General features: G+C 48.7%; 1 protein-coding gene across 1 annotated transcript; it reads left to right on the forward strand.

The window, feature by feature from the left end:
• The first annotated feature begins 41,127 nt into the window (after window positions 1-41,127).
• LOC144798194 (serine/threonine-protein kinase SBK1-like) lies at window positions 41,128-112,882 on the forward strand. Its single transcript, XM_078668942.1, has 5 exons — window positions 41,128-41,296; window positions 41,422-41,624; window positions 44,152-44,798; window positions 112,351-112,402; window positions 112,871-112,882. Exons 1-5 carry the CDS (start codon window positions 41,128-41,130, stop codon window positions 112,880-112,882), a joined length of 1,083 nt encoding a protein of 360 aa, XP_078525068.1.
• The last annotated feature ends 10,552 nt before the right edge of the window (window positions 112,883-123,434 follow it).

The raw sequence follows: 123,434 nt of genomic DNA on the forward strand, positions 1-123,434 counted from the left end.
TACCAGCCTCTCCTGTTGCAAACACAAGAAAATCACAAATTTGCATGGGATAGACGTCCACCACCCACACGTCTCGTAAAATATTCTATAGACACTCACAGAAGGGGGGCTGGGTATCCCTACCCTCATAAGATGCCGTGAGGGTGCCTAGTGTTGACACATGGTAGAGTGGGACAGTGATTTGTCAGAAAAACACTTGTGCATTATAGACCAATCAATCGCTGCTCTTCATACATGGAGGGTCTCCTGGCTGTATTGGAGCCATCGAGCCTGGGGCCTGTACTCCTCTCCGGTCACTAGAGCCACCCTAACGGTGTGAGACACTGAACTGTACTTTACAGTAGCGAAACACGTGTCAGGGGTTGTTTTTATTCATTCCAGGTTGGCTTGGATAGAATTTTACCAATCCAAATCTGTAATACTGTGCCTGGAGTGGTAAACGGCTTTTGCCATAGTACAGCTTGGCATGGATAGCACTGTGCTAATCTTATGCTTAAAGATTTTGCTGTAGAAATGGCAAAACATGTTCTCCCTCTATAGCTCGGCATGGCTGGCAGTGTGCTTATCCTATGCATAAAGACTTTTCTAGAAAAACAGAAATTTGAGGTGAGCAGATCTAGAGTGTCGCTGGTGTTGAGGGTGCTCTATACAGGAGCTGCTCTCCACCTAAACTTCAGAACTACCCAGAGTTCTCAGTTTCATATCTATATATTTGTACACACACACACATATATAAATATACACATATATGTTACTGTTAGAATTGGGGGTCTCTGGTTGGCACAGGTATGCACTTGTGACAGGGCAAGGGAACTACTCCTTAAGAATAACCCCTGCTCACCCTTTAGGTTGCGTGGCGCGAGCAGACAAGGCTAATCCTCACGGCGTTACGTCAGTTAAGCATTTATGACCACATACAGTAATATCAAAGACCCACCACAAATAGACACAAGGCGGTATTTAGGAAAATACGTGCACTTTATATAAAAATAAATTGCTATGCAGATTTATCACAAAAATATATAAACGATGTAAAAGTGAGGCCACAGTATCCTGAAGAAACAAGCGTTTCTTGGAGTTTCTTAAAAATGTTCAGTTCGGGGTCCTGTGCACTGCGCACGAGGTGGGCGACCCCTTTTTAGTCAGTTCGTACCTCTTGCTAGTGTCAAATCAACGTTGCGGACCCTGCGGTCCGAGTCGCACCTTACCTGAAAAGGGCGTAAGTGCGGGGTGTGCAGGCGCGACCCCAAGGAAGGCGGGCCCAGGACGAGGTCTGCGGGGCTCTCGGGCAGTCCGGCTCGAAGGGGACCTCAAGGGACGAGGCGACTGAGCGGAACTGCGAAGAAGGGGGTGGATGATCTGGGGCGCAGGCTTTCAAGGAGCAAGGCGTCTGGACGAGGCGCACGTCTTTAGTACGCGCTGATGGGGGGACCGTACCGCGGGTGCGGGCGGTCCGATGGGCACTTCAGGTACGCACCATACCGGACGGGTTGGAGCCACAGGGGAGTTCAGAGCAAATTGCAAGTACGAGGCGGCACCTGGTGGCGGGTACAGATGGTACTGGCGGCTTTCTCCTGGTGCGGTGCTTCGCCTCGGAGGTACGGACCATGCCTTCCGTTCCGGTTGCCATAGACAATGCCGGTGATTTCCTCAGCAGGCCAGAGCAGGCGGGAGGCAGCTGGTACGCTACAAGCGTGCGGGCGTTTCTCGCCTCCCAAAGGGGCTCCGGACTTTTCCAACAGCTGGGGCAACCCAAAGGCGTGCGGCTCAGAGGAAGGAGGGGGGCAGGGTGCGGGCGGCCCAGCGAAGCGAACGCGGCTCAGGGGAGAGCGGCGCAGCTTGAGGCAGGGGCGTCCAGGCACGGGCTGCAAAGGGGGGCGAGCGAGGCACACTTCAGGCGGGGCTCCAGCGGCACAAGGAGATCAGACAAGTCCCAGCAACTTGGCAGGGAAGGCAGATAGAGTCCACTGGTCTTGGGACTCTGTTCAGGGGGGCAAGCTCAATTCCAAGCCCTTGGAGATCGTTTTAGGCACAAAAGCTACAAAGTCCTTTCTGGTCTTTTCCTCTCCTTTCTTCAGTAAGGCACCAACTGCAGGCCTGTCCCCCAGGTCAGGGACAGTCTTTCCTCCTTCAGCTTCTCCTGGTCCTTCTAGTCGGGCAGAGCTTCTTCGTGGTCAAAACAGGATTTAATGTTTAGGAGCAGAGCTCCTACTTTTATACACAGTTTCTTTTGTCTTTGCAGGCCAAGGGGCCTGAGCCTGGTTCAGCCCAGTTTTGGAGCACTTTGTTTACAGGAAGCTGCCTTCTTCTTTCAGGGTGCAGGGCAGGGACATCAGACGCTCCACAGGAGATGGAGCCAGCATTGTGGTGGCAGAGCACAGCCCTATTCAGAGTCAAGGGGCACTCCTCCCACCTATCCTGGGGGTAATCCCTCTATTCACCACCTGGCAGCCCAGACTGTCCCCTGGAATTCCCCAGCCCTGTCACTCACAGAAACCAGACAGCAGATACACATCCTAGCAGAGGCGGGCTGAAATGGTCAGGCAAGCAAATGCTTACTTTCTAAAAGTAGCATTTGCAAACTGTGGTTCTGAAAATCTGGACCCTATTGTTATCCCAATATCGAGGTCCAATACCCGTGTCACAAAATATCAATGTAACATGACGAATTTAGTGTCCAAGAACCGATAATGATTAGGACATCAGTCCTATGTATTTGCGTGACAATCGAGGGTAGCCAACACCCCTAAATCGTAGTTTCCATCCCAATCCCTTAGACTCCATTTTGTGAACGGCATCCATCTTATGTCTTGCCCTCATGTTAAGTCAATTAAAGGTCGAGCTTGATCCAAAAGGACACGTCCACCTTCCCTGACTTCCCCCTGACCTGTCCAAACTGACTCCATTGCCTTAAGCCAAACCTGTTTGGGCGGCTCCCCGCCCAGTGGCCGAATACGATACTATCGACACATAAACATTCCACAAACCATTCACCCCACACAGAACATGCTTTCTACAAACATGCACCTGTCCATACTCCTTCTTTATGGCCAGTTTTATGACTGGGTGGTACCTGCCTTTATTGGTGTTTCATCGATATCTGATGGGAGTCCCGGATCTTGCTGGGTAATCTGTCACGAACTGGACATCTAAAATATGGGTTTGCTTACGTGACGCCGCACTTTGTATTATTACAGAAATATGTTTACAGCCATATCATAAACTCAAGAATTCTTGCTTGAAGCCATTATTTCTGTATAAAAGGAGAAGACTGGTTCTGTAAAAACGATCACGTACAGTCTCCTGAGAATACATGACCCGTGTTTGTCATGCTTCTAGGACACGTGTTACTTGGTAGCTACCAATAAAACTTGATCTCTGACTGCGACTGGAAGACTCGTTGTTTCTGTGGTCCGGAGCAAGGGAGAACTCAGAGGTCATCGGGTGTTATCCCCTGGCACCACCGGGTTCCTAAAAACCCGGCACCTCAATTGGCGCCCAACATGGGGCGATATCAAGAGGCGACGGTCCAAGCCAGATGTTCGTGAGGAGCTTCGTGTGAAAATTCCGGAGGACGGCCAGCCACTTCAGCGACCCCTGTATGTCGACGTGGTTCCGAAGGTCTTTGCTGCGAGGTTCCCCGCGTCCCGACGGCTACGAAGGACTGCTGCCCTGACTATCGCCTTGTTTTGGACCCAGTGATACTTGGTAGAGCGAAACGATAGACGAGTCTTCTAGCGACGTCACCGATCTTCAAATACTTCAGTTAAGTATAAGTGGAGCGTCTCCCAGTCCTTAGTTTGTCCTTAGTTTTTGGTATCCTGGAGATACAACTTGATTTGGCACTTGTAAGCCCCAAAGCCGTAGGACTCGTGTTTTCACGAGAAATATCATAATAGATAAACCTTTGAAGTTTGAAGCTAGACTAGTGAGCGAAGATGCCTAGTTTTAGCAGACTTGGAAACTTGTTTTGTCTTGGTTATAATAATGACTCCCGATTAGAGGATTCGTGTCCGGTTCCTCCAATTGGAACTCCAACGTATGAGCTCTATGTAAAGCACGGCGTAGGTCCTATCACATATAATGAAGTGTGGATAAAATACACCCGTAAAGATGGTGTTTTAAAATGGCCCCAATATGGTAGTTTCGACTCAGAAATTTTAGATAACCTAGAGGTCAAACTGTTCAAAAAGAAAGCCCGACCGGCGATGTTTGACTCTTTCCGCTTATGGCATAAAGAGGCCAAACAAAAGGCAATTAAACTAGAAAAGAAGAATAAGAGGGAAAGGGGTATTTCAGTAATACAAACCGCGATAAAATTTAAAGACAACGAAGAGTATCGAATAAGTGAGCAGTTGCACAGGCAACGTAAAATGGCAATAGATAAATGCTATCCTGTTTTACCATCTCTTCAGCAAGAGACAGTAAAAGAGCGTGAGAAAGATCCATTAATGGCGCATTTACTGAGTTCGCCACCACCCTATGCGCAAAATGCCACAGCACCTCCGCAACCTTCAGTTGCACCTCTGGTAGCTGTTATACCAGCTCCTCTACAGCACTCACCAGCTACTCTTCAGCTGGCTTCTATTTCTCTAGTGCAGCCTCCTCAAGGCTCACCAGTCCCATCTACTTCTCCTACTGTTCCTTCTACAACTTCGCCTAGCGCACCTTCTATTTCTTCCGATTCTAGTTCTGCGAACGCTTCTGTTTCTGTTTTGCGTGACTCTGTTCTGACACCAGTTATTCCTCCACTTTCACCTTCCGTCTGGCATAAAATGGCCAGCACTGTTACTAACATTCCTTCACCACTTTTTCGGTCGCCTAAAACGACCCCTAATACGGGACTAAGACAGTTACGAAGCCAAATGCCTGATTATCGAGAGAGGGAATGCCTGAATAAGTTAGCACGGAATTGGGCTCTGGATACAGCCAGATATGATGTAGAGTCCGTCATGAACATTTTCCGTCAATGGGATGAACCGACGCAAAGATATGTTTTTGAACAGATGTGTGTTTTTCTGTGTGAGGATTTGGAAGATGATGGTCAAGAGAGCAACTCTCGAGAATTGTGTAGTATACGATTTAAATTCGGGGAAGGCATGATTGTAGGTCCCGATGTCGACAAAGCAGTTGAGGTATTATTATCATATCGAAGCACAGATGGTAACTCTGGGTCATCGTCTGAATGTGGTACGTCTAGTAGGAAAAGAGCGAGACAGTACCCCATGAGAGAGGTTCCTCCTGTTTGGAGGGAAGGTGATGCGAATGCTAATCCACCAATTCTGCCCCATTTCCAGCGTGTATGGGTACATGTCCCATGGAAAAGATCGGAAGTATTAGCACTCAAACAGTCACTACCTGACCCTCGTAAGAACCCAACTGGGTATTATAAGGAGTTATCGCAAACTGCAAGCTCATGTATAATGAACTTAGCAGATGTAGACATGTTATTTGGGAACGTTGTTCCACATCCTTTATGGAGCAAGATACGTCATACGGATCACGATCAGGAACTAGGTGACTCATGGGCGAACATTGCGACTACAGATGCTAGACAAGTCGGTGGTTTTAAACCTGAGCCGTTAATAGCTGAACTTCCCGGTAGAATTATAGCGTACATGAAGACAATAATGCCTGAAGTACGCGTAAATTGGGACAAGCTATCAGCATGTAAACAAAAGAAAGATGAGAATGTGTCTGACTTTTTCACAAGATTTGAGGAAACATTCACCGACCACAGTGGTCAAGACATGGCTACCGAGGGTGGCCAAAGATTGTTTGTGGACAAGTTCGTACATAATTTGCTCCCTGAACTATGTAATAAACTAAAAGACTCTGAGAGTGCTTGGGCTGTCTCTACGTCAGCACAGATTTTATCTACAGCCCAGTACTATGAGAATAGGCGTAAAGACGAGCTAGACAAGGCAGATAAAAAGACGAAAGATTTGAAAACTAAGGTTCTCCTCCAGCAGGCCTATCCGCCTCGCACGGCTAGTCAGCCCGACTATCAACCGCGACAGCAGTATTCGAGGAATGCGCAAGGTAACGAGTTTTCCCACCAGCGTCCTACATATGGCCCGAATCAATGTGCGTATTGCAAAGAACAGGGTCATTTTAGGGATAATTGTCCGGCTCTTGCGCAACGTTTAAACGGTGGTCAAGGTGTAAGGGGGAGAGGTGTTCAACAGGCCTCTAGAGGTAGAGGCCGTGGAAATGTCACTCTAAATAAAACTTCTTTTCCGCCTCAGAAGTCCATGAATAGCTTTGACCAACAGAATAATTCATCGTCTAAATCAGCTCAGTACTATGTTGACGACTATTACGCTGAACACGAAAACGAGGGTAACGATTGCTAGGACAGCCATGGACAAAGAGAGGGAGTTGTCTCAGTTCCGGTAGATCAGAATGGACCTTATGTCGAGGTAATAGCCTCAGGAGTGTCAGAGCCATTTCTGCTGGATACTGGTGCTACAAAAAGTTCTATCATGCACTCGAAACTTCCTGGCGCACCTTTGTCTGGCGAAATGAATGTCTCAGTAGGTTTCTCTGGCGCCCCTGTTAGAAACCCGATCTCTAGTCCTATGTCTCTTTCTGTTGGCCCATGCGAATTAGAAGCACCCCTCATTTTGACAACAGGTTGTGGTGAAAATTTGCTAGGTTTGGACTTACTAAAAAGGTTATATGCGACCTTGTACTGTTCTCCCTCGGGAGTACAACTTACTTTAGGCAAGAAGGTCATTTCTCCGATGTATTTATCAAAGGAAAATATTCCAACTGAATTATTGTCACTTCCTGATATACTCTGGGCTAATGGTTCTAATGATGTAGGTCGTTTGGAGATAACACCATATGTCATAACGTTGAAAGCCAACGTTAGGTTGCCACGTATTCCCCAATACAAAATATCTAGCGAATGTGAAAAAGCGTTGTTGAACATTGTTCATGATTTAATTGATAAAGACGTCATCGAAGAAACGACAGGAAATGTCTGTAACAGTCCGGTTTTGCCCGTCTTAAAACGTACTGATCCTTCACAAAATCCTGTGTATAGGTTCGTGATCGACCTCAGAGAAGTAAACAAGATAGTTATCCCACAATTTCCAGTCGTCCCCGACATTACTGCTTTATTGACAATGGTTCCAGCTTCAGCAAATTGGTTCTCGGTGATTGACCTGAAGAACGCTTTCTTCAGTATCCCGATTGCCGAGGAGAGTAGAGATATTTTCGGATTTAATTTAGGAGGACGAAGCTTCCGCTTCAAGTGCGCTCCTCAAGGCTACTGCGAAAGCCCATCCATATTCAGTCACGCCCTGAAAACACAACTAGACATGATTGTTCTGCAAAGTGGTTCAACTCTGATTCAGTACGTAGACGATCTGCTGATCGCTGCGGACACTGAAGAAATTTGCAAGAAAGCTACGTTATCATTATTGCATCACTTATGTGACATGAAGAACCAAAGTCTCCCTTTCCAAACTACAATTTTGCCGACAAGAAGTAACCTACTTAGGTCACATCTTGTCGAAGGAGGGAAGGAGACTGACACCAGAGAGAATACAGGCAATTGCAGGACTAAGTGCCCCAAGGACACAGAGAGAAGTTCGAGCTTTTTTGGGCATTACATCGTACTGTAGACAATGGATACCGAATTTCTCACTGCTAGCTAAACCCTTGCTGGCACTACTCCGTAAAGATACGCCCAATCCTATGCCCTGGTCTGAAGATTGTCAGACGAGCTTCCACAAGTTGCGTGATGCATTGTGTTCAGCCCCTGTGTTGGGAAACCCCAACTACAGTAAGCCTTTCACATTATATGTCCATGAAAAGGAAGGCTGTGCATTATCAGTCTTAACACAACATTTTGGGAACAGACAGCGCCCATGCGCGTATTTTTCGGCAACTTTGGATCCTGTGGCTAAGGCACTACCAAGTTGTCTGAGAGCTACCGCCTCAGCAGCTGTCTGCATTCGACAATCCGCTGGATTAGTCATGAATAATACTCTGATCGTTATGGTTCCGCACGCAGTAGACATTTTACTAAACAGGACGAAGACACAACACCTTACTAGCGCTCGACTATCCAGTTACGAACTGACGTTGCTAGCAAGCCACATCCACATAAAGAGGTGTGATACACTGAATCCCGCAACGTTATTACCCATTCCGACGGGAACAGACAAGAGTGATAAACATGACTGCTGCTTTAGGACAGAAGAAGAGACAAAAGGGAGAGTAGACTTACAGGACACTCCCCTTCCTGAATGCAATGATACTTTATGGGTTGACGGTTCATGTTTCAAGTTACCGAATGGTGATACGACTGCCGCATATGCTGTAACAACATTACACACCATTATAGAGACCGCACGTATTTCCCACAACTCTGCACAAGCTGCGGAAATTATTGCACTTACCAGAGCATGCGTGTTAGCAAAAGGAAAGCGAGTGAATGTGTACACGGACAGCCAATACGCCTTTGGCGTGGCTCACAGTTTTGGGAGATTATGGCGTGAACGTGGTTTCCTTACCTCACATGGTGTAAAGATACAACATGGTCAGCTAGTTAATGAGCTCCTTGAGTCACTAACCATGCCACTACAAGTTGCCATTATGAAATGCAGTGCACACAAGAAAATTCAAGACGATATTGGCCGCGGGAATGCATTTGCAGACGAGGTTGCGAAAGAGACCGCAAGGGACACGATGAGTCGAATGTATGTTGCGGGTCCCGCTAGATGTACTGCTGATATGGGAATGTGTGAGGACACCATTGAAAGCATAAAATGCATACAAGCTGAGGCAACTGAGAACGAGTTGAATGAATGGAGAGAAAGTAAGGGTAGATTGGATGCGAATGGTTGTTGGGTCGAATTATCGGAACACCAGCGATGGCTACTACCTAATGCGTACGTACTTGCAGTAGTAACAATGGCTCACGGCATGGCACACATCAGTTCGAAAGGAATATGTAAGCTATTGGCCCCAGTATGGCAGAATAGCAATATCCCAAAATATGCAGAAAATGTGGTCAGAAACTGTATGATATGCCTAAAACACAATCCCGGTAAAGGAACTCCAACTCCAGCTGGTCACTTTGCGCCTCCTACGTATCCGTTCGAGGTTTTGCAGCTCGATTTCATTCACATGGAAAGGTGCAACAATCTAAAGTATGTGCTCGTTGTTGTTTGCGCTTTTTCAAGGTGGGTGGAAGCGTACCCCCTTAAAGACAATACTGCTATGACAACTGCCAAAGCCCTTATCAAAGAGTTCTTCCCGAGATTCGGTATGCCTAGAATTGTCTGGAGTGATAATGGAAGTGAATTCATAGGACGAGTGATGAAGAGAGTGTGTGAGTGTCTAGGCATACACCAGAAATTCCACGCTGCAAATCACCCCCAATCAGCTGGATTAGTAGAGTGCTACAATGGCACTTTGAAACTCAAGCTAGCCAAGATCCAAGCCAGTACAGGTCTTAAATGGCCTGACGCCTTGCCCCTAGCACTCTTGTCAACTAGGATGACCTTCCATTCCAGATTAGGTCTTAGCCCCCACGAGATCGTGTTTGGCCGCCCAGCCAACGTCTGGGGCGTGCCAAGACCGAAGAAACTCCGCGAAATAGAACACCCCGTACTGCTTGATTATTTGTGCGAATTGACAGCTAAATTGCGTGTTTTACACCAACAGGTTCACAGTTCCTCTCCGCCAGCCTCTGACGATCCAGGTCATACCATCGAACCCGGCTCGTGGGTCCTGGTGCGGAATTTCCAGCGCACCAGCAACGGACAGCCGAGGTGGACCGGACCATACCTGGTACTTCTTTCCACGAGATCAGCGGTTCGGGTGGACGGCAAAAAGAACTGGGTGCATGGGACCCATTGCAAACGGGTCCCTCTGCCCCTTCCATACGACCGGTGGGTCGATAAAGGACTTGCCGACTCTAAGACTGAATCCGTACCTCGTTTCATCCCTTTCAGCGATGCACGTTTAAAAGAGACTGGTACCGAAAAGGAGAGTGATCGTATTTTGCAAGGACGTGTGTCACCATCTATGCAATTGGACACTACCGAACCTGAGACATTGTTTAAAGACCACACCGTACCTGAGAAGCGACGATATGACCTGAGATCCAGCCCCAGAGACTAATAAAACCTTGATCTAATGTGATTTCCCTTTTCCCCCAAGAACTATTTTTTATCTTCCAGCTCTCTCGTCCCAGGGAACTAGCTCATTTTTTGATTTTCGAACCGCCATCCGGTTCCGCTGCTAGGGTCGCGGTTTAAGTGTAGGGAGTGCAACCAAGGAAGTTTTAGGTCCACGGTTCTGGTTGGTCCGAGGGAGTCACCCCGGACCGAACGGAGCGCGCTCCCTGGCAGAATCAACCTACCACCGCGGGCAGCAAGTAGAGGATGGAGTTTCCAAGGGTAGAGAGACCTGTCAAGCTTACGAACTTTGAAAAACAATTGTGTACTATACTGTCCAAGAAAAGATTTTTAATAATATGTGTTCTAATGCTGTGTAGCACTGTGATGCTTTTGATTGGTTATGCTCTATTCGTATTTCGAGTCTCCCTACTCTCAAATGACACTCTGCCAACGTCTTCTCCCACTCTCTCCCCACATTCTTTTCACCCTCTACCTGAACACGAGTCTGCCAGAAGGCTCGAATTTGTAAATAACTCTTTCATCCAACTCCTACACCAACACCAGTCTATAATGAACACATCAAACTGTTGGATATGCGGACTCATGCCGCACACGACGGATAAGGGTATCCCATACTTCATCCTGCCATTTAGTTATTATGGTTCTTTGTGGGCTTTTCAGACCATGTTCCTATTCGCCCTAGAACCATACCCGACCCGTTCTACTGAAAGCGATTCCAGTAACAAGGCACTAATAGCAGGGATAAGAAATATGAGTAGAGAGTTCGACACATATCTGACTATCCCCAAAGATGAACTGACTCCATACACTCGTTGGAACGTAACCAAACATGGCGTTTACCTGATCAAGAGCCAGGCAGCAAAGAAATCCCGCCCAGTTTGGATAGTGCCCCACCGAGGTCACCTATGTTTACAAGGTATTGGTAGGGATCCCACTGCACAGTTAGGAAAGAGCATTTGCACTGAAACATATGTGCTCGCCTCCCGAACTTCCCCTATACTCTTAGCAGCCAAAGGCACGTACTTCGTCTGCCACGACCAAGCCTATACATGGTTACCCCCTGACTTCCCAGGCACGTGCTTCATCTCATTTCTGCTGCCTCCTACCTACACGGCCCGAGCAGATTACCATCGGACAAGGACAGCTAGAGGTGTCGTGAGTAAAGACGACACCGCGGGTCAAGAATTTGCTGACTTCGCAAAAGGTTTTCTGCCATTTTGGGGACCTATGGTGAACAGCAGGAATATTCGCCAGTTAGCAAGGATAGTTGAATCCGCCGTGACTACAACGGCCGGAGCACTTGGCAATTTGACAACCGAGCTTCAGTCGGATCGACTTATGACCCTTCAGAACCGAATTGCCCTTGATATCATACTCGCCGATCGTGGTGGTGTGTGTAGAGTCATCCAATCCAGTTGTTGCATATTCATCCCTGATAATGCACCGACAGTATACCAGGCCATCTCTAAACTACATGAAATTTCTGGTTCCCCTTACGTTGAGAAAGGGGATTGGTCCTTGCTCGGGTGGTTCTGGGGACTGATCGCTGCCTGGGGATGGAAAACGCTAATCTTCATTGGGATGATCTTAACACTTCTGTTTATGTTCTGCCTATGTGTCCAGTGCGCTCCTGCACTCTGTGGCCTCTGCGCTACTTCATGTGTACGGAAGCCTGCGTCAAGGGACGAACTAAGCAACAGGATGATGTTACAGCAGCATCTCCACGAATTCCTTCATACAGAGTTGGACTCGGATTAACATCAGTTATTGCCTTACATAAGGGCAAAAGGAGGGTCTGCGGTTCTGAAAATCTGGACCCTATTGTTATCCCAATATCGAGGTCCAATACCCGTGTCACAAAATATCAACGTAACATGACGAATTTAGTGTCCAAGAACCGATAATGATTAGGACATCAGTCCTATGTATTTGCGTGACAATCGAGGGTAGCCAACACCCCTAAATCGTAGTTTCCATCCCAATCCCTTAGACTCCATTTTGTGAACGGCATCCATCTTATGTCTTGCCCTCATGTTAAGTCAATTAAAGGTCGAGCTTGATCCAAAAGGACACGTCCACCTTCCCTGACTTCCCCCTGACCTGTCCAAACTGACTCCATTGCCTTAAGCCAAACCTGTTTGGGCGGCTCCCCGCCCAGTGGCCGAATACGATACTATCGACACATAAACATTCCACAAACCATTCACCCCACACAGAACATGCTTTCTACAAGCATGCACCTGTCCATACTCCTTCTTTATGGCCAGTTTTATGACTGGGTGGTACCTGCCTTTATTGGTGTTTCATCGATATCTGATGGGAGTCCCGGATCTTGCTGGGTAATCTGTCACGAACTGGACATCTAAAATATGGGTTTGCTTACGTGACGCCGCACTTTGTATTATTACAGAAATATGTTTACAGCCATATCATAAACTCAAGAATTCTTGCTTGAAGCCATTATTTCTGTATAAAAGGAGAAGACTGGTTCTGTAAAAACGAACACGTACAGTCTCCTGAGAATACATGACCCGTGTTTGTCATGCTTCTAGGACACGTGTTACTTGGTAGCTACCAATAAAACTTGATCTCTGACTGCGACTGGAAGACTCGTTGTTTCTGTGGTCCGGAGCAAGGGAGAACTCAGAGGTCATCGGGTGTTATCCCCTGGCACCACCGGGTTCCTAAAAACCCGGCACCTCACAAACACAGGATATTAAAATAAACTTTACTAAAAGAAGTATGTTATTATTCTGAGTTCAGGCATACTAAACTTGACTTTCTACCATGTTCCCTGAGCCTGCTGGGATTATAGGGTGTAATTATTCCAGCAGCCCCATTCTGGCCTATGAGAACAGGTACCCTTACAATAGTGAAAAACAAAAATGGCTGTAATTCACTATTAGGACAGGCCACACACATCAGGGCTTGTCCTACCTTACACTTACAATGCACCCTGCCCTTAGGCCTACCATAGGGGTGACTAATATGAAGTTAAGGGAAGGTTTAGGGGCTGGCAAGTAGGTGCACTTGCCCAGCCAGCATGACAGTACCAGACTGCACGCAGGTTCTGCAATGGCAGATCCTAGACACATTTTACTAGGCCGCTTCTGTGGGTGGCGCAACCAGCGCTGCAGGTCTGTGGTAAATAAATAAATAATACCTCTATTTTTGACTAGATATAACAATAACAGATAGCTCAATAAATAAGAGTCAAGATTCGAGGTAGCTGGAGTTTTGCAGGTTTAATACAGCATAAAGGACAGGAACAGGACAACCTGCACGGGAATAGGATGGCAGCGCTGCACAACACTTAATAACAGGGCACAAGCATATATATACTTAAACGAAATACATGATGTTCAATACAATAGGCGTAGCAGTAGGCAGGGCCTGTAGCAGTCGCGAAAGATAAGGCAGAAAGTAGGTGTAACAAGAGGCGTGAACAGGGCGTATACATAGACATGTGATGTAAACGTAACAGAATATGTCATAAATGGGGCGGAAACCATGGAGGGGGCTACCTAAGGAGCCGGGACCTCTAACCTAGTGGTGCGCGCAAACTGACAATGACGTGTTACTAGGGAGAAGCTGGGGGCTATGACTTCTGCGCTAGAAGAAGAGACTGAAGTCTGGAGAGTCAGAGTGACATGTACCTAAACACTATCTAGTATCTGATGTTTAGAGAACATGTTGATAGAATCCAAAAGTTATCAGGGTAAAGGCTAACAGACTCTAAGACTGGTGCATGCATTATTCTACATGTAGTGCGTGTTGAGGAATATTAAATGACCATTAATACAGTATTTCTCTTACATGGAGACGTAAAGGCTAGACCATGACGGAAACTATTGATGCGATTCAGTAGCTTAGGAATGCAGAGAAGGAGAGCTGGACTGATAACTAGAATCATAACATACTCTTGGCAGACTGGCAGGCAGAGCCAGGCCGAGCCGGGCACTGTGAGGCAAGAAGTAAGTGAAGGGTCAGGGATACAGGTGGGGGCTGTATCGCTCCTCAGAGAGGGTTCAGGAGACAGGAGCTGAATCTGAGTCCGGGCCCTTTTGAGGCCTAGAAACGGGGACTTTCAATGAATTAACGTGCACACTGAGAAACGTGGCAACGTAACTTTACATAGGCCTAATACTCGTAGCTTTCACGAGAACTGGAAACTGGCATACTAGAGGTGGACACAACTGTAATTGCGTCTTTAATCGATCATAAGGAATACATATGCATATTAATCATGCACATATAACATAAGATGGGGAACACGTAGGGACACAGAACATGGCAAAATTTACTTTTCCACATTCCCTCCTTGTCACTACGTTTCCATCAGGAAACATCAATATTCATGATACCATCTATCATTTCATACAGTATCATTTGCTCGTCTCGAATTGTCTTGGAACGGGATTTAGGACGGGACTTGGGACTAGGAATACAAGAGGTAGCACAAATGCCGCAAATCGCAGGGCCACATTGTATACAGAGGCAGCAACTGAATATGATCGCTACTGCAATACCTAGAAAGGACAATACTTTCCATCCCCAGGCAGAAATAATACTCCAAAACCAACCGGACCATGTCCAGGTGCCTGGATTCTGGTGTAACTGATGGGCAATTTTATGTAGTCTGGTTATAGCTGAATAAACAGACGGCGCGTTATTAGGAATGAAAATGCAGCAACTAGATCCGATGACTCTACATGCTCCTCCTCTATCGGCCAGTATGACGTCAAGAACGAGACGATTTTGGAGCACGACAAATCTCATAGCAGATTGCTCTTCGGTTAAGTTACCTAGGGCAGAAGTAGTCTCATTCACTACTGCTTCAAGGGTTCTGGTTAGTCTACGTATTAACTTACTATTCTGGATAGGTCCTATAAAGAAAAAGAAACCTTTATTGAAATCTGTATACTGTTCTAGAGCAGTTTCAGTTTGATCGACAATCGGGGACTCGATCTCCCTTCTATGTCTAATGTGTACTAGATGTGTGTTTCTATGATAATCGGATGGGGCTAGAAAAACTGGTGGCAGTAGGAAGGCAATGTAACAGGTTCCCTCCCAATCGAGGGGCAGACGAACATATGCGGTCTGACCACAAACAAAATATGAATGACGTGAGGCTTTGAAAATAGATTTCCCACTGTCACTATACTCGACAATAGTAGAACAATCACTATGTCCTACATGTACGGAACCATTATTTCTGACACATAATTCGCCTTTGACTGGTAGTACTGAAATAGCAGGTAAGTCTGGAGTAGGATCAGACTGAACATTCAGGACCATGAAATTCGAAGAATAATTACCCAAATTATAAACTTCATTTTCTAGATCTAACCCTGTTCTGTGGGCGAGACCTTGCTTGTCTGGAAAACATGTACTGTTCAGAAGGGACATATCTGTTGAGGATAACGTTAACATGGACCAGGCTCCACATGAACCATTATGTGAAAACGGATAAGGAAACAGTGGCAGAACTCCCTTCGGTGTCTGGAAAGGGGGGAGTCGACCACACACCCAACAATTAGTGGCATTGCTGGTCTGGTGTGAATAATGTAACATACGGATAAATGTATTGTTGCGCATAGCAAGACGATAGGATAGTTCGTGAGGAGGCAGATCACTAAACGTGTGCTCTACTGTAGCATTAGAAAACTTATTTACATGAGAAATTGGGAAACATAAATGAAATGCATAACTCGTGCAGGTAATCATCAAGCTTAAAAATAATATAAAACTTAGAAAAACGATACATCGGATTGAGTTTTGACTAACTCTCTCACTATGGGGGTCTATCTCATACATGTCAGATACCTGTCTAACCGTTTCACCCAGGGGGACTTAGACAATTAAACTGGCTGACTTATTTTACTAGACCGTAGCTTCTGTTTATACTCCTGTTGCGGAGTTCTCTCTAACAGGGGAGGATTTGAGGCAAAGTCAATTGCGGGACAGTCCTTGATAATAGGCAAATGTTCAGACTTGAAAGTGTCTATAGAAGTGTCTTTGAGTCCGTGAAATTTCTTAACATGCGACAGATGCACCCAGCCTTTCCTGCCTTCCAACTTCACGGCCGTGCGGGTGGTTAGAAGGACTAACTTCGGCTCCTTCCAGCGAGGCTCCAGCGGACTTGAACGATCAAAATTCCGGATTAAGACCAGGGTGCCGGGAAGGACCTCGTGTGGCTTGACTTCAGTATTGTCGGGAAATGCAGCGGCAACCTGTGAACGACAAGAGTGTAGGGCAGACATCAAGGAAGCTAGGTAATCTGTCAGCATATTACTGGAAACATCTGTAATACTTCGGGGTCTGGGTGTACCCCACATGTTCGGGGGGCGGCCGAATACGACCTCATAAGGGGACAGGCCTGATCTGGAGTGTGCGACCATGCGCATATAAAACAAAGCAACGGGCAGGGCAACTAACCAGTCTACACCTTTTTCTTGACAGACTTTGGCAATACGGATTTTCAAGGTTTGATTATGTCTCTCTACGAGACCGGCTGCTTCTGGATGGCGTACACAATGGAACTTCCACTGGTACCCTAACAAAAGGGACACGTGCTTCATTAGTTCGGATGAGAATGGCTGGCCGTTATCAGAATACACGACCCTTGGGAGTCCATAGCGAGGGAAAAATTCACGAACCAACTGCTTGGCAGTGGTCGCGGCTGTGTAATCTGGGACTGGATATGCTTCTGTCCACCTGGACAAAGCGCATACAACTACAAGAACATACTTGAAACCTCGACATCGCTCCATCTGAATATAATCCATCTGGAGGACTTCAAAAGGGTGGTCAGGGGGCTGGAATCCACCTTGTTCCACCGGGACACTTTTACCTGGATTGAACTGGCAACATATCATACAGGTACGGACTTTCTGCTTGGCTGCAGCTCGTAAATGCTTGTTGAACCAAATGTTCTGGATACTGTCTAACATGGCTTTTTCTCCTAAGTGTGCTGGACTATGTGCGGTATTGATAATGACTTGAACCATTGAGTCGGGGAGAAACCATGTGGCTTTTCCCTTCATCAACCATCCCTGATCTGTCTGGACCCCTCCTTGTTCGGACCATTTCTTGATTTCTTCGGGAGTAGCATGTAACTGGATATCTATGACATCTTGTGTAGGGTCCTTAACTGTCATACAAGTAGTCTGTTCTAGAGTGGATGTCGGTGTCTTGTTAACTGGTATGTCTGGTGTCTGTGCTGTAAGCTTGGCTGTTCGATCTGCTAGATCATTACCTTGGGAAATAATGTCAGTAACTTTCGTATGTGCTTTGCACTTCATGATAGCGATAGATGTCGGTAAATGTATTGCATCTAACAGAGCTTGAATAAGGAAACCATGCTGAATCTTGGTTCCATGAGAAGTCATGAAACCTCTCTCCTGCCAGAGCACTCCAAAGTCGTGTACAACTCCAAATGCGTAGCGTGAATCTGTGTAAATATTAACTTTCAGGTTCTTGGCATGTATGCAGGCTTGTGTCAGAGCGACTAGCTCTGCTGCTTGAGCAGACAGGGTGTCAATACGGTGTGTTTCAATAACTTCAGTGTCAGTAGTCACTGCATATGCGGCTACTAGTTCTCCTGTACTTGTTCTCATACATGAACCATCCACATAAAGTGTCAGGTCGGGATTTGGTAATGCAATATCTGTCAGATCTTGTCTTGGCTTTGTCATAGTGTTAACAACTTCCACACACTCATGTGTGGCAGGATTTGAAGTAACTGACGGTAACAGTGTAGCAGGATTTAGAACGTTGCAGCGTCTGATTTCTATGTGTGGCTGGAACAGTGTCAGTTCATAACCTGTCAAACGTGCAATTGTCAAGTGCTGAGTCTGTGTTCGGTTTAAAAGAACTTCCACGGAGTGTGGAACTTGTACTGTCAAGGAGTGTCCTAATACTATGGAATCACTTTGTCTGATAGCTAGTGCTGTGGCTGCAACTGACTTGAGGCACGCAGGCAGAGCCTGGGCTACTGGATCTAGTGTGCTCGAAAAATAAGCACAAGGCTTGTACTGTCCGGCTTGATCTTGTGTGAGAACAGATAATGCTGTACCATCACGTTCTGTGACAAAAAGTGAAAAAGGCTTACTGTAGTTCGGTGTAGCTAGAACAGGAGCTTGGCATAAAGCTTTCTTCAACTCATTGAAACTAAGTGTATGTTCAGATGTCCAAGGGAGGACAGTCGATACGGCTGCCTCCTGTGTCGTTAACTGTATCAGTGGCTTGGCTAGGAATGCATACTGAGGAATCCATTGTCTGCAGTAAGAAGTAAGGCCGATAAAAGCACGCACCTCCTTCTGTGTCTTGGGCTGTGGAAGACTCGCTATTAACTGGATGCGATCGGGTGTCAACTGCCTACCCCACTTGGACAGCAAGTGGCCTAAGTAGATCACTTGCTGGACACAGAATTGAAGCTTCGAAGGGGACACCTTGTGCCCCATCTCGGCTAGGAAATACAGGACTGTAAGTGATGCTCGCTCGCAAGCACGTTCAGACCGGGCTGTGATCAGTAGATCATCGACATACTGGAGCAGGGCAGTGTCAGTTGGCATGTGAATATTGTCTAGTTGTCTCTTAAGTGCTTGACTGTAAATACTAGGACTTTCTGTGAAACCTTGAGGAGCTCGTGTGAATTTATAGCTCCTTCCATTTAAACAAAAACCGAAAAGGTACTGGCTGTCTGGATGAATTGGAACACTGAAAAATGCGTTCTTGAGGTCTATTACTGTGAAAAATATTGCCTCAGAATCAATAGCTGTCAACAGAGATGCGATATCTGGAACAACTGGATACTGGGGGATAATACATTTATTGAGTTCTCGAAGATCAATCACTAATCGATATACTGGGGGTGCATTTGGATCAGTACGTTTCATAACTGGAATAATAGGAGAATTACATACATTGGAGTCAGTTTCTACAACTACTCCTTGAGCCATGAGCTCGTCAATAATTTTGGATAAGGCTGCTACAGCCTCAGGTGGCAATCTGTACTGTCTGATTCGTGGCAAGACTATACCTTGCTTGAGAGTCACACGATGGGGTGTGATTTGCATAAAGCCAACATCAGTTGGACCTTGCGCCCATAGATGCTGCGGAACATTAGACAATCTCGGATCAAAATCACGTAAAACATAGTGACCCTTGAAGTCACGCAAAAACAAACGTATTCCTTCTGGGGAGCAGCAAATAACTGCACCTAATTCTTTCAATGTCTTAATACCTAACAAATTTTCTGGACATGACTTCGTAAGCAATAGATCAGTAGTTCGGGACAATGGACCTACTTCTAGAGTAACTGGCTTTGATATCTCGTTTACAATAGGCTTTCCTGAAAATCCAAGGGAAACATTTCTAGAGCCTGAGAGCGGAGCCCCTGGAACCTCGTCATGACTTATAGTAGTCCTACTTGCCCCTGTATCAATCAGAAACTTTCTGTCTTTCCCTAATACTTGACTGTGTACATAGGGACCCTCTTGATCTACAGGTATCTCGATGAGAGGCAAGCCTAACTCCCTCTCTAGGCTGTTTCATGAATACTGTTGATACTCTGGATACTCTGTCTGTGCATACTGGTACATCTGCTGTGTAACATGCTGAGTTGCAGCGATAGGCTGCGGTGCTGGAACTGTCTGTTGTGCATTCTGTGGCTGAGAAGTCTGTGAAACTTGTTCTTGTCTAGGCGGACGTGGTCTTTCTTTAGTTTTACCAGTGGCTATATTGTGTTTCAGAACTGCACACTCGTTTATGAAATGACCTGGCTGTTTACAATAATTGCATGTCCCTTTAACGGGAGCTGCAGGATGACTGGCTTGATTCGGACCCCTCTTCTGACTGTCTTGGGGAACAGATTGTGCAACTAGTACTTTCATTTTCGTGTCTTTCATACGTCTTCTCTCGTGTTCTTGCTCTTCTCTGATTCTATTCTGGTGATACTGGAGCATCTGTAACATCTGGGACGGGGTAATAGCTTGCCATGTACTTTCGACTTTCAAAACTCTATTCTTAACTTGTGGACTTGAATTCTCGACTAATTTAGTAACAAAAAGATGAGGGTATGACTCACTACTCGTCTTCAAACCACTGTTGATTATAAAACATTTCTCAAATCTAGAATAAAAATCACTAGTGTCTTCGTCTTGTTTCTGTTTCCAGGCTGAGATTGCATCCCAGTCTTCCTTTTTAGTGGCTAATAATCTAGGCAAAACTTGTATTAACAGTTCAGGTAATTCTTTACATTTATCTCCAAGACCGGTACCTGGTACTCGTATCTTATCTTCAGCTTCTAGAGCTGTCCAATCAATCTTTTTCTCTCCCACCTCCCAATCTTTTTCCTTGAGTTTTTCGTATACCCCTGCGGGCAACAGGACTTTTAACATTTTAATAATATCTGGATACGTGTATTCTCCCATACGGAGCATGTCTTTTAATTCTCGGTGGAACCCTGCTGGATCTTTGTCGTGACAGGGAATTAATTTCTTCATCTCTAAGAGTTCCATCTTGGTAACTGGGGTGTAAACAAATACTCGTTGCATTTCACCATCCGGTGTCCTAACTGGGTGTACTTCTCGTAACGGATGCTGTCTGTCTATGTAAAACGGTTTACTTTCCGGGGGTGAGACATGAACAAAATGCGGGTTCAAAAACGTTCTATATTTGTGGCGTTGTTCTAGAATGACACTAATTAAATCGGTACCTAAACCTTTCCATCTATACTGGAGTAACTCGTTCAGGGCATCATGTAACGGACCTGGATCAGAATGTTGACCCTCATACAGAGTGATGAGGTGCTGGATCATATACATACCCACCAGTCGTTGCTCGGCTGGGGGCAGTTTCAGAAACATTTGTGCCACTATTTCGTCTGGAAAAGTGGTAGAATCAGTAATCCATCGGACTGCTGATCGGGCTAGTTCTTGTTAATGCATGGTACTTAATTCACTATAACCGATTCGTGATTTCAGAATGTGATCGGTAGCTTGAAATACTTGTTCTAGAGAGCCTTGTTCTGGTGCTGGAAGATGAAAGACTTCCTTGCGTTCTAGGCGTGACTGTCGGTCTGGAAATCTAGATTTACCTACATACGCTATTCTGGCGGTATTCTCGTCGTTTACCTCTTCACTAGAAGAGTCATTTTCTTTCTCGCTTCCTAGAGCTTCTTTGCGTTGTTCGTGTAACCTTATTATTTCTTTACGTATTTTCTTGTACATACTTTCTATACTATTGAGTGTTTTGTGCTTACCCTCGGCTATATTATCACTCCACCTTGTCAGAACTTTCATTTCGGTCGGATCTTTAGTCGGACAATCTTGTTCCCTAATTAAACAATTGATCAGAAACTTTAATAACATGAACTGGATCTCAGCTTTCCTGAGAGACATGACTTCACCAATACTTTCTGGATCTTGTCCTGTACGGATGAAACGATACATTCTGTCTAGATCTTCTTTCATATTCGGTAGGGTGACCAAATACTCGGACACCTGTCTTATACGTACGGAATATATAACCATACTATCCTCGCGATTCGAGATTCTTTGCGCCATAACTCGATGGCATCTTTCTGTGACTGTCTGGCTTTCTTTTTCCATAATACTTCTTCTACTCGCATGATGCACTCGGCATCCCATGTACCCGATACGGGCCATCTATACTTTTCTTCTAACTGTTTGGTGTACTCCACCCACAAATCTAGATACAATATGGCACTTATGCCATGCTTTTGATACATAAAATGACCTGGACTGTCCCTAGGCGGGACAGGAACTGCTTCTTCTAACAGACCTTTTCTAGTTTTTAACTGACGTAATTTTGAGAACAGAGGCATGACTGAACTGTAGTCTAGACACAATACAATACACAATGAACACAATAATGACTTGAGACTGATCACTCATACCACGACATTGAAATACATGAATGACATTTTTAAAATAACAGTTCGGACAAAATACTACCTGGAATATTGAAAACAGAATACATGAATTTCTCGAGAACAGAACGACTAGAACAGAAACTAGATGCACTGCTAAAACAGTACGAAACTTACCGGTCTCATAAAGAGACACGTCAGGACCCGCATCCACCTAAGTGGACACTTCGTGTTGGATCTGTGTACCCAAACCCACGGACCAGAGACAATGCAATTGACCCTGTCTAGATACTACCCCAGCAACGGTACTCACCGGGCAGCAAGAACGGAAGGCCTCGGACTGGACTGGACTGCTACGACGACGGACGGACGAACTTCGGACTTCTGTTACGGGTGGACCTCCGGATACCTCGGACCTTGGACTCTCGGCTTGGGCTCTGGTCGGGACTCGCCGCGATCCTCCACCGCCTCGTCTGGATGCTGGACCGCAACCTCCGTCTCCTCCGTGGGCCTGAGGGATACTTGAAGCAGAAATATCTGCCGCTGCGCAGGATGGTTCCGTCACGGCTGCAGAGGATCGGGGGGCCTGCGTGGCTTCTCCGGCGCGTGGGGAAAGGGCAAGTCCCTGTTCGGGCGCCATTATGTGGTAAATAAATAAATAATACCTCTATTTTTGAATAGATATAACAATAACAGATAGCTCAATAAATAAGAGTCAAGATTCGAGGTAGCTAAAGTTTTGCAGGTTTAATACAGCATAAAGGACAGGAACAGGACAACCTGCACGGGAATAGGATGGCAGCGCTGCACAACACTTAATAACAGGGCACAAGCATATATATACTTAAACGAAATACATGATGTTCAATACAATAGGCGTAGCAGTAGGCAGGGCCTGTAGCAGTCGCGAAAGATAAGGCAGAAAGTAGGTGTAACAAGAGGCGTGAACAGGGCGTATACATAGACATGTGATGTAAACGTAACAGAATATGTCATAAATGGGGCGGAAACATGGAGGGGGCTACCTAAGGAGCCGGGACCTCTAACCTAGTGGTGTGCGCAAACTGACAATGACGTGTTACTAGGGAGAAGTTGGGGGCTATGACTTCTGCGCTAGAAGAAGAGACTGAAGTCTGGAGAGTCAGAGTGACATGTACCTAAACACTATCTAGTATCTGATGTTTAGAGAACATGTTGATAGAATCCAAAAGTTATCAGGGTAAAGGCTAACAGACTCTAAGACTGGTGCATGCATTATTCTACATGTAGTGCGTGTTGAGGAATATTAAATGACCATTAATACAGTATTTCTCTTACATGGAGACGTAAAGGCTAGACCATGACGGAAACTATTGATGCGATTCAGTAGCTTAGGAATGCAGAGAAGGAGAGCTGGACTGATAACTAGAATCATAACATACTCTTGGCAGACTGGCAGGCAGAGCCAGGCCGAGCCGGGCACTGTGAGGCAAGAAGTAAGTGAAGGGTCAGGGATACAGGTGGGGGCTGTATCGCTCCTCAGAGAGGGTTCAGGAGACAGGAGCTGAATCTGAGTCCGGGCCCTTTTGAGGCCTAGAAACGGGGACTTTCAATGAATTAACGTGCACACTGAGAAACGTGGCAACGTAACTTTACATAGGCCTAATACTCGTAGCTTTCACGAGAACTGGAAACTGGCATACTAGAGGTGGACACAACTGTAATTGCGTCTTTAATCGATCATAAGGAATACATATGCATATTAATCATGCACATATAACATAAGATGGGGAACACGTAGGGACACAGAACATGGCAAAATTTACTTTTCCACAGGTCCACTAGCAACATTTGTACCTACAAGCCCTGGCACTCCTGGTGCACTTTATTGGGGACTGACAGTTAACCAAATAAGCCAATCATGGAAACCAATCGCATATAGCAATTTACAGTAGGGAGAGCATATGCACTTTAGTACTGGTCAGCAGTGTAAAGTGCCCAAAGTCATTAAACCAACAAAAACAGGTCAGAGAGAATATTGGAGGAAGGCAAAAAAGTTCAGGGATGACCCTGCAGAGAGGGCCAAGTCCAACAGTTACAAATTGTAAACTTATACAATAAATACATTTTGAAACCATAAATAAAGTAAGAAACAGGCAGTTAGTCCAACTGAGGTGGAAACTGCTTGTGAAAAGTCATCTGCGGGGAAGCCTTGCGCCCTGAGGGGGCTGCTGCAGATGCCTTCAAATGTTTTCCAGCAATGTGGGCACCAATCGTGGTGCAGGTTTTTTTTGCTGTGGCAAAAGGGTTTATTCCATCCACCTTGACTGACTCCATAATAGTCCCTATTTTAAAACAAGCATTGGCATAGCCAATAGGTCTCGCCTTTGGGACCTTATAAGTGTTTAGACAGAGCTATTGCCTTTGTTAATTTCTTTAAGCTGTGTTGTAGAGCATTGTGAATGTTGTGCAGCAGTGCTATAACCTTTTTTGTCACCCTATATCTAACCAATAAAACATTATCTACAACTGAACAACCCTAATAAAAACAGAATTAACACAAAGAATGTGTTCTAGTTTTTTTTTCCATGGCAAATGGTAAAATAATTAAGTAATACTATCACAGAATGTGCTGCATTATGCCGCATAATTTGCGTTTCCTTGCCACATAATTTACTCAATCCTGCTGCATAATTTGGCCCTCGCCTCTTGCATAATTCCAGTGGCCCTGCTTATGGGGTTCTCAGTGTGATATGCGTCTCAGTCATTTGACAAAGTGTTTGAACAATGAAAACAGAACAGTCAGCGAGTCTTGTTAACGGACCATAGAAAGAGTAAAAGCCCTCACTCCTGCAAGCAACTCTCTTTAAAAAAATTCATTAAAATGCCACAGTTTTTTTTGGGTAATGATGCAAACAGCTCATTGCAGTATTCAATTGGCTATGTCAATAAATATTTTTAATTTTGCAGAAAAAAAAGATGTTTCATGCCGTTCCAAATAAACCATGAAATATAAAAAAAAACACGAGTGACACATGTCTTATGGTCCAATGAAGGCATTACCATGTTCTGGTGATCTTTGCATTTGTTATGTCAAAAAAACCTGGCTCCGAGGCCATTAATGGATGATAATGAACCAGTGAATGACCAGGTGTGTCTTCTCACTGGAGAGAGGGAGTGAGAGAGAGGCGAAAAAGAGAGAGAGAGGGTGACGGGAGAGAGAGGAAACAGAAGGCGAGAGACAAGATGGAGGCACAGGCAGCTGGAGAGAGTGAGGAGGAAGAGTCAGTGAAAGGGAACAGAAAGGAAGATGAAGAGATGAAGAGAGAATTGATTAGAAAGACGGGAACGAGAAAAGCAAAATGAGAGTGTGCGCGAGAAAGAGCATGAGGCTATATTTACCATCAGCCCCAGACTGAAACGCCTCTTGGCGCGGATTCATATCCACAGTACTGTTTGCCTGAAATACCTGTTCAGATAACAGCGTCCTCAAATGTCATTCGTCGTGAGATAAAACACTTAAATTGAATTTATGTTATCTAATCCTGTTATGCCTATTTGTTTGACTTAACTAGAGAGCTCTCAGTCGATCTGCATATGCCCTGCCCTTCCAGGGGGGTCCCAAAATGTAAATATCCATTGACAAGGTCCCTTTAGGATGCCTCTTTAAAGTAATCTATTCCTGCGGTCATAAGCAGGGGCGTGGCGACCAGTAGTGCAGCAGGAGCAGTGGCACTGAGGTGTATTGGGCTTATAGCCCTACCCAGCCCTGATTGTTCCCTGCATTTTGCTGCCCAGACTGCAGTCAGAGACCCAGGGTTTCCTTGCTCTTACTACGGCACGTGAAATGGGTCTTTACGGCACTGGTAGCAAAAGTGTGTCTGCGTGCACCACACTTACAATGAGACCTCGGGCGGCGCATTTTTGGCCTTAGTTACGCAGCTCTGTGAAAGGGGAGGGCCCGGGTATTTGTTTGGTAACACAGTGGGGAAGTTTAGGGGGACGGCAAATGACAATGGGAGCATGCCACTAACAGCCACAAGGTGTTCAGAACACACGATTGAAAGGGATTAGCAATGGATGCCCCTGGAGGAATGCGTGGCATCGGATAGTGTATACGTAGCAGCAGGGCGCAGACTAACCTATTCACAGCTTTTCCTCAAGTGCTCAAATTCAAACGGTCGACCTTGTTCCTTCCGATAATGAATATCACAACAAGTGCAGATTGCAGCCACATCAGAGCGAGACAGTGTGGTCATAATTGCAAACAGATGGCGCCAGGAATAAAGCAGGCACAGTGCGGGTGCGTTACTCGCTCCCGACCTCCCTAGGCCAGGGGAGAGAGAAGGCGGGACATGCACCCGCCTTTGGACAATTGCGTGCTGTCTTTCTTTGAAAGACACACGCAAAGGCCAATAGCGTGTGAGCAACAAAAAAAAGCACACGCACGTGCGCGTGGTCCAAGTTGAAAGAGATTACTAGAAGCCTCGTAGAGCAGCGCATGCGCGCTGGCTGAGGTGAGACCTAAAAAGGAGATTGGGGAGACGCCAGGTGCTACCGCCCAATATCGCTTTTAGACTCATCTGCAATACCCTGGTTGGCACATGTTCATAGACTACTTAAGAACATTGATGAAAATGCTTCTTTTGAATGTCCAGTGCAGTGAAAAGGAGCTCAAACTGATTTTTACCAACAGGCTTCAGGGAGAGAGGAAAGAGATAGAAAAACAAACAGTATCTCGGTATCTGGAAGGGCCATTATTCCAAGGTTTGTCTACTTACCTTATAAAGACCACTGATGTGCAGAAGAGATTTCACCTTATGAGATTCCAAATGGGTATTTTACATCAACTTGTTGCATTCCCAAAAAGATGTGTGGCTCAAAAACGTGCCAAAGGGCCCATGTGATGGGAAAGCTGCCCAATCAACAATGGATTTTATCCTCTCCCGTAAGTATTACTGTGATATTAGAAAACATTTTAAACGACCACTATTTTTATCAAAGAGCTTCTTTTTTCATACGGAAGCCTACACATCTTTGAGTAACCTTGAGTCAGATAACATCTGCCATGCTGTTCTAATCTTTATTACTCGTGCTATCACCATCGGGAAATCACTTACTCTGTATGATAGCTTGGCCTATGAAATTGTTTAAGTACATTTGCAAAAGAACCCTGCTTGCACTCAGTGTTAAAACAGAGCCTGCAGCTTTTTCGCATTCCTATGTCTTTCATGCTATTCCACTTCCTTACATTTAAAAAAAAGTGATAAAATGAATTTGATCATGCTGCATATTGTAACGATTTGTATCCATCCCTTTCATACCTGTTTTTATATTATGTATGGAAATTATTTGAAGGGCAGGTGAAATTTTGAAATTTCATAATCTGTGTATCTTCAAGTTGTATTCTGTTTCTTTCTTTTTCTCCCGTATTTGTCTTTTATGCATTTTTTTTATAATTTAAATAAAGATTTATTTGATTTGAGAAACGTGTTACATGTCTTTATTCTATAAAAATGTAATTAATGATTTTCTTATATACAAACATACACATAATTTTATTTTTATTATATTTATAAACACCAACAATATTATTAAAATAACACAAACTATATCGACTACATGAAAATACACTTAATAGAAAGAATTTCAAAGTAAAATATTACAATTAAATAATATCACTCCAACATAACCCTTATTTTTTTTAAGTGTTAGACACTAAAAAGATGGGGCCTCATTTATGTAAAGTGATGCATCGCTGCTGAAAACAGCAATGTGTCACTTTTCACTGCACCCTCCTTGCGACATGATGGGTGCGTCATATTTACTGTATGAGGCATCATGTTGCAAAGAACGACAGATACGTCAGTTTTACTGTCGGCGCAAAAATGATGCATTGCTGGATTTGTGTCGGAAGCGTGACAGCAATACAAAAAAATGTTTTTTACATACACTATAAATTCTCCATGCTTTAACAATATCTTAACTATAAAATACAATAATATTACATTTAAAAGACACTATCCAATACTTCAGACCTATATACACATATTTAAAAATCAAAATATATACAAAAATTGCTTAAATTACTAATTAATATATATAAAAGACTACCATTCCTAAACGATATACCATACAAAATTCGATAAAATCATAATCCAAAATTAAAATAACATATTCAAACCATTTTAAACCATTTTTATTAACAATAAAATATATATTTTAAAATGAAATAATAAATGTAAAACTAAATAAATATAAAATTGTTACATTTGAAGAAATACTTCTGAAAAAAAAGTACATATTAAAAAATGTATATCAACATATATTCTAAAATTTCTACTTTTTAAATATATTTTTAAATATAGTAATTTTGTAAAATGTACCCTTTTTCGAAAAAGAAATTTGATTAAATGTTATACCAATGATATATATATATATATATATATATATATATATATATATATATATATTTGCTATTGCATTAGGTTATAGCTCAGAAAATGTATACTTTTTGAAAGTTCTATAAAATATTAATTTAAAATATTTCACTTCATTTAAATATTTTTATTTGCAAATTATTTTGATTTTTAAAATTATTTTAAATAAAAATTAAACAATGTTTTTACAGTGCCATCAATATATATTTATTATTAACATTACATTGCATTTTTAAAAAACATTTCATTTATACAAGAAATTATAGAATTTTAAAATATAATTTGCATATCATTACATTTCTTACCATGACTTTTACTCTATAAAAATTGACTTTTTTTAAAAAAAATCCCCACTCATATCCCCTAAAAGCCCAACATCCTGTTGCTAAAAAAATATAAACCAACTATTTATATACAATAATTCAGCTAACAATGCAAATATCAACACAAATAATGTACCCTAATAAAAACACAAATAAGAAACTACAAAACATATACAATTAAACACATCACAATACATTACATAGAAATGAACACGTGAAAATGATATTACATCTGATATATTCAGCATCAATATTTTTTACAACAATATTAACCCCTTCGATGCTGATGATGGCCCCCAGCCGTCATGCATCACGGGGCTCGTGTGCTGATGACGGCTGGGGGCCGTCATGAAGCCGCCCATTACGGAAACGCCGCACAGGTGCAGAATCACGGCCGCGCCCAAGGGGTTAAAAACAACACTAAAACATTATTTTACCTTTGATATTCCTGTCCGTGATATTTCTGTAATACCGATATTCTTGACACAATATTTTTGCATCACAGTATTTTTTTCTAATATTTTGTCTAAATGCCCTTGAATATTTAAAAGAAGTGCGGCACATTTGTGTGAACTGGCATACAAGGGAGACAGCTGAAAACACATGTACTCTCCTGGAGTGTGTTACGAAAAACAAAAATAATTGTTCAGAAATTGAGTAGTCGATGAATACAAGGAGCCAGGCAGAGAGGCGAATGCTCCCTGGGATGGACACAGACATGGTGGACAGACGAAAACAAATAAAGCCAGCAAAGAGAAAGCAGCAACTGTGCGTCACAAACCACAAGGCCAATGGTAAGCAACGGGCAGAAATTATTCCCAGGGAAGGTTTCAGAATGTCCCGAGATGTCCTTAGCAAACCAGACAGGTGGACTTCGACCTAAAAACCGGAACAGGCTGCAGACATAGAAGTAGGACTACCACATGTCAGTCATAACTTCCGGATACCCACATAATATACATCTACAAAGGCTTTTGGAAATAAGAAGTAATTCAGAGACTTCTCTTTTATACCTAACAACACTATACATAACACATATTGATATTGTAATTGTAATCCCCCCGATAAAAAAATACAAGGGAACTTTATGGTCACCTGCAGAGGTGACGCTGTCACTGCGAGGTGGCCCCTCTGCTCTGTTTTCTATACACGAGAATAAAACCTATTTATGTTGCGGCTTCCTGCACGTGCACGTGTCTCAGAAGCTCGACCACCGAAGACATGGGAGAGGTAGCAGCAGAGAGGCCAACAATGGACAGGGCAGATTTAGGGTATCTATACACAGCGTCATTTATTGCTAGTGGGAGGTTTATTCTCTATTCTGTGAGGTAATCTTATAATATACCACTCTGGAAAATAGGTTCACAAAGAAACAAAATCCCACCGGACAAGGAGGGTGTCAGTCTGGGCCCCAGCCCCTCCGACTCTAACGGATCCATGGTAATCTCAGTTCTCATACTTGCTGTGGGTACACACCGGCCATGTTTGCTATACATCTTAAACATAACTAGAACAAAACATTTTTAGCATAGAAACACAATTTTGGTATCCCGTGCAATCCTGTTGACCAACCCAGCCTGAGAGTAGCAAGAGTAGGGGAGTGACCAGTGCCCATGAGTGCCCAGGCCCAACACCGTGCATCCCCTATAGGGGTGCGCACTGCTCATACCATGTGGCGTCCGACAGAAGAAATACAATTCTCTGCTCTCGTTCATCTCTTTCACCAGCACACTGAACTAGCAGAATTTCTCCCTTTGTGGGTCACATTTATATACCAGTAAAAATCACACCAGCCCCAAGTGTTTCTCTTTCCACAATTGTAGCTGGGTGGATGAACCTCTTTTGCAGTTACGTCCCTTGCAGATTATCTCACATGCTTCCAAGGTTTGCTCACGCCCTGATGAAGGCCCTTTACGGCATCAGGCCGAAACGTGTAGAGCGTCCCCACCTCTTTACAAGTACAAACCGCGTTTTACTGATCTATCCAATGCAGTGCATTCCCTGACCTCATCCCTATACATTAATCTTCGATGCATAGGGGCAGAACTGTCATACACTGCTAGGTATCTTATAAAAAGGCGGCATCACTAGAGGAAAGATTTGACAAATGTGTTCATGCTATACTTGCTGCAGTGTTTCAGACAATATGTTAGCAGACCAATGAATAGAGTTTACCAGTGCTTGTTGGTACATTTGTCAGCACCTCAGACGGGAAACGACCTCTGTGTAAGGAAAGGACCTTCTTTGCATGAAGGGTGCGTGTTTACTCTTGAGACTGGCCCCCTATCTTCAGCTGCACAAGAGCACACCATGCTCAAACTTACACTTCCGAAGAATGAGTGATAAGATGCAGGTTTGAATCTCTGTTCATGTTTCTAGCCACTGACTGCCCTGGAAACAGAATACACAGCTGTATCAATAAACTGAACGGAGGGCGTGTCTGAAGCCCCCCAGCAGGAGCTCAGAAGCCGCTGGCCAATGGGGCAGCCGGAGACGTTGTGGCCCCATTTCTGCTCCTGCCTGGAGAGGCGGGTCAGAGAGGAGCATGGTGGGTTGGGACACTGCTGCATCCATGTTCGGGCTGCCATACTTCCCGCAAAGGCCCCTGGGAGGAAGGGCTGATGCGTGGGGCCATCTCGTGCCAGCCGACACAAGGCCCTGTTCTCACCCCGCCTGCGCCGCGCCAGAGCCTCAAGGGGTCAGAGGTCCCACTGGGCCCCCGGATGAACGCTCACCAGGGCTCTCACTACTTCAGTGCATTTTTTAAAAGATTTTAATTAGAATGAAGCCTCCCCTCTGACATGGCTTGTGTAGCTGACCACTAGGTGGCGCTTTCTTTCCCCTGTCTTTTGTCGCAGATCACACATGGCGACAGAAGCATCCAGAAGCCCTCCCTGACTCAAGCTTTGGCCTTAAGCTGCACACAGACTTTTGGCAGGACTGGCCGCCCTAAAAAATAAATAAATATATATATATCCCACCGTGTAAAGGGGAGCGGCCTGCGAACCCAGGTGTACCTAGAACAACACAGCGGGTAGGAATGTATAGGAAGGCAGTTAATGCTGTGATTGACACTAGCGGGAGCGAGAGCACCGCGTGGTGGGGGGGGGGGGGGCATGCAGGAAAAGGGAAGGAGTGCAAGAAGGGGCCACGGACAGGACAGGACACGAAGCACACAGGATAAGCACAGGCTGAAAACAGGCCAGGAGTCAGACTACAGGTTTCATAGAGTGTCACCCTACCCACGCATGTGCATAGAATCACACTGCCACTGGCATATGGGATCATTGTTCTGTGCGCTTTCTAAAGAGGCCAAGGATTGGATGGCAAAACACACAAGATGATGGACGGAATGTTGCACAATGGCAAAACATTCTCCCCAGTCAAAGATCTGGGTTTAATCCATCGTTATTTTGCCCACTCTGCCACCCCAGTTCAGACATGGCCATATGCAAATCAGTCTTGACCCTGTGCCTCATGGGAGCAGTCCAGCTCGAACTGCCAATTGGATGAGCACGTATTCTTGGCACCGTGTTGCCCCACTAACAGGCACTGAGAGAAACTCGCACTGCCTCCGCCACAGCTCAGCTGCACCCTGTGGTAAACACATGGAGCCCCCCCCCCCCCCCCTCGAATGATGCACCAGACACGAGTACAATAGAGCCTGAAAAAAACACAGCATCCTGGAAAAGCAAAGAGTCACAGGCAATGCAAGATTAAGGAAAGCCTGTGAAATATAGAAATATAACATGGTCCTGTGGACTCCCCCAGAGTGCCCAAGGGCGGGACTTACCCACGCCCCAGGCTCCGACAGAATAAAAGAGCGCACATTTTAATCTAACGTGTCTGCTACACCGTGGGCAAAAACAATGAACGATAAAAAAATAAATGCATAAAATAAAAAAAAAGTGAAAAGGCGCGTAAAACGCGCCTTTTCACTTTTTTAATATTTTATGCATTTATTTTTTTTATCGTTCACTGTTCATGTTTTGAGGTGCGCGGGGGCCCCTCCCCACGGGATGCAGATGCTGTGTGTGGGTGGTGGGGCACTGGGCCTTGAATTCAGACCCACGTGGAGTCCCAGGTCTGCCCTGACCCCCCCACCCCCCACCCCCTCAGCTGTTCTCACCTCTTCCAGGCCCATTCATGGGGTGATGGGGGGGGCACTCCGAGGACGGCCTCTCATTGGCTGGTCTCTCCAGGGCGCCAATTTAGGCCGCTTCGTCCAGAGGTGGGGGGCGCTATGGCCCAGGTAGAAGTAAGACCCCCTCTGCCATGAGGGACACACCAAGACCCCCCCAGACAAGCGTCACCCACGGACACCCCGGGACGGACCGAGGCTTGACCACAGGCCCGGAGCGGAGGCCTCACAGGACAGACTGCTGCCAGGGGTCATTTTGAGGCGGCCCCAGGGCGGACTGAAGCCGGGGCACCTACAGCGTCCACAGCTTGGTGACGGGTCAGCGTCCACCCGAGGCAGAAGGGGCCGCGCGCCTGGAGGTAAGGGGGTGTCTGGGCAGTGCGGGGGGGGGGGGGGGGGCTGGCCTGGGTACATTGTGTGAGTCTGCGCTGTGGAGGGAGTGTGGGCACAAACTTTGTAAGTCAATGTCACTTCCGTTTGGATGGAGGGCCCGAGGCGTTTCAAGGCATGGCATGTGGGCTCTGGCCCGGAGCCCCAGCCTTCCAGGGGCCCCCTAGAGCCAGCTCTGCTCTGCAGTCTTGCCCTGATGACCGTGAATCATTTTTAAACCGATTGTTGTACTTAGCATCTTTCTGTTATTTGTTTTTAATGTGTGAGTCTATTGCAGACACTTTGCAGACAAAATGTGCTTCTGGTTGATGCAACAACCATGTAAGAAGTGTCTTTTAGATCATTGCAGGACCCCACCTATGAGAAATGGGGGGCGAGGGGGGTCACAGGGATAATTTGCAGTGACATCATTGAGCTGCTGCTGTGTTGCAATCCTGAAAACACGTCACGAATCTGAAACTGGGTCATAAAATCAAATCTGTTCCGAACAGGGGCCCCAGATCCTTAAAACGTCCCTGGGGGAGTGAGTTCGACCTCTCCGGCCCTGAGGTTGCCCCCCGCCCCCCAGCCCAGGATAAAGCCTGCAGGCCGGGGCAGTGTTTACACGGGCTCTGGCGCCGCCCTGTGGCCTCCACCAAGAACGCACCGCTGCTCCCCGCAGGCCCGGTCACCCGTTCAATGTTGCACCAATGGCTTTTCTATCAATCGTGCGACAGGTGCAGCTGCACCATGATCCTTGTGGGTGGTTGTAGAACTTGTCAGGGACGCGTGTCTGCGCGTGCTCAGGCCCCTGGTATCCAGGCCACGCGCGGATTGGCCCCTGCACGCCTTACTTCCATCTCTCTCTTCATTCTGACCTTTCACCCCTGTCGGCCGTCTACCTGTTTTCACACATCCCACCAAGGAGTTAGCGGCGCATGCACCTGACGCGCCTTTCACCCCCGCTCTTTTGCTTCCGACACGCCTTTCACCCGACACACTCTCCACAGACCCTTCTTTTCAACCGACACAGTCTTTTCACAGACCCCTCCTTTCACCCAACAGACACTCTTTTCACAGACCCCTCCTTTCACCCAACACACTCTTTTCACAGACCGCTCCTTTCACCCGATACACTCTTTTCACAGACCGCTCCTTTCACCCGATACACTCTTTTCACAGACCCCTCCTTTTACCCGACACACTCTCCACACAGACCCCTCCTTTCACCCGACACACACTCTTTTCACAAACCGCTCCTTTCACCCGACACACACTTTTCACAGACCGCTCCTTTCACCCGACACACTCTTTTCACAGACCACTCCTTTCATCGGACACACACTCTTTACACAGACCGCTCCTTTCATCGGACACACACTCTTTACACAGACCACTCCTTTCATCGGACACACACTCTTTACACAGACCACTCCTTTCATCGGACACACACTCTTTTCACAGACCCCTCCTTTCACCGCACACACTCTTTTCACAGACCGCTCCTTTCACCTGACACACACTCTTTTCACAGACCGCTCCTTTCATCGGACACACACTCTTTACACAGACCACTCCTTTTATCGGACACACACTCTTTTCACAGACCCCTCCTTTCACTCGACACCCACTCTTTACACAGACCCCTCCTTTCATCGGACACCCACTCTTTACACAAACCCCTCCTTTCATCGGACACACACTCTTTACACAGACCCCTCCTTTCACCGCACACACTCTTTTCACAGACCCCTCCTTTCACCCGATACACTCTTTTCACAGACCGCTCCTTTCATCGGACACGCACTCTTTACACAGACCCCTCCTATCACCCGACACACACTCTTTTCACAGACCCCTCCTTTCACCCGACACCCACTCTTTTCACAGACCCCTCCTTTCATCAGACACACACTCTTTTCACAGACCCCTCCTTTCACCCGACACTCACTCTTTTCACAGACCCCTCCTTTCATCAGACACACACTCTTTTCACAGACCGCTCCTTTCATCGGACACACACTCTTTTCACAGACCCTCCTTTCACCTGACACACTCTTTTCACATACCCCTCCTTTCACCCGACACTCACTCTTTACACAGACCACTCCTTTCATCGGACACACACTCTTTTCACAGACCCCTCCTTCCACCACACACACTCTTTTCACAGACCCCTCCTTTCACCCCACACGCACTCTTTTCACATACCCCTCCTTTAACCCGACACACACTATTTTCACAGACCCCTCCTTTCACCCGACACATTTTTTCCCATACCCCTCCTTTCACCCGACACACACTCTTTTCACATACCTCTCCTTTCACCCGACACACACTCTCTCCCCAGACCCCTCCTTTCACCCGACACACACACTTTTCACAGACCCCTCCTTTCACCCGACACACACTCTTTTCACAGACCCCTCCTTTCATCAGACACACACTCTTTTCACAGACCCCTCCTTTCACCCGACACTCACTCTTTTCACAGACCCCTCCTTTCATCAGACACACACTCTTTTCACAGACCGCTCCTTTCATCGGACACACACTCTTTTCACAGACCCTCCTTTCACCTGACACACTCTTTTCACATACCCCTCCTTTCACCCGACACTCACTCTTTACACAGACCACTCCTTTCATCGGACACACACTCTTTTCACAGACCCCTCCTTCCACCACACACACTCTTTTCACAGACCCCTCCTTTCACCCCACACGCACTCTTTTCACATACCCCTCCTTTAACCCGACACACACTATTTTCACAGACCCCTCCTTTCACCCGACACATTTTTTCCCATACCCCTCCTTTCACCCGACACACACTCTTTTCACATACCTCTCCTTTCACCCGACACACACTCTCTCCCCAGACCCCTCCTTTCACCCGACACACACACTTTTCACAGACCCCTCCTTTCACCCGACACACACTCTTTTCACATACCTCTCCTTTCACCCGACACACACTGGTTTCCCATACCCCTCCTTTCACCCGACACACACTCTTTTCACATACCTCTCCTTTCACCCGACACACACTGTTTTCCCATACCCCTCCTTTCACCCGACACACACTCTTTTCACACAACCCTCCTGTCACCCGACACACACTCTTTTCAGTCTGGGGCCTGTAAGGAGGTGTCACTGTGTGTTCACTCAGTCTGGGGCCTGTAAGGGGGTGTCACTGTGCATTCACTCAGTCTGGGGCTTGTACGGAGGTGTCACTGTATGTTCACTCAGTCTGGGGCCTGTAAGGAGGTGTCACTGTGTGCTCACTCAGTCTGGGGCCTGTAAGGAGGTGTCACTGTGTGCTCACTCAGTCTGGGGCCTGTAAGGAGGTGTCACTGTGTGTTCACTGAGTCTGGGGCCTTTAAGGGGGTGTCACTGAGGCTTTCACTCAGTCTCAGGCCTGTAAGGGGGTGGCACTGAGGCGTTCACTCAGTCTGGGGCCTGTAAGAGGGTGACACTGTGCATTCACTCAGTCTGGTGCCTGTAAGGAGGTGACACTGTGCGTCCACTCAGTCGAGGGCCTGTAAGGAGGTGTCACTGAGGCGTTCACTCAGTCTGGGGCTTGTAAGGAGGTGTCACTGTGCGTCCACTCAGTCGAGGGCCTGTAAGGGGGTGTCACTGTGTGTTCTCTCAGTCTGGGGCCTGTAAGGAGGTGTCACTGAGGCGTTCACTCAGTCGAGGGCCTGTAAGGGGGTGTCACTGTGTGTTCTCTCAGTCTGAGGCCTGTAAGGGGGTGGCACTGAGGCGTTCACTCAGTCTGGGGCCTGTAAGAGGGTGACACTGTGCATTCACTCAGTCTGGTGCCTGTAAGGAGGTGACACTGTGCGTCCACTCAGTCGAGGGCCTGTAAGGAGGTGTCCCTGTGTGTTCACTCAGTCTGGGGCCTGTAAGGAGGTGTCACTGTGCGTCCACTCAGTCGAGGGCCTGTAAGGGGGTGTCACTGTGTGTTCTCTCAGTCTGGGGCCTGTAAGGAGGTGTCACTGAGGCGTCCACTCAGCCTGGGGCCTGTAAGGTGGTGTCACTGAGGCGTTCACTCAGTCTGGGGCCTGTAAGAGGGTGCCACTGTGCATTCACTCAGTCTGGGGCTTGTAAGGAGGTGTCACTGTGTGTTCACTCAGTCTGGGGCCTGTAAGAGGGTGACACTGAGGCGTTCACTCAGTCTGGGGCCTGTAAGAGGGTGACACTGTGCATTCACTCAGTCTGGGGCCTGCAAGGAGGTGTCACTGTGTGTTCACTCAGTCTAGGGCCTGCAATAGGGTGTCACTGAGGTTTTACCTCATTCTGGGGCCTGTAAGGAGGTGTCACAGGTGAGTTCCCTCATGCTGTGGCATGTCAGGAAGTGTCAGTGAGGCGTTCACTCAGTTGAGGGCCTGTAAGGAGGCGACACTGTGTGTTCACTTAGTCGAGGGCATGTAAGGGGGTGTCACAGGGGAGGCCCCTCATGCTGGGGCCTGTAAGGAGGAGTCACTGGGGTTTTACCTCAGTCTGCGGCCTGTAAGGAGGTGTCACTGTGTGTTCACTCAGTCCAGGGCCTGTAAGGAGGTGTCGCTGTGTGTTCACTCAGTCTGGGGCCTGTACGGGGGTGACACTAAGGCTTTCACTCAGTCTGGGGCCTGCAAGGTCGTGTCACTGTGCGTTCACTCAGTCTGGGGCCTGTAAGGGGGTGTCACTGGGGTGTTCTCTCATTCTGAGGCCTGTAAGGGGTGTCACAGGGGAGTTCCCTCATGCTGGGGCCTGTAAGGGGGTGTCACAGGGGAGGCCCCTCATGCTGGGGCCTGTAAGGAGGAGTCACTGGTGTGTTCCCTCAGTCTGGTGTTTCTCACGAGGTCTCTAATTTGGTGTTAGCTCAGTCTGGGGGCCTGTAAAGAAGTGTCACTGAGGTTTTTCCTCAGTCTGGGGTCTATAAGGAGGAGATACTGTGTGTTCCCTCAGCCTGGAGCCTGTAAGGGGGTATCACAGGGGAGTTCCCTCAGTCTGGGGCCTGTAAGGAGGTGACACTGTGTGTTAACTCAGCCTGGAGCCTGTAGGGGGTTTCACAGGGGAGCTCATGCTGGGGCCTGTAAGGGGGTGTCTCTGGGGTGTTCCCTCAGTCTGGGGCCTGTCAGGGGGTGTCTCTGGGGTGTTCCCTAAGTCTGGTGCTCCAGACATCTCCCTGCTTTGTTATTTGCTCACCTATCTAGTTTCGCGTCACTGCACCTTAGGGGCTGTAAGTAGCTCTGCAGGTCACCGTTGCCCCAACCATGCGCCTATGAGGCTGTCTGTGCCTCACCTGGATGCCTGTAAGACCCTCTCTGCTGCAGTGCTGCCTCTGAGTCAGACATCTCCAGTATTCCTGTCCGAGTCATGAGTTACAAGGACTTCTGTCTCAGAGGGAGCCCTTCTGCCTCTCACTAATGTAAGTAAGGCGGGATACAGTGCGGCAGACATAACCCACTCATCCCTGAGCACAAACGCTAGAGCCCTTTTCAGGGGGGTCATTTAGACTGCTGCCCAGGGCATGGTTGCTCCTCAATAAAGTCCTGGACCCTAATAAGTACCTTGACAATAGGTATGTATATTGATCTCATCTGGTCTGACCTTAACCAGTGTTGCTACTGCCAATGCTTGTTTGACTGCTTTGCTTTCCCTAGTCTGAGAATGTTCATCAGGGCTCCTCAGGCTCCTGGGCCTGAGGGGAGGGTAAGAAGGCGTTTTCCAATGTATGAATGTTTGACCCAATGAGGTTCTGGCCAGGAAGCTCTGGCGGTGTCTGACATGTTTCGGCTGGCGTCCATCACTCACTGAGGGCTTGCTGGCGTGTCTGACGTGTTTCGGCTGGCGTCCATCACTCACTGAGGGCTTGCTGGCGTGTCTGACATGTTTCGGCTGGTGTCCATCACTCACCGAGGGCTTGCTGGCATGGCTGATGTGTTTCGGCTGGCGTCCATCACTCACTGAGGGCTTGCTGGCGTGTCTGACGTGTTTCGGCTGGCATCAATCACTCACTGAGGGCTTGCTGGCGTGTCTGACATGTTTCGGCTGGCGTCCATCACTCACTGAGGGCTTGCTGGCGTGTCTGACGTGTTTCGGCTGGTGTCCATCACTCACTGAGGGCTTGCTGGCGTGGCTGATGTGTTTTGACTGGCGTCCATCACTCACTGAGGGCTTGCTGGCATGGCTGATGTGTTTTGACTGGCGTCCATCACTCACTGAGGGCTTGCTGGCATGTCTGACATGTTTCGGCTGGCGTCCATCACTCACTGAGGGCTTGCTGGCGTGTCTGACGTGTTTCAGCTGGTGTCCATCACTCACTGAGGGCTTGCTGGCGTGTCTGATGTGTTTCGGCTGGCGTCCATCACTCACTGAGGGCTTGCTGGCGTGTCTGACGTGTTTCGGCTGGTGTCCATCACTCACTGAGGGCTTGCTGGCGTGTCTGACATGTTTCGGCTCGCGTCCATCACTCACTGAGGACTTGCTGGCGTGTCTGACGTGTTTCGGCTGGCATCAATCACTCACTGAGGGCTTGCTGGCGTGTCTGACGTGTTTCGGCTGGCGTCCATCACTCACTGAGGGCTTGCTGGTGTGTCTGACATGTTTCGGCTGGCGTCCATCACTCACTGAGGGCTTGCTGGTTTGTCTGACGTGTTTCGCTGGCGTCCATCACTCACCGAGGGCTTGCTGGCGTGTCTGACATGTTTCGGCTGGTGTCCATCACTCACTGAGGGCTTGATGGTGTGTCTGACGTGTTTTGACTGGCGTCCATCACTCACTGAGGGCTTGCTGGCGTGTCTGACATGTTTCGGCTGGTGTCCATCACTCACTGAGGGCTTGCTGGCGTGTCTGACATGTTTCGGCTGGCGTCCATCACTCACCGAGGGCTTGCTGGCGTGTCTGACATGTTTCGGCTGGCGTCCATCACTCACCGAGGGCTTGCTGGCGTGGCTGACATGTTTCGGCTGGCGTACATCACTCACCGAGGGCTTGCTGGCGTGGCTGACATGTTTCGGCTGGTGTCCATCACTCACTGAGGGCTTGCTGGCGTGTCTGACGTGTTTCGGCTCACGTCCATCACTCACCGAGGGCTTGCTGGTGTGTCTGAGATGTTTCGGCTGGTGTCCATCACTCACTGAGGGCTTGCTGGCGTGGCTGACATGTTTCGGCTGGTGTCCATCACTCACTGAGGGCTTGCTGGCGTGTCTGACATGTTTCGGCTGGTGTCCATCACTCACTGAGGGCTTGATGGTGTGTCTGACGTGTTTTGGCTGGCGTCCATCACTCACTGAAGGCTTGCTGGCATGGCTGATGTGTTTCGGCTGGCGTCCATCACTCACTGAGGGCTTGCTGGCGTGTCTGACATGTTTCGGCTGGTGTCCATCACTCACCGAGGGCTTGCTGGTGTGGCTGACATGTTTCGGCTGGCGTCCATCACTCACCGAGGGCTTGCTGGCGTGTCTGACATGTTTCGGCTGGTGTCCATCACTCACTCAGTGCTTGATGGTGTGTCTGACGTGTTTCGGCTCCCGTCTATCACTCACCGAGGGCTTGCTGGCGTGTCTGACATGTTTCGGCTGGTGTCCATCACTCACCGAGGGCTTGCTGGCGTGTCTGACATGTTTCGGCTGGCGTCCATCACTCACCGAGGGCTTGCTGGCGTGGCTGACGTGTTTCGGCTGGTGTCCATCACTCACTGAGGGCTTGCTGGTGTGTCTGATGTGTTTCGGCTGTGTCCATCACTCACTGAGGGCTTGCTGGTGTGTCTGACATGTTTCGGCTCGCGTCCATCAATCACCGAGGTCTCGCTTCTCTCTACAGCTCGATGGACCTCACAGATCCCCCTGTGGCCACAAGGCGCTTCCTGACCGACCTGCTGTCGCTGACCTCAGAGCACCTGGTCACCATGGAGATCCCGGAGCACTTTGATGTCCTCAGTGAGCTGGGCTGTGGCACCTACGGGAAGGTGGTGCTGGCCAAGCACCGGTCGACAGGTAAGCAACGCTATTCACAAGGCTCGCCTCCCTACAGCTGTGGCACCAGGTGAAATAAAGTCTTTGGTTTTTCCAACTCTGGCAAAGATTCCATTGCATTTACCTGTGCTTCTTGGCTTTTGCAGGTGCTGCTGTTGCCCTGAAGCTGCTGCCCAAGGCTCGCGTCCAGCGACAAGCCTTCCTCCTGGAGTTCAGCATGTCTCTGCTCCTCAGTGCCCACCCTAACGTCATCAACACCCTCATTGCATCCTGGCAGACCACCACCCACTTTGTGTTTGCCCAGGAAGTGGCACCTGTTGGGAGTCTCCATTCTCTTCTAGTACCAGAGGTAGGTACCTTCAGACGGCCACCCTAGGGTGTCATTGGCACGCGGCGTTCCCTGGCTTCCTACGCGCCCTCTTTGCTTCTCGCTATTCCTGTTTCTGCTGCTTGCACCAGTGGACTTGGGTTAAAAGGAATCTTTTGGGAGCCTTGATTGAGAAATTGGAGATACACCTGCTTCTGGCTCCCTTGTGATGCTCTCTGAAGGGAGGGGGGGTCCAGAGAAGAGGTAAACACCAGAATGATGGAAAGGAAGGAAGGACTGGAGCAGGTTGTGATCAGGAAACTGAAAGTCTACTAAGGGAAGCTATAGAATAACAGAAGCACTACAGTAGAGGAACAGATGGGGACGGATGAACAAGCGGCCATACCGGGCAGTGATCTCTCAGTGAGGAGTAAAAGATCTTGTAAGAAAGCGTGGGCCAAATTAATCTCTGAGCAATGAAAAACAACATAGTAATATAGAGACGGAAGAAGGCAAAGGGGAGCGGTGGGGGAGGGGCAGAGGAACTGGGCTCAGGGAAAAACAGGACTGGAGCGAGGTCAGGTTCAGGACTGGCATACACAGAACTTAGGAAAAGGAGCACAGAAACAGGAACTGGGCTCAGGGAACAGCAGGACCAGAACCAAGGCCCGGTCAGGACCGGAATACACAGAAGCTAGGGCAAGGCGTTTACGTGTAACAGGAAAAGATCAGGACAGGTACAGACAAGACCAGGAGTATCACAAAAACAGAAGCACAATAACAAGAGAAAGGAAAGGGAGTGGAAGGCCAGTCTAGAAACACAGCAGCAGGAGCGCAAGAGAACACGAGGAGACTCGAGAACCAGTCGGCTGTGACCACCGCACTCTGGGCTCACAGGGCCACATAGCTGGAGGCTCTGGGGAAGAGAGCAGGGGCTAAACCACCTGTAAGGAATCGGGGAACCACCAATGAAGTTAAGAATAGACTGGGAGCTGGAAACGGGAAGAGCAGCAAATCCAGGAGGCACAAGATAGGAACAGGAAAGCAAGGAACAGAGCAGGGATCAGAGCCAAAAGAGAACAAACATTAGCACAGCCAACAGGTCTCACATGTGGGACCTTTTAGGTGTTTAGTTATCCAGCACAATATCCTTGGTGCAACAACATCAAGTGTTGCATGGCTAAACCCTTATAAGGTCCCAAAGGTGAGACCTATTGGCTATGCCAATGCTTGTTTTGAGTGAGTGGCTCGTGCAGGTATGCCACTGTGAGGTAGAGATGCTGCGAGTGCTTTTACAGGAGCCCCTGTGACATTGCACCTCTTCAAAATGTATCTTGGGTCTAGTGTAATACTTCTAGCCCCTATTACTGTCTTCTCACACCCAATGCATCCTTAAATGTCCCCTGTACAGCTGAGGTTGACACTCCTATTACCTCTGCCCTCCAGTGACACTTTACCTGTCACAGGTTGTGGTGGACGTGGTGGACGTGGTGGATGTGGTGGTGGTGGACGTGGTGGTGGTGGTAGACATGAAGGTGGTATTGGATGTGGTGGTGGTGGACGTGGTGGTGGTGGACGTGGTGGACATGGTGGTGGTGGACATGGTGGTGGATGTGGTGGTGGTGGACATGATGGTGGTGGCTGATGTGATAGTGGTGGACGACTATTGGGTAGGAGGGTGCTGGCAGAATGCAGAAGGAGAGGAGGATCTCAAAGGGGGCACATGGGAGAGCAGAAAGTGGCCGAATATTAGAAACAAACATGTGCTGAAGAAATAAAAAAGCACACGGCTGCCATTGTTCACTATTCGGCTTAGCAAGGTCAGCTGTTGTGCTGTTTCAATAAACCTTAAAAAGCAGCGATGGGAGAGAGCCAGTGATGGGTGGAAGTGCTTCACAACGTAAACAAGCGTCTTCACTGTCTTCACTTTTCAAGCACTCGTGCTTGCGGCGGCATCCACCTTGCGGGAGCGAGCAGCGGCCATATGTTTGTAATTCACATTGGCGCCCCGCTGCTCGCTCCCGCAAGGTGAATGCCGCCAGAAGCACGAGTGCGGTGCTTGAAAAGTGAAGACTGATGGCTAAAGGCCCTCCTAAGCAGCGCATGCTCGTTGCCTAGGCGAGACCTAAATAGGGCCAAAAAGCAGATTTAAAAGGGTCAGGATAACTGTAGGAACAAGGAATGAAGCTAGTGAACAGGTAACAATCACCAGGACGTGGTCTAGGAGGGGGTCTGGTGACAGAGGGAACTACAAGGACCATAATGCATCAGGAAAGTGGGGACGAAACATGGACTGGATGGCGAAGAGGCACAACTTTTGCTAAGTGAAGATGGGTATATTTTCCTATATTGATGTAAAGGATGGTTCGGAATGGGCTGCGAGTACATCAAGTGGAGGGATGGTAGAATCCGGACACGTCCCAGGGTAAATAGTGTTATGCAGCTATCATCTTGAGATGGACCGGCATGTGTACAACATGCAGTGTAACGTTTTGAGCTTTGCTTTATAAACTGGTAGTGTCCCTGTCTATTGTTAATTCCTTCTTTTGATCTTGCATCTTCTCTCCAGCAGGGGATCCCTGAGGTCCTGGTGAAGCGTTGCACGCTGCAGATCTCCAGCGCCCTGCATTACATGCACAGCCTGGGGCTGGTGCACCGAGACGTCAAACCGGACAACGTCATGCTGATGGACCGCGAGTGCCGCTGCGTCAAGCTGAGCGACTTTGGGCTGACCAGCCTGACGGGGTCTCCCATCCCATCCATGAACTGCATCATACCCTATATGGCCCCTGAACTGTGCTCCCTCAAAGATCCCAACACCATAATCCTACACCCCAGCGTCGATGTCTGGGCCTTTGGCGTTCTCATGGTGACCACGCTGACCGGCTTCTTCCCCTGGGAGCGCGCCCTGCTATCGGACAGACACTACACTGACCTGTACTGGTGGCAGATGAGAGGAGCAACTGCACCTGTCCCCAACTTCTGGCAGAGGTTCACACCCCAGGCTCAGGACTGTCTCAACCAAATGTTGGCCTTTGACCCCAAGAAAAGGTGCTCCATAAAGGAAGTTGAAGGTTACCTTGATGTCCCATGGAAAGCAGAGAACTTTGTGGCTGTGGTGAGTTCCGAGAGCGAGGCCGAGGAAGAGGAGGAGGAGGTGGTCAGTCTTTCAAGCGAGGAAGACGAAGGGCTTGAGTATCTGGGAGAGGTGGAGGAGTACGAAGAGGTGGTGCTGGAGGAAGAGGAGGAGGAGGGGCTTCAGACCACCATCGATGCCTTCCTGGTGTTCACCGACGTCATCCAGGACCTTCCTCCGGGGACTTCGCTGGTGATGGAGATTATGGGCGACGAGGTCAACCTATCGCTCGGCACCGAGCTGGAGGCCACGTGAGCACGCGTCTGGTTGAGGGTGAGTAGAGTACGGCCAGGAATGGGGCTGAGTAGAAAACCCACTGGAGACCTGAGGTTAAAGGGGTTCCCGTCAGGATGGGGTGCCACGTCTACATGAAGTGCAGTGGGTTGTAGTGGCCCGGCCATGGCAAACCGTCCTCACCATTACATGAGGTAGGGTTTGTCATCAGCACTATCATAAGAAGACAGTTGTCGTCACTGAATGGTCTAGGGTCTTCAGGCATCCTGCCATATTCAGAGCAAAGGAGCTACTATTGAAGACAGGGCCCTACTTGCACACAATGTTATGTTAGCATAAGCTTATTAGAAGTTTAAACGACCATTTTGCCACTTTTCAGCTTTTGCACACGACACTACATGCAACTGATGTTGTAAGTTAAACTGCTTGACTTTCCTCGCATGAGAACGGTCTGTTATTCACAGCCCTAGACTTTCATCGCAACCTTAGTCTGTACACTGCGTACAGAAGCCTTCATGGTCGCCATAACAATGTATGCTGTTATTCTGGACAACTGATCTGAACATCTGGAAAACTCATTAATTCATGGTACTTCGAGCTCACGTTTAAATTGATTGTTTCAATTAATTAAAACCAAAACAATTCTGCAGATGAAAACTATAATTCATTACAATTTATAAACATCATAAAAGGTGCATCCAAAAAAGAAATTTCAACAGGTCGTTCAGCTTGTAGTGGTAGGTGGTGAACTCCTCAAAGCTTCTCTGATCCTGCATACACTCCAAGAATGGGGGACCTGCCAATTTCAGGATACGCTGGGTTATTGGGGTGCCCAACTGCAACCTTTCAGATGCTCTACTCTCAACCAGCCGCATCTACTGCAGCTTAACCATCCATTAAAATACCAGTTTCATTGTCTGCTACGACTCACTTACATACAGGACTCGGTCCACAATCCCGTAATCCCTGCAACCGTCATGCCTGAAACATACTAATCCAACGTTGGTTAAATTGGACGCCCTTCATGGTCCTACCCATCGACAATCTGGTGCTTCTTAGAGGCATCTGGGGCACCTTGAAAGAGACTCGTGTACTATTCAGCTTCTCAAACACTCATTTCAGATCATCTCTGGGCCACCCCGTCCTTGAGTCCACGCACTCAACTTCTCCCGTCAATAAGTTACGGACCTTGAAAACATGTCGTAGGTTTGAGGTGCACTAGAGAACTTCCCCAACGGACTGTACGATGTCTCCCCTCAGCCACCGATCCACCGTCGGACACTAATATGACAGCTTCAGCCTTACTACCATCCACCATGACGTGGTGTTGTTCAAGATTACTCCTGGGGTTTGCCGCTCGCGCTCACCCAAGGACCACTATGAATGGCACCTGGTGTCAAACATCACCATCGCATCTCTGCTCCACACAGGTGGGATTATACATAAAAACACATGTTCAAGCTCTCTAAGTAGATGGCAATACCCCTAAAGTGCTCTCTTCCTCGCAGATTTTCCCTAAATAACAATCTTATGTGTTTTCCTCCTATTGTTCACCTCTCGGTCCTTCATATATATTAACGTAGTCTTCCTTCAACAGAAGACCCAGCATGATCTTAAAAGCAGCCCTTCAAGCATGCGCATTCTCACATCTGGATGGTGGCAACATCCTGCTTGTGCTTCCACTGTAGGGTGGGTCACTGAGAGATGGGTCCCTTTAAAAGAGGGGCCAAGGGAGCACCTTTATAGCAAAGTGAGACACCCATCTGATGTCAGCCCCCTGTCAAACTGGGGGTGCTGCAGATTCCCAAATGAACCTTCTTGAAAGTCTGAATACCCAGAAGCCCACGTGCTTTTAAATACCACGGACCCCCAATCGATCCCACCGGAACATTGTAAAGCATGGGCCTTCTGGAAGGCTGCACCCCTACCCTGTGAAGCATTGCTAAACGGAGTGATAAAAGAGTCACCCTAGCCCAACCGTCTCACATTTCAGTTGTTCACGTGTTCTTAAGTTCTTTCCGGAAGGTCCACCAGCCAGCTGTGCCATTTCTGCCCATCATTCCATAGGGCAGACGCAGTGCTCACCATGGCATATGCTTGAGGGCTCTCTTGTTGGGAGGAATGAACAATGTCTCACTGCTTTCTTGATCTAACCAAACCCTGCTTCTCTCTCCAGCAGAATCCTGGCTTCTGTTTGGGCTGGAGGTGCGAAGTCTCGGTCGAAGCTCCTGCCCGTCAAACATTCGCGACAGTAGAGAACCTTCAGTGACATCCGAGGCAAGGCACCTGACTATTGATAGGAATGGATGGCAGAGAGCAGCGCGTGATATCCGAGGCATGGCACCCGACTATTGATAGGAATGGATGGCAGAGAGCAGCACGTGATATCCAAGGCATGGCACCTGACTATTGAAAGAAATGGGTGGCAGTGAGCAATGCGTTTTATCCGAGGCAAGGCACCTGACCATTCATAGGAATGGACGGCAGAGAGCAGCATGTGATATCCGAGGCAAGGCACCTGACTATTGATAGGAATGGATGGCAGACAGCAGTGCGTGATATCCGAAGCATGGCACCTGACTCTTGAAAGAAATGGGTGGCAGAGAGCAGCGCGCATGATGGCGGGTCACAGCTGTGCAGTACACGTCCACAGAAGGCCTCCTCTTTAAGGTGCACTAAGGATTTGTTTCTTGGAATTGGTAACTCAGTGGAATGACATTACCTGCTCTGGCGCCTGGAAGTAACCTGAAAAACACCCGCTTCTAAAGGTGACAGTGGTGCTCGGACCTCAACAGGTTTTTATAGGACACATCATACACCCTGCCCTTAAGCTCCAAGTGACCATCCTACCAGCCGGATGAACTGAGCAGCATGGTGTCTTCGCTGAAGTTACAGAGCTGAGACAAGTTCAGCAGCTATACCCCACCCCGGCAAGGCATTGCAAGTCCATGGCCCTTAGAAGCAGCGCACAGCCGTGGGGCTACAATCTCCTGGGTCCATCAATTGGGGCTCCTGCTTCCACTGGAGAACCTCAGCAGGGTGATGGGTACTTCTTAATTAAAGGCTGTGGTGGATCCAAAATGAACTGATTGTCGCAACTTGTTGACATCTTCTGAAACGTTTGGTGCTACTTTGTCTCGTCAGTTTTTGCTGCCTGTAACTTTCATGGATTGTTCCTCTGTAGTCCCTAGAAAATCCTTGTAAATATTAGAAACAGGACAAAATAGCTGTAAAATTCGAAGAGAAGGTTTTCTGAGGATGCTGAATAAATATGACAATGATTGTACACTGGTAAGGATGTGATTCTTCCCACAGGCTGCCCACCCACTGACCTGTTGTACCTCAGCACGCCACGCACCGGTGCGACATCAGAGCTAGGGAAGTGTGAAGGGGTAGTCTGGCCTTTCATGAGGTGAATAAGGTGTCGGTGATTTTCAGAATTCTCAGCCGTGTTGGTCTTACAAACTGAGTAGAACCTTGAATTGGATCTTCTAAAGGGAAGGGGGCCATGGAGAGCGCCCGGGGAGGGGGGCCAATGAGAGCATCCAGGAGGGGGGCCAATGAGATCATCTGGGGAAGGGGGCCAATGAGAGCATCTGGGGAAGGGTGCCAATGGGATCATCTGGGGAAGGGGGCCAATGAGAGCATCTGGGGAAGGGTGCCAATGGGATCATCTGGGGAAGGGGGCCTTGCAGAGCATCCGGGGAAGGGGGCCTTGCAGAGCGTCGGGGGAAGGGGGCCATGCTATCCCTCTCGGATGCGACCCTCTCGTGTGGTCACTGGTCATCTCTGTGCCTCAGGGGGTCTTGGCCCCTTCCATTGGTGCCCCCTGCTCCTTCAGAGTGTCCACTTTGGTTGTTCTGCAGGTCGGGCTGAGAGGTCATTCATGCTGGACATGTCAGGCTTTGCACCGGGGGTTCCTCCATTGCCAGGGTGCGCAGTTCATCAAGGTACCCGCTCCAGTCTGCCAGCTGTGGGGGTTCAGAGGGCACCTGCTGCAGAGCCAGCTCACCATCCAACATGAGACTTCACTGGAGACACTGGGCAGGTTATTCTGCACTTTCACCTGAATCCTTCCAGCCTGATCTCTCTCTGGACATGAGCCCACCCCAGCTGGGGACTCCGCGGGGCTGGCCCTCAGGACCAAAGGCTCTGGAACAAATGCACACAAACACAAAGCAACTGTTACTGCACATGAGCAGGACATGCCAGGGACATCAAACACTTCACTTTGTAGTCACAGCCCAAAGAGAGGAGGGGAGATATGGAAAAGAGGGGAGGGGGTCATGCAGTAGCACAGGGTCAGCAGCTACTTCTGCCTGCCCTCGCCCCCCCCCGCCCCATGAGACTCCACCAGCTGGTCTAACAGCCCCCCCCATGAGACACCACTGGCTGGTCTAAGAGCCCCCCATCAGACACCATCAGCTGCTCGCCTTCAGACACTACTATATGTCTCTGAGGCCCTCAGTCTGTCTTCCTTTACCCCTAGAGACCTCCAGCCGGACCCAAGTGACCATCCGTCTTCATTCAGACGCCCTCAGTGTCCTCTCAGGAACACTCGGCCCACCCCCAGAGAACCCATCCTGGACGTCTGATGTCCAATTTGTTCCTCGGCTGTGCCTCGCTTGCCTTTGGGCTCCTTCAAGTTCAGACACCGTCAACTGGTCCTTCCAAGCCCCTGGCTTCGCTCCATCAGCAGCGTATGCCTGAGTCCGTCAAAGGGACTCACCCCCGTTTCTGGTCACCGTCAGGTGGTGCAAAAGTCGGCCCTCATCATTCCCTCAGAGACCCTCATCATTCCCTCAGAGACCCTCATCATGCCCCCAGAGACCCTCATCATGCCCTCAGACACCCGCATGCCCTCAGAGACCCTCATCACCCTCAGCATACCCTCAGAGACCCTCATCATGCCCTCAGAGACCCTCATCATGCCCTCAGACCCTCATCATGCCCTCAGAGACCCTCATCATGCCCTCAGAGACCCTCATCATGCCCTCAGAGACCCTCATCATGCCCTCAGAGGCCCTCATCATGCCCCCAGACCCTCATCATGCCCTCAGAGACCCTCATCATGCCCTCAGAGACCCTCATCATGAACTCAGAGACCCTCATCATGCCCCCAGAGACCCTCATCATGCCCCCAGAGACCCTCATCATGCCCTCAGAGACCCGCATCATGCCCCCAGAGACCCTCATCATGCCCTCAGAGACCCTCATCATGCCCCCAGAGACCCTCATCATGCCCCCAGAGACCCTCATCATGCCCTCAGAGACCCTCATCATGCCCCCAGAGACCCTCATCATGCCCTCAGAGACCCTCATCATGCCCTCAGACCCTCATCATGCCCTCAGAGACCCTCATCATGCCCCCAGAGACCCTCATCATGCCCTCAGAGACCCTCATCATGCCCCCAGAGACCCTCATCATGCCCTCAGAGACCCTCATCATGCCCTCAGACCCTCATCATGCCCTCAGACCCTCATCATGCCCTCAGAGACCCTCATCATGCCCTCAGACCCTCATCATGCCCTCAGACCCTCATCATGCCCTCAGAGACCCTCATCATGCCCTCAGAGACCCTCATCATGCCCTCAGAGACCCTCATCATGCCCTCAGAGACCCTCATCATGCCCTCAGAGACCCTCATCATGCCCTCAGAGACCCTCATCATGCTCTCAGAGTCCCTCATCATGCCTTCAGAGACCCTCATCATGCCCTCAGAGACCCTCATCATGCTCTCAAAGACCCTCATCATGCCCTCAGAGACCCTCATCATGCCCTCAGAGACCCTCATCATGCCCTCAGAGACCCTCATCATGCCCTCAGAGACCCTCATCATGCCCTCAGAGACCCTCATCATGCCCTCAGACCTTCATCATGCCCTCAGAGACCCTCATCATGCCCTCAGAGACCCTCATCATGCCCTCAGAGACCCTCATCATGCCCTCAGAGACCCTCATCATGCCCTCAGAGACCCTCATCATGCCCTCAGAGACCCTCATCATGCTCTCAGAGTCCCTCATCATGCCTTCAGAGACCCTCATCATGCCCTCAGAGACCCTCATCATGCCCTCAGACCCTCATCATGCCCTCAGAGACCCTCATCATGCTCTCAGAGTCCCTCATCATGCCTTCAGAGACCCTCATCATGCCCTCAGAGACCCTCATCATGCCCTCAGACCCTCATCATGCCCTCAGAGACCCTCATCATGCCCTCAGAGACCCTCATCATGCCCTCAGAGACCCTCATCATGCCCTCAGAGACCCTCATCATGCCCTCAGAGACCCTCATCATGCCCTCAGAGACCCTCATCATGCTCTTAGAGTCCCTCATCATGCCTTCAGAGACCCTCATCATGCCCTCAGAGACCCTCATCATGCTCTCAAAGACCCTCATCATGCCCTCAGAGACCCTCATCATGCCCTCAGAGACCCTCATCATGCCCTCAGAGACCCTCATCATGCCCTCAGAGACCCTCATCATGCCCTCAGACCCTCATCATGCCCTCAGAGACCCTCATCATGCCCTCAGACCCTCATCATGCCCTCAGAGACCCTCATCATGCCCTCAGAGACCCTCATCATGCCCTCAGAGACCCTCATCATGCCCTCAGAGACCCTCATCATGCCTTCAGAGACCCTCATCATGCCCTCAGAGACCCTCATCATGCCCTCAGAGGCCCTCATCATGCCCCCAGACCCTCATCGTGCCCTCAGAGACCCGCATCATGCCCTCAGAGACCCTCATCATGCCCTCAGAGACCCTCATCATGCCCTCAGAGACCCTCATCATGCCCCCAGAGACCCTCATCATGAACTCAGATACCCTCATCATGCCCTCAGACCCTCATCATGCTCTCAAGAGTCCCTCATCATGCCCTCAGACCCTCATCATGCCCTCAGAGACCCTCATCATGCCCTCAGACCCTCATCATGCCCCCAGAGACCCTCATCATGCCCTCAGACCCTCATCATGCCCTCAGAGACCCTCATCATGCCCTCAGAGGCCCTCATCATGCCCCCAGACCCTCATCGTGCCCTCAGAGACCCGCATCATGCCCCCAGAGACCCTCATCATGCCCCCAGAGACCCTCATCACCCTCAGCATACCCTCAGAGACCCTCATCATGCCCTCAGACCCTCATCATGCCCTCAGAGACCCTCATCATGCCCTCAGAGACCCTCATCATGCCCTCAGAGACCCTCATCATGCCCTCAGAGGCCCTCATCATGCCCCCAGACCCTCATCATGCCCTCAGAGACCCTCATCATGCCCTCAGAGACCCTCATCATGAACTCAGATACCCTCATCATGCCCTCAGAGGCCCTCATCATGCCCCCAGACCCTCATCATGCCCCCAGAGACCCTCATCATGCCCTCAGAGACCCTCATCATGCCCTCAGACCCTCATCATGCCCTCAGACCCTCATCATGCCCTCAGACCCTCATCATGCCCTCAGAGACCCTCATCATGCCCTCAGAGACCCTCATCATGCCCTCAGACCCTCATCATGCCCTCAGAGACCCTCATCATGCCCTCAGAGACCCTCATCATGCCCTCAGAGACCCTCATCATGCCCTCAGAGACCCTCATCATGCCCTCAGACCCTCATCATGCCCTCAGACCCTCATCATGCCCTCAGAGACCCTCATCATGCCCTCAGAGACCCTCATCATTCCCTCAGACCCTCATCATGCCCTCAGAGACCCTCATCATGCCCTCAGAGACCCTCATCATGCCCTCAGAGACCCTCATCATTCCCTCAGACCCTCATCATGCCCTCAGAGACCCTCATCATGCCTTCAGACCCTCATCATGCCCTCAGAGACCCTCATCATGCCCTCAGTGACCCTCATCATGCCCTCAGAGACCCTCATCATGCCCTCAGTGACCCTCATCATGCCTTCAGACCCTCATCATGCCTTCAGACCCTCATCATGCCCTCAGAGACCCTCATCATGCCCTCAGAGACCCTCATCATGCCTTCAGACCCTCATCATGCCCTCAGAGACCCTCATCATGCCCTCAGTGACCCTCATCATGCCCTCAGAGACCCTCATCATACCCTCAGAGACCCTCATCATGCCTTCAGAGACCCTCATCATGCCCTCAGAGACCCTCATCATGCCCTCAGAGACCCTCATCATGCCCTCAGAGACCCTCATCATGCCCTCAGTGACCCTCATCATGCCCTCAGACCCTCATCATGCCCTCAGTGACCCTCATCATGCCCTCAGAGACCCTCATCATGCCCTCAGTGACCCTCATCATGCCTTCAGACCCTCATCATGCCTTCAGACCCTCATCATGCCCTCAGAGACCCTCATCATGCCCTCAGAGACCCTCATCATGCCTTCAGACCCTCATCATGCCCTCAGAGACCCTCATCATGCCCTCAGTGACCCTCATCATGCCCTCAGAGACCCTCATCATGCCCTCAGAGACCCTCATCATGCCTTCAGAGACCCTCATCATGCCCTCAGAGACCCTCATCATGCTCTCAAGAGTCCCTCATCATGCCCTCAGACCCTCATCATGCCCTCAGAGACCCTCATCATGCCCTCAGACCCTCATCATGCCCCCAGAGACCCTCATCATGCCCTCAGACCCTCATCATGCCCTCAGAGACCCTCATCATGCCCTCAGAGGCCCTCATCATGCCCCCAGACCCTCATCGTGCCCTCAGAGACCCGCATCATGCCCCCAGAGACCCTCATCATGCCCCCAGAGACCCTCATCACCCTCAGCATACCCTCAGAGACCCTCATCATGCCCTCAGACCCTCATCATGCCCTCAGAGACCCTCATCATGCCCTCAGAGACCCTCATCATGCCCTCAGAGACCCTCATCATGCCCTCAGAGGCCCTCATCATGCCCCCAGACCCTCATCATGCCCTCAGAGACCCTCATCATGCCCTCAGAGACCCTCATCATGAACTCAGATACCCTCATCATGCCCTCAGAGGCCCTCATCATGCCCCCAGACCCTCATCATGCCCCCAGAGACCCTCATCATGCCCTCAGAGACCCTCATCATGCCCTCAGACCCTCATCATGCCCTCAGACCCTCATCATGCCCTCAGACCCTCATCATGCCCTCAGAGACCCTCATCATGCCCTCAGAGACCCTCATCATGCCCTCAGACCCTCATCATGCCCTCAGAGACCCTCATCATGCCCTCAGAGACCCTCATCATGCCCTCAGAGACCCTCATCATGCCCTCAGAGACCCTCATCATGCCCTCAGACCCTCATCATGCCCTCAGACCCTCATCATGCCCTCAGAGACCCTCATCATGCCCTCAGAGACCCTCATCATTCCCTCAGACCCTCATCATGCCCTCAGAGACCCTCATCATGCCCTCAGAGACCCTCATCATGCCCTCAGAGACCCTCATCATTCCCTCAGACCCTCATCATGCCCTCAGAGACCCTCATCATGCCTTCAGACCCTCATCATGCCCTCAGAGACCCTCATCATGCCCTCAGTGACCCTCATCATGCCCTCAGTGACCCTCATCATGCCTTCAGACCCTCATCATGCCTTCAGACCCTCATCATGCCCTCAGAGACCCTCATCATGCCCTCAGAGACCCTCATCATGCCTTCAGACCCTCATCATGCCCTCAGAGACCCTCATCATGCCCTCAGTGACCCTCATCATGCCCTCAGAGACCCTCATCATGCCCTCAGAGACCCTCATCATGCCTTCAGAGACCCTCATCATGCCCTCAGAGACCCTCATCATGCCCTCAGAGACCCTCATCATGCCCTCAGAGACCCTCATCATGCCCTCAGTGACCCTCATCATGCCCTCAGACCCTCATCATGCCCTCAGAGACCCTCATCATGCCCTCAGAGACCCTCATCATGCCCTCAGAGACCCTCATCATGCCCTCAGAGACCCTCATCATGCCCTCAGAGACCCTCATCATGCCCTCAGAGACCCTCATCATGCCCCCAGAGACCCTCATCATGCCCCCAGAGACCCTCATCATGAACTCAGATACCCTCATCATGCCCCCAGAGACCCTCATCATGCCCTCAGAGACCCTCATCATGCCCTCAGAGACCCTCATCATGCCCTCAGTGACCCTCATCATGCCCTCAGACCCTCATCATGCCCTCAGAGACCCTCATCATGCCCTCAGAGACCCTCGTCATGCCCTCAGAGACACTCATCATGCCCTCAGAGACCCTCATCATGCCCTCAGAGTCCCTCACCATGCCCTCAGAGACCCTCATCATGCCCCCAGAGACCCTCATCATGCCCTCAGAGACCCTCATCATGCCCTCAGACCCTCATCATGCCCCCAGAGACCCTCATCATGCCCCCAGAGACCCTCATCATGAACTCAGGTACCCTCATCATGCCCCCAGAGACCCTCATCATGCCCTCAGACCCTCATCTGCCCTCAGACCCTCATCATGCCCTCAGAGACCCTCATCATGCCCTCAGAGACCCTCATCATGAACTCAGATACCCTCATCATGCCCTCAGAGACCCTCATCATGCCCTCAGAGACCCTCATCATGCCCTCAGAGACCCTCATCATGCCCTCAGAGACCCTCATCATGCCCTCAGAGACCCTCATCATGCCCTCAGAGACCCTCATCATGCCATCAGAGACCCCATCATGCCCTCAGAGACCCTCATCATGCCCTCAGAGACCCTCATCATGCCCTCAGAGACCCTCATCATGCCCTCAGAGACCCTCATCATGCCCTCAGAGACCCTCATCATGCCCTCAGACCCTCATCATGCCCTCAGAGACCCTCATCATGCCTTCAGAGACCCTCATCATGCCCGCAGAGACCCTCATCATGCCTTCAGAGACCCTCATCTGCCCTCAGACCCTCATCATGCCCTCAGACCCTCATCATGCCCTCAGAGACCCTCATCATTCCCTCAGACCCTCATCATGCTCTCAGAGACCCTCATCATTCCCTCAGACCCTCATCATGCCCTCAGAGTCCCTCATCATGCCCTCAGAGACCCTCATCATTCCCTCAGAGACCCTCATCATGCCCTCAGACCCTCATCATGCTCTCAGAGACCCTCATCATGCCCTCAGAGACCCTCATCATGCCTTCAGAGACCCTCATCATGCCCTCAGAGACCCTCATCATGCCTTCAGAGACCCTCATCTGCCCTCAGACCCTCATCATGCCCTCAGACCCTCATCATGCCCTCAGAGACCCTCATCATGCCCTCAGAGACCCTCATCATGCCTTCAGAGACCCTCATCATGCCCTCAGAGACCCTCATCATGCCTTCAGAGACCCTCATCTGCCCTCAGACCCTCATCATGCCCTCAGACCCTCATCATGCCCTCAGAGACCCTCATCATGCCCTCAGACCCTCATCATGCTCTCAGAGACCCTCATCATTCCCTCAGACCCTCATCATGCCCTCAGAGTCCCTCATCATGCCCTCAGAGACCCTCATCATTCCCTCAGACCCTCATCATGCCCTCAGAGACCCTCATCATGCCTTCAGACCCTCATCATGCCCTCAGAGACCCTCATCATGCCCTTAGACCCACATCATGCCCTCAGAGGCCCTCATCATGCCCTCAGAGACCCTCATCATGCCCTCAGAGACCCTCATCATGCCCTCAGAGACCCTCATCATGCCTTCAGAGACCCTCATCATGCCCTCAGAGACCCTCATCATGCCCTCAGAGACCCTCATCATGCCCTCAGAGACCCTCATCATGCCCTCAGTGACCCTCATCATGCCCTCAGACCCTCATCATGCCCTCAGAGACCCTCATCATGCCCTCAGAGACCCTCATCATGCCCTCAGAGACCCTCATCATGCCCTCAGTGACCCTCATCATGCCCTCAGACCCTCATCATGCCCTCAGAGACCCTCATCATGCCCTCAGAGACCCTCATCATGCCCTCAGAGACCCTCATCATGCCCTCAGAGACCCTCATCATGCCCTCAGAGACCCTCATCATGCCCTCAGAGACCCTCATCATGCCCTCAGAGACCCTCATCATGCCCCCAGAGACCCTCATCATGCCCCCAGAGACCCTCATCATGAACTCAGATACCCTCATCATGCCCCCAGAGACCCTCATCATGCCCTCAGAGACCCTCATCATGCCCTCAGAGACCCTCATCATGCCCTCAGAGACCCTCATCATGCCCCCAGAGACCCTCATCATGCCCCCAGAGACCCTCATCATGAACTCAGATACCCTCATCATGCCCCCAGAGACCCTCATCATGCCCTCAGAGACCCTCATCATGCCCTCAGAGACCCTCATCATGCCCTCAGAGACCCTCATCATGCCCTCAGAGACCCTCATCATGCCCTCAGAGACCCTCATCATGCCTTCAGAGACCCTCATCATGCCCTCAGAGACCCTCATCATGCCCTCAGAGACCCTCATCATGCCCTCAGAGACCCTCATCATGCCTTCAGAGACCCTCATCATGCCCTCAGAGACCCTCATCATGCCCTCAGAGACCCTCATCATGCCCTCAGAGACCCTCATCATGCCCTCAGTGACCCTCATCATGCCCTCAGACCCTCATCATGCCCTCAGAGACCCTCATCATGCCCTCAGAGACCCTCATCATGCCCTCAGAGACCCTCATCATGCCCTCAGAGACCCTCATCATGCCCTCAGAGACCCTCATCATGCCCCCAGAGACCCTCATCATGCCCCCAGATACCCTCATCATGCCCCCAGAGACCCTCATCATGCCCTCAGAGACCCTCATCATGCCCTCAGAGACCCTCATCATGCCCTCAGAGACCCTCATCATGCCCTCAGAGACCCTCATCATGCCCTCAGAGACCCTCATCATGCCTTCAGAGACCCTCATCATGCCCTCAGAGACCCTCATCATGCCCTCAGAGACCCTCATCATGCCCTCAGAGACCCTCATCATGCCTTCAGAGACCCTCATCATGCCCTCAGAGACCCTCATCATGCCCTCAGAGACCCTCATCATGCCCTCAGAGACCCTCATCATGCCCTCAGTGACCCTCATCATGCCCTCAGACCCTCATCATGCCCTCAGAGACCCTCATCATGCCCTCAGAGACCCTCATCATGCCCTCAGAGACCCTCATCATGCCCTCAGTGACCCTCATCATGCCCTCAGACCCTCATCATGCCCTCAGAGACCCTCATCATGCCCTCAGAGACCCTCATCATGCCCTCAGAGACCCTCATCATGCCCTCAGAGACCCTCATCATGCCCTCAGAGACCCTCATCATGCCCTCAGAGACCCTCATCATGCCCTCAGAGACCCTCATCATGCCCCCAGAGACCCTCATCATGCCCCCAGAGACCCTCATCATGAACTCAGATACCCTCATCATGCCCCCAGAGACCCATATCATGCCCTCAGAGACCCTCATCATGCCCTCAGAGACCCTCATCATGCCCTCAGAGACCCTCATCATGCCCTCAGAGACCCTCATCATGCCTTCAGAGACCCTCATCATGCCCTCAAAGGCCCTCATCATGCCCTCAGAGACCCTCATCATGCCCCCAGAGACCCTCATCATGCCCTCAGAGACCCTCATCATGCCCTCAGACCCTCATCATGCCCCCAGAGACCCTCATCATGCCCCCAGAGACCCTCATCATGAACTCAGGTACCCTCATCATGCCCCCAGAGACCCTCATCATGCCCTCAGACCCTCATCTGCCCTCAGACCCTCATCATGCCCTCAGAGACCCTCATCATGCCCTCAGAGACCCTCATCATGCCCTCAGAGACCCTCATCATGCCCTCAGAGACCCTCATCATGCCCTCAGAGACCCTCATCATGCCCTCAGAGACCCTCATCATGCCCTCAGAGACCCTCATCATGCCCTCAGAGACCCTCATCATGCCCTCAGACCCTCATCATGCCCTCAGAGACCCTCATCATGCCTTCAGAGACCCTCATCATGCCCTCAGAGACCCTCCTCATGCCCTCAGTGACCCTCCTCATGCCCTCAGTGACCCTCATCATGCCCTCAGAGACCCTCACCATGCACTCAGACCCTCATCATGCCCTCAGAGACCCTCATCATGCCCTCAGAGACCCTCATCATGCCCTCAGAGACCCTCATCATGCCTTCAGAGACTCTCATCATGCCTTCAGAGACCCTCATCATGCCCTCAGAGACCCTCATCATGCCCTCAGACCCTCATCATGCCCTCAGAGATCCTCATCATGCCCCCAGAGACCCTCATCATGCCTTCAGAGACCCTCATCATGCCCTCAGAGACCCTCATCATGCCCTCAGAGACCCTCATCATGCTCTCAGAGACCCTCATCATGCCCTCAGAGACCCTCATCATGCCCTCAGACCCTCATCATGCCCCCAGAGACCCTCATCATGCCCCCAGAGACACTCATCATGCCCTCAGAGACCCTCATCATGCCCTCAGAGACCCTCATCATGCCCCCAGAGACCCTCATCATGCCCCCAGAGACCCTCATCATGCCCTCAGAGACCCTCATCATGCCCTCAGACCCTCACCATGCCCTCAGAGACCCTCATCATGCCCTCAGAGACCCTCATCATGCCCTCAGACCCTCATCATGTCCTCAGAGACCCTCATCATGCCCTCAGACCCTCATCATGCCCTCAGAGACCCTCATCATGCCCTCAGAGACCCTCATCATGCCCTCAGAGACCCTCATCATGCCCTCAGAGGCCCTCATCATGCCCTCAGAGACCCTCATCATGAACTCAGATACCCTCATCATGCCCTCAGAGACCCTCATCATGCCCTCAGAGACCCTCATCATGCCCTCAGAGACCCTCATCATGCCCTCAGAGACCCTCATCGTGCCCTCAGACCCTCATCATGCCCCCAGAGACCCTCATCATGCCCCCAGAGACCCTCATCATGAACTCAGATACCCTCATCATGCCCCCAGAGACCCTCATCATGCCCTCAGACCCTCATCATGCCCTCAGAGACCCTCATCATGCCCTCAGAGGCCCTCATCATGCCCTCAGAGACCCTCATCATGCCCTCAGAGACCCTCATCATGCCCTCAGAGACCCTCATCATGCCCTCAGAGACCCTCATCATGCCCCCAGAGACCCTCATCATGCCCCCAGAGACCCTCATCATGAACTCAGATACCCTCATCATGCCCTCAGAGACCCTCATCATGCCCTCAGAGACCCTCATCATGCCCTCAGAGACCCTCATCATGCCTTCAGAGACCCTCATCATGCCCTCAAAGGCCCTCATCATGCCCTCAGAGACCCTCATCATGCCCCCAGAGACCCTCATCATGCCCTCAGAGACCCTCATCATGCCCTCAGACCCTCATCATGCCCCCAGAGACCCTCATCATGCCCCCAGAGACCCTCATCATGAACTCAGGTACCCTCATCATGCCCCCAGAGACCCTCATCATGCCCTCAGACCCTCATCTGCCCTCAGACCCTCATCATGCCCTCAGAGACCCTCATCATGCCCTCAGAGACCCTCATCATGAACTCAGATACCCTCATCATGCCCTCAGAGACCCTCATCATGCCCTCAGAGACCCTCATCATGCCCTCAGAGACCCTCATCATGCCCTCAGAGACCCTCATCATGCCCTCAGAGACCCTCATCATGCCCTCAGACCCTCATCATGCCCTCAGAGACCCTCATCATGCCTTCAGAGACCCTCATCATGCCCTCAGAGACCCTCCTCATGCCCTCAGTGACCCTCATCATGCCCTCAGAGACCCTCACCATGCCCTCAGACCCTCATCATGCCCTCAGAGACCCTCATCATGCCCTCAGAGACCCTCATCGTGCTCTCAGAGACCCTCATCATGCCCCCAGAGACCCTCATCATGCCCTCAGAGACCCTCATCATGCCCTCAGAGACCCTCATCATGCCCTCAGAGACCCTCATCATGCCCTCAGACCCTCATCATGTCCTCAGAGACCCTCATCATGCCCTCAGACCCTCATCATGCCCTCAGAGACCCTCATCATGCCCTCAGAGACCCTCATCATGCCCTCAGAGACCCTCATCATGCCCTCAGAGGCCCTCATCATGCCCTCAGAGACCCTCATCATGAACTCAGATACCCTCATCATGCCCTCAGAGACCCTAATCATGCTCTCAGAGACCCTCATCATGCCCTCAGAGACCCTCATCATGCCCTCAGAGACCCTCATCATGCCCTCAGAGACCCTCATCATGCCCTCAGAGACCCTCATCATGCCCTCAGAGACCCTCATCATGCCCTCAGAGACCCTCATCGTGCCCTCAGACCCTCATCATGCCCCCAGAGACCCTCATCATGCCCCCAGAGACCCTCATCATGAACTCAGATACCCTCATCATGCCCTCAGAGACCCTCATCATGCCCTCAGAGACCCTCATCATGCCCTCAGAGACCCTCATCATGCCCTCAGAGACCCTCATCATGCCCTCAGACCCTCATCATGCCCTCAGAGACCCTCATCATGCCCTCAGAGACCCTCATCATGCCCCCAGAGACCCTCATCATGCCCTCAGACCCTCATCTGCCCTCAGAGACCCTCATCATGCCCTCAGAGACCCTCATCATGCCCTCAGAGACCCTCATCATGCCCTCAGAGACCCTCATCATGCCCTCAGAGACCCTCATCATGCCCTCAGAGACCCTCATCATGCCCTCAGAGACCCTCATCATGCTCTCAGACCCTCATCATGCCCTCAGAGACCCTCATCATGCCTTCAGAGACCCTCATCATGCCCTCAGAGACCCTCATCATGCTCTCAGAGACCCTCATCATGCCCCCAGAGACCCTCATCATGCCCTCAGAGACCCTCATCATGCCCTCAGAGACCCTCATCATGCCCTCAGACCATCATCATGCCCTCAGAGACCCTCATCATGCCTTTAGAGACCCTCATCATGCCCTCAGAGACCCTCATCATGTCCTCAGAGACCCTCATCATGCCCTCAGAGACCCTCATCATGCCCTCAGACCCTCATCATGCCCTCATAGACCCACATCATGCCCTCAGACCCTCATCATGCCCTCAGAGACCCTCATCATGCCCTCAGAGACCCTCATCATGCCCTCAGACCCTCATCATGTCCTCAGAGACCCTCATCATGTCCTCAGAGACCCTCATCATGCCTTCAGAGACCCTCATCATGCCCTCAGAGACCCTCATCATGCCTTCAGAGACCCTCATCATGCCCTCAGAGACCCTCATCATGCCCTCAGACCCTCATCATGCCCTCAGAGACCCTCATCATGCCCCCAGAGACCCTCATCATGCCCTCAGAGACCCTCATCATGCCCTCAGACCCTCATCATGCCCTCAGACCCTCATCATGCCCCCAGAGACCCTCATCATGCCCTCAGACCCTCATCATGTCCTCAGAGACACTCATCATGTCCTCAGAGACCCTCATCATGCCCTCAGAGACCCTCATCATGCTCTCAGAGACCCTCATCATGCCCCCAGAGACCCTCATCATGCCCTCAGACCCTCATCATGCCCTCAGAGACCCTCATCATGCCCCCAGAGACCCTCATCATGCCCTCAGACCCTCATCATGTCCTCAGAGACACTCATCATGTCCTCAGAGACCCTCATCATGCCCTCAGAGACCCTCATCATGTCCTCAGAGACCCTCATCATGCCCTCAGAGACCCTCATCATGCCTTCAGAGACCCTCATCATGCCCTCAGAGACCCTCATCATGCCTTCAGAGACCCTCATCATGCCCTCAGAGTCCCTCATCATGCCCTCAGAGACCCTCATCATGCCCTCAGAGACCCTCATCATGCCCTCAGACCCTCATCATGCCCTCAGAGACCCTCATCATGCCCTCAGACCCTCATCATGCCCTCAGAGACCCTCATCATGCCCCCAGAGACCCTCATCATGCCTTCAGAGACCCTCATCATGCCCCCAGAGACCCTCATCATGCCCTCAGAGTCCCTCATCATGCCCTCAGAGACCCTCATCATGCCCTCAGAGACCCTCATCATGCCCCCAGAGACCCTCATCATGCTCTCAGAGACCCTCATCATGCCCTCAGAGACCCTCATCATGCCCCCAGAGACCCTCATCATGCCCTCAGAGTCCCTCATCATGCCCTCAGAGACCCTCATCATGCCCTCAGAGACCCTCATCATGCTCTCAGAGACCCTCATCATGCCCTCAGAGACCCTCATCATGCCCTCAGAGACCCTCATCATGCCCTCAGACCCTCATCATGTCCTCAGAGACCCTCATCATGCCCTCAGACCCTCATCATGCCCTCAGAGACCCTCATCATGCCCTCAGAGACCCTCATCATGCCCTCAGAGACCCTCATCATGCCCTCAGAGGCCCTCATCATGCCCCCAGACCCTCATCATGCCCTCAGAGACGCTCATCATGCCCTCAGAGACCCTCATCATGCCCTCAGAGGCCCTCATCATGCCCCCAGACCCTCATCATGCCCTCAGAGACCCTCATCATGCCCTCAGACACTCATCATGCTCTCAGAGTCCCTCATCATGCCCTCAGAGACCCTCATCATGCCCTCAGAGACCCTCATCATGCCCTCAGAGACCCTCATCGTGCCCTCAGAGGCCCTCATCATGCCCTCAGAGACCCTCATCATGCCCTCAGAGACCCTCATCATGCCCTCAGAGACCCTCATCATGCCCTCAGAGACCCTCATCATGCTCTCAGAGTCCCTCATCATGCCCTCAGAGACCCTCATCATGCCTTCAGAGACCCTCATCATGCCCTCAGAGACCCTCATCATGCTCTCAGAGACCCTCATCATGCCCTCAGTGACCCTCATCATGCCCTCAGAGGCCCTCATCATGCCCTCAGACCCTCATCATGCCCTCAGTGACCCTCATCATGCCACCAGAGACCCTCATCATGCCCTCAGAGACCCTCATCATGCCCTCAGAGACCCTCATCATGCCCTCAGAGACCCTCATCATGCCCTCAGAGACCCTCATCATGCCCTCAGAGACCCTCCTCATGCCCTCAGTGACCCTCATCATGCCCCCAGAGACCCTCATCATGCCTTCAGAGTCCCTCATCATGCCCTCAGAGACCCTCATCATGTCCTCAGAGACCCTCATCATGCCCTCAGAGGCCCTCATCATGCCTTCAGAGTCCCTCATCATGCCCTCAGAGACCCTCATCATGTCCTCAGAGACCCTCATCATGCCCCCAGAGACCCTCATCATGCTCTCAGAGTCCCTCATCATGCCCTCAGAGACCCTCATCATGCTCTCAGAGACCCTCATCATGCCCCCAGAGACCCTCATCATGCCCTCATAGACCCACATCATGCCCTCAGACCCTCATCATGCCCTCAGACCCTCATCATGCCTTCAGACCCTCATCATGCCCTCATAGACCCACATCATGCCCCCAGACCCTCATCATGCCCTCAGACCCTCATCATGCCCTCAGAGACCCTCATCATGCTCTCAGAGTCCCTCATCATGCCCTCAGAGACCCTCATCATGCTCTCAGAGTCCCTCATCATGCCCTCAGAGACCCTCATCATGCTCTCAGAGTCCCTCATCATGCCCTCAGACCCTCATCATGCCCTCATAGACCCACATCATGCCCCCAGACCCTCATCATGCCCTCAGACCCTCATCATGCCCTCAGAGACCCTCATCATGCCTTCAGAGACCCTCATCATGCCCTCAGAGACCCTCATCATGCCCTCAGACCCTCATCATGCCCTCAGAGACCCTCATCATGCTCTCAGAGACCCTCATCATGCCCTCAGTGACCCTCATCATGCCCTCAGAGGCCCTCATCATGCCTTCAGAGTCCCTCATCATGCCCTCAGAGACCCTCATCATGTCCTCAGAGACCCTCATCATGCCCTCAGAGACCCTCATCATGCCCCCAGAGACCCTCATCATGCTCTCAGAGTCCCTCATCATGCCCTCAGAGACCCTCATCATGCCTTCAGAGACCCTCATCATGCCCTCAGAGACCCTCATCATGCTCTCAGAGACCCTCATCATGCCCTCAGAGACCCTCATCATGCTCTCAGAGACCCTCATCATGCCTTCAGAGACCCTCATCATGCCCTCAGAGACCCTCATCATGCTCTCAGAGACCCTCATCATGCCCTCAGAGACCCTCATCATGCCTTCAGAGTCCCTCATCATGCCCTCAGAGACCCTCATCATGCCCTCAGAGACGCTCATCATGCCCTCAGAGACCCTCATCATGCTCTCAGAGACCCTCATCATGCCCTCAGACCCTCATCATGCCCTCAGACCCTCATCATGCCCTCAGAGACCCTCATCATGCTCTCAGAGTCCCTCATCATGCCCTCAGAGACCCTCATCATGCCTTCAGAGACCCTCATCATGCCCTCAGAGACCCTCATCATGCTCTCAGAGACCCTCATCATGCCCTCAGAGACCCTCATCATGCCCTCAGACACTCATCATGCTCTCAGAGTCCCTCATCATGCCCTCAGAGACCCTCATCATGCCCTCAGAGACCCTCATCATGCCCTCAGAGACCCTCATCATGCCCTCAGACCCTCATCTGCCCTCAGACCCTCATCATGCCCTCAGAGACCCTCATCATGCCCCCAGAGACCCTCATCATGCCCTCAGACCCTCATCATGCCCCCAGAGACCCTCATCATGTCCTCAGAGACCCTCATCATTCCCTCAGAGACCCTCATCATGCCCTCAGAGACCCTCATCATGCCTTCAGAGACCCTCATCATGCCCTCAGAGACCCTCATCATGCCCTCAGACCCTCATCATGCCCTCAGAGACCCTCATCATGCCCTCAGAGACCCTCATCATGCCCTCAGAGACCCTCATCATGCCCTCAGAGACCCTCATCATGCCTTCAGAGACCCTCATCATGCCCTCAGAGACCCTCATCATGCCCCCAGAGACCCTCATCATGCCCCCAGAGACCCTCATCATGCCCTCAGAGACCCTCATCATGCCCTCAGACCCTCATCATGCCCTCAGAGACCCTCATCATGCCCTCAGAGACCCTCATCATGCCCTCAGAGACCCTCATCATGCCCTCAGAGACCCTCATCATGCCCTCAGAGACCCTCATCATGAACTCAGATACCCTCATCATGCCCTCAGAGACCCTCATCATGCCCTCAGAGACCCTCATAATGCCCTCAGAGACCCTCATCATGCCCTCAGAGACCCTCATCATGCCCTCAGAGACCCTCATCATGCCCTCAGAGACCCTCATCATGCCCTCAGAGACCCTCATCATGAACTCAGATACCCTCATCATGCCCTCAGAGACCCTCATCATGCCTTCAGAGACCCTCATCATGCCCTCAGAGACCCTCATCATGCCCTCAGAGACCCTCATCATGCCCTCAGAGACCCTCATCATGCCCTCAGAGACCCTCATCGTGCCCTCAGACCCTCATCATGCCCCCAGAGACCCTCATCATGCCCCCAGAGACCCTCATCATGAACTCAGATACCCTCATCATGCCCCCAGAGACCCTCATCATGCCCTCAGACCCTCATCTGCCCTCAGAGACCCTCATCATGCCCTCAGAGACCCTCATCATGCCCTCAGAGACCCTCATCATGCCCTCAGAGACCCTCATCATGCCCTCAGACCCTCATCATGCCCTCAGAGACCCTCATCATGCCCCCAGAGACCCTCATCATGCCTTCAGAGACCCTCATCATGCCCTCAGAGACCCTCATCATGCCCTCAGAGACCCTCATCATGCTCTCAGAGACCCTCATCATGCCCTCAGAGACCCTCATCATGCCCTCAGAGACCCTCATCATGCCCTCAGACCCTCATCATGTCCTCAGAGACCCTCATCATGCCCTCAGACCCTCATCATGCCCTCAGAGACCCTCATCATGCCCTCAGAGACCCTCATCATGCCCTCAGAGACCCTCATCATGCCCTCAGAGACCCTCATCATGCCTTCAGAGACCCTCATCATGCCCTCAGAGACCCTCATCATGCCTTCAGAGACCCTCATCATGCCCTCAGAGACCCTCATCATGCCCTCAGACCCTCATCATGCCCTCAGAGACCCTCATCATGCCCCCAGAGACCCTCATCATGCCTTCAGAGACCCTCATCATGCCCTCAGAGACCCTCATCATGCCCTCAGAGACCCTCATCATGCTCTCAGAGACCCTCATCATGCCCTCAGAGACCCTCATCATGCCCTCAGAGACCCTCATCATGCCCTCAGACCCTCATCATGTCCTCAGAGACCCTCATCATGCCCTCAGACCCTCATCATGCCCTCAGAGACCCTCATCATGCCCTCAGAGACCCTCATCATGCCCTCAGAGACCCTCATCATGCCCTCAGAGGCCCTCATCATGCCCCCAGACCCTCATCATGCCCTCAGAGGCCCTCATCATGCCCCCAGACCCTCATCATGCCCTCAGAGACCCTCATCATGCCCTCAGACACTCATCATGCTCTCAGAGTCCCTCATCATGCCCTCAGAGACCCTCATCATGCCCTCAGAGACCCTCATCATGCCCTCAGAGACCCTCATCGTGCCCTCAGAGGCCCTCATCATGCCCTCAGAGACCCTCATCATGCCCTCAGAGACCCTCATCATGCCCTCAGAGACCCTCATCATGCCCTCAGAGACCCTCATCATGCCCTCAGAGACACTCATCATGCTCTCAGAGACCCTCATCATGCTCTCAGAGTCCCTCATCATGCCCTCAGAGACCCTCATCATGCCCTCAGAGACCCTCATCATGCTCTCAGAGTCCCTCATCATGCCCTCAGACCCTCATCATGCCCTCAGAGACCCTCATCATGCTCTCAGAGTCCCTCATCATGCCCTCAGACCCTCATCATGCCCTCAGACCCTCATCATGCCCTCAGAGACCCTCATCATGCCCTCAGAGACACTCATCATGCTCTCAGAGACCCTCATCATGCTCTCAGAGTCCCTCATCATGCCCTCAGAGACCCTCATCATGCCCTCAGAGACCCTCATCATGCTCTCAGAGTCCCTCATCATGCCCTCAGAGACCCTCATCATGCCCTCAGACCCTCATCATGCCCTCAGAGACCCTCATCATGCCCTCAGAGACCCTCATCATGCCCTCAGAGACCCTCATCATGCCCTCAGAGACCCTCATCATGCCTTCAGAGACCCTCATCATGCCCTCAGAGACCCTCATCATGCCCCCAGAGACCCTCATCATGCCCCCAGAGACCCTCATCATGCCCTCAGAGACCCTCATCATGCCCTCAGACCCTCATCATGCCCTCAGAGACCCTCATCATGCCCTCAGAGACCCTCATCATGCCCTCAGAGACCCTCATCATGCCCTCAGAGACCCTCATCATGCCCTCAGAGACCCTCATCATGAACTCAGATACCCTCATCATGCCCTCAGAGACCCTCATCATGCCCTCAGAGACCCTCATAATGCCCTCAGAGACCCTCATCATGCCCTCAGAGACCCTCATCATGCCCTCAGAGACCCTCATCATGCCCTCAGAGACCCTCATCATGCCCTCAGAGACCCTCATCATGAACTCAGATACCCTCATCATGCCCTCAGAGACCCTCATCATGCCTTCAGAGACCCTCATCATGCCCTCAGAGACCCTCATCATGCCCTCAGAGACCCTCATCATGCCCTCAGAGACCCTCATCATGCCCTCAGAGACCCTCATCGTGCCCTCAGACCCTCATCATGCCCCCAGAGACCCTCATCATGCCCCCAGAGACCCTCATCATGAACTCAGATACCCTCATCATGCCCCCAGAGACCCTCATCATGCCCTCAGACCCTCATCTGCCCTCAGAGACCCTCATCATGCCCTCAGAGACCCTCATCATGCCCTCAGAGACCCTCATCATGCCCTCAGAGACCCTCATCATGCCCTCAGACCCTCATCATGCCCTCAGAGACCCTCATCATGCCCCCAGAGACCCTCATCATGCCTTCAGAGACCCTCATCATGCCCTCAGAGACCCTCATCATGCCCTCAGAGACCCTCATCATGCTCTCAGAGACCCTCATCATGCCCTCAGAGACCCTCATCATGCCCTCAGAGACCCTCATCATGCCCTCAGACCCTCATCATGTCCTCAGAGACCCTCATCATGCCCTCAGACCCTCATCATGCCCTCAGAGACCCTCATCATGCCCTCAGAGACCCTCATCATGCCCTCAGAGACCCTCATCATGCCCTCAGAGACCCTCATCATGCCTTCAGAGACCCTCATCATGCCCTCAGAGACCCTCATCATGCCTTCAGAGACCCTCATCATGCCCTCAGAGACCCTCATCATGCCCTCAGACCCTCATCATGCCCTCAGAGACCCTCATCATGCCCCCAGAGACCCTCATCATGCCTTCAGAGACCCTCATCATGCCCTCAGAGACCCTCATCATGCCCTCAGAGACCCTCATCATGCTCTCAGAGACCCTCATCATGCCCTCAGAGACCCTCATCATGCCCTCAGAGACCCTCATCATGCCCTCAGACCCTCATCATGTCCTCAGAGACCCTCATCATGCCCTCAGACCCTCATCATGCCCTCAGAGACCCTCATCATGCCCTCAGAGACCCTCATCATGCCCTCAGAGACCCTCATCATGCCCTCAGAGGCCCTCATCATGCCCCCAGACCCTCATCATGCCCTCAGAGGCCCTCATCATGCCCCCAGACCCTCATCATGCCCTCAGAGACCCTCATCATGCCCTCAGACACTCATCATGCTCTCAGAGTCCCTCATCATGCCCTCAGAGACCCTCATCATGCCCTCAGAGACCCTCATCATGCCCTCAGAGACCCTCATCGTGCCCTCAGAGGCCCTCATCATGCCCTCAGAGACCCTCATCATGCCCTCAGAGACCCTCATCATGCCCTCAGAGACCCTCATCATGCCCTCAGAGACCCTCATCATGCCCTCAGAGACACTCATCATGCTCTCAGAGACCCTCATCATGCTCTCAGAGTCCCTCATCATGCCCTCAGAGACCCTCATCATGCCCTCAGAGACCCTCATCATGCTCTCAGAGTCCCTCATCATGCCCTCAGACCCTCATCATGCCCTCAGAGACCCTCATCATGCTCTCAGAGTCCCTCATCATGCCCTCAGACCCTCATCATGCCCTCAGACCCTCATCATGCCCTCAGAGACCCTCATCATGCCCTCAGAGACACTCATCATGCTCTCAGAGACCCTCATCATGCTCTCAGAGTCCCTCATCATGCCCTCAGAGACCCTCATCATGCCCTCAGAGACCCTCATCATGCTCTCAGAGTCCCTCATCATGCCCTCAGACCCTCATCATGCCCTCAGAGACCCTCATCATGCTCTCAGAGACCCTCATCATGCCCTCAGAGACCCTCATCATGCCCTCAGAGACCCTCATCATGCCCTCAGAGACCCTCATCATGCCCTCAGAGACCCTCATCATGCTCTCAGAGTCCCTCATCATGCCCTCAGACCCTCATCATGCCCTCAGACCCTCATCATGCCCTCAGAGACCCTCATCATGCTCTCAGAGTCCCTCATCATGCCCTCAGAGACCCTCATCATGCCCTCAGAGACCCTCATCATGCCCTCAGACCCTCATCATGCCCTCAGACCCTCATCATGCCCTCAGAGACCCTCATCATGCTCTCAGAGTCCCTCATCATGCCCTCAGAGACCCTCATCATGCCCTCAGAGACCCTCATCATGCCCTCAGAGACACTCATCATGCTCTCAGAGTCCCTCATCATGCCCTCAGAGACCCTCATCATGCCCTCAGAGACCCTCATCATGCTCTCAGAGACCCTCATCATGCCCTCAGTGACCCTCATCATGCCCTCAGAGGCCCTCATCATGCCCTCAGAGACCCTCATCATGCCCTCAGAGACCCTCATCATGCCCTCAGACCCTCATCTGCCCTCAGACCCTCATCATGCTCTCAGAGACCCTCATCATGCCCTCAGAGACCCTCACCATGCCCTCAGAGTCCCTCATCATGCCCTCAGAGACCCTCATCATGCCCTCAGAGACCCTCATCATGCCCTCAGAGACCCTCATCATGCCCTCAGAGACCCTCATCATGCCCTCAGAGACCCTCATCGTGCCCTCAGACCCTCATCATGCCCCCAGAGACCCTCATCATGCCCCCAGAGACCCTCATCATGAACTCAGATACCCTCATCATGCCCCCAGAGACCCTCATCATGCCCTCAGACCCTCATCATGTCCTCAGAGACCCTCATCATGCCCTCAGACCCTCATCATGCCCTCAGAGACCCTCATCATGCCCTCAGAGACCCTCATCATGCCCTCAGAGACCCTCATCATGCCCTCAGAGACCCTCATCATGCCCTCAGAGGCCCTCATCATGCCCCCAGACCCTCATCATGCCCTCAGAGACCCTCATCATGCCCTCAGAGACCCTCATCATGCCCTCAGACCCTCATCATGCCCTCAGACCCTCATCATGCTCTCAGAGACCCTCATCATGCCATCAGAGACCCTCATCATGCCCTCAGAGGCCCTCATCATGCCCTCAGAGACCCTCATCATGCCCTCAGAGACCCTCATCATGCCCTCAGACCCTCATCATGCCCTCAGAGACCCTCATCATGCCTTCAGAGACCCTCATCATGCCCTCAGAGACCCTCATCATGCCCTCAGAGACCCTCATCATGCCCTCAGAGACCCTCATCATGCCCTCAGTGACCCTCATCATGCCCTCAGACCCTCATCATGCCCTCAGAGACCCTCATCATGCCCTCAGAGACCCTCATCATGCCCTCAGAGACCCTCATCATGCCCTCAGTGACCCTCATCATGCCCTCAGACCCTCATCATGTCCTCAGAGACCCTCATCATGCTCTCAGAGACCCTCATCATGCCCCCAGAGACCCTCATCATGCCCTCAGAGACCCTCATCATGCCCTCAGAGACCCTCATCATGCCCTCAGAGACCCTCATCATGCCCCCAGAGACCCTCATCATGCCCCCAGAGACCCTCATCATGCCCTCAGAGACCCTCATCATGCCCTCAGACCCTCATCATGCCCTCAGACACTCATCATGCTCTCAGAGTCCCTCATCATGCCCTCAGAGACCCTCATCACGCCCTCAGAGACCCTCATCGTGCCCTCAGAGGCCCTCATCATGCCCTCAGAGACCCTCATCATGCCCTCAGAGACCCTCATCATGCCCTCAGAGACCCTCATCATGCCCTCAGAGACCCTCATCATGCTCTCAGAGTCCCTCATCATGCCCTCAGAGACCCTCATCATGCCTTCAGAGACCCTCATCATGCCCTCAGAGACCCTCATCATTCTCTCAGAGACCCTCATCATGCCCCCAAAGACCCTCATCATGCCCTCAGAGACCCTCATCATGCTCTCAGAGACCCTCATCATGCCCTCAGAGGCCCTCATCATGCCCTCAGACCCTCATCATGTCCTCAGAGACCCTCATCATGCCCTCAGACCCTCATCATGCCCTCAGACCCTCATCATGCCCTCAGAGACCCTCATCATGCCCTCAGAGACCCTCATCGTGCCCTCAGAGACCCTCATCATGCCTTCAGAGACCCTCATCATGCCCTCAGAGACCCTCATCATGCCCTCAGAGGCCCTCATCATGCCCTCAGAGACCCTCATCATGCCCTCAGAGACCCTCATCATGCCCTCAGACCCTCAACATGCCCTCAGAGACCCTCACCATGCCCTCAGAGGCCCTCATCATGCCCTCAGACCCTCATCATGCCCTCAGACCCTCATCATGCCCTCAGAGACCCTCATCATGCCCTCAGACCCTCAACATGCCCTCAGAGACCCTCACCATGCCCTCAGAGGCCCTCATCATGCCCTCAGACCCTCACCATGCCCTCAGACCCTCATCATGCCCTCAGACCCTCATCATGCCCTCAGACCCTCATCATGCCCTCAGAGACCCTCATCATGCCCTCAGACCCTCATCATGCTTGCATCACCCCCAGATGTTCTTTACACAGCCCCCCATGATTCTCACAGATGCATAGGTTTTCAGGGTTCCCTCTAGGCCTCGGACAGCCTTCAGACCCCCCTGACAGTCCACTGAGCCCACCTTCAGACACAACCAGCTGGCGCCTAGAGGACCTCAGTTGGCCTTTGGGTGCTACCCCCTGGATCCTGATACCCCTCCACCTACCCCGCAGAGATGCTGCTTCACCAAGGAGCATGCTGACCCCGGCTGGTAGTCTAAAGTCCTTTCTTATTTTTGCTGCTGTTGAAGTTTTACACCCTCTCTGTTCCTCTGTCTGTTGCTCCTTCTTTTCACTGACCACTTCACCCGCTTCACCCATCTTTTCTTGGCGCGTCGAGTGTGTGCCCAGACCAGGGGGCTGAATGTCCCAGGATCTTCTGGATTCTGTGAGGTCCAATCAAATGTTTGCTTCTCAGATTGAAGAAATGCCAGGGCTGCCGACATAAGGCGCATACATCCAACTGCTTATAGTGTGACTGAGGCTGCCAACATGCCCTGGTCCTCTGTGGGTGCTGGGGCAGGCCCAGGACCCCGTCGTCGCTATGGCATTGCCACTGGACATGCAGACAAAGAGCGGCAACAACAGTGACCATACACACAGTGCCGATTCATAAAACTCCTACCCAGTCAAAAGATCAGGGCTTGATCCATCACCGTTTTTTAGCTCACTGCACCATCCCAGCTCAGAACCTGGCTATATGCAAATTAGTCTGACCCTGGCCCAGTGCATCATGGGAACAGGGCAGACCAAACTACCAAGCCAATTCTTTACTGGAAAGGAAACAAGCGTCCGGGGAACGGTTTCTGGCATTGCAGCCGTCTTCGGCCCGGCTTGCTTGAATCCTGATGGTGCAGTGAGCAAGGGACTCACATCTGAGCATACCCTTCCACACTTGTGGTGGCAGAAACGATTCATAACAGGGGTGGTGATGGACAGAGTATCTGAATTAAGCAGAAAACTGCTACCCAGTCAAAAGATCAAAAGCTTGTTTCCTTTCCAGTAAAGAATTGGCTTGGTAGTTTGGTCTGCCCTGTTCCCATGAGGCACTGGGCCAGGGTCAGACTAATTTGCATGTAGCCAGGTTTTGAGCTGGGATGGTGCAGTGAGCTAAAAAACGGCGATGGATCAAGCCCTGATCTTTTGACTGGGTAGGAGTGTTCTGCTTAATTCAGATACTCTGTCCATCACCACCCCCCTTTTTGAATCGTTTTGGCCACCACAAGTGTGGAAGGGTATGCTCAGATGTGAGTCCCTTGCTCACTGCACCATCAGGATTCAAGCAAGCCGGGCCAAAGACGGCTGTAATGCCAGAAACCGGTCCCCGGAAGCTTGTTTCCTTTCCAGTAAAGAATTGGCTTGGTAGTTTGGTCTGCCCTGTTCCCATGATGCACTGGGCCAGGGTCAGACTAATTTGCATGTAGCCAGGTTCTGAGCTGGGATGGTGCAGTGAGCTAAAAAACGGTGATGGATCAAGCCCTGATCTTTTGACTGGGTAGGAGTGTTCTGCTTAATTCAGATACTCTGTCCATCACCACCCCCCTTTTTGAATCGTTTTGGCCACCACAAGTGTGGAAGGGTATGCTCAGATGTGAGTCCCTTGCTCACTGCACCATCAGGATTCAAGCAAGCCGGGCCGAAGACGGCTGCAATGCCAGAAACCGGTCCCCGGAAGCTTGTTTCCTTTCCAGTAAAGAATTGGCTTGGTAGTTTGGTCTGTCCTGTTCCCATGATGCACTGGGCCAGGGTCAGACTAATTTGCATGTAGCCAGGTTCTGAGCTGGGATGGTGCAATGAGCTAAAAAACGGTGATGGATCAAGCCCTGATCTTTTGACTGGGTAGGAGTGTTCTGCTTAATTCAGATACTCTGTCCATCACCACCCCCCTTTTTGAATCGTTTTGGCCACCACAAGTTTGGAAGGGTATGCTCAGATGTGAGTCCCTTGCTCACTGCACCATCAGGATTCAAGCAAGCCGGGCCGAAGACGGCTGCAATGCCAGAAACCGGTCCCCGGAAGCTTGTTTCCTTTCCAGTAAAGAATTGGCTTGGTAGTTTGGTCTGTCCTGTTCCCATGATGCACTGGGCCAGGGTCAGACTAATTTGCATGTAGCCAGGTTCTGAGCTGGGATGGTGCAGTGAGCTAAAAAACGGTGATGAATCAAGCCCTGATCTTTTGACTGGGTAGGAGTGTTCTGCTTAATTCAGATACTCTGTCCATCACCACCCCCCTTTTTTAATCGTTTTGGCCACCACAAGTGTGGAAGGGTATGCTCAGATGTGAGTCCCTTGCTCACTGCACCATCAGGATTCAAGCAAGCCGGGCCGAAGACGGCTGCAATGCCAGAAACCGGTCCCCGGAAGCTTGTTTCCTTTCCAGTAAAGAATTGGCTTGGTAGTTTGGTCTGCCCTGTTCCCATGATGCACTGGGCTAGGGTCAGACTAATTTGCATGTAGCCAGGTTCTGAGCTGGGATGGTGCAGTGAGCTAAAAAACGGTGATGGATCAAGCCCTGATCTGTTGACTGGGTAGGAGTGTTCTGCTTAATTCAGATACTCTGTCCATCACCACCCCCCTTTTTGAATCATACACACAGTGCCAGCGCTTCCCAGTGCCCCGGGGGCACCGAGGAGATCCGATACAGGTAGGGTGACATGGGTATCCCACTGACTTCAGCCAAGCACATCACTGTACATTAAATTGGATCCGCGAGCCATACTCGCTGAAATGTGCTCCGCGGATTTGCCTAAGGCACATACTTATCATTTTATCACACAATGCAACTTTGCTGCACTACAGGAAAAAGAATGTGCAGGAAGGCACTGTCTCTACCATTGTACGGCGCATTCCTGACCTTTCCTGTCGCTGGCTCACTTGTGGCTGCCTAGCGTTACCGCAGGCACCCTTGCGTCAGGGTGCAAGGGGGCCTATGTTGTAGCAGGAATGCTTGTGGTAAGGAAGGCTTCCTGCACAGAAACAACCCTCAGAGGCATCTCCCTCTTTCTATGTGTGCCGCAGAGTGGGGAACTCGACTGGGGAAGCGCAGCATTTTGACGCACTCCCTGGTCTACCACTAATGGTAAATATGGGAATGCGCGTAATTCCATGGGTGGATATGTGGGAACACCCATGGTCCACCCAGGGAACACCTCCCAGGGGTAGAGTAACGCAATGCAGTGATATATGCTTCCTAGCATTTCACTATAAAATCAGGGATCAATGGAGTCAGGAGTAAGTGGAATGATTAATCAGTTTAGTGGAATCAGAGGCCACTGGAATCAGCAGTTAGTGCAATCAGGGGTCAGACCAATTACAGGTTAATGGAATCAGGAGACAGACTAATCGAGGGTTGAATGAATCAGGGGTCAGTGGAATCAGGAGTCAGACTAATCGAGGGTTGAATGAATCAGGGGTCAGTGGAATCAGGAGTCAGACTAATCAAGAGTTAGTGGAATCGGGATTAAGAATAGAGAGGGCAGTGGAATCAGGAGTCACATTAATCAAGGGTTAATTGAATCAGGGGTCAGATTAATCATGGGTCAGTGGAATCAGGAGTCTGACTAATCGGGGGTTAATGGAATCAGGAGTTAGAATCAGGGTATAGTGGAATCAGAAGTCCGACTAATCGAGGGTTCGTGAAATCCGGAGTTAGAATCAGGGGTCAGTGGAATCAGCAGTTAGTGCAATCAGGGGTCAGACCAATTAAGGGTAAATGGAATCAGGGGTCAGTGGAATCAGGAGTCTGACTAATCGAGGGTTATTGGAATCAGGAGTTAGAATCATGGGTCAGTGGAATCAGGAGTCATATTAATCAAGGGTTAATTGAATCAGGGGTCAGATTAATTATCAGTTAATGGAATAAGGAGTTAGAATCATGGGTCAGTGGAATCAGGAGTCATATTAATCAAGGGTTAATTGAATCAGGGGTCATATTAATCATCGGTTAATGGAGTTAGAATCATGGGTCAGTGGAATCAGGAGTCTGACTAATCGAGGGTTAATGGAATCAGGAGTTAGAATCAGGGGTCAGTGGAATCAGGAGTCCGACTAATCGAGGGTTCGTGAAATCAGGAGTTAGAATCAGGGGTCAGTGGAATCAGCGGTTAGTGCAATCGAGTCAGACAAATTAAGGGTTAATGGATTCAGGAGATAGAATCATGGGTCAGTGGAATCAGGAGTCTGACTAATCGATGGTTAATGGAATCAGGAGTTAGAATCAGGTGTCAGAGGAATCAGGAGTCAGACTAATCAAGGGTTGAATGAATCAAGGGTCAGTGGAATCAGGAGTCAGACTAATCAAGAGTTAGTGGAATCGGGATTAAGAATAGAGGGGGCAGTGGAATCAGGAGTCATATTAATCAAGGGTTAATTGAATCAGGGGTCAGCCTAATCATGGGTTAATGGAATCAGGAGTTAGAATCAGGGTTCAGTGGAATCAGGAATCAGACTAATCGAGGGTTAATGGAATCAGGAATCAAGAGTTAGAATCAGGGTTCAGTGGAATCAGGAGTCCGACTAATTGAGGGTTCGTGAAATCAGGAGTTAGAACCAGGGGTCAGTGGAATCAGCAATCAGGGGTCAGACCAATTAAGGGTTAATGGAATCAGGAGTTAGAATCAGGGGTCAGTGGAATCAGGAGTCAGACTGATCAAGGGTTAATGGAATCAGGAGTTAGAATCAGGGGTCAGTGGAATCAGCAATCAGGGGTCAGACCAATTAAGAGTTAATGGAATCAAGAGATCGAATCAGGGGTCAGTGGAATCAGGAGTCAGACTAATCAAGGGTTAATTGAATCAGGGGTCAGACTAATCGAGGGTTCGTGAAATCAGGAGTTAGAATCAGGGGTCAGTGGAATCAGGAGTCAGACTGATCAATGGTTAATGGAATCAGGAGATAGAATCAGGGGTCAGTGGAATCAGGAGTCAGACTAATCGAGGGTTAATGGAATCAGGAGTTAGAATCAGGTGTCAGAGGAATCAGCAGTTAGTGCAATCAGGGGTCAGACCAATTAAGGGTTAATGGAATCAGGAGTTAGAATCAGGGGTCAGTGGAATCAGGAGTCAGACTGATCAAGGGTTAATGGAATCAAGAGATCGAATCAGGGGTCAGTGGAATCAGGAGTCAGGAGTCAGACTAATCAAGGGCTAATTGAATCAGGGGTTAGACTAATCGAGGGTTCGTGAAATCAGGAGTTAGAATCAGGCGTCAGTGGAATCAGGAGTCAGACTGATCAATGGTTAATGGAATCAGGAGATAGAATCAGGGGTCAGTGGAATCAGGAGTCAGACTAATGGAGGGTTAATGGAATCAGGAGTTAGAATCAGGGTTCAGTGGAATCAGAAGTCCGACTAATCGAGGGTTTGTGAAATCCGGAGTTAGAATCAGGGGTCAGTGGAATCAGCAGTTAGTGCAATCAGGGGTCAGACCAATTAAGGGTTAATGGAATCAGGAGTTAGAATCAGGGGTCAGTGGAATCAGGAGTCTGACTAATCGAGGGTTATTGGAATCAGGAGTTAGAATCATGGGTCAGTGGAATCAGGAGTCATATTAATCAAGGGTTAATTGAATCAGGGGTCAGATTAATTATCGGTTAATGAAATAAGGAGTTAGAATCATGGGTCAGTGGAATCAGGAGTCATATTAATCAAGGGTTAATTGAATCAGGGGTCATATTAATCATCGGTTAATGGAGTTAGAATCATGGGTCAGTGGAATCAGGAGTCTGACTAATCGAGGGTTAATGGAATCAGGAGTTAGAATCAGGGGTCAGTGGAATCAGGAGTCCGACTAATCGAGGGTTCGTGAAATCAGGAGTTAGAATCAGGGGTCAGTGGAATCAGCGGTTAGTGCAATCGGGTCAGACCAATTAAGGGTTAATGGATTCAGGAGATAGAATCATGGGTCAGTGGAATCAGGAGTCTGACTAATCGATGGTTAATGGAATCAGGAGTTAGAATCAGGTGTCAGAAGGATCAGGAGTTAGACTAATCAAGGGTTGAATGAATCAGGGGTCAGTGGAATCAGGAGTCAGACTAATCAAGAGTTAGTGGAATCGGGATTAAGAATAGAGGGGGCAGTGGAATCAGGAGTCATATTAATCAAGGGTTAATTGAATCAGGGGTCAGCCTAATCATGGGTTAATGGAATCAGGAGTTAGAATCAGGGTTCAGTGGAATCAGGAATCAGACTAATCGAGGGTTAATGGAATCAGGAATCAAGAGTTAGAATCAGGGTTCAGTGGAATCAAGAGTCCGACTAATTGAGGGTTCATGAAATCAGGAGTTAGAATCAGGGGTCAGTGGAATCAGCAATCAGGGGTCAGACCAATTAAGGGTTAATGGAATCAGGAGTTAGAATCAGGGGTCAGTGGAATCAGGAGTCAGACTGATCAAGGGTTAATGGAATCAGGAGTTAAAATCAGGGGTCAGTGGAATCAGCAATCAGGGGTCAGACCAATTAAGGGTTAATGGAATCAGGAGTTAGAATCAGGGGTCAGTGGAATCAGGAGTCAGACTGATCAAGGGTTAATGGAATCAAGAGATCGAATCAGGGGTCAGTGGAATCAGGAGTCAGACTAATCAAGGGTTAATTGAATCAGGGGTCAGACTAATCGAGGGTTCGTGAAATCAGGAGTTAGAATCAGGGGTCAGTGGATTCAGGAGTCAGACTGATCAATGGTTAATGGAATCAGGAGATAGAATCAGGGGTCAGTGGAATCAGGAGTCAGACTAATCGAGGGTTAATGGAATCAGGAGTTAGAATCGGGTGTCAGAGGAATCAGCAGTTAGTGCAATCAGGGGTCAGACCAATTAAGGGTTAATGGAATCAGGAGTTAGAATCAGGGGTCAGTGGAATCAGGAGTCAGACTGATCAAGGGTTAATGGAATCAAGAGATCGAATCAGGGGTCAGTGGAATCAGGAGTCAGGAGTCAGACTAATCAAGGGTTAATTGAATCAGGGGTTAGACTAATCGAGGGTTCGTGAAATCAGGAGTTAGAATCAGGGGTCAGTGGAATCAGGAGTCAGACTGATCAATGGTTAATGGAATCAGGAGATAGAATCAGGGGTCAGTGGAATCAGGAGTCAGACTAATCAAGGGTTAATGGAATCAGGAGTTAGAATCAGGTGTCAGAGGAATCAGGAGTCAGACTAATCAAGTGGTGAATGAATCAGGGGTCAGTGGAATCAGGAGTCAGACTAATCAAGAGTTAGTGGAATCGGGATTAGGAATAGAGGGGGCAGTGGAATCAGGAGTCATATTAATCAAGGGTTAATTGTATCAGGGGTCAGACTAATCGAGGGTTCGCGAAATCAGGAGTTAGAATCAGGGGTCAGTGGAATCAGGAGTCAGACTGATCAATGGTTAATGGAATCAGGAGTTAGAATCAGGTATCAGAGGAATCAGGAGTCAGACTAATCAAGGGTTGAATGAATCAGGGGTCAGTGGAATCAGGAGTCAGACTAATCAAGAGTTAGTGGAATCGGGATTAGGAATAGAGGGGGCAGTGCAATCAGGAGTCATATTAATCAAGGGTTAATTGTATCAGGGGTCAGACTAATCGAGGGTTCGTGAAATCAGGAGTTAGAATCAGGGGTCAGTGGAATCAGGAGTCAGACTGATCAATGGTTAATGGAATCAGGGGTCAGTGGAATCAGGAGTCAGACTAATCGAGGGTTAATGGGATCAGGATTTAGAACCATGGGTCAGTGGAATCAGAAGTCAGACTAATCAAGAGTTGAATGAATCAGGGGTCAGTGGAATCAGGAGTCAGACTAATCAAGAGTTAGTGGAATCAGGATTAAGAATGGAGGGGGCAGTGGAATCCGGAGTCATATTAATCAAGGGTTAATTGAATCAGGGGTCAGACTAATCATGGGTTAATGGAATCAGGAGTTAGAATCAGGGTTCAGTGGAATCGGGAGTCAGACTAATTGCGGGTTAATGGAATCAGGAATCAGGCATTAGAATCAGGGTTCAGTGGAATCAGGAGTCAGACTAATCGAGGGTTAATGGAATCAGAAGTTGGGGTCAGTGGAATCAGCAGTTAGTGCAATCAGGGGTCAGACCAATTAAGGGTTAATGGAATCAGGAGTTAGAATGAGAGGTCAGTGGAATCAGGATTCGACTAATCAAGGGATCGTGAAATCAGGAGTTAGAATCAGGGGTCAGTGGAATCAGCAGTTAGTGCTATCAGGGGTCAGATCAATTACAGGTTAATAGAATCAGGAGTTAGAATCAGGGGTCAGTGGAATCAGGAGTCAGACTGATCACGGGTTAATAGAATCAAGAGATAGAATCAGGGGTCAGTGGAATCAGGAGTCAGACTAATCAAGGGTTGAATGAATCAGGGGTCAGTGGAATCAGGAGTCAGACTAATCGAGAGTTAATGGAATCAGGAGTTAGAATCAGATGTCAGAGGAATCAGGAGTCAGACTAATCAAGGGTTGAATGAATCAGGGGTCAGTTGAATCAGGAGTCAGACTAATCAAGAGTTAGTGGAATCGGGATTAAGAATAGAGGGGGCAGTGGAATCAGGAGTCATATTAATCAAGGGTTAATTGAATCAGGGGTCAAACTAATCATGGGTTAATGGAATCAGGAGTTAGAATCAAGGCTCAGTGGAATCAGGAGTCAGACTAATCGAGGGTTAATGGAATCAGGAGTTAGAATCAGGTGTCAGAGGAATCAGGAGTCAGACTAATCAAGAGTTAATGGAATCAGGAATCAGGATTTAGAATCAGGAGTCAGTGCAATCAGGAGTCAGACTAATCGAGGGTTAATGGAATCAGGAGTTAGAATCAGGGGTCAGCGGAATGAGGAGTCTGACTAATCGAGGGTTAATGGAATCAGGAATCAGGAGTTAGGATCAGGGGTCAATGGAATCAGGAGTCTGACTAATCGAGGGTTAACGGAATCAGGAGTTAGAATCAGGGGTCAGTGGAATCAGGAGTAAGACTAATCAAGGGTTAATTGAATCAGGAGTTAGAATCAGGTGTTCGTGGAATCGGGAGTCTGACTAATCGAGGGTTAATGGAATCAGGAATCAGCAGTTAGAATCAGGGGTCAGTGGAATCAGGAGTCTGACTAATCGAGGGTTAATGGAATCAGGAATCAGGAGTCTGACTAATCGAGGGTTAATGGAATCAGGAATCAGGAGTTAGAAGAATCAGGGGTCAGTGGAATCAGGAGTCTGACTAATCGAGGGTTAATGGAATCAGGAATCAGGAGTTACAATCAGGGGTCAGTGGAATCAGGAGTCAGACTAATCAAGGGTTAATGGAATCAAGAGTTAGAATCAGGTGTCAGTGGAATCAGGAGTCCAACTAATTGAGGGTTAATGGAATCAAGAGTTCGATTCAGGGGTCAGTGGAATTAGGAGTCTGACTATTCGAGGGTTAATGGAATCAGGAGTTAGAATGAGGGGTCTGACTAATCGAGGGTTAATGGAATCAGGAGTTAGAATCAGGGGTCAGTGGAATCAGGAGTCTAACTAATCGAGGGTTAATGGAATCAGGAGTTAGAATCAGGAGTCTGACTAATCGAGGGTTAATGGAATCAGGAGTCTGACTAATCGAGGGTTAATGGAATCAGGAGTTAGAATCAGGGGTCAGTGGAATCAGGAGTCTGACTAATCGAGGGTTAATGGAATCAGGACTCAGGAGTCAGAATCAGGGGTCAGTGGAATCAGGAGTCAGACTAATCAAGGGTTAATTGAATCAGGGGTCAGTGGAATCAGGAGTCATATTAATCAAGGTTTAATTGAATCAGGGGTCAGATTAATCATGGGTTAATAGAATAAGGAGTTATAATCATGGGTCAGTGGAATCAGGAGTCTGACTAATCGAGGGTTATTGGAATCAGGAGTTAGAATCATGGGTCAGTGGAATCAGGAGTCATATTAATCAAGGGTTAATTGAATCAGGGGTCAGATTAATCATGGGTTAATGGAATAAGGAGTTAGAATCATGGGTCAGTGGAATCAGGAGTCTGACTAATCGAGGGTTAGTGGAATCAGGAGTTAGAATCAGGGGTCAGTGGAATCAGGAGTCCGACTAATTGAGGGTTCATGAAATCAGGAGTTAGAATCAGGGGTCAGTGGAATCAGCGGTTAGTGCAATCAGGGGTCAGACCAATTAAGGGTTAATGTATTCAGGAGATAGAATCAGGGGTCAGTGGAATCAGGAGTCATATTAATCAAGGGTTAATTGAATCAGGGGTCCTACTAATCAATGCTTAATGGAATCAGGATTTAGAATCATGGGTCAGTGGAATCAGGAGTCTGACTAATCAATGGTTAATGGAATCAGGAGTTAGAATCAGGTGTCAGAGGAATCAGGAGTCAGACTAATCAAGGGTTGAATGAATCAGGGGTCAGTGGAATCCGGAGTCAGACTAATCAAGAGTTAGTGGAATCGGGATTAAGAATAGAGGGGGCAGTGGAATCAGGAGTCGTATTAATCAAGGGTTAATTGAATCAGGGGTCAGACTAATCATGGGTTAATGGAATCAGGAGTTCGAATAAGGGTTCAGTGGAATCAGGAGTCAGACTAATCGAGGGTTAATGGAATCAGGTATCAGGAGTTAGAATCAGGGTTCAGTGGAATCAGGAGTCCGACTAATTGAGGGTTTGTGAAATCAGGAGTTAGAATCAGGGGTCAGTGGAATCAGCAGTTAGTGCAATCAGGGGTAAAACCAATTAAGGGTTAATGGAATCAGGAGTTAGAATCTGGGGTCAGTGGAATCAGGAGTCTGACTAATCGAGGGTTAATAGAATCAGGAGTTAGAATCAGAGGTCAGTGGAATCAGGAGTCAGACTAATCAAGGGTTAATTGAATCAGGGGTTAGACTAATCGAGGGTTCGTGAAATCAGGAGTTAGAATCAGGGGTCAGTGGAATCAGGAGTCAGACTGATCAATGGTTAATGGAATCAGGAGATAGAATCAGGGGTCAGTGGAATCAGGAGTCAGACTAATCAAGGGTTAATGGAATCAGGAGTTAGAATCAGGTGTCAGAGGAATCAGGAGTCAGACTAATCAAGTGGTGAATGAATCAGGGGTCAGTGGAATCAGGAGTCAGACTAATCAAGAGTTAGTGGCATCGGGATTAGGAATAGAGGGGGCAGTGGAATCAGGAGTCATATTAATCAAGGGTTAATTGTATCAGGGGTCAGACTAATCGAGGGTTCGCGAAATCAGGAGTTAGAATCAGGGGTCAGTGGAATCAGGAGTCAGACTGATCAATGGTTAATGGAATCAGGAGTTAGAATCAGGTATCAGAGGAATCAGGAGTCAGACTAATCAAGGGTTGAATGAATCAGGGGTCAGTGGAATCAGGAGTCAGACTAATCAAGAGTTAGTGGAATCGGGATTAGGAATAGAGGGGGCAGTGCAATCAGGAGTCATATTAATCAAGGGTTAATTGTATCAGGGGTCAGACTAATCGAGGGTTCGTGAAATCAGGAGTTAGAATCAGGGGTCAGTGGAATCAGGAGTCAGACTGATCAATGGTTAATGGAATCAGGGGTCAGTGGAATCAGGAGTCAGACTAATCGAGGGTTAATGGAATCAGGATTTAGAACCATGGGTCAGTGGAATCAGAAGTCAGACTAATCAAGAGTTGAATGAATCAGGGGTCAGTGGAATCAGGAGTCAGACTAATCAAGAGTTAGTGGAATCAGGATTAAGAATGGAGGGGGCAGTGGAATCCGGAGTCATATTAATCAAGGGTTAATTGAATCAGGGGTCAGACTAATCATGGGTTAATGGAATCAGGAGTTAGAATCAGGGTTCAGTGGAATCGGGAGTCAGACTAATTGCGGGTTAATGGAATCAGGAATCAGGCATTAGAATCAGGGTTCAGTGGAATCAGGAGTCAGACTAATCGAGGGTTAATGGAATCAGAAGTTGGGGTCAGTGGAATCAGCAGTTAGTGCAATCAGGGGTCAGACCAATTAAGGGTTAATGGAATCAGGAGTTAGAATGAGAGGTCAGTGGAATCAGGAGTCGACTAATCAAGGGATCGTGAAATCAGGAGTTAGAATCAGGGGTCAGTGGAATCAGCAGTTAGTGCTATCAGGGGTCAGATCAATTACAGGTTAATAGAATCAGGAGTTAGAATCAGGGGTCAGTGGAATCAGGAGTCAGACTGATCACGGGTTAATGGAATCAAGAGATAGAATCAGGGGTCAGTGGAATCAGGAGTCAGACTAATCAAGGGTTGAATGAATCAGGGGTCAGTGGAATCAGGAGTCAGACTAATCGAGAGTTAATGGAATCAGGAGTTAGAATCAGATGTCAGAGGAATCAGGAGTCAGACTAATCAAGGGTTGAATGAATCAGGGGTCAGTTGAATCAGGAGTCAGACTAATCAAGAGTTAGTGGAATCGGGATTAAGAATAGAGGGGGCAGTGGAATCAGGAGTCATATTAATCAAGGGTTAATTGTATCAGGGGTCAAACTAATCATGGGTTAATGGAATCAGGAGTTAGAATCAAGGCTCAGTGGAATCAGGAGTCAGACTAATCGAGGGTTAATGGAATCAGGAGTTAGAATCAGGTGTCAGAGGAATCAGGAGTCAGACTAATCAAGAGTTAATGGAATCAGGAATCAGGATTTAGAATCAGGAGTCAGTGGAATCAGGAGTCAGACTAATCGAGGGTTAATGGAATCAGGAGTTAGAATCAGGGGTCAGCGGAATGAGGAGTCTGACTAATCGAGGGTTAATGGAATCAGGAATCAGGAGTTAGAATCAGGGGTCAATGGAATCAGGAGTCTGACTAATCGAGGGTTAACGGAATCAGGAGTTAGAATCAGGGGTCAGTGGAATCAGGAGTAAGACTAATCAAGGGTTAATTGAATCAGGAGTTAGAATCAGGTGTTCGTGGAATCGGGAGTCTGACTAATCGAGGGTTAATGGAATCAGGAATCAGCAGTTAGAATCAGGGGTCAGTGGAATCAGGAGTCTGACTAATCGAGGGTTAATGGAATCAGGAATCAGGAGTCTGACTAATCGAGGGTTAATGGAATCAGGAATCAGGAGTTAGAAGAATCAGGGGTCAGTGGAATCAGGAGTCTGACTAATCGAGGGTTAATGGAATCAGGAATCAGGAGTTACAATCAGGGGTCAGTGGAATCAGGAGTCAGACTAATCAAGGGTTAATGGAATCAAGAGTTAGAATCAGGTGTCTGTGGAATCAGGAGTCCAACTAATTGAGGGTTAATGGAATCAAGAGTTCGATTCAGGGGTCAGTGGAATTAGGAGTCTGACTATTCGAGGGTTAATGGAATCAGGAGTTAGAATGAGGGGTCTGACTAATCGAGGGTTAATGGAATCAGGAGTTAGAATCAGGGGTCAGTGGAATCAGGAGTCTAACTAATCAAGGGTTAATGGAATCAGGAGTTAGAATCAGGAGTCTGACTAATCGAGGGTTAATGGAATCAGGAGTCTGACTAATCGAGGGTTAATGGAATCAGGAGTTAGAATCAGGGGTCAGTGGAATCAGGAGTCTGACTAATCGAGGGTTAATGGAATCAGGACTCAGGAGTCAGAATCAGGGGTCAGTGGAATCAGGAGTCAGACTAATCAAGGGTTAATTGAATCAGGGGTCAGTGGAATCAGGAGTCATATTAATCAAGGTTTAATTGAATCAGGGGTCAGATTAATCATGGGTTAATAGAATAAGGAGTTATAATCATGGGTCAGTGGAATCAGGAGTCTGACTAATCGAGGGTTATTGGAATCAGGAGTTAGAATCATGGGTCAGTGGAATCAGGAGTCATATTAATCAAGGGTTAATTGAATCAGGGGTCAGATTAATCATGGGTTAATGGAATAAGGAGTTAGAATCATGGGTCAGTGGAATCAGGAGTCTGACTAATCGAGGGTTAGTGGAATCAGGAGTTAGAATCAGGGGTCAGTGGAATCAGGAGTCCGACTAATTGAGGGTTCATGAAATCAGGAGTTAGAATCAGGGGTCAGTGGAATCAGCGGTTAGTGCAATCAGGGGTCAGACCAATTAAGGGTTAATGTATTCAGGAGATAGAATCAGGGGTCAGTGGAATCAGGAGTCATATTAATCAAGGGTTAATTGAATCAGGGGTCCTACTAATCAATGCTTAATGGAATCAGGATTTAGAATCATGGGTCAGTGGAATCAGGAGTCTGACTAATCAATGGTTAATGGAATCAGGAGTTAGAATCAGGTGTCAGAGGAATCAGGAGTCAGACTAATCAAGGGTTGAATGAATCAGGGGTCAGTGGAATCCGGAGTCAGACTAATCAAGAGTTAGTGGAATCGGGATTAAGAATAGAGGGGGCAGTGGAATCAGGAGTCGTATTAATCAAGGGTTAATTGAATCAGGGGTCAGACTAATCATGGGTTAATGGATTCAGGAGTTCGAATAAGGGTTCAGTGGAATCAGGAGTCAGACTAATCGAGGGTTAATGGAATCAGGTATCAGGAGTTAGAATCAGGGTTCAGTGGAATCAGGAGTCCGACTAATTGAGGGTTTGTGAAATCAGGAGTTAGAATCAGGGGTCAGTGGAATCAGCAGTTAGTGCAATCAGGGGTAAAACCAATTAAGGGTTAATGGAATCAGGAGTTAGAATCAGGGGTCAGTGGAATCAGGAGTCTGACTAATCGAGGGTTAATAGAATCAGGAGTTAGAATCAGAGGTCAGTGGAAACAGGAGTCCGACTAATCGAGGGTTCGTGAAATCAGGAGTTAGAATCAGGGGTCAGTGGAATCAGCAGTTAGTGCCATCAGGGGTCAGACCAGTTAAGGGTTAATGGAATCAGGAGTTTGAATCGGGGGTCAGTGGAATCAGGAGTCAGACTGATCAAGGGTTAATGGAATCAAGAGATAGAATCAGGGGTCAGTGGAATCAGGAGTCAGACTAATCAAGGGTTAATTGAATCAGGGGTCAGACTAATCGAGGGTTCGTGAAATCAGGAGTTAGAATCAGGGGTCAGTGGAATCAGGAGTCAGACTAATCGAGGGTTAATGGAATCAGGAGTTAGAATCAGGTGTCAGAGGAATCAGGAGTCAGATTAATCAAGGGTTGAATGAATCAGGGGTCAGTGGAATCAGGAGTCAGACTAATCAAGAGTTAGTGGAATCGGGATTAGGAATAGAGGGAGCAGTGGAATCAGGGGTCATATTAATCAAGGGTTAATTGAATCAGGGGTCAGACTAATCATGGGTTAATGGAATAAGGAGTTAGAATCATGGGTCAGTGGAATCATTAGTCTGACTAATCGAGGGTTAATGGAATCAGGAGTTAGAATCAGGGATCAGTGGAATCAGCAGTTAGTGCAATCAGGGGTCAGACCAATTAAGGGTTAATGGAATCAGGAGTTAGAATCAGGGGTCAGTGGAATTCGGAGTCTGACTAATCGAGAGTTAATTGAATCAGGGGTCAGTTTAATCAGGAGTCATATTAATCAAGGGTTAATTGAATCAGGGGAAAGATTGGTCATGGGTTAATGGAATGAGGAGTTAGAATCATGGGTCAGTGGCATCAGGAGTCTGACTAATCGAGGGTTAATGGAATCAGGAGTTAGAATCAGAGGTCAATGGGATCAGGAGTCTGACTAATCGAGGGTTCGTGAAATCAGGAGTTAGAATCAGGGGTCAGTGGAATCAGCGGTTAGTGCAATCAGGGGTCAGACCAATTAAGGGTTAATGGAATCAGGAGATAGAATCAGGGGTCCGCGGAATCAGGAGTCATATTAATCAAGGGTTAATTGAATCAGGGGTCCTACTAATCAATGGTTAATGGAATCAGGATTTAGAATCATCGGTCAGTCGAATCAGGAGTTTGACTAATCGATGGTTAATGGAATCAGGAGTTAAAATCAGGTGTAAGAGGAATCAGGATTCTGACTAATCAAGAGTTAGTGGAATCGGGATTAAGAATAGAGGGGGCAGTGGAATCAGGAGTCATATTAATCAAGGGTTAATTGAATCAGGGGTCAGACTAATCATGGGTTAATGGAATCAGGAGTTAGAATCAGGGTTCAGTGGAATCAGGAGTCTGACTAATCGAGGGTTCGTGAAATCAGGAGTTAGAATCAGGGGTCAGTGGAATCAGCGGTTAGTGCAATCAGGGGTCAGACCAATTAAGGGTTAATGGAATCAGGAGATAGAATCAGGGGTCCGCGGAATCAGGAGTCATATTAATCAAGGGTTAATTGAATCAGGGGTCCTACTAATCAATGGTTAATGGAATCAGGATTTAGAATCATCGGTCAGTCAAATCAGGAGTTTGACTAATCGATGGTTAATGGAATCAGGAGTTAAAATCAGGTGTAAGAGGAATCAGGAGTCTGACTAATCAAGAGTTAGTGGAATCGGGATTAAGAATCGAGGGGCAGTGGAATCAGGAGTCATATTAATCAAGGGTTAATTGAATCAGGGGTCAGACTAATCATGGGTTAATGGAATCAGGAATCAGGAGTCAGAATCAGGGGTCAGTGGAATCAGCAGTTAGTGAAATCAGGGGTCAGACCAATTAAGGGTTAATGGAATCAGGATTTAGAATCATGGGTCAGTGGATTCAGGAGTCCGAGTAATCAAGAGTTGAATGAAACAGGGGTCAGTGGAATCAGGAGTCAGACTAATCAAGAGTTAGTGAAATCAGGATTAAGAATGGAGGGGGCAGTGGAATCAGGAGTCATATTAATCAAGGGTTAATTGAATCAGGGGTCAGACTAATCATGGGTTAATGGAATCAGGAGTTAGAATCAGGGTTCAGTGGAATCGGGAGTCAGACTAATCGAGGTTTAATGGAATCAGGAATCAGGAGTTAGAATCAGGGTTCAGTGGAATCAGGAGTCAGACTAATCGAGGGTTAATGGAATCAGAAATTGGGGTCAGTGGAATCAGCAGTTAGTGCAATCAGGGGTCAGACCAATTAAGGGTTAATGGAATCAGGAGTTAGAATCAGGGGTCAGTGGAATCAGGAGTCTGACTAATCGAGGGTTAATGGAATCAGGAGTTAGAATCAGAGGTCAGTGGAATCAGCAGTTACTGCAATCAGGGGTCAGACCAATTAAGGGTTAATGGAATCAGGAGTTAGAATCAGGGGACAGCGGAATCAGGAGTCAGACTTATCAAGGCTTAATGGAATCAGGAGATAGAATCAGGGGTCAGTGGAATCAGGAGTCAGACTAGTCAAGGGTTAATTGAATCAGGGGTCAGACTAATCGAGGGTTCGTGAAATAAGGAGTTAGAATCAGGGGTCAGTGGAATCAGCAGTTAGTGCAATCAGGGGTCAGATCAATTACGGGTTAATAGAATCAGGAGTTAGAATCAGGGGTCAGTGGAATCAGGAGTCAGACTGACCAAGAGTTAATGGAATCAGGAGATAGAATCAGGGGTCAGTGGAATCAGACTAATCAAGGGTTGAATGAATCAGGGGTCAGTGGAATCAGGAGTCAGACTAATCGAGTGTTAATGGAATCAGGAGTTAGAATCAGATGTCAGAGGAATCAGGAGTCAGACTAATCAAGGGTTGAATGAATCAGGGGTCAGTTGAATCAGGAGTCACACTAATCAAGAGTTAGTGGAATCGGGATTAAGAATAGAGGGGGCAGTGGAATCAGGAGTCATATTAATCAAGGGTTAATTGAATCAGGGGTCAGACTAATCATGGGTTAATGGAATCAGGAGTTAGAATCAAGGGTCAGTGGAATCAGGAGTCAGACTAATCGAGGGTTAATTGAATCAGGGGTCCTACTAATCAATGGTTAATGGAATCAGGATTTAGAATCATCGGTCAGTCGAATCAGGAGTTTGACTAATCGATGGTTAATGGAATCAGGAGTTAAAATCAGGTGTAAGAGGAATCAGGATTCTGACTAATCAAGAGTTAGTGGAATCGGTATTAAGAATAGAGGGGGCAGTGGAATCAGGAGTCATATTAATCAAGGGTTAATTGAATCAGGGGTCAGACTAATCATGGGTTAATGGAATCAGGAATCAGGAGTCAGAATCAGGGGTCAGTGGAATAAGCAGTTAGTGAAATCAGGGGTCAGACCAATTAAGGGTTAATGGAATCAGGATTTAGAATCATGGGTCAGTGGATTCAGGAGTCCGACTAATCAAGAGTTGAATGAATCAGGGGTCAGTGGAATCAGGAGTCAGACTAATCAAGAGTTAGTGAAATCAGGATTAAGAATGGAGGGGGCAGTGGAATCAGGAGTCATATTAATCAAGGGTTAATTGAATCAGGGGTCAGACTAATCATGGGTTAATGGAATCAGGAGTTAGAATCAGGGTTCAGTGGAATCGGGAGTCAGACTAATCGAGGTTTAATGGAATCAGGAATCAGGAGTTAGAATCAGGGTTCAGTGGAATCAGGAGTCAGACTAATCGAGGGTTAATGGAATCAGAAATTGGGGTCAGTGGAATCAGCAGTTAGTGCAATCAGGGGTCAGACCAATTAAGGGTTAATGGAATCAGGAGTTAGAATCAGGGGTCAGTGGAATCAGGAGTCTGACTAATCAAGGGTTAATGGAATCAGGAGTTAGAATCAGAGGTCAGTGGAATCAGCAGTTACTGCAATCAGGGGTCAGACCAATTAAGGGTTAATGGAATCAGGAGTTAGAATCAGGGGACAGCGGAATCAGGAGTCAGACTGATCAAGGCTTAATGGAATCAGGAGATAGAATCAGGGGTCAGTGGAATCAGGAGTCAGACTAGTCAAGGGTTAATTGAATCAGGGGTCAGACTAATCAAGAGTTAGTGGAATCGGGATTAGGAATAGAGGGAGCAGTGGAATCAGGGGTCATATTAATCAAGGGTTAATTGAATCAGGGGTCAGACTAATCATGGGTTAATGGAATAAGGAGTTAGAATCATGGGTCAGTGGAATCATTAGTCTGACTAATCGAGGGTTAATGGAATCAGGAGTTAGAATCAGGGATCAGTGGAATCAGCAGTTAGTGCAATCAGGGGTCAGACCAATTAAGGGTTAATGGAATCAGGAGTTAGAATCAGGGGTCAGTGGAATTCGGAGTCTGACTAATCGAGAGTTAATTGAATCAGGGGTCAGTTGAATCAGGAGTCATATTAATCAAGGGTTAATTGAATCAGGGGAAAGATTGGTCATGGGTTAATGGAATGAGGAGTTAGAATCATGGGTCAGTGGCATCAGGAGTCTGACTAATCGAGGGTTAATGGAATCAGGAGTTAGAATCAGAGGTCAATGGGATCAGGAGTCTGACTAATCGAGGGTTCGTGAAATCAGGAGTTAGAATCAGGGGTCAGTGGAATCAGCGGTTAGTGCAATCAGGGGTCAGACCAATTAAGGGTTAATGGAATCAGGAGATAGAATCAGGGGTCCGCGGAATCAGGAGTCATATTAATCAAGGGTTAATTGAATCAGGGGTCCTACTAATCAATGGTTAATGGAATCAGGATTTAGAATCATCGGTCAGTCGAATCAGGAGTTTGACTAATCGATGGTTAATGGAATCAGGAGTTAAAATCAGGTGTAAGAGGAATCAGGATTCTGACTAATCAAGAGTTAGTGGAATCGGGATTAAGAATAGAGGGGGCAGTGGAATCAGGAGTCATATTAATCAAGGGTTAATTGAATCAGGGGTCAGACTAATCATGGGTTAATGGAATCAGGAGTTAGAATCAGGGTTCAGTGGAATCAGGAGTCTGACTAATCGAGGGTTCGTGAAATCAGGAGTTAGAATCAGGGGTCAGTGGAATCAGCGGTTAGTGCAATCAGGGGTCAGACCAATTAAGGGTTAATGGAATCAGGAGATAGAATCAGGGGTCCGCGGAATCAGGAGTCATATTAATCAAGGGTTAATTGAATCAGGGGTCCTACTAATCAATGGTTAATGGAATCAGGATTTAGAATCATCGGTCAGTCAAATCAGGAGTTTGACTAATCGATGGTTAATGGAATCAGGAGTTAAAATCAGGTGTAAGAGGAATCAGGAGTCTGACTAAACAAGAGTTAGTGGAATCGGGATTAAGAATCGAGGGGCAGTGGAATCAGGAGTCATATTAATCAAGGGTTAATTGAATCAGGGGTCAGACTAATCATGGGTTAATGGAATCAGGAATCAGGAGTCAGAACCAGGGGTCAGTGGAATCAGCAGTTAGTGAAATCAGGGGTCAGACCAATTAAGGGTTAATGGAATCAGGATTTAGAATCATGGGTCAGTGGATTCAGGAGTCCGAGTAATCAAGAGTTGAATGAAACAGGGGTCAGTGGAATCAGGAGTCAGACTAATCAAGAGTTAGTGAAATCAGGATTAAGAATGGAGGGGGCAGTGGAATCAGGAGTCATATTAATCAAGGGTTAATTGAATCAGGGGTCAGACTAATCATGGGTTAATGGAATCAGGAGTTAGAATCAGGGTTCAGTGGAATCGGGAGTCAGACTAATCGAGGTTTAATGGAATCAGGAATCAGGAGTTAGAATCAGGGTTCAGTGGAATCAGGAGTCAGACTAATCGAGGGTTAATGGAATCAGAAATTGGGGTCAGTGGAATCAGCAGTTAGTGCAATCAGGGGTCAGACCAATTAAGGGTTAATGGAATCAGGAGTTAGAATCAGGGGTCAGTGGAATCAGGAGTCTGACTAATCGAGGGTTAATGGAATCAGGAGTTAGAATCAGAGGTCAGTGGAATCAGCAGTTACTGCAATCAGGGGTCAGACCAATTAAGGGTTAATGGAATCAGGAGTTAGAATCAGGGGACAGCGGAATCAGGAGTCAGACTTATCAAGGCTTAATGGAATCAGGAGATAGAATCAGGGGTCAGTGGAATCAGGAGTCAGACTAGTCAAGGGTTAATTGAATCAGGGGTCAGACTAATCGAGGGTTCGTGAAATAAGGAGTTAGAATCAGGGGTCAGTGGAATCAGCAGTTAGTGCAATCAGGGGTCAGATCAATTACGGGTTAATAGAATCAGGAGTTAGAATCAGGGGTCAGTGGAATCAGGAGTCAGACTGACCAAGAGTTAATGGAATCAGGAGATAGAATCAGGGGTCAGTGGAATCAGACTAATCAAGGGTTGAATGAATCAGGGGTCAGTGGAATCAGGAGTCAGACTAATCGAGTGTTAATGGAATCAGGAGTTAGAATCAGATGTCAGAGGAATCAGGAGTCAGACTAATCAAGGGTTGAATGAATCAGGGGTCAGTTGAATCAGGAGTCACACTAATCAAGAGTTAGTGGAATCGGGATTAAGAATAGAGGGGGCAGTGGAATCAGGAGTCATATTAATCAAGGGTTAATTGAATCAGGGGTCAGACTAATCATGGGTTAATGGAATCAGGAGTTAGAATCAAGGGTCAGTGGAATCAGGAGTCAGACTAATCGAGGGTTAATTGAATCAGGGGTCCTACTAATCAATGGTTAATGGAATCAGGATTTAGAATCATCGGTCAGTCGAATCAGGAGTTTGACTAATCGATGGTTAATGGAATCAGGAGTTAAAATCAGGTGTAAGAGGAATCAGGATTCTGACTAATCAAGAGTTAGTGGAATCGGTATTAAGAATAGAGGGGGCAGTGGAATCAGGAGTCATATTAATCAAGGGTTAATTGAATCAGGGGTCAGACTAATCATGGGTTAATGGAATCAGGAATCAGGAGTCAGAATCAGGGGTCAGTGGAATAAGCAGTTAGTGAAATCAGGGGTCAGACCAATTAAGGGTTAATGGAATCAGGATTTAGAATCATGGGTCAGTGGATTCAGGAGTCCGACTAATCAAGAGTTGAATGAATCAGGGGTCAGTGGAATCAGGAGTCAGACTAATCAAGAGTTAGTGAAATCAGGATTAAGAATGGAGGGGGCAGTGGAATCAGGAGTCATATTAATCAAGGGTTAATTGAATCAGGGGTCAGACTAATCATGGGTTAATGGAATCAGGAGTTAGAATCAGGGTTCAGTGGAATCGGGAGTCAGACTAATCGAGGTTTAATGGAATCAGGAATCAGGAGTTAGAATCAGGGTTCAGTGGAATCAGGAGTCAGACTAATCGAGGGTTAATGGAATCAGAAATTGGGGTCAGTGGAATCAGCAGTTAGTGCAATCAGGGGTCAGACCAATTAAGGGTTAATGGAATCAGGAGTTAGAATCAGGGGTCAGTGGAATCAGGAGTCTGACTAATCGAGGGTTAATGGAATCAGGAGTTAGAATCAGAGGTCAGTGGAATCAGCAGTTACTGCAATCAGGGGTCAGACCAATTAAGGGTTAATGGAATCAGGAGTTAGAATCAGGGGACAGCGGAATCAGGAGTCAGACTGATCAAGGCTTAATGGAATCAGGAGATAGAATCAGGGGTCAGTGGAATCAGGAGTCAGACTAGTCAAGGGTTAATTGAATCAGGGGTCAGACTAATCGAGGGTTCGTGAAATAAGGAGTTAGAATCAGGGGTCAGTGGAATCAGCAGTTAGTGCAATCAGGGGTCAGATCAATTACGGGTTAATAGAATCGGGAGTTAGAATCAGGGGTCAGTGGAATCAGGAGTCAGACTGACCAAGAGTTAATGGAATCAGGAGATAGAATCAGGGGTCAGTGGAATCAGACTAATTAAGGGTTGAATGAATCAGGGGTCAGTGGAATCAGGAGTCAGACTAATCGAGTGTTAATGGAATCAGGAGTTAGAATCAGATGTCAGAGGAATCAGGAGTCAGACTAATCAAGGGTTGAATGAATCAGGGGTCAGTTGAATCAGGAGTCACACTAATCAAGAGTTAGTGGAATCGGGATTAAGAATAGAGGGGGCAGTGGAATCAGGAGTCATATTAATCAAGGGTTAATTGAATCAGGGGTCAGACTAATCATGGGTTAATGGAATCAGGAGTTAGAATCAGGTGTCAGAGGAATCAGGAGTCAGACTAACCAAGGGTTAATTGAATCATGAATCAGGAGTCAGTGGAATCAGGAGTCTGACTAATCGAGGGTTAATGGAATCAGGAGTTAGAATCAGAGGTCAGTGGGATCAGGAGTCTGACTAATCGAGGGTTCGTGAAATCAGGAGTTAGAATCAGGGGTCAGTGGAATCAGCGGTTAGTGCAATCAGGGGTCAGACCAATTAAGGGTTAATGGAATCAGGAGATAGAATCAGGGGTCAGCGGAATCAGGAGTCATATTAATCAAGGGTTAATTGAATCAGGGGTCCTACTAATCAATGGTTAATGGAATCAGGATTTAGAATCATCGGTCAGTCGAATCAGGAGTTTGACTAATCGCTGGTTAATGGAATCAGGAGTTAAAATCAGGTGTAAGAGGAATCAGGAGTCTGACTAATCAAGAGTTAGTGGAATCGGGATTAAGAATAGAGGGGGCAGTGGAATCAGGAGTCATATTAATCAAGGGTTAATTGAATCAGGGGTCAGACTAATCATGGGTTCATGGAATCAGGAATCAGGAGTTAGAATCAGGGTTCAGTGGAATCAGGAGTCTGACTAATCGAGGGTTCGTGAAATCAGGCGTTAGAATCAGGGGTCAGTGGAATCAGCGGTAAGTGCAATCAGGGGTCAGACCAATTAAGGGTTAATGGAATCAGGAGATAGAATCAGGGGTCCGCGGAATCAGGAGTCATATTAATCAAGGGTTAATTGAATCAGGGGTCCTACTAATCAATAGTTAATGGAATCGGGATTTAGAATCATCGGTCAGTCAAATCAGGAGTTTGACTAATCGATGGTTAATGGAATCAGGAGTTAAAATCAGGTGTAAGAGGAATCAGGAGTCTGACTAATCAAGAGTTAGTGGAATCGGGATTAAGAATAGAGGGGCAGTGGAATCAGGAGTCATATTAATCAAGGGTTAATTGAATCAGGGGTCAGACTAATCATGGGTTAATGGAATCAAGAGTTAGAATCAGGTGTCAGTGGAATCGGGAGTCAGATTAATCGAGGTTTAATTTAATCAGGAGTTATAATCAGGGGTCAGTGGAATCAGGAGTTTGACTAATCGAGGGTTAATGGAATCAGGAATCAAGAGTTAGAATCAGGGGTCAGTGGAATCAGAAGTAAGACTAATCGAGGGTTAATGGAATCAGGAATCAGGAGTTAGAATCAGGGGTCAGTGGAAACATGAGTCTGACTAATCGAGGGTTAACGGAATTAGGAGTTAGGAGTTAGAATCAGGGGTCAGTGGAATCAGGAGTAAGACTAATCAAGGGTTAATTGAATCAGGAGTTAGAATCAGGTGTCCGTGGAATCGGGAGTCTGACTAATCGAGGGTTAATGGAATCAGGAATCAGGAGTTAGGAGTTAGAATCAGGGGTCAGTGGAATCAGGAGTCTGACTAATCGAGGAGTTATTGGAATCAGGAATCAGGAGTTAGAATCAGGGGTCAGTGGAATCAGGAGTCTGACTAATTGAGGGTTAATGGAATCAGAAATCAGGAGTTACAATCAGGGGTCAGTAGAATCAGGAGTCAGACTAATCAAGGGTTATTGGAATCAGGAGTTAGATTCATGGGTCAGTGGAATCAGGAGTCATATTAATCAAGGGTTAATTGAATCAGGGGAAAGATTAGTCATGGGTTAATGGAATGAGGAGTTAGAATCATGGGTCAGTGGCATCAGGAGTCTGACTAATCGAGGGTTAATGGAATCAGGAGTTAGAATCAGAGGTCAGTGGGATCAGGAGTCTGACTAATCGAGGGTTCGTGAAATCAGGAGTTAGAATCAGGGGTCAGTGGAATCAGCGGTTAGTGCAATCAGGGGTCAGAGCAATTAAGGGTTAATGGAATCAGGAGATAGAATCAGGGGTCAGCGGAATCAGGAGTCATATTAATCAAGGGTTAATTGAATCAGGGGTCCTACTAATCAATGGTTAATGGAATCAGGATTTAGAATCATCAGTCAGTCGAATCAGGAGTTTGACTAATCGATGGTTAATGGAATCAGGAGTTAAAATCAGGTGTAAGAGGAATCAGGATTCTGACTAATCAAGAGTTAGTGGAATCGGGATTAAGAATAGAGGGGGCAGTGGAATCAGGAGTCATATTAATCAAGGGTTAATTGAATCAGGGGTCAGACTAATCATGGGTTAATGGAATCAGGAGTTAGAATCAGGGTTCAGTGGAATCAGGAGTCTGACTAATCGAGGGTTCGTGAAATCAGGAGTTAGAATCAGGGGTCAGTGAAATCAGCGGTTAGTGCAATCAGGGGTCAGACCAATTAAGGGTTAATGGAATCAGGAGATAGAATCAGGGGTCTGCGGAATCAGGAGTCATATTAATCAAGGGTTAATTGAATCAGGGGTCCTACTAATCAATGGTTAATGGAATCAGGATTTAGAATCATCGGTCAGTCAAATCAGGAGTTTGACTAATCGATGGTTAATGGAATCAGGAGTTAAAATCAGGTGTAAGAGGAATCAGGAGTCTGACTAATCAAGATTTAGTGGAATCGGGATTAAGAATCGAGGGGCAGTGGAATCAGGAGTCATATTAATCAAGGGTTAATTGAATCAGGGGTCAGACTAATCATGGGTTAATGGAATCAGGAATCAGGAGTCAGAATCAGGGGTCAGTGGAATCAGCAGTTAGTGAAATCAGGGGTCAGACCAATTAAGGGTTAATGGAATCAGGATTTAGAATCATGGGTCAGTGGATTCAGGAGTCCGACTAATCAAGAGTTGAATGAATCAGGGGTCAGTGGAATCAGGAGTCAGACTAATCAAGAGTTAGTGAAATCAGGATTAAGAATGGAGGGGGCAGTGGAATCAGGAGTCATATTAATCAAGGGTTAATTGAATCAGGGGTCAGACTAATCATGGGTTAATGGAATCAGGAGTTAGAATCAGGGTTCAGTGGAATCGGGAGTCAGACTAATCGAGGTTTAATGGAATCAGGAATCAGGAGTTAGAATCAGGGTTCAGTGGAATCAGGAGTCAGACTAATCGAGGGTTAATGGAATCAGAAATTGGGGTCAGTGGAATCAGCAGTTAGTGCAATCAGGGGTCAGACCAATTAAGGGTTAATGGAATCAGGAGTTAGAATCAGGGGTCAGTGGAATCAGGAGTCTGACTAATCGAGGGTTAATGGAATCAGGAGTTAGAATCAGAGGTCAGTGGAATCAGCAGTTACTGCAATCAGGGGTCAGACCAATTATGGGTTAATGGAATCAGGAGTTAGAATCAGGGGACAGCGGAATCAGGAGTCAGACTAATCAAGGGTTAATGGAATCAGGAGATAGAATCAGGGGTCAGTGGAATCAGGAGTCAGACTAGTCAAGGGTTAATTGAATCAGGGGTCAGACTAATCGAGGGTTCGTGAAATAAGGAGTTAGAATCAGGGGTCAGTGGAATCAGCATTTAGTGCAATCAGGGGTCAGATCAATTACGGGTTAATAGAATCAGCAGTTAGAATCAGGGGTCAGTGGAATCAGGAGTCAGACTGACCAAGAGTTAATGGAATCAGGAGATAGAATCAGGGGTCAGTGGAATCAGACTAATCAAGGGTTGAATGAATCAGGGGTCAGTGGAATCAGGAGTCAGACTAATCGAGTGTTAATGGAATCAGGAGTTAGAATCAGATGTCAGAGGAATCAGGAGTCAGACTAATCAAGGGTTGAATGAATCAGGGGTCAGTTGAATCAGGAGTCACACTAATCAAGAGTTAGTGGAATCGGGATTAAGAATAGAGGGGGCAGTGGAATCAGGAGTCATATTAATCAAGGGTTAATTGAATCAGGGGTCAGACTAATCATGGGTTAATGGAATCAGGAGTTAGAATCAAGGGTCAGTGGAATCAGGAGTCAGACTAATCGAGGGTTAATGGAATCAGGAGTTAGAATCAGGTGTCAGAGGAATCAGGAGTCAGACTAATCAAGGGTTAATTGAATCATGAATCAGGAGTTAGGATCAGGAGTCAGTGGAATCAGGAGTCTGACTAATCGAGGGTTAATGGAATCAGGAGTTAGAATCAGAGGTCAGTGGGATCAGGAGTCTGACTAATCGAGGGTTCGTGAAATCAGGAGTTAGAATCAGGGGTCAGTGGAATCAGCGGTTAGTGCAATCAGGGGTCAGACCAATTAAGGGTTAATGGAATCAGGAGATAGAATCAGGGGTCAGCGGAATCAGGAGTCATATTAATCAAGGGTTAATTGAATCAGGGGTCCTACTAATCAATGGTTAATGGAATCAGGATTTAGAATCATCGGTCAGTCGAATCAGGAGTTTGACTAATCGCTGGTTAATGGAATCAGGAGTTAAAATCAGGTGTAAGAGGAATCAGGAGTCTGACTAATCAAGAGTTAGTGGAATCGGGATTAAGAATAGAGGGGGCAGTGGAATCAGGAGTCATATTAATCAAGGGTTAATTGAATCAGGGGTCAGACTAATCATGGGTTCATGGAATCAGGAATCAGGAGTTAGAATCAGGGTTCAGTGGAATCAGGAGTCTGACTAATCGAGGGTTCGTGAAATCAGGCGTTAGAATCAGGGGTCAGTGGAATCAGCGGTTAGTGCAATCAGGGGTCAGACCAATTAAGGGTTAATGGAATCAGCAGATAGAATCAGGGGTCCGCGGAATCAGGAGTCATATTAATCAAGGGTTAATTGAATCAGGGGTCCTACTAATCAATAGTTAATGGAATCGGGATTTAGAATCATCGGTCAGTCAAATCAGGAGTTTGACTAATCGATGGTTAATGGAATCAGGAGTTAAAATCAGGTGTAAGAGGAATCAGGAGTCTGACTAATCAAGAGTTAGTGGAATCGGGATTAAGAATAGAGGGGCAGTGGAATCAGGAGTCATATTAATCAAGGGTTAATTGAATCAGGGGTCAGACTAATCATGGGTTAATGGAATCAGGAGTTAGGGGTCAGTGGTCAGTGGAATCAGGAGTCAGACTAATCGAGGGTTAATGGAATCAAGAGTTAGAATCAGGTGTCAGTGGAATCGGGAGTCAGATTAATCAAGGGTTAATTTAATCAGGAGTTATAATCAGGGGTCAGTGGAATCAGGAGTCTGACTAATCGAGGGTTAATGGAATCAGGAATCAAGAGTTAGAATCAGGGGTCAGTGGAATCAGAAGTCAGACTAATCGAGGGTTAATGGAATCAGGAATCAGGAGTTAGAATCAGGGGTCAGTGGAAACAGGAGTCTGACTAATCGAGGGTTAACGGAATTAGGAGTTAGGAGTTAGAATCAGGGGTCAGTGGAATCAGGAGTAAGACTAATCAAGGGTTAATTGAATCAGGAGTTAGAATCAGGTGTCCGTGGAATCGGGAGTCTGACTAATCGAGGGTTAATGGAATCAGGAATCAGGAGTTAGGAGTTAGAATCAGGAGTTAGGAGTTAGAATCAGGGGTCAGTGGAATCAGGAGTCTGACTAATCGAGGGTTAATGGAATCAGGAATCAGGAGTCTGACTAATCGAGGGTTAATGGAATCAGGAATCAGGAGTTAGAATCAGGGGTCAGTGGAATCAGGAGTCTGACTAATCGAGGGTTAATGGAATCAGAAATCAGGAGTTACAATCAGGGGTCAGTAGAATCAGGAGTCAGACTAATCAAGGGTTAATGGAATCGAGAGTTAGAATCAGGTGTCACTGGAATCAGGAGTCCGACTAATTGAGGGTTAATGGAATCAAGAGTTAGAATCAGGGGTCAGTGGAATTAGGAGTCTGACTAATCGAGGGTTAATGGAATCAGGAGTTAGAATCAGGGGTCAGTGGAATCAGGAGTCTGACTAACCGAGGGTTAATGGAACCAGGAGTTAGAATCAGGGGTCAGTGAAATCAGGAGTCTGACTAATCGAGGGTTAATGGAATCAGGGATCAGGAGTTAGAATCAGGAGTCTGACTAATCGAGGGTTAATGGAATCAGGAGTCTGACTAATCGAGGGTTAATGGAATCAGGAGTTAGAATCAGGGGTCAGTGGAATCAGGAGTCTGACTAATCGAGGGTTAATGGAATCAGGAATCAGGAGTCAGAATCAGGGGTCAGTATAATCAGGAGTCAGACTAATCAAGGGTTAATGGAATCAAGAGTTAGAATCAGGTGTCAGTGGAATCAGGAGTCCGACTAATCGAAGGTTAATGGAATCAAGAGTTACAATCAGGGGTCAGTGGAATTAGGAGTCTGACTAATGGAGGGTTAAAGGAATCAAGAGTTAGAATCAGGGGTCAGACTAATCAAGGGTTAATGGAATCAGGAGTTAGACTCAAGGGTCATTTACCCGGCTTGAGGTATCAAATTATACACATAAGATCCCTGGTTTAAAATCGACATGATCTTACATTATTTTGTTGTATTTGACCCCTTGCTGGGATTCATTTTTTAAGGATGTTTTGTGACCGCGCAAAGAGACTTGTGTTGTCCTACTAAATGTAGAACGGTCCCGCTCATGTACCCCCTAACTAGTTTATATGCGGTTTATATAAATCAGAAACTTGAGCGCGACACAATATTAGACCTCATTCAAATATTGGGGCCACTTATTGTGATTTTGACTTCGGACCTATTAACTTTGTAGTGAATCTTTTCCTTAATGGCCTACTGGTTGTCTCTATATTGTGAAGAACCGGGTTATTTAAGACCCAGCGGCGCCAGGGGCACGCCCAAAGTCTTCGGGTTCACCTGTCTTAGAATACAGAGACACGGGACTCTTCGTGGTGGCGTCAAAGATCGAATTTATTGGCTGCAGCCAGTAACAGAAGTCCTAGAAATCATCACAGTATGAGTTCTTAGGAGACTGCTCAATTTTACAAAGCAAGTCATCCCTTTTTATGCCAAAAATCACATTCCAGACAAATACCTAACATTTACAAACTGTCCAATCACATGTATTCACACCAAAGGTATTGCATGACGGTAAAACCCACTTTTCAGTTGCCCAGCCCATGATCAATCATCGGTCAAACCCAACATTCTTCTTTAGACAGGTCGGACGAACCCATAATAAAAAAAGGCACAACCCAATCGTAAATAGACCATAAAGAAAGGAGCAGAAACAGGTGAGAGTAGGATAAGGCATATTTGTGTGCAATAAAAGTTTATGATGTCCTGTGCTCTGATCCTTAATCTTGATCATCTAAAGGGCAGGAACTGGTTTAACAAGGTCGGTTTCAGGCAACAGGGTCAGTTCACTCAGGTCAAACAGGAGTCAGCACGAACTGGAGCTAAGGTGTACATGTACTTAAAAAGACTTGTTCAGCCACAGTCATCGGCCTATGTGAGGGCAACCACAAAATGGCTGCCAGACACAAAATGGAACCCAAGGGTTCAGAACGAAATCCCTAAATACGTAGTGAATCCATCAGTCTAACATGACGAAAACACTCATACTTGCCGCACTAACTAGTTACGGTTCGCTAATATCAAATTCATAACGAAACCATGACCTTTATGGAACGGGTTTAGAATTCACGGAACCTCAGACCCTCCTTTTGCCCTTACATAGGCAATAACCTAAACTCACGTCAATCTGAATCCAGGTCTATATTCATCCGATCATCAAGATGTTGCTGGAGCATAATCCTATTATTTAGTACCTCTCTTGGGACAGGTCTCCTTGCACACGTAGTAGCACAGAGGCCACATATTGCAGGAGCGTACTGCACACAAAGACAGAACAGGAAAAGAATCGCTAATGCCATCCCAATGATCATCAGAATCTTCCATCCCCAGGTCGATAACAGTTCCCAAAACCATCCAATCATTGACCATTCTCCTTTATCCACATTTATAGACTCAGAGATCTTATGTAACTTAGAAATGGCCTGGTATACTGTAGGAGCATTGTCTGGTATGAAAACGCAGCAACTCGATTGGATCACTTTACATACCCCACCTCGAGCTGCGAGTATGACATCTAAAACCATTCGATTCTGTAATGTCATAAGGCGATCCGCTTGAAGCTCAGCGGTCAGATTACTAAGGGCACCAGCAGTTTCATTTATGGTACAAAATACGTGCCCTTAGCTGCTAAAAACGGTGGGGAAGTTTGGGATGCAAAGACATACGTCTGAGTACAAACACTCTTCCCTAACTGAGCTCTCGGATTCTTGCCTTTCCCTTTCAGACAAAAATGACCACGATGGGGTACAATCCAAATCGGAGGTGACCTTTTTCGTCTCTGCTTCTCACCCAGACTAATACTATATCCGGTTGCATTCCAAACAACATATGCTAATAACACATCCTTGGGAATAGTCTTATACGTTTCGATATCTCTACTCATGTTTAAAACTCCTTTCACCAAAGCTTGGTTACTCGTGTTCTCTCTTCCAGAACGCGGAGGATATACCTCAAGGGCATAAAGGAACATAGTCTGAAAAACCCACAAAGACCCGTTCTGACTAAACGGTAAAATCAAATAGGGAACACCTCTATCCGTAGTATGCGGCATAAGACCACACACCCAGCAATTAGTGATGTTCACCACCAACTGATGTTGATGCAATAACTGTATGAATGAGTTATTTACAAATTCTGACCTTCTAATCTGTTCGTGTTCAGGTAAAGTATGAAAAGAATGCAAAGAAGTAGTAGCAGGTAAAGTCGTAGGTTGGAAAATGGGTGCAGAAATCAGTTGAAGAGAAAATACAAACCAACCCACCAAAGCTAACGTCATGCTAAAAAACATCAAAAGACATGTGATCAGAAAACATTTGCTATGCATAATTTTACACAGTTTCTTCTTAAAATTCATTTTCTCAATGGCTCTCTCAATCTCAAAAAACTCCATCCTCTAACCGATGCTGTTCACGGCGGTTGGTTTTCTTCTGCTAAGGAATGCTTCTGTCAGCCCAGGGAACTCACTTAGACCAACCAGAACTGTCGACCTTGCGTCTTCGGCTTGCACTCTCTAGTCTTTACACCGTGACCCTACAGCTGAACCCGGATGGTGGTTCACAAAAATATACCAAAAAAGTTTCTTGGCTGAGAGAGTTCAATTCCTGAGAGAGTTCAGTTCCAAAAATCAAAAAAAGGAATTAATTTATTTTATGAGTCCATTGTTTCTAGGACGTAGATTATAACGCTCTTTTCCAGGCCTCGTTTGAGGCTGAAACAACAGTTCAGGTTCAGTAGTGTCTAATCTTTGAGACACAGGCACAGCTTCTTGAAGGACATTGTCATCTTCTTTCTCGGAGCCTCTCCACACCAACTCAGCGTCGCAAAATGGTGCTAACTTCGGCACCCTTTCAGTCTCTGAATCTGGAATACCTTCACTGACCCACTGGTCGTACGGCAGAGGCAACGGCGCCCTCTTACAATGTACGCCGTGGATCCAGTTTTTCTTCCCGAAAACCTTTACTGAAGTCCTCGTAGATAGCAGGACTTGGTACGGTCCATTCCAGCGGGGCTGATCATTCTTAGTCCGCTGAAAATTTTTCACCAGGACCCAGTCACCGGGATTGAGGATGTGACCTGGGTCCGCAGAAGCTGGCGGCAATTTATCATGAACCTGTTGATGTAAGACACGCAATTTAGTCGTCAAGTCATACAAGTAGTCCACTAGCATAGGGTATTCGATGTCACTAAACTTCGTTGGCCTCGGCACTCCCCAAACGTTTGCCGGACGGCCAAAGACAATCTCATACGGACTAAGGCCTATCCGGGAATGTACTGTAGTTCTAGTCGACAAAAGTGCCAACGGTAAAGCATCAGGCCATTGAAGACCAGTGCTCGCTTGAATCTTAGCCAGCTTTAACTTTAACGTGCCATTATAGCACTCAACTAAACCAGCTGATTGGGGATGATTCGCAGCGTGGAATTTCTGGTGAATTCCCAACCCTTCACACACTCTCTTCATCACCTTCCCCACGAATTCACTTCCGTTATCACTCCATACCACCCTTGGCAACCCAAACCTAGGGAAATATTTTTTGACCAGGACTTTAGCAGTGGACGAGGCAGTATTATCTTTTAGGGGGTATGCTTCTACCCATCTAGAAAAGGCGCAAACAACTACAAGGACATACTTTAAATTATTGCACCTTTCCATGTGGATGAAATCCAATTGCAAAACCTCGAACGGATACGTCGGAGGAGCAAAGTGACCAGCTGGAGTTGGGGTTCCCTTGCCAGGATTATACATTAAACACACCATGCAATTCTTGACCACATTCTCCGCACACTTGGGAATTCCAGCATTCTGCCATACTGGAGCCAACAACTTACAAATCCCTTTCACACTCATGTGCGACAAACCATGTGCCATAGTAACCACTGCAAGCACGTAAGCATCTGGCAACATCCATCTTTGGTGTTCTGACAATTCAACCCAACAACCAGTCGAATCCAATCTACCCATAGTTTCTCTCCACACATTCTTCTTACTTTCAGTAGCTTCAGCCTGTATCGATTTCACACTCTCAATCGTATCTTCGCACATTCCAACATCACCAATCCATCTCGCAGGGCCTGCCACATACATTCGACTCATCAGATTTCTTGCTGTGTCTTTCGCAACTTCATCCGCAAATGCATTACCACGGCCAACATCATCCGTAACCTTCCGATGAGTACTACACTTCACAATCGCAACTTGCTTCGGCAAAGTAAGTGACTCGAGAAGCTCATTCACCAACTGTCCATGCTGAATCTTAGTCCCATGGGATGTGAGGAATCCCCTTTCTTTCCACAAACGTCCGAAACTATGGGCAACACCAAACGCATACTGACTATCGGTATACACATTCACTCTCTTTCCTTCAGACAAAACACACGCTCTCGTTAATGCAATCAATTCCGCTGCTTGTGCTGAATTATAGCTCACTCGTGCAGTCTCAACAACTGTGCTTAATGTCGTGACGGCATATGCTGCAGTCGTGTCACCATTCAGAAGCTTGTAGCATGAACCATCAACCCATAACGTACCATCAGGATCCGGAAGAGGAGAATCGTTCAAGTCAATCCTACCCTTCGTCACCTCTTCCGTCCTCAAAAAACAATCATGCTGTTCCTGACCATCTGTATCCACAGACGTTGGCAATTATGTTGCTGGATTTAATACATTGCATCGCTTAATATGCACATGACTAGCCAAAAGTGTCAACTCATAACCCGACAACCTCGCACTAGTAAGGTGCTGAGTCTTGGTACGATTTAACAAGGTATCCACTGCATGTGGAACCATCACAATCAACGTATTATCCATCACCAGTCCAGCAGACTGTCGGATAGAAACAGCCGCTGCCACTGTAGCTCTCAAGCAACTCGGCAACGCTCTAGCTACCGGATCTAAAGTTGACGAGAAATACGCACATGGACGCTGCTTGTCCCCAAAAGGTTGTGTCAACACTGACAACGCACATCCCTCTCTCTCGTGGACATAGAGTGTAAAAGGCTTACTGTAGTCGTGAGTACCCAACACAGGAGCAGAACACAATGCATCACGCAACTCAGAAAAACTTTTCTGACAATCGTCAGACCACGGAAGAGGATTCGGTGTATCTTTACAAGTCAAAGCCAACAGAGGTTTCGCTAATAGAGAGAAATTTGGAATCCACTGTCTCCAATACGACGTGATACCCAAGAAAGCACACACTTCTCTCTGTGTACTTGGCACAGTCATTCGAGCAATCGCTTGAATTCGTTCTGGGGTCAACCTTCTTCCCTCCTTTGACAAGAGATGACCTAAGTAGGTCACTTCTTGGCAACAATACTGCAACTTAGAAGGTGGCACTTTATGATGCAAGTCCGACAAATGTCACAACAAAGAAAGAGTAGCTTCTTTACAAGTTTTCTCATCATCAGCGGCCACTAACAGATCATCCACATACTGAATAAGAGCAGCATCAGCAGGCAACACAAGAGTATCAAGCTGAGTTTTCAAAGCCTGACTATAAATAGAAGGACTTTCGCAATAGCCTTGGGGAGCTCTCTTAAACCGGAAGCTTCGGCCTCCTAAAGAGAAGCCAAAAATATCTCTACTCTCCTCAGCAATTGGAATGCTGAAGAAAGCATTCTTCAGATCTATAACCGAAAACCAGGCAGCTGAAGCAGGAATCAAAGTAAACAAAGCAGTAATATCCGGAACAACTGGAAACAGTGGCTGAGAAGAGTCAGTGCGTTTCATGACAGGCAAAACAGGACTGTAACACACATTACCTCTCGTTTCTTCAATCACATCTTTCTCAATCAAATCATAGATGATCAATAAAAGCGCTCTTTCACCATCGCTAGAAATCCGATATTGGGGAATACACGCCATTTTAACATTCGCTTTAAGCGTTACAACATAAGGTGGAATCTCCAAAAGACCCACATCATTAGGACCAGTAGCCCAAAGAGTATCAGGGAGAGAACGCAATTCCAGTGGAAGCCGATCTTTAGACAAATACATCGGAGAGATCACTTTCTTACCCAATGTAAGCTGTACTCCCGAAGGAGAACAACGTAATGTTGCATGCAACCTTTTCAACAAATCCAAACCCAACAAATTCTCACCACAACCTGTCGTTAAAATGAGAGGCGCTTCCAACTCACAAGGCCCTATAGAAAGAGACAAGGGGCTAGAAACTGGGTTACGAACTGGGGCGCCAAAGAATCCTACCGAGACATTCGTTAAGCCAGACAAAGGTGCGCCGGGGAGTTTAGAGTGCATGATAGAACACTTTGCTGCACCAGTATCCAAAAGAAAAGGCTCTACTACACCCGATGTGGCTACTGCAACATAAGGCCCACTCTGATCTACTGGAACCGACACTACTCCCTCTCTTTGTCCATGGCTGTCCTAGCAATCATTATAATCAGCATTCTCACTCTCAGCACAGTACTGAGTCGACTGACCAGATGCAATTTTCTTTTGATCAAAGCAATTCATAGAATTTTGTGGGGGAAAGGAACGTTTGTTCTGAGGAAACGCACCACGTCCTCTACCCCTAGACACTTGCTGAAAACCACCACGGCCTCTCGGGGCCGGCATACCACTCGCACGCTGTCGTAAAACAGGGCACTCATTTTTATAATGACCTTCCTCCCTACAGTACGCACACTGATTCAAACCCAAGGGGGGTCTTGGAGGAAAATACCCAACGTTCTGTTGCGGTCTCTGAAACTGTGGAGGTTGCTGAAACTGTGGGCGTTGCTGTGACTCTTGCTGATTCGAGCGAGGCGGATACGCCTGCTGCAAAAGAACCTTTGTCTTTAGGTCTTTAGTCTTTTTCTCTACTCTGTCTTTTTCGTCCTTATCCCTATTCTTATAGTACTGTGCAGTTGCCAATATCTGGGCCGACGAGGAAACAGCCCAAGAGCTCTCAGAATCTTTCAACTTATTACATAGTTCAGGAAGTAAGTTAAAGACAAACTTATCTACGAACAATCTTTGTCCACCTTCCGTACTCATATCCTGACCACCATGATCTATAAATGTCTCTTCAAACCTAGTGAAGAAATCAGATACACTTTCGTCCTTCTTCTGCTTACATGCTGCTAACTTGTCCCAATTTACTCGTAACGCTGGCATCATTGTTTTCATAAGATCTATAATTCTGCCAGGTAGATCTGCCACTAGAGCCTCAGGTTTAGCGCCACCAACCTGTCTAGCGTCCGCAGCAGCAATATTGAGCCATGTGTCACCCAATTCAACTGCATGATCCTCATGACGAATCTTTGCCCATAGAGGTTGGGGTACTACATTACCCAACAGCATATCTATATCAGCCAAATTCATGATGCATGCGTCAACTGTCTGGGACAATTCTTTGTAATAGCCAGCTGGATTTTTACGGGGATCAGGTTAAGACTGTTTAAGGGCCAAAACTTCTACTCTCTTCCATGGCACATGTACCCATACTCTCTGAAAATGTGCTGGTATAGCTGGGGGAACATTATTCGGACCAGCAGCTACCGCTTCACGCCACACTGGAGGAACTTCTCTCATCGGATACTGTCTCACTTTCCTCCTAACTGCGGAATCAGGCTCAAACAGTCTCTGAGAAGGGAAATCGTTTCTAAACGCAAGTACCATCGCAACTGCTTTCTCAATTCCGGGACCCACTAACGTCCCTTTTGTAAACTCAGACTGGACATTTAGCAATTCTACAAGGACTGAACCCAAATCATTATCTTCCCATTCCTCACGAAGGAAAGTACACATAACATCAAAAACGTACCTTTGTTTCGGTGCCTCCCACTGTTGGAAGACATCCATAACTGATTCTAAGTTATACCTCGAAACATTCGAAACCCATCTGCGAGCCAAGAGATCTAACACGGCTTGTTCTTCGGGACCAGGAAGCTGACTACGCATTTGTTTACGTGCAGAAACAGGGGTCATACTCAATGACCCAAAGAAAGGATACAAAAGACCAGTAACAGTATCAGTCATTCGTTGTCGAGCAGAAGGAGAAGCTGTCATAAGGACAGGAGACAAAGTATTTTGAGGTGATAGAAGCATAGGGTTAGTAGCAGGAGAAGTTGAAGGTACAGGAGAATAAGGCAAAGTAGTTCCAGACAAAACCGATAGCAAAGTCGGCGGCCCCAGAGGAGGCTGCGCCGTAGGAGGAAAAACCAGCTGAGGAGGAGCCGGTGGTTGAGCAGCAACAAGAGGTTGTGCAACTGGAGGTTGCGGAGGTGCCGTAGCACTCTGTGCATAAGGGGGTGGCAATCTCAACAAATGTGACATCAAAGGATCCTTCTCAGGGTCCTTCGTTGCATTCTCAAGAATAGGTGGCAATGATGGGTAACATTTATCAATAGCCATATTATGTTGTCTATCTGGCACCTCAATTGCTTTATCTTCTTCGTCTTCTTTAAACTGCCTGGCAGCTTGCATTATCGACAACCCCTTTTCTCTCTTATCTTTTTTAGCTTGTTTGATTTCTCGTTGTCTGGCTTCTTTACGCCAAAGGCGAAAGGAGTCAAACATTGCCGGCCGGGCTTTCTTCCTAAACAATTTCGTTTCTAGATTATCTAAAATCTCAGTATCAAAACTACCATGTTGGGGCCATCGTAAAACCCCATCTTTCCTAGTGTAACGGACCCATACTTCATTAAACGAAATAGGGCCCACGCCGTGTTTCGAATAGAGCTCATAAGTCGGAGTTCCAACTGGAGGTATTGTACATGAATCCTCCAATCGGGAATCCCTGTTACAATCACAACAAAATATTCCCCCAATTTTGCTAAGACTAGGCATCTTCGCTCACTAATCTAGCTTCAAACTTCAAGGGATTATCTACAATGATAGTCTCGCAAATATACGAGTCCCTCGGCTTTGGAAATTGCAATTTTCAAATCAAAACTAAGGACCAAACAAACTAAGAACCAAGAACCAAAAACTAAGGACTGGGAGCGACCCACTTATACTTAACTGGGGTATCAGTCACGCCACCAGAAGACCCGTCTATCGTCTCGAAGTACAAAGCATCACAAATGGGTCCAAGACAGGGCGACGGTCAGGGCAGCAGTCCTTCGTAGCCGTCAGGAAAGCGGGAAGCCTCGCAGAAAAGACCTTCAGTCCACGTTCGACATGCCGGGGTCGATGAAGTGGTGGCCGTCCTCCAGAATTTCCTCACGAAGCTCCTCACGATCTTTAGGCTTGGACCGGTACCGCTGAAGTCGCCCAACGTTGGGCGCCAACTGAAGAACCGGGTTATTTAAGACCCAGCGGCGCCAGGGGCACGCCCAAAGTCTTCGGGTTCACCGGTCTTAGAATACAGAGACACAGGACTCTTCGTGGTGGCGTCAAAGATCGAATTTATTGGCTGCAGCCAGTAACAGAAGTCCTAGAAATCATCACGGTATGAGTTCTTAGGAGACTGCTCAATTTTACAAAGCAAGTCGTCCCTTTTTATGCCAAAAATCACATTCCAGACAAATACCTAACATTTACAAACTGTCCAATCACATGTATTCACACCAAAGGTATCGCATGACGGTAAAACCCACTTTTCAGTTGCCCAGCCCATGATCAATCATCGGTCAAACCCAACATTCTTCTTTAGACAGGTCAGACGAACCCATAATAAAAAAAGGCACAACCCAATCGTAAATAGACCATAAAGAAAGGAGCAGAAACAGGTGAGAGTAGGATAAGGCATATTTGTGTGAAATAAAAGTTTATGATGTCCTGTGCTCTGATCCTTAATCTTGATCAGCTAAAGGGCAGGAACTGGTTTAACAAGGTCGGTTTCAGGCAACAGGGTCAGTTCACTCAGGTCAAACAGGAGTCAGCACAAACTGGAGCTAAGGTGTACATGTACTTAAAAAGACTTGTTCAGCCACAGTCATCGGCCTATGTGAGGGCAACCACAAAATGGCTGCCATACACAAAATGGAACACAAGGGTTCAGAACGAAATCCCTAAATACGTAGTGAATCCATCAGTCTAACATGACGAAAACACTCATACTTGCCGCACTAACTAGTTAGGGTTCGCTAATATCAAATTCATAACGAAACCATGACCTTTATGGAACGGGTTCAGAATTCAAGGAACCTCAATTGAACATCATTTTGTTGTATTATTTGATCTAGAGTGAGTGACCGTGACTTGAACTGTTCCATCAGTTGTCGGCTCAAATATAAGGTGAGAGTATAATGCATTAATTTAATACATCGTTTACTAATTGTGAATTACGTATATATAAAAGATTTCTTTAGACGACTTGCATCTCGGAAATGGATAATTGTTATCCCTAAAAGAAATATTAGGCTCTGCTGTGTAGCTTTTGGAGCAGGGCTTTCGTTCATTTTTATCGTCTGACACATGTGCTTCTACACAAACTTACAACTTAAGCGTGAGCTAGTATCGGACCCTTTCTAAATATTGTCGTGTAGATTGTGGAACATGGAATTTGTTCTTTTATATCGCTTGACATACGTGTTTCTACATGATCTTATAACCTAGGCGTGAGCTAGTATTAGGAACTCTTTTAAATATTTGGATTTGGTGGTATCTTCTTCGATCGAGTTAGTTATAGCGATTCCAGTTACCTGATTTTTCTTAATAATATGTATATGATATTTGTAGCATTATTATGTTGTTTATTTACAGATCCTCTCGTAATATATTCTAGATATTGCCCACTAAAATCGTAGGCCTTCTATCAAGTGGCCGGCTATATACTCTTTTCAGATGTATATACTGGACACATGTACAGGGAATTCCTCCTTATAAAATAGGTTAGAAGAGCTTCTTCCTTCCTATATTGTAATTGTACAGACTGATTAGAGATTATATATATTGTGATTTACTGTGTGGTATAGTGTTGCAGAGACTCAAAATAGGTGGGTTCTCTGTCATCAATTTGTTATTAGAGTAACACGATATTGTTATGTTTCTAGTTATGAATGAGTTAAAATGTACTGTCATACATAACATACACTGTTTTCTTGATCATTCTGAATCATTAACTATTTGTAATGTATTGTCTATAACATGCTCTCTCTTTCTCATATGCGATATTATAAGTGCTTTACTTTTGAAATGGAAATAATTTTGATGGCTAGATGTTTTTAACCTTGTTATGAAACTATGTATGGTGTTCTGAGCTGGGCTTCTTCTCCTCTTTTCTCTTTTATTTGTACACTCGTGATTGTTTATATTTTCCTTTCTTTTGTTTTATTCAATATTGATTGTGTGTCTTGGATTATTTCAGCCCTGAGGAAGTTCCTTGCGAACGAAACGCGTTGGCTGAGAAGTGTTTTTATTGGAATTCAATAAAGGAATTGTGTAACACGAATTGGAGCTCTTGGATTTTCTTCTCTGGTGCACCGTCCATTTGTATACGGAATCAGGAGTTAGAATCAGGGGTCAGTGGAATCAGGAGTCTGACTAAACGAGGGTTAATGGAATCAGGAGTTAGAATCAGGGGTCAGTGGAATCAGGAGTCTGACTAATCGAGGGTTAATGGAATCAGGAGTTAGAATCAGGAGTCTGACTAATCGAGGGTTAATGGAATCAGGAGCCTGACTAATCAAAGGTTAATGGAATCGGGAATCAGGAGTTAGAATCAGGGGTCAGTGGAATCAGGAGTCTGACTAATCGAGGGTTAATGGAATCAGGAATCAGGAGTTAGAATCAGGGGTCAGTGGAATCAGGAGTCAGACTAATCAAGGGTTAATGGAATCAAGAGTTAGAATCAGGTGTCAGTGGAATCAGGAGTCCGACTAATCGAGGGTTAATGGAATCAAGAGTTAGAATCAGGGGTCAGTGGAATCAGGAGTCTGACTAATGGAGGGTTAATGGAATCAGGAGTTAGAATCAGAGGTCAGTGGGATCAGGAGTCCGACTAATCGAGGGTTCGTGAAATCAGGAGTTAGAATCAGGGGTCAGCGGAATCAGGAGTCATATTAATCAAAGGTTAATTGAATCAGGGGTCCTACTAATCAATGGTTAATGGAATCAGGATTTAGAATCATCGGTCAGTCGAATCAGGAGTTTGACTAATCGATGGTTAATGGATTCAGGAGTTAGAATCAGGTGTAAGAGGAATCAGGAGTCTGACTAATAGTGGAATCTGGATTAAGAATAGAGGGGGCAGTGGAATCAGGAGTCATATTAATCAAGGGTTAATTGAATCAGGGGTCAGACTAATCAGGGGTTAATGGAATCAGGAGTTAGAATCAGGGTTCAGTGGAATCAGGAGTCAGACTAATCGAGGGTTCGTGAAATCAGGAGTCAGAATCAGGGGTCAGTGGAATCAGCAGTTAGTGAAATCAGGGATCAGACCAAATAAGGGTTAATGGAATCAGGATTTAGAATCATGGGTCAGTGGAATCAGGAGTCAGACTAATCAAGAGTTGAATGAATCAGAGGTCAGTGGAATCAGGAGTCATCTAATCAAGAGTTAGTGGAATCAGGATTAAGAATAGAGGGGGCAGTGGAATCAGGAGTCATATTAATCAAGGGTTAATTGAATGAGGGGTCAGACTAATCATGGGTTAATGGAATCAGGAGTTAGAATCAGGGTTCAGTGTAATCAGGAGTCAGACTAATCGAGGGTAATGGAATCAGGAATCAGGAGTTAGAATCAGGGTTCAGTGGAATCAGGAGTCAGACTAATCGAGGGTTAATGGAATCAGAAGTTAGAATCAGGGGTCAGTGGAATCAGCAGTTAGTGCAATCAGGGGTCAGCCCAATTAAGGGTTAATGGAATCAGGAGTTAGAATCAGGGGTCAGTGGAATCAGGATACTGACTAATCGAGGGTTAATGGAATCAGGAGTTAGAATCAGAGGTCAGTGGAATCAGGAGTCCGACTAATCAAGGGTTTGTGAAATCAGGAGTTAGAATCAGGGGTCAGTGGAATCAGCAGTTAGTGCAATCAGGGGTCAGACCAATTAAGGGTTAATGGAATCAGGAGTTAGAATCAGGGGTCAGTGGAATCAGGAGTCAGACTGATCAAGGGTTAATGGAATCAGGAGATAGAATCAGGGGTCAGTGGAATCAGGAGTCAGACTAATCAAGGGTTAATTGAATCAGGGGTCAGACTAATCGAGGGTTCGTGAAATCAGGAGTTAGAATCAGGGGTCAGTGGAATCAGCAGTTAGTGCAATCAGGGATCAGATCAATTACGGGTTAATAGAATCAGGAGTTAGAATCAGGGGTCAGTGGAATCAGGAGTCAGACTGATCAAGGGTTAATGGAATCAGGAGATAGAATCAGGTGTCAGAGGAATCAGGAGTCAGACTAATCAAGAGTTAGTGGAATCGGGATTAAGAATAGAGGGGGCAGTGGAATCAGGAGTCATATTAATCAAGGCTTAATTGAATCAGGGGTCAGACTAATCATGGGTTAATGGAATCAGGAGTTAGAATCAGGGTTCAGTGGAATCAGGAGTCTGACTAATCGAGGGTTATTGGAATCAGGAGTTAGAATCAGGTGTCAGAGGAATCAGGAGTCAGACTAATCGAGGGTTAATGGAATCAGGAATCAGGAGTTAGAATCAGGAGTCAGTGGAATCAGGAGTCAGACTAATCAAGGGTTAATGGAACCAAGAGCTAGAATCAGGTGTCCGTGGAATCGGGAGTCAGAGTAATCTCGCCTTCAGGAAACAACTCAAGACCTGGCTGTTCGAGCAGTAGCATACCCCTCCCCCCAAGCGCCTTGAGACCCTCCCGGGTGAGTAGTGCGCTATACAAATGGCATGATTGATTGATTCATTGATTGATTGATCGAGGGTTAATTTAATCAGGAGTTATAATCAGGGGTCAGTGGAATCAGGAGTCTGACTAATCGAGGGTTAATGGAATCAGTAGTTAGAATCAGGGGTCAGTGGAATCAGGAGTCAGACTAATCGAGGGTTAATGGAATCAGGAATCAGGATTTAGAATCAGGGTCAGTGGAATCAGGAGTCTGACTAATCGAGGGATAATGGAATCAGGAGTTAGAATCAGGGGTCAGTGGAATCAGGAGTCTGACTAATCAAGGGTTAATGGAATCAAGAGTTAGAATCAGGTGTCAGTGGAATCAGGAGTCTGGCTAATCAAGGGTTAATAAAGTCAAGAGTTAGAATCAGTGGTCTGTGGAATTAGGAGTCTGACTATTTGAGGGTTAATGGAATCAGGAGTCAGAATCAGGGGTCAGTGGAATCAGAAGTCTGACTAATTGAGGGTTAATGAAGTCAAGAGTTAGAATCAGTGGTCTGTGGAATTAGGAGTCTGACTAATCAAGGGTTAATGGAATCAGGAGTCAGAATCAGGGGTCAGTGGAATCAGGAGTCTGACTAATCGAGGGTTAATTGAATCAGGAGTTAGAATCAGGGGTCAGTGGAATCAGGAGTCTGACTAATCGAGGGTTAATGGAAACAGGAGTTAGAATCAGGAGTCTGACTAATCGAGGGTTAATGGAATCAGGAGTCCGACTAATCGAGGGTTAATGGAATCAAGAGTTAGAATCAGGGGTCAGTGGAATTAGGAGTCTGATTAATCGAGGGTTAATGGAATCAAGAGTTAGAATCAGGGGTCAGACTAATCAAGGGTTAATTGAATCAGGAGTTAGAATCCGGAGTCAGTGGAATCCGGAGTCAGTGGAATCAAGACCAGTAGAACGAGTAGTTAGTTCAGTGGAACCAGGGATCAATGAAAGCTTTAGTTAGTGGTTAAGAAGTGAGAGTAATCAAGGCCAGTGGAGTTAGTAGTCAGTGCAGCGGCACCAGGGGCCAAGAGGAGCTTTAATTGCTGGTTATGGAGACAAAGTAATTAAGGTCTATTGCCTCGGGACTCAGTGCAATCAGGCATTGGGATCAGGAGTCACCTGAGGCAGGAGTTAGAATCAATAGTCAGGGAATGGCGGATCAATGGAATAAGGAGTCTGTGGGACCAGGCGAGGTGAAACAGGGGGGCGTGGCCTCAGGAGTCGTGGGGTCGGGGTGTGTTGAAGGGCCCCCTCCCAACCCACACACACAGGATATTGGCCCCGACCTTAAAGAGGCGGGAATCTCTGCCCCCCAGTATAGCGTCACGGTGGCAGGGGGGGGGGGGGGGGAGGGCTCAACTCATGGGGGCGGGTCAGGGGTGATTACATCACTCAGTGACCCCCGGCCCTCCCCAGGCCTCAGGGCTCCGTGTAAACACATCAGAGAGGGCGGGGGAAGAGAAGCGTCATGGGTACCGAGGGGGGCTTTTTCTGGACCTCCCACGGGAGCCCGGATACACTCGACCCGCGCCCCTGTAGCGCCGCATCGCGCCTCTAGGCGCTGGCTGAGTGGGCGGAGAGCGCCGCGTGAAGGGAACGGGTTCAGTAACAAAGTTGTGGCTGCAAAGTTCATTCGAGTTTGCCATTGGCTCGTGGCTCCTGCACGTGACCCCTTGGGGTCACCGCTTCATGCTGGGGGTCTCTCCATTATAAAACTAGATTAAAAACATGCCCACGTCAGTGTGACGTGTGACTGTCCCGAGGCGCGGTCAGTGCCCCCCCCCCCTACAGGTTACACCCCTCCCGGGAAGCGTGACCCCTGCAACCAGCAGGTCTGGGGCCCGGGGGCTCGCATTCTGTCATTTCAGTTTTTTTTATATTTATTTAATTATAATTTTTACACGTTCGGCCTTTCTCTTTCGTGACGAAACACACACATTTTAGTGACTGATGGTGAGGGAAGGGCGGGACATTGGGGGGTGGAGTGTGTGATGTGGGGGGGGGGGGCAGGGAGGGTGTGAGGACCGGAGGGTGTTGGGAAAGTAGGAGGATTTATTGGGGGTGTTGGGGCCTAATGTAAATGTACAGGAATTTATATAGCGCAAATCATCAAGCGGTTTCTAAGCGCTTGCTTAGGGAACCCGTCCTGGTATTCCCCTGTGAGATAACCCCGGCAGGGTATCCGCAAGGTGAAAGCCAGGCATCCCGCCGCGAGGGGCCGTGGTGGAGATTAAGCAAGCTATTGCCCAGAGTCGCAGAGTGTGAGCCCGTGAATCGAGGAGGCACCGGAGCGAGAATTGTCGAGTCCATGGACATTTTAGGACTCAAGACCCCGCCGAGCCGGGAATTGAACCCTGGTCCCGGGCTGACCTCTGCTTCCAGGTCTGCCTCCTCTAACCAGTGAGCCACACTTCTCCACCTAATCTAATATGGAAGGGGGGGGTCTGACTAGGGTCTGGGTACATTTCACTTGTGTATGGGGGTGGGGGGGGGCACGGATGAGGACATGGTCGGCCAGAACAGACGGATTCAAGTGGGTGAACGTAGACCCAGTGCAGTGTCGTAGGTTGGGGGCGCTCCAGGTGGCACTGAGTGACCCACCGCCCTCATCCTCCACCCGCCCCGAGCCCATGCCCCGGGCAGCCTGAACAGGTTTATGTCTGACTTCTGCTCGGCACCCAGGACAGACCCCGGACCTGGACAGACCCTGAGTACAGGGGACAGACCCTGTGCACATGGACCACCCGGGTCAGCCGTGTGTGCACGGAGCAGACCCCTTATACATGAAGCACCTGGGGCAGATGTGGAAGGGACATCCGGTTGAACCCATGTGGGCTCTGAGCATCTGTCCTGGTGAGGCCTCGTGTGCCAGAAGCATCTGTCCTAGTGAGGCCTCGTGTGCAGGGAGCATCTGTCCTGGTGAGGCCTCGTGTGCCGGAAGCATCTGTCCTGGTGAGGCCTCGTGTGCCGGAAGCATCAGTCCTGGTGAGGCCTCGTGTGAAGGAAGCATCTGTCCTGGTGAGGCCTCGTGTGCAGGAAGCATCTGTCCTGGTGAGGCCTCGTGTGCCGGGAGCATCTGTCCCGGTGAGGCCTCGTGTGATGGAAGCATCTGTCCCGGTGAGGCCTCGTGTGATGGAAGCATCTGTCCAGTTGAGGCCTCGTGTGCAGGGAGCATCTGTCCTGGTGAGGCCTCGTGTGCCGGAAGCATCTGTCCTGGTGAGGCCTCTTGTGCAGGGAGCATCCGTCCTAGTGAGCCCTTGTGTGATGGAAGCATCTGTCCTGGTGAGGCCTCGTGTGCAGGAAGCATCTGTCCTGATGGGGCTTCGTGTGATGGAAGCATCTGTCCTGGTGAGGCCTTGTGTGATGGAAGCATCTGTCCTGGTGAGGCCTCGTGTGCAGGGAGCATCAGTCCTAGTGAGGCCTCGTGTGATGGAAGCATCTGTCCCGGTGAGGCCTCGTGTGATGGAAGCATCTGTCCTGGTGAGGCCTAGTGTGAAGGGAGCATCAGTCCTAGTGAGGCCTCGTGTGATGGAAGCGTCTGTCCTGGTGAGGCCTCGTGTGATGGAAGCATCTGTCCTGGTGAGGCCTCGTGTGTTGGACGCATCTGTCCTGGTGAGGCCTCGTGTGCAGGGAGCATCAGTCCTAGTGAGGCCTTGTGTGATGGAAGCATCTGTCCTGGTGAGGCCTCGTGTGATGGAAGCATCTGTCCTGGTGAGGCCTGGTGTGCAGGGAGCATCAGTCCTAGTGAGGCCTCGTGTGATGGAAGCATCTGTCCTGGTGAGGCCTAGTGTGAAGGGAGCATCAGTCCTGGTGAGGCCTCGTGTGATGGAAGCGTCTGTCCTGGTGAGGCCTCGTGTGCAGGAAGCATCTGTCCTTTTGAGGCCTCGTGCGCCGGAAGCATCTGTCCTGGTGAGGCCTCGTGCACCGGAAGCATCTGTCCTGGTGAGGCCTCGTGTGCAGGAAGCATCAGTCCTAGTGAGGCCTCGTGTGATGGAAGCGTCTGTCCTGGTGAGGCCTCGTGTGCAGGAAGCATCTGTCCTTTTGAGGCCTCGTGTGCAGGAAGCATCTGTCCTGGTGAGGCCTCGTGCACCGGAAGCATCTGTCCTGGTGAGGCCTTGTGTGCAGGAAGCATCAGTCCTAGTGAGGCCTCGTGTGATGGAAGCGTCTGTCCTGGTGAGGCCTCGTGCACCGGAAGCATCTGTCCTGGTGAGGCCTCGTGTGCAGGGAGCATCAGTCCTGGTGAGGCCTCGTGTGCAGGGAGCATCTGTACTGGTGAGGCCTCGTGTGATGGAAGCGTCTGTCCTGGTGAGGCCTCGTGTGCAGGAAGCATCAGTCCTAGTGAGGCCTCGTGCACCGGAAGCATCAGTCCTGGTGAGGCCTCGTGTGATGGAAGCATCTGTCCTGGTGAGGCCATGTGCACCGGCAGCATCTGTCCTGGTGAGGCCTCGTGTGATGGAAGCATCTGTCCTGGTGAGGCCTCGTGTGATGGAAGCATCTGTCCTGGTGAGGCCTCGTGCACCGGAAGCATCTGTCCTGGTGAGGCCTCGTGTGATGGAAGCATCAGTCCTGGTGAGGCCTCGTGTGATGGAAGCATCTGTCCTGGTGAGGCCTCGTGCACCGGAAGCATCTGTCCTGGTGAGGCCTCGTGTGATGGAAGCATCTGTCCTGGTGAGGCCTCGTGTGATGGAAGCATCTGTCCTGGTGAGGCCTCGTGCACCGGAAGCATCTGTCCTGGTGAGGCCTCGTGTGATGGAAGCATCAGTCCTGGTGAGGCCTCGTGTGCAGGAAGCATCTGTACTGGTGAGGCCTCGTGCGCCTGAAGCATCTGTCCTGGTGAGGCCTCGTGCGCCTGAAGCATCTGTCCTGGTGAGGCCTCGTGTGCCAGAAGCATCTGTCCTAGTGAGGCCTCGTGTGCAGGGAGCATCTGTCCTGGTGAGGCCTTGTGCACCGGCAGCATCTGTCCTGGTGAGGCCTCGTGTGATGGAAGCATCTGTCCTGGTGAGGCCTCGTGTGATGGAAGCATCTGTCCTGGTGAGGCCTCGTGCACCGGCAGCATCTGTCCTGGTGAGGCCTCGTGTGATGGAAGCATCTGTCCTGGTGAGGCCTCGTGTGATGGAAGCATCTGTCCTGGTGAGGCCTCGTGCACCGGAAGCATCTGTCCTGGTGAGGCCTCGTGTGATGGAAGCATCTGTCCTGGTGAGGCCTCGTGTGATGGAAGCATCTGTCCTGGTGAGGCCTCGTGTGATGGAAGCATCTGTCCTGGTGAGGCCTTGTGCACCGGAAGCATCTGTCCTGGTGAGGCCTCGTGTGATGGAAGCATCTGTCCTGGTGAGGCCTCGTGTGATGGAAGCATCTGTCCTGGTGAGGCCTCGTGTGATGGAAGCATCTGTCCTGGTGAGGCCTCGTGCACCGGAAGCATCAGTCCTGGTGAGGCCTCGTGCGCCTGAAGCATCTGTCCTGGTGAGGCCTCGTGTGCCAGAAGCATCTGTCCTAGTGAGGCCTCGTGTGCAGGGAGCATCTGTCCTGGTGAGGCCTTGTGCACCGGCAGCATCTGTCCTGGTGAGGCCTCGTGTGATGGAAGCATCTGTCCTGGTGAGGCCTCGTGTGATGGAAGCATCTGTCCTGGTGAGGCCTCGTGTGATGGAAGCATCTGTCCTGGTGAGGCCTTGTGTGCCTGAAGTATCTGTCCTGGTGAGGCCTCGTGTGATGGAAGCATCTGTCCTGGTGAGGCCTCGTGCACCGGAAGCATCTGTCCTGGTGAGGCCTCGTGTGCAGGAAGCATCTGTCCTGGTGAGGCCTCGTGTGCAGGAAGCATCTGTCCTGGTGAGGCCTCGTGTGCAGGAAGCATCAGTCCTGGTGAGGCCTCGTGTGATGGAAGCATCTGTCCTGGTGAGGCCTCGTGCGCTGGAAGCTGTCAGAGAACAGGAGGTCGTGCCCTTTGCATAATGAACCTTTACCTGACCTTTGCCCTTAGCCTTGGTTGTCTTGGGTTCAACGCTCCTCCATTTTGAGCCCAGACTCCCGTCACTCCCCGCGGGGAGGGTTTGACGTCATCGGTAACAGGAGTGAAATAAAAGGGCGCAGCTTTTAATGAAGCGGCGAATTTATGAACGGAGGAAAAGAACAGAATTCAGCATTTACGACAAATACACAAAGAGCACAAAGTCTCCAGGGCATTAATAACTTATCTTGCGGCCAAAATGCTATTTATCTGTTAGGTTTTTGGATGACTCTGTCCGGATTATGTATAATGTTGCACTAATGTTGGTCCAAACTTTTGGACACTTTTTATATGTAAAGTCACATTAAGTTTAAGTGTAAAAGTGCCTCGTGAAGTGAAGGAGCGGTGTGACTCCACCCCCCCCCCCCACCCCCCCCCCCCCAGCCCACCAGGCCTCCTCGGCCCCCAGTCGTTCTCACCTTTTGGGGGCTCATTCGTGCAGGCTCGAGGGGAGCCCTGCGATTGGGGCGCCAGTGGAGGCCACGCCCCTCAGGGTGGTCTGCAGCTGCTGGTCACGTACATATAACCCCCCGGCCCTCTGCTGTTAAAGGCTGGACATTGAGAAGGGAGGACACCCCAGGACGGACCCGGACCCTGTGACCTGCCCTTTGACCTGAGGCTTCTGGGACAGGAGGAGAGCAGCCCCCCCCGGACAATCATCGGAGCTCTGCCCGAGGTCACGGACCTGCTCAAGGTAAGACGGTGCGTCTGCAGGTGGCACCGGTGCCAGGGGTTCATCATTCCCTCCATGTGCCAGGGGGGCCTCGGCTTGAACCGCGAGGGGCAGCGTCGGAATGGAGGGCTGGGGGTGGGTTTAGCGCCTTGAGTCACGGGCGGTGGGCGCTGCGCCCTAGTGCAGGGTTATTGTGTGCAGGACCCATGGGTGCCGCCCATGTCCCCTCGGGACCTTCCCGCGCTCGGTCTTTAGGCGCACGGTCCAGGCTTCATTTGTGCCGGTGCTTGCAGGGGGCCGACACTCATTTCTGGGACCCAAGACTCGGGCAGAGCCTGAGAAGAAAGGAGAGGAAAAGAGCTGCAAAGGGGGCGAGGAGGGCGACAGGGGACCAGCACGAGAGAGAGCGAATTAGGCAGAAGGGGGGAGTCATGAGGGGGATCCAAGGCGAGGTCACCCCGGTATTCTCAAACCGAGCCTTCAGCAGGGACAGGGCCCGGATGAAGCGCCCAATCAGCCCCCGTGGGGCCCCATGACTCGCTGGCCGTGCTCTCCAGGGTCTTGACGACACCGGCAGGAACAGAAATAAAGCGAATGGTCAGTGATGTCACTTCCTCTGTTCCTGGTATTGACATCAACAGCCGGTGACAACGGCTGTGATTTCACCGTGACCCTTCCTTTCTTGGCTCCTTCGCTGAGCCTGTCCCGGCCCCTTACATTTCGTCCTGGTTCCCTCTACTTCCGGCTCTGCTTTTCCACACTTACTGAGGCTTCTCTCTGTTTCCGGATTCGTTCCTTCACACTTTCG

Source organism: Lissotriton helveticus, chromosome 12 (assembly GCF_964261635.1).
Source record: "Lissotriton helveticus chromosome 12, aLisHel1.1, whole genome shotgun sequence".
Lineage (NCBI taxonomy): Eukaryota > Metazoa > Chordata > Amphibia > Caudata > Salamandridae > Lissotriton > Lissotriton helveticus.

Coding starts and splice junctions, on each gene's coding strand:
- LOC144798194 (XM_078668942.1), top strand. CDS start 41,128: ATGGACCTCACAGATCCCCCTGTGGCCACAAGGCGCTTCCTGACCGAC. Junction 41,297..41,421: donor GGCCAAGCACCGGTCGACAG/GTAAGCAACGCT, acceptor TGGCTTTTGCAG/GTGCTGCTGTTGCCCTGAAG. Junction 41,625..44,151: donor ATTCTCTTCTAGTACCAGAG/GTAGGTACCTTC, acceptor TCTTCTCTCCAG/CAGGGGATCCCTGAGGTCCT.